The sequence below is a fragment of the Anabrus simplex genome, chromosome 1, assembly GCF_040414725.1.
Source record: "Anabrus simplex isolate iqAnaSimp1 chromosome 1, ASM4041472v1, whole genome shotgun sequence".
Classification (NCBI taxonomy): domain Eukaryota; kingdom Metazoa; phylum Arthropoda; class Insecta; order Orthoptera; family Tettigoniidae; genus Anabrus; species Anabrus simplex.
In genome coordinates this window covers 118,723,983-118,868,161 of record NC_090265.1, presented here as the reverse complement: position 1 = coordinate 118,868,161, position 144,179 = coordinate 118,723,983, and the positions used below count along the sequence as shown (strand labels likewise).

At 41.6% G+C, this 144,179-nt stretch overlaps 1 protein-coding gene across 1 annotated transcript; it reads left to right on the top strand.

Moving 5' to 3' along the window:
- The first annotated feature begins 29,203 nt into the window (after positions 1-29,203).
- On the top strand, positions 29,204-111,407 carry LOC136862515 (uncharacterized). The gene is made up of 5 exons (XM_067138887.2): positions 29,204-29,253; positions 69,588-70,049; positions 82,873-82,961; positions 93,447-93,665; positions 110,639-111,407. The coding sequence occupies exons 2-5, from the start codon at positions 69,595-69,597 to the stop codon at positions 111,067-111,069; spliced, it is 1,194 nt and encodes a 397-aa protein (XP_066994988.2). The 5' UTR covers positions 29,204-29,253; positions 69,588-69,594; the 3' UTR covers positions 111,070-111,407.
- Positions 111,408-144,179: the final 32,772 nt, after the last annotated feature.

The following is a 144,179-nucleotide window of genomic DNA, read 5'->3' as shown; positions in this document are numbered from 1 at the left end:
TCTTTATATACCAGAAAGCACTGCTACGTGTAGTGCGATCTGAGGAAGAAAATATTAAGTCAACGACTTGCAGCCTTTCAGCGCCGTATTCCTTACTTAATGTTCGCCATATTGCGAGATTTCCGCCTGTTACATTATTTAGCGGCATTTCATGGTTGCACATTGTTTAATTTAGAGAACATCATCATAGGAAGCGTGTGGTAATTGGGAATGTCTCCGAAAAGAAAATTATTAAATCAATCTTCAGAAATAAAACATCATATAAGACGCTAACAGGAATGATTTATCTTATAGAACCGACTAGTAAAGATAGTCGGACTGACCAAGTGTGGCCAAATACGGCGAATGAAAGGGAGTCCTTGGAACGTTCCGTGCCATGAGTCAAAAGACAAAGACACCTCCGTACAGGCCATGAAGGCCCTTGGAGGAGTGGAAGGTAAAGGCTTCCACCATTGTTAACCACGGCACGTGATGGGGTAGAGTGGTTAGCTCTACGCCCGGCCGCCTTTGCCCCCAGGAATTAACCTGGTACTCATTTTTGGTGTAGGCTGAGTGAACCTAAGGGCCATATGCTCCGTGCCATGAGTACAGTTGTAAATTATATTTGTGAAGAATTTAGGTGCTTTTAATGTTACAGATACATCTTTAAACAAAATATAATGCGAAATGTTCATTATGGATCGCTTTATACCATATTAAATTGACCACGGATCTGAAAGGCATCTTTTAAAAATAGATTCTTTGAACCGTTTATAAATTAAAATCGGCCTTTCACTAACACAAATATAACCTGAGTGGTTGCCCCACAGAAAATGAAAACCCACAACCTGTTTTCCAGTCTTTGACCGGGTTAGGGATATAATGAATGAACCATATATATAGGCTATTTTTACAATGGTGTCGCCACTCCCAAAGTGATTTACTAATGACTGACAAATGCTATGAAATAGTAATGGAGAGTGTTTCTGGAATGAAAGATGAGAGGGAAAACCGGAGTACCCGGAGAAAAACCTGTCCAGCCTCCGCTTTGTCCAGCACAAATCTCACATGCAGTGACGTGGATTTGAAACACGGTATCCAGCGGTGAGAAGCAGGCGCGCTGCCGCCTGAGCCACGGAGGGTCTGCTGCTCTACAATATAGAATATTAATAAACTGTTTTCGTTATATTCTGTTCGGGAAATAATATTTTTTCTCTCATCTGTAAAGTAGTGGTTCGCCACTGAGGTGTAGTGGTTAGTGTGATTAGCTGCCATCCCTGGAGGCTCGGGTTCGATTCCCGGCTCTGCCATGACATTTCAAAAGTGGTACGAGGGCTGGAACGGGGTCCACTCAGCCTCGGGAGATCAACAGAGTAGAGGTGGGTTCGATTCCCACCTCAGCCGTCCTGGAAGTGGTTTTCCGTGGTTTTCCACTTCTGCTCCAGGCAATTGCCGGAATTGTACCTAAATTAAGGCCACGACCGCTTCCTTCCCTCTTCCTTGCCTCTCCTTCCAATCTTCCCATCCTCCCGCAAGGCCCCTCTTCAGCACAGCAGGTGAGGGTGAATTACTGGTCATCATATAATATTTTGAATACTAATCTGTCATCAGTGAATTTTATCAAGCATCTTGGCGTGCATTTTGACGCTAAATTGACGTTCTCTCTGCACATAAACGAAGTAGTTGCAGATGCTTACAGAATATTAGGATTTATTAAGAGATGCACACCTGACTTCACAAATCCCGAGGCAATAAAGCTATTATACAACTCCTTTGTAAGAAGTCGGCTGGAATATGCACCAACCATTTTGAATCCCACCTTTGAACTATATGAAAACAAAGTTGAAATGGTGCAAAACAAATTTCTTAGATACCTTACGTACAAAATAACTAATAATTATCCTAAATTTGATTCGTATGATGACTTAATGAAACAACTTGGCTATAAGTCCTTAGCAAAAAGACGAGTAATTGCAGTTCTTCTATTTGTCTACAAATTATTTAACAATATTATTGGTAGCTCTAACTTGCTCTCTCTGTTCAACTTGTCTGTCCCTAATCCATCTACACGCCCGAAATATGTTACTTTCTACTGCTCTAGATCAAGAATCCAACAACATAGTAATTCACCAGTGTTAAACTCAATGAAAATATTTAATAAATATAGCAATGAGTATAGAATAGATATATTTGCAACTACATACACATCCATAGTAAAAAATGTAAACAAATAACTTAATTGTTTTCTGTTCTAAGTTAAAATCCCACTTTGCTGATTCCCATTGTTAGCCTCATAACTTTAGTTAATATTCTAGTTTCTAGTTATACCATCTAGCTCATCATAATTATTATCTTCGATAACATCACTACCATCATGTATAATTACAGTACTAATGCAGCTTTAAAGCAGTTCGTAAATAATTTTAATTGTAATATTTTAAATACCTTGTTATAATATGTGCATATGTAACTGAATATTTGTAACACTATGTTACTGAAGAAAAGTGTATTTTTTATTTCATTTATGACTTTATTTTACAAGGACTTTCATAAGATGTATTATAATTTTAATTTAATATTTGTTTTTATCTAATGTAATAGTATATGTGTTTCACATCATTAGGTTTGTACCTGTCTGAAGCACAATAAATAAATAAATAAATAAATAAATAAATAAATAAATAAATAAATAAATAAATAAATAAATAAATCCTCCCCAGTTGTATCTCCGACCTAGAGTCTGAAGCTCCAGGACACTGCCCTTGAGGCGGTAGAGGTGGAATCCCTCGCAGAGTCCGAGGGAAAAAGTGACCCTGGAGGGTACACAGATAACGAAGAAGGAGAAGAAAAGTGATGAAAACTGACTTAGTACTAGTTTTTCATTTGCTTCACGTTGCACCAACGCAGATATGTCTTATGGTGACAATGGGATGAAAAACGCCTTGGAGTGGGAAGGAGGCAGCCGTGGCCTTAATTAAGGTGCAGCATCAGCATATGGCTGGTGTGAAAATGGAAAACCACCTAAAACCACCTTAAAGGCTGCCGACAGTGGAGTTTGAACCAACTATCTCCATGTTGCAAGCTTACAGCTGTACGCTCCTACCCACACGGCCAACTCGCCCCATAATACAGTATTATGTGACGGAAGACTATATTTGAAGACTTCTTTTCGAAAGTCCTCTGTAATACAAATGAAAGTCGAAGCCACGTAAATCTGCTTACTATTAAAAACGTTGCGGCATTTAACATCATCCAAATGATTTTCTCCTAATATTTTGTTCTTATGTTTTCCTTTATTTGTAGTCCTACCTTATGTATAGGCATGTACTTTCTAGTGTATAAATACATGTTTGTCTAATTTTACTAAAGGCTGTTAAATCTGATGCTGGTCCGCCTCTGTGTTGTGGTGGTTAGCGTGATTAGCTGCCACCCCCGGAGGTCCGAATTCGATTCCCGGCTCTGCCACGAAATTTGAAAAGTGGTACGAAGGCTGGAACGGGGTCCACTCAGCCTCGAGCGGTCAACTGAGTAGAGGTGGGTTCGATTCCCACCTCAGCCATCCTGGAAGTGGTTTTCTGTGGTTTCCCACTTCTCCTCCGGGCAAATGCTGGGATAGTACCTAACTTAAGGCCACGGACGCTTCCTTCCCTCTTCCATGCCTGTCCCATCCAATCTTTCTATCACTCCACAAGGCCCCTGTTCAGTATAGCAGGTGAGGCCGCCTGGGCGAGGTACTGGCCATCCTCCCCAGTTGTATCCCCCGACCCAGAGTCTGAAGCTTCAGGACACTGCCCTTGAGGCGGTAGAGGTGGGGACCCTCGCTGAGTCCGAGGGAAAAACCGACCCTGGAGGAAAAACAGATTAAGAAGAAGAATAAGAAATCTGATGCTTTAAACACTTCCGCAATAAGAGTCATAAAATAAATTAGAACTGTGTATTGTAATATAAAAAAGGCTATTGTGGCCCATTGTTTGAAACGTAATATCCCCTAGTTACAATACGTTTGTAGTTGTCAATTAGAACTTATTTTTACCATGCATTCGCATTTTAAGATAGCGTAAACGTCTTTTTTTTTTTAGATAAAACGAACAAAACATCACAGAAACAGGAATTTGTTTCAAAAATAAGGTTATAAAACTTATTTTTCGCTCGGGAGTGATTCTACCAAATCTTCTAGTGTAGAGGGGCTGTTTCGAACCACCTAGCGTGGAGAGAATTTTTATGGGGCTTCCGGAGCAACCATTGATTTAAAAATTGGAAAACGATAATTAAACCAAAACATATCAATGCTTTGACCGAAAAAATAAGTTGGGCCATTTTTTTTATAATTGGTTTGCCTTCATTTTAGAGCGAAAGGAACGAGTCCCACACTCGGAGCACCTAGTCACAAATAAAAAGTAAATATTTGTTGTCCATAATGTATCTGCAGATAACTGTTGTAAACCGTGGTTACGTGTAAGAGAGAGCTGTGTGCCTTAACTTTGCCACTTGAAGTATACCGTAATAAATAAACTATTAACGAAAAGAAAAACGTAAGGGAACCACCACTCTAAGAACGAGGAGAAAAAAGGGGAGTTTGAAGCCTAGATTTCCAATGGTTTAGTGTCACCAAGCCAGAAGGAAACAAAATATGATCGATCACCTGTAATTCTGTAATTCCCTAAAACTTATCAACATTACTGTGACAGTGTTTTTAGTTGTGGTGTACTCTCTCTTCTGCTGCCACTTACCTCTTCTAGATGGCATTGCTACATGAAGTGTACAAAAATATATCCTGTCCACAACGGGTACAACAGCTAGTCTGAAATAAGTCAATAATTCTAAATTATCTTGACATTGCTCCAGACGCATGTTTTCTTATTTCATTTTATGTACATGTCTTTAACGACTTCTCGATCGAAATGTGATGGCACATACCACTGATATATCGGCAAACATCCCGGATGGGACCTATATACTGAAGATACATTGGTTGCAACAAGGAGAATATCGTAGGATATATTTCGTGGTTTGTTTTATGACTTCTGTATGCTTCTTAGCTAAGGACGTTAAGAAGTAAAGTTCATATTCACTGAGGTCAGTTTCCTAATACTGAATGGGAGCTTAAACGAAAGGACGCGCAAGACAAAGTTGAGAATCTTAATCTCTGACCAATTAGAAAAGAAGAGAGCCATTAATAACCTTGGGGAGCGCCCGAAAATGCTAAACTATTATTACATAGTAAATATCCTAGATTCGATATAAAAGAAAACTGAACAAAACCGGGATAAGAAGACCGACAATTTTGTTTCATTTTAGAAATTGCCGTAGATCAAATAATTGAATGTGGTCTTGAGAGTTCAGTCTAAACGAGGTTTTATTCGGAGTTGTTTAAAATAACTCAACGTATTAATTAAGTACCAATGTTCCAGTTTCCACATTATAATGTAGTTTGCACAGTGATTGCTTCATAACGTTATTTGGAACACGCTTTCAAACATTAAATATTAATAAAAGAACTTCATTCCTCTCCTTCCTTAATATTCCACAATGGTGCACCTTAAAGAGCTTTTCTAAACTTGAGTGTATTCTTAACTAAAACTTGTTTTAATATGACATAAATTTTAAATCTCCAATCTTTTTGGTATAAAATATGCAAGAGTTTATGCGGGTAACCTCACCTCACCATCGCTTCTAAGCCATCACGGAAAAATTCAAGGAGATTAAATAAAACTTCAACCACTTTAGAAATCAGATTAAAGTTTACCCTGTTTCCACAGGACTGGTTTCGGATAAACATGAGCCTGTATGCCTGTATTAACAATAAGGCGAAACATAAAACACTAATTATTTTTTGAATTAGTTTCAACAGACTGAAGAAATTCACAATTATACGTTTTTCTGATCAGTCCAGAATTGGAACAGAGTTTGAGACAATGAATAAGCCAAATGAACGCATGTTACAACTCGTAGATAGGTTATCTTTGGAAGGGAGGTATAAAATTCTGAATTCTGATGCGCATACGATTGAAGCCAATTCTCATTTAAAGAGCAAAGGAGATGACCACTGCAAACACAATCGTGTTAAGACTGAAACATTGGCACATGTCCTCAGCCACTGCGCCGTCATACACTGTGATTGAATGAAAACCTACAACCTGTCTCCCAGTCATTGACCGGGTCAGGGATGGAATGAATGAAGCCCTCGTCTTGCGGCGAGGATAGGAATTGTGCCGGCTGCCGTGGCCTGTCTCATTCCTCTGGGGCAATGATTAATGACTGACAGATGAAATGAAATGATAGTGCAGAGTGTTGCTGGAATGAAAGATGACAGGAAAATCAGGAGTACCCGGAGGAAAACCTGTCCCGCCCCCGCTTTGTTCAGCACAAATCTCACATAGAGTGGCCGAAATTTTGAAATACGGTACCCAGTAGTGTGAGGCCACGCGCTGCCACCTGAGCCGCGGAGGCTACTCGTACACTGTGATTATGGAACTATATTGCAAACGCTTTCTGTTATGAAGGGTGAGACGTTTATGAGGAAGTTCACTGCATGGTTTCAGGATTAGGTACACAATTTCCCGGTTAAAAGAAACAGCGATATTTTACCTTGTAATGTGAGAGTTAAACTCATACAAACGCTAGTGCTTCCCGTCCTCGACTACTGTGACGTCATTCTGGTAGACGCAACAAAAGAGCAGACTTCGAAACTTCAGCGAGCGCTTAATTGTTGCCTTAGATTCATATACAGTCTGAGTTATGATACACATGTCACCCCATACTATCACACTATTTCATGGCTGAAACCTGACAAACGACGAGCGTATCACATACTGATACAGATATACAGACTGCTCTCTGAAGACAGACCACTATACATTTCATCCCAGCTTAAGTACTTGTCCGCCTTTCACTGCAGTAATACTCGCTCTGGTTCCTCCCTTTCTATTCCTGTCCACCGATCCTCTATGTACAATAATTCCTTTGTTGTGGCGGGTTCTACACTTTGGAATTCCCTGCCTGTGTCAGAAATTCCACCTCATTACTTAAATTTAAGACTGCTTGCCGAGACTACCTGCTGAATGCAGTTGACTAACTTGTATGACTGGAATGAATGAATGATCGAATGAATGTGAGTTACAAAAGTGTAATGTATTTTTGTGTAGGTTTTTATTTACTATATAAGATGTACTCATACTCTGCTCTCAGTGATGTATTACTACAGTGGTTAAGTGTAAGAGAGGGCCAAGAGCCCTAACTTAGCCACCTACAAAGGCATAATCAATAAATAAATAAATAAATAAATAAAATATTCTAGCTGTTGATAAGCAAAGACCTGCATTTATTTTCGATCCAACAATATGGCTATAATTAATCGAACAACAGCCAAAAGATGTGAAATTAGAGAACCGGTTGACTCAACCGAAATTGTCGTCATTCATCAATGAATGTCAAGTGAAATCGATCACCGGTCATGGTTTACTTAATGGCTGCGGGATTAGCTGTCCCCTGTTCACGGGAACAGTAGTGCCGGCCAGTAGTGCAAGCCAGTTATGACCGCTAGTCATTATCTCTCCACTGTCCCCGTGTACGAGTCCATCAGATGTGTTCAGTTTAGGTTAGGTTAGGTTGTCTTAGCGCTTCCCGTGACTGTTCGTTGAAACGTCCATGTCAAGCACAACTAGAATGCACTAAATAATTATGATCAGAATACGATGACATTCGAAGAGAAAATGAGAGAAAGTGGGGCTAGCAGACAAGTGAAATTTTTGGAAGGAAAGGGATATCCCTGTGGAATTTTCCGTGGTCACTGTCTCAGGGGAAGGAGTCGGACATTGAAACTGGCGCGGGTGTAAACACCTAACGGACTGGGAGTGAGTCACACTTTTAAGCTGCGAGCGAAAGTCACTGGAAGTGAAATGACATATATTCATCCTTATTATTGATACTGATGAAGAAAGAAGAGATACGACGCGATCGCATGTGAATACAGTTCTTCGTAACTACGTAACAGAAGAGATAACTCCAGGCTTATAAAAACATTAACCCAGTAAACAAGTACCACCTAACAATGAATATCTCCTTAAGCTCTAGTTCGGAATCACCCAGTATTAAGCAGAGATAAGGCAAATACCTGCGATTATACACTTGAACTATCATTGCAACAGACTAGAAGGGATCAGCATGGATCATCCATGTATCCTTGGAAATAAAAATAATTTGAAGTGTCTGTTACCAGCCTTGTAACACATACCCTCCGAAGAAGTTGGGTAGCGTCTGCAGTATATAGGAAATTGAGTATTATTTTGGTGTAGAATATTATTTTATGTGTGTAAAAATACTGGAGACAGTTCCTGAGCATTAACCGTTCATGATTATAATCCCATATCACGGCTGGGAATCGAATCCAAGACCCTAAATTTTTGGATGCGCTAGCGAGTGGTTGGCCATTCGAAGAGCGCTGTGTTATCGTAGTGATAAATTAGTTAATAGTTGTAGAAATTTAGTACATTTTGTATGTGTGATACATTTACTTCCACAAATATTGGTGTTTAGTGTTTGTTTGTACGAGTTCGAATCAAAAAGTTACACTTCCAAGCTACAGTCATTTATGAAACCACCTACACATACGCAGCACGGCTATGACAGAATACAACGTAAATTCACCTTTCCACATAGTCCCAAAGAGAGTGTAAACATTTCTCGGAACGGTCAACCAAGTTTTCGATTCCGGATGAGTACAAATCACCTTCAGCGCTATGTAGCACCTGGAGACAGTTGCTTTCACCTCCTCATCGTTTCGGAATAGTCGTCCACCGAGATCCTTTTTTACAGCTTACCGAACACATGACAATCGCACGCCGTTAAGTCTGAACTGTATGGAGGATGTTGCCATACCTCCCACTTGAATCGCTGTAGTAGTTCGGACATTTGGCGGGCCGTGTGAGGCGTTGCGTTGTCGTGTAACAAAATCACACCGGCGCTCAAGTTTACTCGCCGCTTTTCTTTAAGTGCCTTATTTATCCGGTTCAACGTTTGACAATACGATGCCTTCGGCATGAATTCCACATACACCAAACCCTCCATGTCAAAGGCTGTCGCCATTAACTTTCCTGATGAAGGTTGGACCTTGGCCATCTTTCGTGGTGGTGTGTGGTGTGCACCCATTCCATCAACGTTCTCTCTCATTCGGGGGTGAAGTGGTGGATCCACGTTTCATCCCTTGTGATGATTCGCCGCAGAAGCTCGTTGCGCTCCACAGAACACCCTTGCAAAAAGTACCAGTGACGATAGGAAATGTTGTCCCTTGTGAACATCGGTGAGCAGACTTGGGACCCCTCTTTGACACAGTTTATGAAATCCAAGGTGCTGGTGAACAATGAAGAACACACTGCCATACGAAATGCCCATCATGCTGGCAATTTCCTGCAGTGTTATGCGCCGATTCTCTCTGATGATCTCATCCACACGGTCAACATTAGCAACGGTACTAGACGTTGCGGGTCTGCCTTCGCAATATTCGTCCGTGAGATCTGGCCGTCCGGGGTCAAATTGGTTATACCACTTTACAATACCTGGGCGATAAATTGCACGCTCACCATAATACAGCAGTGATTTCACTATGTATGTCCGTGCATTTGAGCCATTTAGCCCTTACAAATCTGGTCGTTGCACAGACCCTCCAGTTCGGATGAACATCCAGCTGACGCGCCATTGAGTCTAGTCCAATCTACACACACAACACGACGGCATACCCCACCAACTTTCCTATCGGACGTGTCAGCAATTACTGTAGCTTGCTTCGCATTAGCCACGGCCACGACACACAGCGTGCTCTCGCGGCGAGCTAGTGAAACATACATTTTGATTCTCCTTCAAAGTAATTGAGATTAGTGGTATTTATTTACATTTGTTTTTTTAGACTGAGTAGTTCGGCAGGCGTTCGCTAAATTATAAGTTGTAGGTTAGGATTGTGTGAAAGAAGAAATATTTTTTAAATATTATTATTTAAATATCAGTAGGTTTGTTGGTCGAATAGAATGCTTACAAAGATGGGATATTAAACTGAGTTGTAAATTCCGCAGGTAATAGAGAGGGTATTTCATATAGCGTTCAACTGCTTCCCCTATCACGAAGGTAATCATTTCTTTAAATAACGCTATACAGTATTACACGGGCGAAATAGCTAACAGTCATTGCATTGTTATCGATTAATGTCGCTCTTCGTATTCAAATATTGCATTGTTGTCTACAGTCGTGAAGATAGGTATAGTGTACTCAAGAAAATACAAATAAAAATCAGATGATTTCTGTATTCTGATCATTTGTAGTTCTCAGTAGGTAGTTCAAGTGTCCATATTTATAATTCGCAACCTCGATCTTTCAGTATTTAAGAGCGATTCGCTAATAATAAAAATCAAATTGCTATATCCTAATAATTGCAATTCAAGTCCCCGGCTTAGTTTTGACACAAGAGTTTTTTGAGAAATTATGGTAGACAACCTCTTAGTTTTCAGCATTTAAGGACACTTTTCTTTCTCCGTCCTGCGGAGTAAGGAAAATAAGAGTAATCCACCAGCTGTAATAATCAAATAACCACATTTCAGTTGAGAATTGTCGTGTAGATACGGAATATTAGTATCTTGCCTGTTACAGTATATTCGTGTGAACTATGTGTTCGGTAACTCTTTCGATGTTTTTCATTTCTATTAAAGCATAGTAGGATAATTAGTATAAATATTAATCAGTCTACGTATTTAACTATGTTGGTAATCTTTGAGTAGTTCTTGCGAATTTCAAACTTTAATAGATATTTTCATTTCAGTTTGTGCTTAGTAATAACCTATTGTAATTGGGACACGACTGAACGTAGTTTAAAATTATTGTACTATTAGATATTAGCGTGGTTATGCTCTGAGGAAGGACATTGCAGGCTAATGGCTCTATTCAGGATAAGGATTCAGGACAGGTGTCTGTGAGAAAACGGTACGAGTCACTGCAGTTATACCAACAGAGGGAAGATGAGGAACAGGGAAATGTTGCTGGAAAGTGTAGAAGTAGGAGGAAAGGGAAAGGGAAAAGTAGATGTAGAGTAGAGGATAGGAAAAGACGGGTGGAACAGGGTCATGGTGGGAGAAAAGGGAAGCAGAAGTAGCTTCTGCAGCCGTCAGAAAAGATAGGGCTGACCAGGAGGGGACGGGATCATATATTGGTAGGGTTGAGGCTCTGGTCATGGGGGGATTCCATTGTTACACATGGGGAGGAAAGTGTGTGGAGGAAAGGGAACCTGGGTAGAGTGTTATCCATGAATTAGTTTAAGGCAGATGTTGAGGAAAGTAGAAGAGAATGAGGAGGGAATGGAGAAGGTGGCAGTGTTTCACGTTGGTACCAACGACGTAAGGCAAGCAGGTGTAAGTACCAATATAGTTAGGGATGTGTAGGATCTGGTAAATGCATTTCGGGTGGAGTTTAAGGAAACGAAGATTGTTATCAGCGGAATGCTGTGTAGGAGGGATACTGACTGGAAGGTGATTGAGGATTTAAATGAGACTATGGAGTGGGTATGTGGGAAACTGGGAGTTATATTTCTCCCTAATGGGTGGGTAGGAGATAGGGATCTGCGCTCAGATGGCCTTCACTTTAACCGCAATGGTACGTATAATTTAGGAAATTAGTTTAGAAGGGTTATAGGGAGGTACATGCTGGAAACGGCGTGGCCAAGGGAGCGGTGATAAGGGTCCAGAGATCTGGAATTAGGTAGGGATGACATAAAAATGTTAGTGTTGAACTGTAAAAGTATTGTATTGAAGGGAATAGAATGATATATATATATATATATATATACTTACCAGATATTGTAATAGGAGTTGAGTCATAGCTGAGAAATGATATAATGGATGGAGAAATTTTCTCACAGTACTGGAGTGTGTATCGTAGAGATATGATATAAATGGTAGGAAGGCGAGTATTAATTCTGGTGAAAGAAGAATTTGTAAGCTACGAAAATGTTTAAAGATGGCAAACATGAAATTCTATGTGTAAGGCTCATTCCTAAAGATAATATGAAACTTCAATGTCTTTGAAGTATTACTCAAACGGTTACTCAACATAAATACCGTATTAGTATATTTCGCACATTATTGTGTAATTCTCTGATCATTACTATACACAGGAAAGGGTAGCGCTGACGCTGATTCGGAATTAATTGATAAGGTACTCAGGTATGTGTGAAACGGTATGGGAAGGAACGTGATTGTAGTGGGTGATCCTAATTAACTAAATGTCAATTGGGAAGGTAATGCGAACGACAGGAAGCATAACCAACAAATGGTAAATAAGTTAATATGGGAAATACAAAGGATTAGCTGATTCAGAAAGTGTCGGAACCGACTAGACTAAGGCTCTATAAGATGGGTATGCTTAGCCGCCATTTTGGTTCATACATGAGCAATGGGCCATATGATCAAACTCTAGTTTCTCCTACGAGCGCTCGCTTCGTCACATTGAACGTATTGCTTTTATCACTGAGTGCAGGGACAGAATAATACTATATTTTTGTGGATATTTATTACATAATGGTGGGTTATTCAGCACCTAATTGTAGTACAGTAATGTCTCTACTGCGCGATACAGGTTGTTTAGATTCCTTTCTGGTCTGCATTATGCCTCCACTGCCTCTGCTAAACCTTCTACTTCAACTGCTGACTCAAACCTGCATCTACCTCCCACTGACATTACTACACTCTTTAATTCAGTCACATTGATCATTCAATATTCAGTTCTGCTCCCAAAGTTCTGCAACAATAGTTCAACATCCAAACACCACACTTACAATATTTGTCAAAACTAACTTCATATAAAAAATAATTTGTTTAACATTCGTGGTAGTACAACAAATTCATATTGAAAACCAAGACCTGTGGTAGACCTATATGCAGACAGATTTTAAACTATGAGCTTTCTGACTCAAGCTCTGAAACATTCGCATTTATTTTTTAATGTATGTGGTCTAAAGAAACCGAATTGTGTAGTTATGAAATTAATTTCTAACTATGAGATCTTCTATAGGGACTGTTGTAACCAAGGTTGAAGTTTACAGAACACAACTTTTATTGCTTCACTTTATGATATTTACACAAATAACTGAAATTTATTTTGAAGCAAAAAGGAATATTGAATCTTGAGAAAAGTCTGTCTTTATACAATATGTACAGGTTTTCAGTCTTTATATACACTTCTATCTTGAAAAGATAGTCTTTGTGAATTGACACGTTGATAGTCGAGAACTATCTGGCACACTAACATAAATGTTCATGAGAGTCCGTGTTTGTTGAAGTGCCTGAATTCCTAAAAAGCAAGTTCATTTGATTGAAGAAATTCCACCTAGCGAAACTAAGGGAGCTTGCATAAGTTAGGGAATGAAAATGGCTTGTAAAAGAATTACGGAACATAGGCAGCGGAAACAGGTAAGGGAGCGGTGACCGGAGGTGAAACCTCGTACTGCCAGAAATTCAGTCCACCTGGTCGAAGCACATTTTCAAGAGGAGTAGCCTCCGTGCTCGACGTAGGGTGTATTCTGGAGCTGGACACCGGGGCAAGTGTGCAAGTTAGCAGGCCGGGAGCTCCTATTTATAGTACACTCGATGGTCAGGCACGCGCACTGAGGGCTGCGCGTCGAAGCTAGCAGAATGATACACAGGCGCGCGTGCTGCTGGCTGGCGGAGCGAGAAGGGAGTGCCGGACATACAACACCCTCCCCTCCTAAATGCGCCGGTACGGCGTGAAACGGCGGCGGCGCTGGCGGCGACTGCGATGCTGGGGCGGAGCTGCTGATACCTCTGTTGTATTGTCCGGAGCTGGAACTGGGCGGAGTGGCGCTGTCTCGTCCTGAAAGGAACCCATTGTTATTAAATGATCTAAAGCTCGTTCAGCAATAGATTTATCAGGTTTAGCAATAGCATCAATAGCTGGACAGGGGCGGTAGCGCAGACGTATCTGATCTTGATGGCGGCAGATACGTTTCTCCGTAGTCTGTATCTCGTATAGACGATGACCCAAAGATCTGCAGATGACTCCAGGTATCCAGAGTGGGTTGGATTTGAATGTCCTGGTGTAGACCTTGTCGTTGAGGGAGAACTTCGTTGGTGAGGTCTTATGCTGGGCCGGAAGAGGCTGTAACAGAGAAAGTAAAGTTCTGTGAGGTCGTCCATGGAGCTTCTGTGCAGGAGTGATATTATCAGCGCCGGGTAGAGTTCTGTAGTTGTTTAAGAGTTGGAGCAAGGCTTGGTCTTTAGTTAAGCCTGAAGAGACAGCTTTCTTCATACTTCTTTTAAATGTTTGTACGAAGCGTTCAGCTTCACCATTAGATTGAGGGTGAAAAGGTGGTGCTAGGATATGACGAATGCCATTATGTGTACAAAAGTTCTGAAAAGCAGTAGCTGTAAATTGAGGTCCGTTGTCCGAAATGAGTACTTGTGGTAAACCTTCTGTAGTAAAGATTTTCTGGAGAGCACGAATGGTAGCTTCGGTTGTAGTAGTCGAATGCATATCCACTACATATGGAAAGTTTGACAGGGAATCGATGACTATTAACCACATGGAATTGAGGAAAGGACCTGCGAAATCGATGTGCACTCGTTCCCATGGAGTAGTAGCAGGAGGCCATGAAGCAAGATCAGAAGACGGGGCGTTCTGATTCGTTTGACATTGCTCACAATGACGTATTAGCTTTTCGATGGCGGTATCAATACCGGGCCAGTAGCAGTGTTGACGGGCGAGTTGCTTTGTTCTGGAGATACCCCAATGGCTGTGGTGTAATAACTCGAGAACTTGTTTCTGTAGGCTAAGTGGGATAACCACTCGGAAAATGGTGCCTGCTTCTAGTAGTACGACTCCGGCACGAGTCGTGAGACGATGCTGCATACGATGATAAGGTGCCAGGTGGGCAGGAAGTGTGCTCTGAAGAGGCCAACCGTTGCGGATATAAGTACGTACAGTAGCAAGTGTACTGTCCTTATCCGTAGCTTTAGCTATGCAGGTAGCATCAATAGGAAAACTGGATACAGTATCTTCAAGTTCTATGTCCAACTGAAGACATTCAGATTCTTGAGAATCGAAGGCAGTATCAGGACCAACGGGTAAGCGGGAGAGGGCATCAGCATTACAATTCTGGGATGTGGCTCGATATACAATCTGATAGGAATAATCAGAAAGGAACATGGACCATCTTTGAAGCTTTCTGAGGGAATTCTCTGGGATCTTATTACCAGGATGGAATAAGTGTACGAGAGGCTTATGATCAGTAATGATCAGGAAATGGTTGCCATAGAGATATTCATTGAAACGGCGAATACCAAAGATGATGGCTAAAGCTTCTTTCTCTATCTGGGAGTATCGACGTTGATGGTCATTAAGTGTTTTCGAAGCGAAGGCGATGGGGCGTTCTTGTCCATGACGATCCTTCTGGGAGAGAACGGCACCGACACCGTAGTCTGAAGCGTCAGTAGCTAGCGTGATGATCTTGTCGGGCTGAAAATGAGTGAGTTGTATAGCTTGAACTAAGGCGTTGTTGATTGTTTTCCATGCCTGTTGGCATTGCGGAGTCCACTGAAACTTAACACCTTTTTTACGTAGAGCGTTTAATGGAGCTGCCACTGTAGCGAAGCGTGGAATGAACTTATTATAATAGTTCGCTTTGCCTATGAAGGACTGAAGCTGCTTGAGGTTCTGAGGTGCTGGCATGTTTACTATCGCTGAGACATTCTGTGTACTAGGACGAATTCCATTCTTATCAAGTATATGTCCTAGGTAGTGAACTTGAGGCTGAAAGAAGGTACATTTAGCGAGATTCGCTCGTAGGCCATTGTCTTTCAATTTCTGGAGAAGGAGGCGTAGATTGGTTAGATGTTCCTGATGATCTTTTCCAGTAACAATAATATCATCCAGGTAGTTAGCACAACCGGGAATGGAGGCGGTGAGTTGAGCCAAATAGCGCTGAAAAATAGCCGCTGAGGATGAAACACCGAATGGGAGCCGCTGGAGCTGGAGCAGTCCGAGAGGAGTGTTGAGTGTGAGAAATTTCTTAGATTCTTCGTCTAAAAGTAGCTGGAGATATGCTTCTTTAAGATCAACTCGAGAGAAGAATTGTCCACCAGAGAGACGACGGAATAAGTCTTCTGGACGTGGAAGAGGAAAGATATCTGTGTCGAGTTGTGCGTTGACTGTAGATCGAAAATCACCACAAAGTCGAACATTACCATCAGGTTTCTTGATTATTACGAGTGGAGTAGCCCATTGACTAGAAGTAACGGGTACAACAATTCCAGTTTGTATCCATCTTTCTAATTCTTTCGTGACCTGGTCTTGAAGTGTTAGGGGTACTGGACGAGCTTTGAAGAAGCGAGGCTTAGCTCCGGATTTCAGCTGTATGTGAGCTGTATAGTCTTTGGCTGTTCCGAGCTGAGAGTCGAAGACTTCAGGAAACTGCGCTAGGAGAGCGGTAACGTCAGAAGTAGGATGCAATGTAGATACGACGTTAATGTTGTCATGTATCTGGAAACCAAATAAGTTAAATAGATCCATGCCCATAATGTTTGATGCAGTGTAGTTGTTAACTACGAGAAGAGGAATGGCCTTCTGAATTCCTTTATAACTAGCCTGAAGCTTGATTTGACCTTTGATGTCAATTTTCTTCTTGTTAAATGTCACGAGCTGGATGTCAGCTGGAGAGCATGAAGGTGAACCTAAGTCGTGGTAGGTAGTCAGGTTAATAATAGAGACAGGTGATCCAGTGTCTAATTGAAAATCGACAGATCGATCAGAGAATGAGAGAGGAATGATGATTTTGTGAGAATCCTTTGTGGGAAGAATAAGATTGATCTGATCAACTTCCATGTCTTGGCGGGGCTGTATATGTTTCCGGCGCGCTGCAGTAGTCTTAGCAGGGCGGAGCGAACTTTGACAGACAGTCTGAATGTGTCCAAGTTTATTACATCGTTGACAAGTAGCTTTGAAAAAACGACAGTCACGACGTTCATGATGCTTGAAACAACCTCGGCAGGAAGGCAGGAGTTTCGAGGTGCTTTTAGAAGTGGGCTTCCGTGGAGCATTACGGGAGGGAACCTGGCGAGAATGCTTGGTGGAGAGCGCCTTATCCGTACGGTTCACTGTAGCAGAGGACTTGCGGGCTTGAGGCGAGACTTGTGCAACTTCGTGTGGAGAAGCTATGGCTGCGGCAGTCTTGGTAGTAAGCTCATAAATCGTAGCAATACGCTGGACGTCTTCTAAAGAAGGGTTACTCTGCTTGACAGCGTCAAAACGTATTTTGTCTTCAGGAGTATGTAAAATTATCATGTCCCGAATGAGAGAATCAGTGTAGGATGAACCACAACCGTCCTTGGAGCAGATGAACTGGCAGGGTTTAGCTAGACCACGCAATTCAGTTATCCATTCAGTATGTGTCTGATGGGGTTGCTTTCTGCTCTGAAAAAATTTATAGCGAGCAGCCACTATGTGAGGAGCTTTGGCATAGTGTTCCGTGAGACGGGCTAAGAGCTGTGTGAAGGGTACCTCTGATAAGTGTTCTTCTGGACTTAATTTACGTAGTAATTCACACGTAGCATTGCCAACCGAACTAAGAAATAGTGCGCGGCGGCGTTGATCATCTGTGACAGAATGGCAGATGAAATGCTGTTGCAAGCGGGCTAAATAAACTGACCATTCTTCCTTAGCCGGATCAAAAGCAGAGAACGGAGGAATAGCTGATGGCTGTGTAGAGACAGAAATAGCTTGAATAGCCTGAATTAATGCTGCCTGTTGTTGTTGCATAAACTGTTGTTGTTGCTGCTGTAAGGCTTGGAAGATCGTAGCGAGTTGTTCCGCAGTAGCCATTGCGAGATGCGTGCAAGAAAGAGTAAGGTAAGCTGTGTGTCAGAACTGGTTGGAGTGTCGTTGTTGTTTAGCACGTCGCCGTAGAGTTGACAACTGGGCCCGTTGAATTGTAGTGTTGGTTTTTTTTGTACCTCGTCGCTATAGAGTTGGCAACTGGGGCCGAAGAATTGTAGTTTGTTGCTTTTTTTATCTCGTCGCCATAGAGTTGGCGACTGGGGCCGATGAATTGTAGTGTCGCTTTTTTACCTCGTCGCCATAGAGTTGTGTTGTAACCAAGGTTGAAGTTTACAGAACACAACTTTTATTGCTTCACTTTATGATATTTACACAAATAACTGAAATTTATTTTGAAGCAAAAAGGAATATTGAATCTTGAGAAAAGTCTGTCTTTATACAATATGTACAGGTTTTCAGTCTTTATATACACTTCTATCTTGAAAAGATAGTCTTTGTGAATTGACACGTTGATAGTCGAGAACTATCTGGCACACTAACATAAATGTTCATGAGAGTCCGTGTTTGTTGAAGTGCCTGAATTCCTAAAAAGCAAGTTCATTTGATTGAAGAAATTCCACCTAGCGAAACTAAGGGAGCTTGCATAAGTTAGGGAATGAAAATGGCTTGTAAAAGAATTACGGAACATAGGCAGCGGAAACAGGTAAGGGAGCGGTGACCGGAGGTGAAACCTCGTACTGCCAGAAATTCAGTCCACCTGGTCGAAGCACATTTTCAAGAGGAGTAGCCTCCGTGCTCGACGTAGGGTGTATTCTGGAGCTGGACACCGGGGCAAGTGTGCAAGTTAGCAGGCCGGGAGCTCCTATTTATAGTACACTCGATGGTCAGGCACGCGCACTGAGGGCTGCGCGTCGAAGCTAGCAGAATGATACACAGGCGCGCGTGCTGCTGGCTGGCGGAGCGAGAAGGGAGTGCCGGACATACAACAGGGACTATAAGCATTATGTAGTGCAAAATGGTGCAAATGTTGTAATGTAGACAATTTTGAATGATAAATGAATTTCCAACGTGCTGTAGGCCTAATTTAAATTAAAAATTGTTAGACACTTCTTCAAAATTCGATCCTTTGCTGTTGTGGACTTTAACAAGAATGCACGGAAACGAGGTAAAGTGTATGGGACTGCTTCGGAAAAGAAGAGAAAAATGTAAGCAAGGAATGGAATGTTATTGTTTTGAATACCGGTATACTGTAATGAAAGGGGACAGTAAATATGTAAAATATTACTTAAATATCATATTTTTTTAAATGTGGTGCCTGACCAAGTTAACCAATTTTGCAACACTTTGAAGTATAATAAGGTGAGTCGTGTTAAGAAATCATACTGCTTTTCCTCAAGCCAGAGGAATCTCTGTAAAAAGAGGTAATTTTAACTTTGCGAAAGTAAAAACTGTTCACTATTCACCACAGCTCGTGGGTCACTCCCCTTACAATTAACTGGTAACTGATTATTAGTCCAATACTTCAGGTTGGGAGAGAAGATTCAGCTATAGAAGTAATTACTCTTGTTACCGTGTTTTTGCGGTAGTTATGCGTGAAAGAAGGTGCGGGGTGGTGAATAGGTCTCAGGCTACGAAATTAAAGTGAATTTAAAATTTAACAAGGTTATATTTTCTTTTCAAAAAACAAAGAAATAACAAGCAAGGCAGGTACAGAGGAGCAAGACCAAAAGGTTAGTGACAATATTTACAGGATTTGGGCTTCGCGCCCTGACTTTACAATGCTTGGGCAATCAGCTCAGTTTTACCCAAAACACAAGTTTTAACAGAGGGGCAGAAAACCCAATTCATACCTAGGAGCACTAGCTCCTCTTTACACAGGAAAGCCTCCTCGAGGCATACAAAAATCGAATTCCAAAAGAGCAATCTTCTCTCAAAGTTTAAGCCAATCACAGGCCACACCAAACTCCACCTTCAAGCTGTCCTCTAAGGACATATACACAGGGGTAAAATACCCAACCTACTGAGGTCTATTAAATGAAAAAGAAGGTTAATTAAATGACCTCTAAAATAACAATTTGAAAGGAGGCGAACTTGCACTCCTAATACACTTTGATTAAGACCTGCTTGGCACTAGGCCGTAAATACAAGGGCTAATCCCATACTAAAGAGGTGACTTAAAAAGAGAACAATTTGTTTTACTTTAACGAAGAATAGGTTGAGAAAAATAAGTTCACCTCAAAACAATATGAGTGGGAGCTCGAGAGGGTTAGCACTCTCTATCCCAGTATGTCGCTTAAAAGAGAATATGTGAAAGAGTAGTTACATTTAGGAAAAGGTTACATGGTGGAACGCTTAGAACCCGCCCCGAGAGTTAAACTGCTGAGCAAGCAAAGAAAGAAGTTATTAATCGGCCATTACCTTGTTGTTGACCGCTGCCGAGGAAAGAGGCGCTTCCCGCCTCCTGCGATGTACTTTACACACTGAAAGATGGAACAGAAGTGGCCCAGAGACCCAAAAATCAGCAGTTTATATCCCCTGGCGGAAGGTTCTAGGCGTTAGGGGAAAGAAAACACCCGCCCACAATTATTTTATTGGCTAGGGTACAGAAACATCTCCAAGTTGGGGGAAGATACATCGGATTGGTCGGAAATTACTACAAGAAATTCGGGATTGGATAAATCTAAAACAAGGGGGAAAAGAGGGGTATACAGCCAACTTAAACAATAACAGAAAGAAATTTAACAAGAAACAAACATTTGAAATCAAAATTTCTCCAACAAAATAGTTCTTTCACTTCGCACTAGGGTGCACTATTGTTGATCTTCAGTAGTGTCCTCTAGAAGAGAAAGTTCACACTTCTTACTTCAAGCGAAACAAAAACACATCAAAAATGACACAGTTCAAAAACTCAAATTTTTCCACATGGTGACATCTTCTGAGAAAGTAGAGAATTAATAGCGTAGATAAAGTTCAGGCTTCCTCCAGTAGAGGCGTTTCAACAGGCGCACATTTTAAATTAGCGGCGTGGAGGTGTACCGCCCGGTACAACTCTATTCCTATTTTCTTCCTGAATGTAATTTATAATAGCATTTGTTTCATGAATGTTCGGCTGAATAAACTAAAATCCTCTGATCATTACAACTGCATAAGCTGATGTGATACATTACAGAATAATGTACGAAATATACTAATACGGTATTTATGTTGAGTAACCGTTTAAGTAATACTGAGAATGAGGATATTTACAGTAGGCCTATGTTAGTTTAGCATTATTTTCTAGCGTCTAGAGCAGTAAAAACGAAGGATATACAAGGCTGTTGCGGTCAACTGCCTTACCAACGTAGTGCAGAAATGAACCATAATGGCCGGCGAGCATACCTAGTCTTTAGAAAGCCCTAGACTAGACGGAAGAATAATCTGGACGTGCTGTTGGAAAAACCAGATGTGCGCTATAGAGAAACCGAAGTATTACTGATCACGAAGCTGTTTTTGTCATAGTTAAAAGTAAATGTGGTAGAAAGGAAGATCTTAAAAGTAGGACTATTAGGCAGTACCATATGGCCGACAAAGCAGGCATGAAGGAGTTTTAAGAAAAACTATAATTGATGGAAAACGGTAAATAAAAACGTAAACAGACTCTGGGATGGGTGTGAAGTAATTGTTGAAAATGTGAAAATAGGTTTGTACCTTTAAATGTGGTAACGAGGAGTAAAGACCCACTATATTATAACAGATAAATAAAGAGACTAAGAAGGAGATGCAGGTTGTAAAGAAATAGAGTTAGAAACGGCTGTGGAAGTAAGGAGAAGTTGAAGGAACTTACTAGGAAATTGAATCTAGCAAAGAAGTCAGCTAAGGATAACATGATGGCAAGCACAATTGTCACTCAAACAAATTTTAGTGAAAAATGGAGGGTTATGTGTAGGTACTTTACGGCAGAAACTGGTTAAAAGAAAGACATCCCAGGAATCATTGATGAATAGCAGGAGTGTGATTTGCGAGGATCTTCAAAAGGCAGAAGTATTCAGTCAGCGGTACGTACAGATTGTTGGTTAGAATTATAATGTACAGATAGGGGAGGCGACTAATACTACAGAAGAACTAAATTTACCTGTGATAACAACGACATTTACAATAAGATACATAATTTGAAAACTAGAAAATCAGCTGGAATTGATAAGATTTCGGGCGATATGCTAAAGAATATGGGTTGGGATATAGTACCACATCTGAAGTACTTATTTGAATATCGTTTGCATAAAGGAGCTATACCAAATTAATGGAGAGTTGCTATAGTAATTCCTGTGTATAAAGGAACGGGTGATAGACATCAAGCTAAACATTACAAGCCAGTCAATTTGACATGCATTGCATGTGAGTTTTGCGAAAATAATAACTTGTTCGATGGAAGGCAGTTCGGGTTTAGGAACTGTTATTGCACTGAAGCTTAACTTAGATCTCGAGAGACTACTGGCAAAAATGAGTGTAATTGGACTAAGAAAAGAGTGATTGAACGGGTGGCTACATTTCTAGAAAATAGATTTCAGAGAATTAGAGTAGCCGAAGCTTTACCTGACCCTTTAATAATTAAGACGGAATTCCTCAAAGCAGTATTATTGGGCCTTTTCCTTTTATATGACATGACATGACATGACATGACATGATATGACATGACATGATATGATATAAGTAAAGAGGTGGAATCAGAGATATGGATTTTTCCGGATGATGTTATTCTGTATAGTGTAATAAATAAGTTACAAGGTTATGACCTCGATAATGTTGTAAGATGGGAAGTAAGCAATGCTATGATGATAAACGGGGTTAAAAGTCAGCTTAAGATTTTCACAAATGGGAAAATTCCCCTCAGTTTTAATTACTGCGTTTATGGGATGATAATTACTTTTGGGGATCACTGTAAGTATCTAGGTGTTAATAAAAGGAAAGATCTGCATTGGGGTAATCACACAAATAGGATTGCAAATAAAGGGTACAGATCCTTGCACATGATTTTGAGGGTATTTAAGGCTTGTAGTAAGGATGTAAAAGACAGGGCGTATAAGTCTCTGGTAAGACCCCAACTAGAGTATGGTTCCAGTGTATGGAACCCTCACCAGGATTACTTCATTCAAGAACTGGAAACATTCCAAAGAAAAGCAGCTCGATTTGTTCTGGGTGATTTTCGACAAAAGAGTAGCGTTACAAAAATGTTGCAAGTTTGGGCAGGGAAGACCTGGGAGAAAGGAGACGAGCTGCTCGACTAAGTGGCATGTCCCGAGATGTCAGTGGAGACATTAGTAGACGAATAAGTTTGAGTGGTGTCTTTACAAGTAATAAAGATCACAATACGAAGATAAAATTGGAATCTGAGAGGTCAAATTTGGACAATATTCATTTATAGGGAGGGGAGTTCGTAATTGGAATCTTACCAAGGGAGATGTTCAATAAATTTCCAAATTCTTTGCAATCATTTAAGTAAAGGGTAGGAAAACAACAGATAGGAAATCTGTCACCTGGACGACTGCCCTAAATGTAGACCAGTAGTGAGTGAGCTCTCTTTATGAGCACCATTATGACAAATAAAAGTCACGGAAGTGGACTACAGTGATGTGAGTGAGGATGATCTTAACATGATATCCAGATATTTCTCTTCCATATTGTGGACAACATTTATGGTGCAATTTAAGACAGGGCAGAGATGGATCGTTCTTTTGACAACTTTAATAATTCCGTTTACAGTGCACTAAAAATCTGCTATTTCGGAAAGACTTACCTGAGTGGTGCATAGATTGTCTATCCCGGTTGAAATCAAAATAGAATGTGGCATTCTGTAGAAACGGAAGATCCCTTCCTGTACCACTTGATATGCATAGTACCAGGTGGGAAATAGGGAAATAGGGGAAGGAAAGAGAGTGCGAAGCAGCGTTATCACTCAGAGGATGAAGAATGGAACATACAAGTTTCATTATTACTGCACTTGTTGACTGGTTGAGAAATACTGCAATTCCTCCTCTTCATAATATGCATTTCGTCGTAATTTAGAGACATTTCATTTTTCTAAATAATTATTTTTGTCCTTTTTGGTTTATTCACGGAATAAATGTTGCAGTATGAATTATCTATGTACAGTAGTCTGTAAATGATGTTTCCTGTCTTAGAAGGAAAGCAACGGAGCGACTAGTCCCTGACAGCAAGAAAAACTAAAGTAAAGCGAAAAGCAAAGTCATCTTCGTATAGGCCATGAAGTCCCTCAGAGGGATAGCAGGTAAAGGCTTCCACCATTCTTAACCTTGGCTCTTCGTGGGGTAGAGTGGTTATCCCCCAGGAATTAATCCGGTACTCTTTTTTCGTGTAGGCTAAGTGAACCTTAGGACCATGTGCACCTCCGGAAATGAAACCTCTTATCTTAAATTTTTCGACTTCCTGACGGAGAATCGAACCCACGTCCTTCAGGGCGAACCGCAGAACAACAACAACAGTTACTAAAGAATAAATCCGATCCCCCGAAGAATGAGATTAAATAAGGACAAGTTTGAAGAAAGGGAGGACGAAGGGAAACCCCCGGTATATAAATAATAATTATTGTTATTATTATATTAGGGGCTGCCTCGCCGAGGCGGTAAAGGCGTGCTCGGTTCGCCCGGAAGGACGTGGGTTCGAATCCCCGTCAGGAAGTCGTAAAAATTTAAGAAACGAGACTTCCACTTCCGGAGGTGCATATGGCTCTGAGGTTTACTCAGCCTACACCAAAAATGAGTACCAGGTTAATTCCTGGGGGCAAAGGGGGTCTAGCGTAGAGCTAACCACTCTACCCCATCACGTGCCGCGGTTAACAATGGTGGAAGCCTTTACCTTCCAATCCTCCAAGGGCCTTCATGGCCTGTACGGAGGTGACTCTGTCTTTTTATTATTATATTAGTCCGCCTCTGTGGTGTAGTGGTTAGTGTGATCAGTTGTCACCCTCGGGGGCCCGGTGTCGATTCCCGGCACTGCCACGAAATTTGAAAAGTGGTATAAGGGTTGGAATGGGGTCCACTCAGTCTTGGGGGTCAACTGAATAAAGGGGTTCGATTCCCACCTGAGCCATCCTCGAAGTGGTTTTTCGTGGTTTCGCACTTCTACTCCAGGCAAATCCCGGTATGGTAGCTAACTTAAGGCCACGGCCGCTTCCTTCCCTGCTCCTTGTCTATCCCTTCCAAACTTGCCATCCCTTCACAAGGCCCCTGTTCAGCATAGCAGGTGAGGCCGCCTGGGCGTGGTACTGGTCGTCCTTCTCAGATGTATCCTCCCGAACCAAAGTCTCACGCTCCAGGATACTGCCCTTGAGGCGGCAAAGGTGGGATTCCTTGCTGAGACCGAGGGAACAGCCAACCCTGAAGGGTAAATGGATTAAGAAAAAAAGAAGAAAGAATAAGGAAAGAATAATTATATTAATATAAACTAAGTGTATTCATTCGCTTTCATTATTCTCCCTGTCAGCGTTCGCAATAGTTGGCAATGCTAGTCTTCGGATGTTGAGGCGAAATATTCTGCAGAACTATTTGTATGACATCATTATTATGAAATCATTTTCCTCGAAGAGATGGTGCCATGGATCAAGTGGTCACTAGGCGCCATATTCAGACTGATTACCTGAACTAGATAGCAACCTCACCCAACCCAGTTCTCAGATTTTCTTCCAGGTTGATAATGATACAATTAATGGAGCAATGCTTTTAACAGTGTAGCGTATATTCTACTGGGCACCATTGGTAGAGCTGTATGAGAACACAGTAAATCCGATCTTCTTATTATTATTATTCCACACCAGTGGCGTCGTGAGTGCGAATTGCGTTGCTCTTGTGGATTTGACCCTGTTTTACGGCCAGATTCCCTTCCTGACGCAAACCTATTTTTGAGGGATATAATCACTAATTACTGTTCGTGTACCCCGAGCGCGTTGGTCATGCGGATAGAGTCGTGCAGCTGTGAGCTTGCATTCTGAAGGCAATGGGTTCGAGTACAACCGTCTGCAGGCCTGAATATGGATTTCTGTAGTTCCCATTTTCATACCAGGCCGAAAACTTTCGATGTGTTAGTTCGACGTTAAACAAGTAGCTAAAAATACCTATAGCGTCTTTCTATGGTGGATGGTAATGTGGTGTGTTGCCAGAATATTAAGAGTCTTGGAACAAACACAAAACCGCAGTCCCCGAGCCAGAAGGATTAATCAGATGCACATAAATTCCTTGAATCGAACCCGGGACTCTCTCTGAACCGAAGGCCTCAACGCTGACCATTTAGCCAAGGAGTCGATCTTGCTAAATCGGATCTAATACCTCATAATAGAACTTTCCATCATCTGAATTTTGGACCAAAATTACATTGCTGATTGAGGTTCTTATCCAGACTGGTTTTCTTTTCAAGTTTGTACAAAAGGAACATATTTTGATAATGAAGGCCGAGAGTGTAGGGGATTGGCGATAGGCTCAGCTCCAACAATGTGGGCGGGGACAGTGACGACCAAAAATAGACCCAGAAAATTGTTGCGGAACATGCAAGCTTCCTGAAGATGTTGGAAGCAGGGCAATAATAGAGAACAGTCTGGAATGATCTGTAAGTGGAAACTACTATATGCTTTGTCGCAGAAGTCCACTGGCCGCTAAAAACGGCGAACCTGGAATGAGCGTGAGTGAGTGACGAATCAATCTAGAGAGTGTCGGCGAGATTCTCCTGATCACGAGAAGTGCAGCCTGTGAATTGAGTTATGGAATTAAATGTTCTGGGGACGACACTGCACTATGAGAGGCCGTGCTGAAGAGCAGGAATTCGACGTGTCGTCGAATTTAAATGTCTTTACACGATAGCTGAGACATTTATTATATTTATTATTATTATTATTATTATTATTATTATTATTATTATTATTATTATTATTATTATTATTATTATTATTATTATTATTATTATTACGTCAACTTCGTAATTTGGGTTAGCGCTATTAGCTGCAACTATCGGGGAAGGGTCCGGTTCAATTTCCATTGCTACCAGAGATTTAAGTATTTTAATAGAGCTGGAACGTAGTTAAAATGGAACGTGCAGATCACCCCTTTAAAGAGCAGGTTGTGCCTGAAAAGAGCTACATCATCTCAGAACGAGGTCACGAATTATTATTATTATTATTATTATTATTATTATTATTATTATTATTATTATTATCATTAAAATTAATTCATTCATTTGTTTATTATTTACACGATTGTTCCCCTGGAGCAGAGCGATTGAACTTGAATATATACAGTAATGTCTTCTTCGGGCATTTTTCCTCTTTTGTTCCCAAAACTCGTCATCCTCTCTGATTGCTTCCTCTTCCGCTCCTTTGTCCACTTTTTCCCAGGTTGTCGTGATATTCTTGACTCAAATTTTACATTTGTGATTTTTATTTCAGCACTCGGTGTGGTCCTCGGGATTCGCTATGTTGATCTGTTCTACGTCCCTCTGAACCTCTTTTAGCCATTACAAACCGCATGTGCTCTTTGTTATGATGTTGAGTAGTTTCTTTGCCGTTCTGGAGTTGTCCATTCTGTAAATGTGTGTTTAAAACTTCGTTCGGCGTTTTCTGATTTCATCCGTAATGGTTTTTGTCTTTCCATAGAGGTCGTTCTGCGGTCTCTTCATCCAGATGCCATTTGTCTTGACTGCCTCGTAAATCTTCCGAAGAATTTTTCGTTCCTGTTTATCTATGTACTTAATTTTAGAATGACCGTCGATCACCATTGTTTCAGCCGCATAGGCATCTTCTGGAAGAATGACTGTTTCATAATGCCGTAATTTTGCATCTACTGAAATGCTTTTCTTGCTATAGTGAGTCCACGTTAACTTGTAGGCCTTCTGTAGCTTGGTGACCCTTTGTTTATAGGCGATCCGGTTCAGTCAGGAGGAATGTACAGTTTCACCGAGGTATTTAACATGACCTCTTCTTCTTTTATTATTATATCTCGAAGAATATTCAATATGTTATTTCAATAGGTTATTTGAATGTTAATCTGTTTAGTCCTTCTACCATTAATAAATTACTACGAAGGCAATTGAAACAACACAATGTAATTATTTAAAATACGTCCACACACACAGAAGTAAAGGAAGATGAAACTTCTCGTATCCTCTAGCTGTAAGTTTGCAAATTAAACATCAAAAGTGTACGAAATTGGGTGATTTTTGAATCCACTGGCTGAAAATTGGAAATATACGAAAGTGGTTTATTAGAGGAAACGATTTTATGTCTAATATAATGCTACAATACACAGAATGTCTTGAAATTATTTGCCCAAATATTCTGATGATAGTAGGGATGTAAATGAATTGCATAGTAATGGGTTGAATGGCCCTGCATCCCTTTTCCTAGAATACAAACTTCTTTCAAATCCCACATTGTACTGCCTTACGATTTACTTGCTTAAAAGCAGCAAATATTCAATTTCTCTATCTCTGTTTCGGTACAAAGTTTTAATCGTAAGTGCACTTTCTTATGTCATTCCTTTACACATTCGCACCAGACAAATGCTGGGTCTGTACCTTAGTTCAGTACATGGCCGCTAACTTCCCAGTGCTGGAAGGAATACTGTGTTTAGAATGAAAACAAGAACATTATTTCAATAGTAAAGTTGGAATTCAAGAGAACAAATTGGGGCAAATATTCATTTATAGGAAGGGGAGTTAGAGATTGGAATAACTTACCAAGGCAGATATTCAATAAATTTCCAATTTCATTGAAATCATTTAATAAAAGGCTAGGAAAACAACAGATAGGGAATCTGCCACCTGGGCGACTGCCCTAAATGCAGATCAGTATTGATTGATTGATGTTGCAATTGGCCTTACGTGGCACCGACACCGATAGGTCATGTGGCGACGATGGGACAAGAAGGAGCTAGGAGTGGGAAGGAAGCGGCTGTAGCCTTAATTAAGGTACAGCCCCAGCTTTTGCCTGGTATGAAAATGGAAAACCACGGAAAACCATCTTCAGGGCTGCCGATAGTGAGGTTCGAACCAACTATCGCCAAAATACTGGATACTGTCCACACTTAAGCCACTGCAGCTATTCAATAATAAAAACAATAACCCTATTCAATGCAATTTCATGGCATAGACACTAAATTTTTATACATTCTCTACCTTGTTCAATATTCCATTTAGAGAGTTCTATTGCATTGCTTGTGGGTTGGTTCGTTTTTCAGACAGACAATGGCGAGCATGTTTCGAAAACTGGCAAGTGATTGCTAACATTTCAGAGTAAAGATGACGCTAAACATGATAGTCCTCGAAAATATGACGGATTATTGTACAGTAGGGAGGTGATCCATCATAGATAAGATAAAGGATGGTACGAGCCGGCACAGATCAATACAACGTTAGTTCCTCACTGTCCTGATTGAGAAGCGATAGCATCTACAACCCAGCAAATATTCAAAGGTGAGGCAGCTTCCTCTCTAATCCACAATGATACAGAGATACATACAAAACTGTACACAACTCTGTAATAAATAACCACACATTTGTATTAGGGATGAGGACATGGCACAGCTGTCCAAATCGTACACTACTTTTATATTTGTAACAGGAGAAATCATGAATAATTTTGGGTGCACAGTATCTGGTGGAATATATCTTAAAACCATTCGTAAATATGTAAACTTTATTTTATCAATTATGAGCGACAGTACTATGAATATACCGGGCGAGTTGGCCGGGCGATTAGGGGCGCGCAGCTGTGAGCTTGCATCCGGGAGATAGTGGGTTCGAACTCCACTGTCGACAGATCTGAAGATGGTTTTCCGTGGTTTTCCATTTTCACACCGGACAAAGGCTCGTGGTGCACCTTAATTAAGGCTACAGCCGCTTCCTTCCCATTTCTAGGCCTTTCCTATCCCATCGTCGCCATAATATTTGTCTGTGTCGGTACGACTTAAAAAAATACAAGAAAAGTACTCTGGATAAATCTGAAAAAAAAAAAGGTAAATATGGAACATGTATTTCAACGTAGCTAAGATATTGTTAAAGGTGAATATCAAAGGTTCCAATATAGTTCTGTACATTATATCTGGTGACAGTATGCAAGCTCTGTGGTGTAGTGGTTAGTGTGATTAGCTGCCACACCCAGAGGCCCGGGTTCGATTCCCGGCTGTGCCTCGAAATTTGAAACACCAGGCGAGTTGGCCGTGCGGTTAGGAGCGTGCAGCTGTGAGCTCGGGTGCGGGAGATAGTGGGTTCGAACCCCACTGTCGACAGCCCTGAAGACGGTTTTCCGTGGTTTCCCATTTTCACACCAGGCATATGCTGGGGCTGTACCTTAATTAAGGCTACGGCCGCTTCCTTCCCATTCCTAGGCCTTTCCTGTCCCATCGTCGCCGTAAGACCTATCTGTGTCGGTGCGATGTAAAGCAACTAGCAAAAAACAAAAACCACAAAATTCGAAAAGTGGTACCAGGAATGGAACGGGGTCCACTCAGCCTCGGGAGGTCAACTGAGTAGAGGTGGGTTCGATTCCCACCTCAGCCCTCAGCCATCTTAGAAGTGAATTTCCGTGGTTTGCCACTTCTCCTCCAGGCAAATGCCGGGATGGTACCTAACTTAAGGCCACGGCTGCTTCCTTCTCTCTTGCTTGTCTATCCCTTCCAATCTTCCCATCCCCCACCAAGGCCCCTGTTCAGCATGGCAGGTGCGGCCGCCTGGGCGAGGCAGTGGTCATCCTCCCCAGTTGAATCCCCCGACCCAATGTCTCAAGTTCCAGGGCACTGCTCTTGTGGCTCTAGAGGTGAGTCCGAGGGAAAAACCAACCCTGGAGGGTAAACAGAAAGACAGTATGTCAGTCTAACTACACTCATAAGCCCGTAAAATATAGCTGCTGACAACGATGTAAGTTATGGTTTGACATGGAGCTCCACAGTCCCATTCTAGTGATGTTAGGCGATTCCACTTGTTTAGTAAGTCCCTGTATCTTCCATTAACAACTCGATTTTGAACGTGTACATTTGGCAATTTATCCACCAGAAAAGATGTGTAGGGATAAGTATGTGGGCGTTTCTCATCGATTTTTAAATAATTAAGTTAAAATTGATAATGTACCTCTTCTTACCAGAAGGCTCTGGTTATCACTTATGGAGTGTCTCAAGTGTCTTAACACTGCTCCGAGACCTGAGAGGTACTTGATAGGAGAGAAATTATACGCGTTCAGCGAAGTCAAGCATCCGACTCTTTGGCTGAATGGTCAGCGTGCTGGCCTTCGGTTCAGAGGGTCCCGGATTCGATTTCCGGCCGGGTCGGGGCTTTTCACCTTCTTTGGTTAATTCCAAAGGCCCCGGGGGCTGGGTACTTGTGCTGCCCCAAACATCCCTGCAACTCACACACCACACATAACACTATCCTCCACCACAATAACACGCAGTTACCTACACATGGCAGGTGCTGCCCACCCTCATCGGAGGGTCTGCCTTACAAGGGCTGCACTCGGCTAGAAATAGGCACACGAAATTATTAGCGAAGTCAAACAATACGGCTGGGGATGTTATTAGGCTTACCACTTAACACTCCTATATAATAATGATATCTGGTTAATAGTTGTCTTTGCATGCCCAGGGGCATAATTGACTGCATGTGTCACATTAGAGCTTTTAAATTAGAAATTTACACTCACAAATCATAAATAAATTATAGAGAAAAGTGTTGAGAATTGTAAGTATGACTATGGACATATGGTTCAAAACAGATAATTTGAAATCCATCAACTTAAATTATAGCTGATCTGAAGCAACCTCATGAGAAAGATATCCTGAGGGCACGAAATTCAAAAAGAACGCCTAACCTGCCGACTTCCTTACCTCTTAATAATGTCTCTTTGCTAATAAAAATTATACATACCTTTCGATTATTTAAAGTTAAAAACTTCATGATAGTTCCGTATTGAATAGAGAAAATAAGATGTACAATATTATAGGGAAGGAGTATTGAAAGGTGGATCCTTCCCTATAATACATCTTACCTTTCGATTAGTTGAAATTTCTTGGAATACCCATGGAAATTATGTTTAATAACAACTGTAAAATCCACAACCTCTTTCCAGTCATTCTACCGGGTCAGGAATGGAATGAATGAAGCACCCATCTAGCGGCGAGAATAGGAACTGTGCCGGCTGCCGAAGCCTGTCGCGCTCCTCCGGGGCAGGCTGTGGATTTTCATTCAACAACTGTAAATGCTATTTCTGGAGACGTATTAATAAGAATCTGTATATTTAAATAAAACGAGATTTTTGGACGTTTGTCTGGAGCCTCTAGTGAACCGATTTACGTATTTATGTTTTAGAATTAAAGTTCGCCTACAAATACACGAGCGCAATGTTTTGACAGATTATATATAGAGTAAATTGTCGCCTTTAATAAGAATACGGATTACGTGTTGATTTAGTTCGCCAATGAGGCAAGAGATAATTGCATTGTGTAGCTAAAGTGACCTACGAAGAGTTTTCAAATTTTCCATGAGCGGTAATGTCCAATGCAAATTAAAATTGAGTTCTTTCTATCGCAGTACCTCTCCACTTTCTTTGCTTCACTGAGAATTGCCGTACATTCTACTTCCTGAGTTATTCTGCAAGTACATCCAAGATTCTCTTCTTGTGTCCAGCTCCATGGCTACAGGGTTAGAGTTCTGGTCTTTGGCTAAAGGGGCCCGGGTTCGATTCTGGCAGGGTCGGGAATTTTAACCTCATTGGTTAATTTCGCTGGCACGGGGGCTGGGTGTATGTGTCGTCTTCATAATAATTTCATCCTCATCAAGACGCGCAGGTTGCCTACGGGAGTCAAATCAAAAGACCTGCACCTGCGGCGCCGAACATGTCCTCGGACATTCCCGGCACCAAAAGCCATACTCCAATTTTTTTCTGTTCTCGTACTGCATTTCTTCTAGAAATCCTGTGTAATCCCAATGTTTTAAGTTATGGTACCGGTACGTGTTAGTTTGCAGCTTACTTTGTGTCTTGAAATAAAAACTATCGATAACAAACGCCAAGGGTTGTAACTCATTCATAAAATCAACAGGATTTCAACTGCCTTTTAATTTTAATTTTTTAAGTTATGGTAGTAGTTTAATTCGTGCTGTGAATCAAGACAGTTAGTAAGGAGCGCCGAAATTTGTAAATTTTTCTATGTTATTTCGACCACCAAATAACGTTTTATTACCGTTTTGTGACAGTAATTGTCTATTTCGTGCTGCTGCCGATTCTTCATTCCATATCAATAAGCATCATTGTGAAATTTGATTGCATGTGGACAAGCAAAATACAAATAAATAAGAAAGTTACGCAGACTTTATTGTCGGTGATCCTACTTATAGACATCTTATTATTATCAAAATGTGGAAATTTACTGTCTTCAGATGTTGAGTACGTTGGTCAGGTTGTATTAACCTGAATTAATCAATTAGTTCATGACCTTTATTTTTATTATTCTACACATGATTTAACTACTGTTCTGGAAATATTATTTTCAAATTTTCTCTGACAATGTTGCTGTAAGTCATTACAACGCCTCCGCTTTGTCCAGCACAAATCTCACATAGAGTGATCGGGATTTGAACCACGGAACCCAGCGGTGAGAGGCCGGCACGCTGCCGCCTGAGCCACGGGGCTTCTTGAAAAGGTCTTAGCAGTACAAATTATAACACTTTCCGAACAGTACATTCACCAAAAGGCGCCTTGTAATAAATAACGAATGTCAGATAAAATCATTTATTATACCTTAGAAGAACCTTGGAACTGAGCTCATCAAATAAGAAAGAGTTCAAACAAGGAGGCATTGTGTTAAACCAATACCTATCTTCCAGCTGTCCACTTTCATTAGTTTCCAGCGATCTTTGTTCATGTGGTACAATCCCCATCTCCACCCCTACCATCCCGAAGGTCCTTGAACAACCAACCGACCACTGCTCAGCCCGAAGGCCTGCAGAATATGAGGTGTCTTGTGGTCAGCACGACAAATCCTCTCCGTCCTAGAGCGAAGCCGCAATCTCACCGTCAGACAGCTCCTCAATTGTAATCACGTAGGCTGAGTAGACCTTGGACTAGCCCTCAGATCCGTTTAAAAATCCCTGACCCGGCCGGGAATAAAACCTGGCGTCTCGGCGTAAGAGGCAGGCACGCTACGCATACACCGTGGGGCCGGCTATGTGGTACAAAAGAGCACGAATAATAACACCGTCCACAATATCCTGAATGTACGTTAAATACTGTCGTAGTCCGCCTCTGTGAGGTAGTGGTTAGTGTGATTAGCTCCCACCCCCGGAGGCCCGGGTTTGAAACCTAAATAATCGTGGTCCAATGAGGCTGTAACGGTGTAAAGAAAAGAGAAAAAAATCCTCGCCGGGGATTTGAATTGTGTTTACCGAACAGAAGATTCGACGGGGCAAAATTCTGCGGCGAACTGTGACTTAAATTATCTTACAACCTCCCTGAAACTTATTGTTATTGTGTATAAGTGGATTGTCACCCATTCTCAGTATACTTACATCCAGTACAACTCTTCTTCACGTATTGACTGCATTATATGTTTCACAAACACTCATCCAATCTAAATACTACAAGCGATACCTGTTAGCTTCGTTAATCATCACGCAGTCGTATGCTTAATAAACTATCCACGTAAAGTCTACTACAACCGTTAAGAATACTGCTCACTTCTCGAGAATGAACAATGTAAGGAAATATTTTTAAGATGGAATATGCATACTTCAGAAATGCATGTATATTGTTAGTGCAGAATGATGAGACCAGCTAATCACAAACGGTGATAAGACTCATCTTCAAAAGCATTGCTTATCGTTGTACACAACAATGTGTCGACACATGAACCTGCTCCTCGCAGACATCGACAACCAGAAGCCGATTCGATTGGTTGTGACAGCATTATCCCAGTTCAAACAGCAAGTGATTGAGTGGATAATAGGACAGTCTTTCTTTCTTAATTAGTTTACCGTCTAGGGTTGGTTCTTTCTTCGGATTCAGCGAGGGTACCCAAGGCTCTGTCAGGAAATTTCTAAAGTGGTACTAGGACTGGAACGGGGTTCACTCAGCATCGGGAAGTCAACTGATTAGAGGTGGGTTCGATTCCCACCTCAGCCAACCCGGAAGTGGTTTTCCGTGGTTTCCCACTTCTCCTCCAAGCAAATGCCGGAATAGTACCTAATTTAAGGCCACGGCTGCTTCCTTCCCTCTACCTTGTCTATCCTTTCCAATCTTCCCATCTCCCAACAAGATCCCTGTTCAGCACAGCAGGCGAGGCTACCTGGGCGAGGTACTGGTCCTCCTCCCCAGTTCCATTCCCGCCCCAAAATCTCACGATACAGGTCACTGCCCTTGAGGAATTATCAGAATTTAATTAAGTAAATTGCGAACATATGAAATAAGTGAAAAATAATTTTGTCTTTCGTTTCGATATTACCTTGGCATGTAATACAAAAACACTAAATGCCTGATATAAATTATCAAAGCAAGTTCTTATCTGGGAGATATTCAGTTATTTTACATCATGTGTAATAGTTCTGTACGGTGCACTTAATACTGTAAATTTCAGTTTGTTAAAGTTTCGAGTTCCGTATATTTTGCGGAGATCATGGGTTTAGCTCTAGTGCAGGGCCTCTCAGAGTGCATGCGCGTGGTGCATGCACTGTGCACGGTGCAAAAGACGACTTGGCTTGGTTGACCAGAGTGCAGACCCCCACTCCTCGATTTGGAACAATAGCGCTTACTCTTTCTTTCCTCACGCCTGTCTCGCTCGCTCCGCCTGTCTCCCTCTGCCCCACTTGCGCCGTAGCGCTCCAAATCCGGGCTGAGTTGAGCCGAGTATAGCCGAGTAGAGCCGAGCTTAGCCGAGTAGCCCAGAGACGAAGCGTTGATCCGAGTCATGGCGAGCGGCACCGATGCACAGTGCACGGAGCTCTTGCGCCTCGCTCTGCACGCGTGAGATTTTGGGCGTTTGATAGGCCCTGCTCTAGTGTGAACCTGTGGAACTTCGGATAGTAAGTTGACAGCACCAATTCACTTAAAGGTCCAAGTTCGAATGGTTTCCTTGTGGGTGAGACTGCCGGACTAACGAGTGTGAGCGGCAAGATTGTGAATTATGCTGTTATCGTATACCCCTGCTACCCTTCCTCACAGCTCAAAGCACACGCTGTTGCGTGAGTGCCCACTACTTGCTGCTGCGCTGTACCAATCGGTTGGATATTTAGTGCATATTTTTTTCTTAATAATTAAGGAAATCAAGGAAGGAGTTAGCTTATAAGTCAACAGTGTTTGTACAAATTGATTCATTTTAATAATTCCTTGCTTCAGGCATACTAAAATGGAATAAAAATGTAATGTTTTCTCCACAAAGTGTGTGTGTGTGGGGGTGGGGGCAGAGTCGCCCGTAATCGCCGCCACTGATCGGCGTGCTTGCTTGAACAGGAACAGGTTTCCTAACAATAATGTGATTCGGAACTCGAAGGTGTGCACTGTTCAAGAATAATTATATCCGAGCACGTTAACGATACTACCCTAATAGGTATTTATGAACCAACAGGGAACCAAAACCGTGTTAAACGTAAGACAATATTTCCACACCTATAAAGTATAGAAGATAATTATTGGAGGACACCTGAAGATGATGTCAAACCAGCGAAAAGTCTTCCCCGATCATAGAACACTAAGCGAATGACGTACATATTACTCAAATATGGCCGCTCATTTAAGCACAGCGCGTAGACATGAGCGAGCGGTAGGAAGCAGACAGATGTGAGGAAGTAATGCGTGTGCGAGAGAGAAAGAGTGAGAACGTGGCACATGAACTGGCGGGCTGTCCCGCCACTACCTGCTTCCCGCCGCTCACTCCCGTCTGTGCGGTACCTAAATGAACAAATTTTTTCCACCCCAAAACAGGAGCTAAATTTACGACTGTGCCTCTAATTTTATATGGCCGAATAAAGCATTTCTACTGAAGTCGTTGTACCAAATATCAGTCAGGTCGGAGACTTATGTTTGGAAGAGTTTCCTTGTCAGCCAATATCTCTATGCAGATCTATCTAGTGTCTGTTACTTCGTTAGTGTGCAGTCAAATACTAAATGACTTTAATTGTGCAATCATTCCGTACTTTTATTTGTTAGTAATGCATGTGAAATGTTGTTCCTTTTGTGAAAGTTTTATTGTATAGTATTGAATAAAAATCTCAACCAGAAAAGCTATTATTACCGCACTTAAGTTGGTAGACAGTGAAACTTTACCTCTCGGTCGAAGTTCGCTCAGGGATCATTAAAAATCTTTCCATTCTGTACCTATATTGTTCAATTTTATGTCCTCCCCCACCCCCCCCCCTTCCACCTTCACCACTTTCACCCGATATACTGTATCTCTAAAACCCGGGAATATTATTGTCTACAAGTTGGTAGGAAAGAACGTGAACCGGATATAGGAACGTTGGAAGGTTGGTCATACAGATAAATAATTGGAAAAAATGATTAGATATCTATCGCCGATGCCATTTTATCAACTGCTGAAGTTAGCCAATCAGATCGCTTCGCGGGAGAATTCAGATGGGCTTTGCGAGGCGCTGTTGCTAAATCTGCGGGTGGCTTATGAGAGCGCCAATAGAAGAAATAAACTCCTCCAGTGGGTTGGGGGGACTTGTACAAGGACTACCCTGCTGATAGGTTCGCCCCATAGAAAGCATGCTACGGTGGCATTGGTTGAAACCCACGGCGTCTTAGTGTTTGATGCTGCGAACGCTAGCGCTGAATTGCGTCCAGGGAGCCATCTGGTGACGAATGAACATACCATTCACACTTCTATTATAATACCTGCATTCAAAGCTCTCGTGGATAGTAGAGATTTTCTTCTTATGACGCAGAGCACATTTCTCTTCGAACGTAAAGAATTTCACCTTATTTTCTTGACACGGCATAACCCGTGAAAGCATCAATGGCAACATGTAAAACCTCTATGGGGAGGATACTTTTTAGAAGGCTTCAAAATTCAAACCACGCGCAGATTTAGCAACATCGACTCTTTAAGCCCATTTCAATTCTCCCACGAAGCAATCTGATTGCCTAACTTCAGCAGCTGATAGAACGATAACGGCGTGATATATCGACATATAATTTTCAAATTACTTATCAGTATGACCAACTCTTCAACGTCTGTATACTTGTTTCACGTTGCTTCCGACCACCCTGTATATATTTTTGTGCCCTCACCACTTCTAATTCGTAATTGTCGCTACTGTTGCCAATATTTATGTACTGGTTGTAATGTGAGAATCAAAGTTGTACAAATTCTACTTCAGGGTTGCTTGTCCGAGCTACTCTGCAACAAGCGAAGCAGCTTAGCTTGCGCGTCAGCGAAGCAAGGGTGCACTTGTACTGAGCACGATAGTACTTTTTTTTTTTTTTTTGCTAGGGGCTTTACGTCGCACCGACACAGATAGGTCTTATGGCGACGATGGGATAGGAAAGGCCTAGGAGTTGGAAGGAAGCGGCCGTGGCCTTAATTAAGGTACAGCCCCAGCATTTGCCTGGTGTGAAAATGGGAAACCACGGAAAACCATCTTCAGGGCTGCCGATAGTGGGATTCGAACCTACTATCTCCCGGATGCAAGCTCACAGCCGCGCGCCTCTACGCGCACGGCCAACTCGCCCGGTCACGATAGTACTAGCGGGACAAAACCTGGATTTTCATAAGCCTGACAAGCTTCATGAGAGCCGTTTGGAGTGCCGGACTTGACAAGTGTGTACGTGGAGATTACTACTGATTCGACGCGTAAGCCGCTCTATGTTAGTGTAGATACATGATGAGGTCAGTAGGTACTTATAAGAGGGCTTTATTGACGACAAAGATATACTGCGGTGGTGGAAAAGTAATTTCCAAACGATTCCCTGGATTCCCTGTGTAGCGAGAAAATGCTGAAAACATCCGCCACGTGTGCATCCAGAGCGAGGATCATCAGTTCCTCGCGGAATTCTTCTTCTCCTTCTTCTTCCTCTTCTTCTTTATATGTTTAACCCCCAGGGTCGTTTTTTTCCTCGGACTCAACGAGGGATCCCACCTCTACCGCCTCAAGGACAGTGTCTTGGATCTTCAAACTTTGGGTCAGGGATACAACTGGGGAAGATAACCATTACCTCGCCGAGGTGGCCTCACCTTCTATGCCGAACTGGTGGGTAGCGGGGAGGGGGTTGGGAAGATCGGAAGGGGTATCCGGGATAAATTACCATTTCTGTGTATTACTGTGGGTCCATTACGTCTTTGCGCATCAAGGCGCGAATGTTTTTCAGTGATTGAATTTCCCAAGGGTCCGCCTCTGTGGTGTAGTGATTAGCTGCCACTCCCGGAGGTCCGGGTTCGATTCCCGACTCCCAGTGTCCTGGAGCTTCAGACTCTGGGTCGGGGATACAACTGGGGAGGATTACCAATACCTCGCCCAGGCGGCCTCACCTGCTATGCCGAACAGGTGCCTTGTGGGGAGGGGGGTCTGGAAGATTGGAAGGGGTACCCTGGATAAATTACCATTTCTGTGTATTAGGTGAGTCCATTACGTCTTTACGCATCAAGGCGCGAATGTTTTTCAGTGATTGAATTCCCCAAGGGTCCGCCTCTGTGGTGTAGTGGGAAGTGTGATTAGTTGCCACCCCCGGAGGCCCGGGTTCGATTCCCGACTCTGCCACGAAATTTGAAAAGTAATACGAAGGCTGGAACGAGGTCCACTCAGTCTCGGGAGGTCAGCTGAGTAGAGGGAAGGGTGCAGCCGTGGCCTTAAATAAGGTACCATCCCGGCAGTTGCCTGGAGGAGAAGTGGGAAACCACGGGAAACCACTTCCAGAATGGCTGAGGTAGGAATCCAACCCACCTCTACTCAGTTGATCTCCTGAGGCTGAGTGGACCCCGTTCCAGCCTCCGTACCACTTTTCAAATTTCGTGGCAGAGCCTGGAATCGAACCCTGGCCTCCGGGGTTGGCAGCTAATCACACTACCCACTACACCACAGACGCGGACCCTCGGCGAATTCAATCACTGAAAACCGTTCGCTTCTTGATGCACAAAGACGTAATGAACTCACAGTAATACACAGAAATGGTAATTTGTCCATGGATTAAATATTGGAATGAGAGATGTATTAGGAGATCACAAACTAAGGGAGCAAGTGTCAAAAATACACATCTAAAATATATATTTATACTAGCTGATGTACCCGTGCTTCGCTACGGGATTCTCAGAAAGACTGACTTTGTGGTTTTCCTAACCTGAAATCAACATAGGTCATTACAAAAACGTATGAATTTAGCGATTAAAAGCAATGATATCATATATAATACTCGATCAAATGGAAAGCCGCACGTTTTATCACTTTTAACGAACAGTGCTGCGGTTAGATTGCGGTGCCAATCTAATATTCCAAAGTTCCAGAGCTGGGATGACCAGGCCGCAGATTGCCATGAACACACATCTGCCATTATTCCGCTAAATATGCACACTGTTCATTCCAATCAGTGCCTCAGAGTAGGGATTGAATAGCCCGAATGCTATGATAATCCAGTGCGTTACGTACCAGTAGTATCAGAAAATTTATAAACCAGGGGAATGGCATGCTAAGGAAGAAAGTTATCTAACTCCACAGCTACTTCCCATCAATATTCAGGCAGGCTGTTAAACTCTGTACGACTGGGCGAGTTGACCGTGTGGTTAGCGGTGCGCAGCTGTCAGCTTGCATCCGAGAGATAGTGAATTCGAACCCCAATGTCGGCAGCGCTGAAGATGGTATTCCGTGGTTCCCCACTTTCACATCAGTCAAATGCTGGGCCTGTACCTTAATTAAGGCCTAATGCACTCCTAGCCCTTTCCTATCCAATCGTCGCCATAAGACCTATCTATGTCGGTGCGACGTAAATCAAATAAAAAAATACTCTGTACGCAGCAGTAATCGTATCTACCGGAGATGAGGGGCAACAGAAGACACAAAGCACATCACGACAAACAATGGTCAATGTAATATTGTTGATCAATGTTATGAGCTTTCTATATTGTAGGCCTTCACACTTATTTTTCTTTCGACTCTGTGATTTGTAAAATATTTTATACCATAAACTGTAGTTTCTTATTCTCTGACTTTACACACCGATTTTCATTAAATACTGTTTACCCATTTCCTCGTTACTCGGCGCTGATATGGACTTAGTAACAAAAATCAAAATTCATTAATATCTTTGTGATCATAGCCAGTACGGTAACAATGTATAAGACATGAATAATAGGAAATTTAATACTATATAACCTTAGTTATGCAGCATTCATCGATTACACCTCAAATAAACATTTGAGAATTACATTTTAGGCCTTCCCCTAAACTACCATTTCACTCAGCGTGAATAAAATAATTTACAGTCTAGACTATAGCGACTTGTTTCCTGACTTTGCATACCGATTTTCATCAAAATAGGACTACTAATAACAACAATATTTGAGAATTCAATTTTAGGCCTTCCCCTAAACTACCATTTCACTCAGCGTGAGTAAAGTGATTTATAGCCTAGATTGTAGAGGATCATCCCCCGACTTCACATACCGATTTTCATTAAATTCTCTTCAACCGTTCTCTCGTGATGCGTGTACAGACAGACAGACAGACAGACAGACAGACAGACAGACAGACAGACAGACAGACAGACAGACAGACAGACAGACAGACAGACAGACAGAAATTACGGAAAAGTAAAAAGTGCATTTTCTTGTTACTATGGACATGACCGATACAGAAATACCATTATTTTTAAATTCTGAGCAATGTACAGACAAAACTCATATATATAGATATTATTTTATTTTTGTGGGGAGAGGATTGCTAAATTATCGAATTCATCCCAAGAACTTCACTTTAAATTAGTGTCTATTGAGATATTTTTCACTTGTATTTATATTATGTATCTCTTTGCTTCTGATCCTCTTCGACATTTCCATAATACATTTATAGCGATATTTACCTCAATTTTAATTATGTTTATCTAAATAAAGAAAAGCAAACACAAGGGCGCAATAGCCCCTAAGGGGCATGTCCTACCAAGCAGCCGCTGCTCATCTCGAAGGCCTGCATTTTATGACGTGTCGTGTGGTCAGAACTACGAATCCTCTCGGCCGTTTTTCTTGGCTTTCTGGACTGGGTTTATTTCTATATCGAAATAATTTGTACAGAGGTACTGGTATTTATTTAGACAAATATTTTTGACGGAGTGAAACATTATTAGTTATTTTGTTTACACAAGACGTCTGTAGTAAGTAAATTTAAACATTACTTTGTAAATACTGACATAATACTAAATAATCATTACTTAAATATTGTGTTGACGAATCCTATATAAATTCAGGCAAGTAGCCTCATTACTGTCTACCTTCACAATGAACAAATAAATGTAAATTAAACTGCTACGTTGATTAGCCAGTAGGAAGAAGAATGTAAGCAAGCAAGTTAGCCTGTAGCCTGCCGAAGCTGGGCTGAGCTTGACCTGGACAGGAGTGCAGCAGCCTGCCTTATGTGTTGCCTACGTGCGACTAGCTTTCCTGCCTACTCTCCGGAATGTGTACATCTCTGGTGAGGATGTGGGTAACACAAGAAGGGAGCCTTCTTGTAGGAAGGCGTTGTCAATGTCAGTATCACGGAGAAATCGTTTCAACATTGTTGCATTAATGTTCACACTGGCTAAGTCAACAGCTACGCCAATAACAGTATAAGCAACTCCATTCTAAACAATACACTGAACTGAATTACACTTCGTCTTAACTTGTATGTCAATATTTCCCTAACATGGGTTGACGTGAGGCGGTCTTTCTTCTCGCTGCTGTTCGGGAGCTGGTTATCGACACACGACGCTGTCCGTGGGTCTCGATGGAATACTGCCTTCGTAGCGCAGCGGTTAGTGTTATTAGCTGCCGTCCTCGGGGGCGTGGGTTCGATTCCCGGTACTGCCAGATATTTAAGAATGGCGAGAGGGCTGGTATGTGGTTGAAATAGCACATGCAGCTCACCTCCATTGGGGGTGTGCCTGAAAAGAGATGCACCACCTCAGGATGAGGACACGAGTTTATTGTTCGACTCGTTGGGGTCCCGAGTTCGATTCCCGGCCCGGTCGGGGATTCTAACCTTCATTGGTTAATTCTAATGGCCCGGGGGTTGTGTGTTTGTGCTGTCCCCAACATCCCTGCAACTCACACATTACACTATCCTCCACCACATTAACACGCACTTACCTACACATGGCAGATGCCGCCCACACTCACAGGAGGGTCTGCCTTACAAGAGCTGCACTCGGCTAGAAATAGCCTCACGAAATTAATTAATCTGATGGGATATTGAATTATTTTGTTGTTTTTGGTAACTAAAGGTGTTTACGCACTGAATCAGAAGCCTTACGTATGAGCTATGCATTTCTAAAGCTTGTTTTATTTAACAAATTCGAAAATTGGTCTTTAGATGTGATGAGTAAGGACGAGGTGTTCGTAATTTGTTTCTTGTCCGGATTATTTGTCTGTCTGTTAGGTCATCAGCCCAGAGGCTGGTTGGATCCTCAAATAGCATCACCAAAGGCTATGCTGTTACAGGGAAACCACACAAACCAATGGCAGTACCAAAATGAGGCGTACTAGGCAAGATGAGGAGTGAGGTAGTTTGCCATTGCTTTCCTCACTGGGCCAGACAGTGCTATTGTAGCACAACTAACCCTATGAACAACATCTTTCATGACACTCAGACACGCTGGTTGTGCTCTGAATGTCATTAATCAGCACCACCCATACCCCAACAGCTTCCATATGGTCACAGCCATGGATGAGACTGGGACTTCAGTGGAAGCTACACTTTGCTCTTGCCTGTGCCAAGAGATGGATGCAAAAGTACTGTAACCATCAAGAAATGACAGCAGGCAGCCAGATTATTTACACTGACTGACAGTGACAATGCAACACCAAGGAGGAGTGGTTCGAAAGGGATGAAAGTTAGGGAAAAAACAGAGACGGCACGGACGAATAATTGATGTTTATTTCAAACCGATATGCAGGTTACACAATGCGCACGGCATCGACTCAGTAGGATGTAGGACCACCGCGAGCGGCGATGCACGCAGAAACACGTCGAGGTACAGAGTCAATAAGAGTGCGGATGGTGTCCTGAGGGATGGTTCTCCATTCTCTGTCAACCATTTGCCACAGTTGGTCGTCCGTACGAGGCTGGGGCAGAGTTTGCAAACGGCGTCCAATGAGATCCCACACGTGTTCGATTGGTGAGAGAACCGGAGAGTACGCTGGCCACGGAAGCATCTGTACACCTCGTAGAGCCTGTTGGGAGATGCGAGCAGTGTGTGGGCGGGCATTATCCTGCTGAAACAGAGCATTGGGCAGCCCCTGAAGGTACGGGAGTGCCACCGGCCCCAGCACATGCTGCACGTAGCGGTGGGCACTTAACGTGCCTTGAATACGCACTAGAGGTGACGTGGAATCATACGCAATAGCGCCCCAAACCATGATGCCGCGTTGTCTAGCGGTAGGGCGCTCCACAGTTACTGCCGGATTTGACCTTTCTCCACGCCGACGCCACACTCGTCTGCGGTGACTATCACTGACAGAACAGAAGCGTGACTCATCGGAGAACACGACGTTCCGCCATTCCCTCATCCAAGTCGCTCTAGCCCGGCACCATGCCAGGCGTGCACGTCTATGCTGTGGAGTCAATGGTAGTCTTCTGAGCGGAGGCCGGGAGTGCAGGCCTCCTTCAACCAATCGACGGGAAATTGTTCTGGTCGATATTGGAACAGCCAGGGTGTCTTGCACATGCTGAAGAATGGCGGTTGACGTGGCGTGCGGGGCTGCCGCCGCTTGGCGGCGGATGCGCCGATCCTCGCGTGCTGACGTCACTCGGGCTGCGCCTGGACCCCTCGCACGTGCCACATGTCCCTGCGCCAACCATCTTCGCCACAGGCGCTGCACCGTGGACACATCCCTATGGGTATCGGCTGCGATTTGACGAAGCGACCAACCTGCCCTTCTCAGCCCGATCACCATACCCCTCGTAAAGTCGTCTGTCTGCTGGAAATGCCTCCGTTGACGGCGGCCTGGCATTCTTAGCTATACACTTGTCCTGTGGCACACGACAACACGTTCTACAATGACTGTCGGCTGAGAAATCACGGTACGAAGTGGGCTATTCGCCAACGCCGTGTCCCATTTATCGTTCGCTACGTGCGCAGCACAGCGGCGCATTTCACATCATGAGCATACCTCAGTGACGTCAGTTTACCCTGCAATTGGCATAAAGTTCTGACCACTCCTTCTTGGTGTTGCATTTGCTCTGTCAGTCAGTGTATATCTTGGATATCATGTTTCAACTTTGATTCCATATATTCGCTGCAGGCTGCTGGGGTATCCCCAGGATCCGATTAAGACTGCACGTACGCAATGAATCATTTTCATGGCTTGCCCTGTGTTTTCCTAAGGGCAAAGTGAATTCGGGAGGAAAACGCGTGAGTGTTACGAATTCAACGCAATAGAGCTAATTCAGAATGAAAAGTGTATTGATTGTTCAGGGGCTAGCTTCGTTAGAGCGAAAGGAACTAATGTAGTGCACTAACCGAGCAGTCATCGACTCAGCGCGCCACTATACCAGACGACAGAGCCGGAGGACAGATCACCGGACGTATAAAATCAGTAGTTCCTTGCGTGGCTGAGTGCAATCCTATTTCAAAGTCGTAATACCAGCTTGTCCATTTGTGACATTCCATTTTACTCTATCACCCGGCAGAAAAACCAGCATTATTTTAGGCGATCAGCGACTGAGTTTTAATAAATTTTGGAAGGTAAACACCAAATATTTCTCCAAATATCTTGCACATGCCATCATCCTACGATTCACATTCACATCTCATAAGCTCGGTACTAACAATGCTTTTGTAGATTTCCATTCTGCTTTCATCTCACGTAGTGTCCGACTCCATGGCTAAATTGTTAGCGTGCTGGCCTTTGGCCACAGGGGTCCCGGGTTCGATTCCCGGCAGGGTGGGTAATTTTAACCATTATTGGTTAATTTCCCTGGCACGGGGGCTGGGTGTATATGTTGTCTTCATCATCTTTTCATTCTCATAACGACGCGCAGGTCGCCTACGGGAGTCAAATCAAAAGACATGCACCCGGCGAGCCGAACACGTCCTGGGATCTCCCGGCATTAAAAACAGACATACGTCTTTTTTTTATCTCACGTAGTACAACAAAAGTTTGCAATGTAACCTGATCTGCTTCTTCTTCGTTTTCCTTGAGATAGTACCGTAATATAGCTTTGAACTACTTACTACCTATTCATCTAGTTCACTCCCACCCTTTTAACATTCCGTAAATTATCTATGAAAACAACGAACAATATGGGTAATGAATGAGCATTTTGCTAAGTCCTTGAAACTATCTTAAAAGAAGGACTGGCAATTTTCACTGCCTGATTTTCAAAATAAATGCCGTTGATTGGCTTTAGTAATCTGCCTGTGTTTCCATACGGGGCGATCAGAAAGTTTCCGTTCCACGGCCGTACAGTCCTGAACCGGGATGTCAATTAGGCAAAATCGCCGTGTGCATTGAGGCACTCACCTCACCGACGCAACAGGTTGAAAATCCCCGTGTGGAAAACACCGTGTCCTGCTGCGTGAAGAAGTCCATAACCGCCTGCTGTACATCTTCGTCCGACAGGAAGCATCGACCCTTTAAGGTCTTTTTTGAGGGGACCGAAGGCGTGATAATCGCAAGGGTAGAGATCAGGACCATAGGGTGGGTGCTCGAGTATCTCCCACTTGAGTTGGCGTATCTTCTGCTTGAAGACCTTTGCGGAAGGGGCTGGCCTCTCAGATCGACCGGCGACTTGTGTCGAAACGCGACCCAGACCGAACTTGGTGCACCATTCTACAACGGTGGTTTTCGACAGACATGCTGCCCTTATACAGCCTTCATTCTCCGATGGATGTCCACGGTGTTTGTCCTTCGGCAGCCAAGAACAGAATAAAAGCGCGTTGGTCCTGTTTGGACGCGTTTGGCAATAATGTCACCATAGTTCACGTGGCCACATTTACCGCACGCACCTCGGCACGACACTATTGCCACACTAATCCCTTTGTCTACACGTCCGTGCTTATATACACGCATGCGAGTTGCGTTACGTTGCATGTCTGAAACGTTTTGATCACACCTTATAAAGTAATTGTCCAACAGTGTGGCTACAATAATTTCCTTTGGAAATCCACCACATATTTTTCTGTACTGTATGTGACATTTCATTTTCCATGCTCATATGGTTTATTATATAGTATTTTTAAAACTTTTTAAGCAGCGATGATAAGTTACGTATTGAAAAATGAAGTATACTTTATCCTAATGACAATCCTATAATGAGGGAGGTTTTAAAATAAATAAATACTATAGTTCAAGTAATTACAAGGATTTAATTCACTTTCCAAGAGTTTTAAAAGATTGAAGACGAGGTACTGTTCTTCATTAAATATTCTTTGTATAAATCTTTCTAATTGTTGAATTTCTGTATCATACACATTGGACTCGAAAATTGTTTCATCTCATGAATCCAGAAATGATAGGATGAAATTACAAATTCTACGATATGAATGGGAGTTCACATGAACTGTTTCCGCCGTCTTACATCAGGTGAGTAAACTTATAAATAAAATAACTAAAAAAAATGCTTGTGCATAACGCTGATAAGACGAACGGAGGTTCGTTGTGAAATATGAATAAGAGATAGACAACACTAGAAAAGTACACAAACACGCAAAGATCTGTGGATGACGGAAGCAGGGTATGTGGACGGATGTGAGAAGAGTATCACTAGAGTGATCTTCGAGGAAACATATCTTGACAGTTTTACTGATGAAAAAAATTGTTGAATGGATAACTCTTCAGGAATTGTACAGGTGATAAATATTTTGGGATTATGATAAGTACGTAAATGGCTTGTTACATTTCATGCTTTAAACAGTTGATATAAAATGGAATTCGAAAGTCTTGCTAATATTTACTGTTGTTAACGTTAATGACAATAATTGACAAGATACCTTTCCGTTGCCCATGATCACTTCCTTCCCATTTTTTGCCCGCACCATTACACCTACCCCCTCACACAGCAGTACGTGTATCTTACCCCCATCGGGGTATCGGTATCGGGAAAAGCAACTAGAGAACTGGCAGCCAAACTTGCCCTCGGATACTTCTGATATTAAAAGCTGTACGCTAAAGAAAAGGTTCAAGGTAATCATAAGAAGTGGTAGCATTTATTAAGATACTTTGAATCTTACATAATCAAAGCATATTCCACTATATACAGCATGGAAGGTAACTGATGCACTAAATTAACATAATAGATCAAGGCGAGAGGATCACAATGGCGTAATTTCTAGGTCTGTAGCTGGCACCGTTAAGCTAAACCTTGCGAGAAGGGAGGCGAATAATCGGGATGTTTTGAGCTGTCAGTTAAGAAATAGCGTAGGATGCCGTTACTAGACGAATAAGTTTACGTCGGAAATATCACAATATTAAGACGAGTTGGAATTCAAGAGGACAAACTGGGGTAAGTATTCGTTTGGAGGAATATTAGTTAGGGATTAGAATAATTTACCAAGGGAAATGTTTGATGAAATTGAAAATTATCTGAAATGATTTTAGAAAATACTAGGTAAACATCCAACAGGCATCTGACACTACCGAGACTACGCTAAATGCAGATCAGTGGTGACTGACAGACTGATTGATTGATTGACTGATTGGTCGCATGCGACACAATGCTTAATCCACTCGGTAACTAGCTGCATGGTTTTGGTGTGGTCACATCCGGCTCGGTCGCTTCTGGTACGTAACCAAATTCACGGTATGTCTTTCATCCTGTTCTGTGTGAGATGTTTTCGAAGTTACTTCAAGAACGATATAAATGAAAGGATCACACACACACACTTTACGATAACACATCAAGATACAAGACATAATTACAAATACCCACCTCACTTACCTCTCTTCATAAAGTACCGTGGATGGACTGGAAAGAAGTAAGACAGTTCGGAGCTGGACCCGCGCGTAGATAAAAAGGGGAGATAATGACAGGAAAGGTAAGAACCATAACCCCATGAATATAAGATTGGATAAAAATGGGGCTTATTATCAACACACAATACTAAAGTGAAAATAAGAAAATGGGGAGCTGCTTTGAATAGTAACTTACATAACTGCCGGCAAAATGCGTATCGAGTAGGACCATGTTTAACAAGAAAGTAGGTTTCTGTATTTCTCGGCGAGAGTGCACACAGTCGCCCAATTCAATTCAGTATGACCACATACGAATACAGACTTGCTCCGAAAATGTATGAAAATGTGACTTGGAACACGTTACCAAAAGAACCAGAAAATCGAACCACAATGGGATAATATAATCGTATGAATGCGAACCGCACACATATCAAAAGTTAGTATTCCCGTGCTCCAAACGAGCGTCAGCTCGATGCTAGCGCGTCACAACAACAATGCCCATAGCACAGCCTCCCAAAGGAGCAGAATCAGTCTTCAAGGAGATGTTGCTACAGTTACAAAAATAAAACACAAGCGCCGACAATAGAGCAAATAACGGCCTAGAAATATAAAATAATACATCACGCAGGCGCAAACCAGCCAAATAAAACGAAAGCAGAAAAGAAAAAGAATGAAAAATTTAAAAAATATTATTACGAGATACGGAGAGTACTCTAAACCGCACTCAGGCAGACAGCATAGGCGCGCACACATACATACGAACAAGAACAGATATCTAATATAAAAATCGACCCAGACTAGGTCGACATGTCAAGGCACGCGATGTATATCATGGACTCACGAGCTTGGTTCGAACACCACAGATACAATGCTGGACCACCACAAAAATAGGCAAGGCTGATCCAAATATAATCATAGCAGTCATAACTTTCGTCGACCCGCGCTACCCAGGACATCCAAATTGCCTCACGTGGACAAACATGGATTAAACCCAGTAGCATCAAATCATACAATAAGCCAATGCTCAACCATGAGTCAAAACGACGAGAAAACAGAAGTGCATGCTTTCAAAACCCACAAACACACAGACCCAAACAAACGGACAAGTAGATACCACTCTCCGCTCTCGCGCGTGTGCACACAAACAAAGAAAGAATTTAAGATACACACAAGATAAATTAACTAACATCCCGCAAAGAAAGGTAATAAAAGACTACGGAAATGCAATCACACAGAACCGTTCTTGTAAGTATGGCACGTGAAATAAAATAAAATGAAATACCTGGGAGCAGCACATGCGGAATCTCAAAAATATTTACGTCGTTCAGAATAATGACACCCAGCACAGAGTCGAGCGTTGAAACAAGTAAATGCAAGATGGTGGGAGCAATTATTAAATCAAGAAACAAATTTTAAATCGCAATTTGCTCATCATTTTCGATCCTTCCATTGTTGGTTCCACGATCAGACCATCTTAACACTCGGGGAGCGAGAGACAGACTGAATCACAATACAGATGGCTAGAGTACCATCATCAAGGAGAAATTATAAGCTCCACGTCATATTTTGGTAATGTTATCGCTAATGGCGACAACGACTGCCAAGGAGATGTAAAAATAAAGGAATTGCATCACCAAGGCCGGCTTGGTGCGGCACAAGGAAAAGCTCTGTAGTTCAAGAGAATGAACATCGATTAAAAGTCTTTGAAATATTGTTCTTGCCTGTGCATTATCGTATATGGATTTCCACGATTAACACTTGCTAAGACCAAGTGGAGAATAGAACTTTTCTTTGCAATGCGCAATGCTCCTCGTGAACATGAGAATGAGTCTGAAATGATTAATTCATCTCTTGTAATGTCCGCCTCCGTAACCTAACGGTTAGTAATATTAGCCGCCGTCCTCGGGGGCCCGGGTTCGATTACCGGGACAACCAGAAATTTAACAATGGTAGGAGGTTTGGTATGGGGTTGAAATGGTACATGCAGCTCACCTCCATTGGGGGTGTGCCTGAAAAGAGCTGCATCACCTCGGGATGAGGACACTAGTTTACTTTACTTATATCCTGTGATTTCTCAGGTGGAGTGTCTCTCATGAAATCGAGTACTTCATTTGACGTAATGGAATTCTGTTTCGAGTGGAATAGGAAGCAGACAGGCAATTGCTTCGGTGACTTCATTCTGATCAGCTAAAGCACCTTAAGTTCATCTACAGTATAGACTTCAGGTGCAACATTTCCAATACTAGAATAACTAGCTATCAAAATCAATCGGACCAATAGAAAAACATAATAGTAGTTTTTATCATTACGACAGTGTGTAAATTTTTCTCATCTAGGCGCTATCATTATTATCGATATCAGACATATTGATCAGTATAGTTAATGAATATATCATCAGCACTCACACTTCTCTCGCAGAATGCTGAAGTGTTATCAGTTTTCTTAAAATTTGTACTATTGTTGAACATTTCCTATCAATGAAAATGAAAACCTACAACCTGTTTTCCAGTCATTGACCGGATCAGGAATGTAATGAATGAATCATATATAGGCTATTAGTACGATGGGGTCGCCACTCCCAAAGTGATTTTATTAATGACTGATATATGCTATGAAATGAGAATGGAGAGTGTTGCTGGAATGAAAGATGACAGGGAAAACCGGAGTACCCGGAGAAAAACCTGTCCCGCCCCCGCTTTGTCCAGCACAAATCTCACGTGGAGTGACCGGGATTTGAACCACGGTATCCAGCGGTGAGAGGCCGACGCGCTGCCGTCTGAGCCACGGAGGCTCATTTCCTATCAATATTGATATTAATTAATGTGAACACATTCAAAATATTTCACACTTTCTTTCCAACAGAAAAGTGGCACATTTATTGAATAAGACCAAGATCTGGAAAACTAATGAATGACCCCCATCCAGAGAATACCAACTAAATTTAGGGATTCTGCCACAACTAGTTCTTACTTTAGACCTGAAACTGGAACTGTGTCGATCTGAAACGTTCTTTATGTACCAACTGATGATTCTGAACTTTGTGCACCGGGCGAGCTGGCCGTGCGCGTAGAGGCGCGTGGCTGTAAGCTTGCATCCGGGAGATAGTAGGTTCGAATCCCACTATCGGCAGCCCTGAAGATGGTTTTCCGTGGTTTCCCATTTTCACACCAGGCAAATGCTGGGGCTGTACCTTAATTAAGGCCACGGCCGCTTCCTTCCAACTCCTATGCCTTTCCTATCCCATCGTCGCCATAAGACCTATCTGTGTCGGTGCGACGTAAAGCCCCTAGCAAAAAAAAAAAAAAAAAAAAAACTTTGTGCAATTGATAGATACCAATGCAATGAAGATTCTAGCTCTAACTTGCTTTACGTCGCACGGACACAGAAAGGTCATGTGGCAACGATGGGACAGGAAAGGGCTAGAAGTGGCAAAGAAGTGGCATTGGCTTTGATTAAAGAAGAGCCCAAGCATTTACTTGGTGTGAAAATGGGAAAGAGTGGAAAACTATCTTGAGGGCTGCCGACAGTGGGGTTCAAACGCCTCCGCAATGTAACATGACAGCTACGTGACCTAAACTGCGCAGCCACCCGCTCCTTGCACTTGGAGTTTCTACACTGATCTCCTTTCTTCTTCTCTTTCCGCCGCTTTTCCCACACCTGTGGCGTGGCGGGTGCGAACTGCGTCGCACATGTGGACACGGCCGAATGCTCTTCCTGACGCCAACCCTATATGCGTGTTTCTGCGGTGGTTGGTAGTGTAGTATGTTGTCTGAATATTAAGAGGAAAGTGTTGGGACAAACACAAACACCCAGTCCGCGGACCTGAAGAATGAATCAGAGGCGATTAAAATCGCCGACCCGGCTGGGAATCGAACTCCGGACCCTCTGAACCGAAAGCCTCAACGCTGACCATTCAGCCAATGTGTCGGACGAGTTTGTACACTGATATTAGACTTTTGGCTCCATTAGGTGGAAAATGGGGAAATACTCCAGAATAGTAGCCTACACACTCATACAAAACTTTTAAGCGTATATCCAGTTTACCAACAAATGTCCAGTATGTATGTTTCATTTATGTTTAGGTAATAAGTATGTGATTTAACCCGCGGCAACCCTATCTTCTTCACAGCTAGGGGCTTTCGATTCAGGACTGATAAACACATCCAGTATGTTAGAACAGAAATGACGTTCAAGCAAGCTTGTCATTTTGCCTCGCTTCATTGTACTCTGCACTAAAATATCTCATCATTCGCTGTCTATGGCAAAACCCCCTGTGGGTGGAAACGGTAGACTAACACCCACGGTACCCCCTGCCTGTCGTAAGAGGCGATTTAAAGGGGTCCCAAGGGCTCTGAACTTGAGGGCGTGATATGGCGACCACGGGGCCCTTAGCTGAGTTCTGGCATTGCTTTCACTTACTTGTGCTAGGCTCATCACTTTCATCTATCCTACCCGAACTCCCTTGGTCAATTCTTGTTCTTTCCGTAGAGCATTCGAGGCCTAGGGATTCTTTCATTTTTATGCTATTCGTGAGCCTTACATTTCTTTTGGCTATATCTTAATTTTTCTAAGTGTCGAATCCCTTCCTTTTTTCTTTCATTCGTGTTATTTAGAAGATAAATTCCTCTTAAAACAATAATCACCACCTTACTACCACCGTCTACGGCAGATCTAATCTAAATCATCACTTTAATTCGACCAGACATGAACCAAGTTGACGTTGACAACATTGTTAATATGAAACAACGTATTCTCTCCGGGTTGTGGAAATAGTTCCACGACACTCATTCAGTAGGATATCGTCATACATGGGTCTTCCATGCTAAACAACGGCAGATCAAGGCCGGTATATACGTCAATCAGCACGTAGACACCCTATACTCACACCTACTACTCTGTGCCACGAGTTTTGAGACGACACATCTGTTACTGTAAATACCCAAACTGTGCTCAGTAAACTCCACGAAGCGGGACTGTATTCACGAAATCCCCTCAGGATTTATCCACTTTGACGATATCACAGGGCCACTCGCATTTGAAGGTCTAGAATGCAAGAGACACGAGATGGATGGTTCAGAATGTTGTTTACTGATGAAGTGAGAAATGGTTTACTCCCTGATGATAAGTCTCTGCGCATATGAAGGGCAAGATAAGAAAGTTACAGTCAATGTTTCTCAGTAGAACGTCACCAGCAGGTTGCCTCGGCAGCTGCTCGCGAAATCAATCAAAACCAGTAAATACTGAGCAGGTTGCAAGGGAATTTCCTCCGAAGGTGCCGAACAAATGTTAGTGCTGCTGGTGGACATTTTGGACACACGTTACATGAAAGATCTGTTGGAATTTTGAAGATGTACACTATTCCTTCTAAAATGTTTAATTATGTTACCTCACATGTATTCTCATTAACAGAGGGCGGATTTTGGTATATTTGCATGTTTTGTTAGTTTCAATATATAATATGCCCTTAAGAAATAAAAGCGATTAATACCATTTGAAATCGGAAGGCTGTTTAATAATAATAATGTTATTGGCTTTACGTCCCACTAACTAATCTTTTACGGTTTTCGGAGACGCGAGGTGCCGGAAGTTAGTGCCTCAGGAGGTCTTTTACGTGCCAGTATATCTACCGACACGAGGCTGACGTATTTGAGTACCTGCAAATACCACCGGACTGAGCCAGGATCGAACCTGCCAAGTTGGGTTTAGAAGGCCAGCGCCTCAACCGTCTGAGCCAGTCAACCCGGCAAGGCTAAGTTTTATAGTCCATATATAAGGAACATGAGCATACTCTTGACATACGTGCATATAAATACAATACTCCAGTTATTATTATCTCGTATAGGCCTAAAACAACATAATATTGTGTACTGATATTGAAGTCTGTACAACAATGTAAATAAACAAATACGTAAAAATTCCGTTCGCCACCAGAAGCCTTTACAATGCACTGTTGCTGACAATCGATAATATTAGCAAGAGCTTGACAATGTGCTTATTTTTTGTTTATTTTGGTGGCGTTTTGGTATTCGGTTGGGATATTGGAATCGTAGAAAAATAATGTTTTTTGAGACTTGAAGTAGCAGAGAGGAAAGATCCTTCCTCGATACTAGGCAAGGACCAACTTACCCTAACAAGAATTCTTACTTATACCGAAGAATTAAAACAGAGACAGCCTGAAACTAAATAATGGCACCATTTTCTTAGTTCATGTGGTCCTTTCACTAGTAGGATCTAACCAGTCCAGAACAGCTGCACTGTTCATGCCGATATTTTGTAGCTCTAACCTATCCTCACCGTTCATCTTTCGAGTTACTCAGTATCTGTGGATAAGGCACCAATGTGGGCAAGCTTGTTTAGTGCATCACGACCTCGGCGCAGCCACCGCTATGTTGGATCTATAACCTATGCTTTCATTTCTTCGTTGTATGAAGAACAGTAACCACTAAAATTCATGACAAAAGAAGAAAGAACAGCTAAAAGTATTCTGCTTCGGCAGTCCAAACCAAACTTATACATAAAGGAAAAACAAATATTTTGCAGAGTATGCAGCAGTGTATACCGTTTTTAGTGCATGTGTATGCATTATGGTATTATCATTGGAACGGGATAAGTTACGGTATATGTAATTTATGTTAATTTCGTTTTGTTATGAAATGCTTCAGTATACATTTATTTAGTGAATAATATGGAATTGTATGTATTGCAAAGGGTATAGTGTTAATTTAAACCCAGTAATGGATGCAAATATTTAATTTCACGTATGAACATTCCTTTCGGATATTACGTTCCGTTCATACAGTTGTGTACATTACGCCACATGCCCATTGCACTATTTGCAAGAAGGATGATACGCGAATTGTCATTGTTTACTGCGGACGATGGACATGGACAAGTTCTGGCGGTAGGCACACGCTCTGCTACAATTCACGATACATAAAAACAAAGATTCCTCGAGAATAGTGTAAGCTACAGACTCATAACGTGCAGCATTTCATTCTTCCCGCCAAGATCACACAAAAATATATCGTATTTCTGAAGGAAAAAATGTACGATTCTTATAGACATTTTAACGCTGAATTCAAATCTGTTTTTAGTTTTCATACATCAGGGATAGATTAAGTGTAATCTGATTTATAATTTCTTGTAATATTTTCATATCATTATATATAAGTTATCTTTAATTTAGAGTCATATACATATTGGCCCAGTCTAGAAAGCCAAGAATAATGGCCGAGAGGATTCGTCGTCATGACCACACGACACCTCTCAATGTGCAGGCCATCGGGCTGAGCAGCGGTCGCCTGGTAGGCCAAGGCCCTTCAAGGGCTGTAGTGCCATGGGGGATACATACTGACCGAAATTCAATTAAGGAGGCCTATAAACATGAGGAGAGTAACAGAAGGTAATAATAATTTCGTGTGGCTATTTCTGGCCGAGTGCAGCCGTTGTAAGGCAGACCCTCCGACGAGGGTGGGCGGCATCTGCCATGTGTAGGTAACTGCGTGTAATTGTGGTGGGGATAGTGTTATATGTGGCGTGTGAGTTGCAGGGATGTTGGGGATAGCACAAACACCCAGCCCCCGGGCCATTGGAATTAACCAATTAAGGTTAAAATCACCGTCCCGGCCGGGAATCGAACCCGGGACCCTCTGAACCGAAGGCCAGTACGCTGACCATTCAGCCAACGAGTCGGACAGTAACAAAAGGTGATAGTTGAAGTGCTGACATGAAACATCCTCACTTTTTAGGAGTTATTCGAAGGAACGTTTATAAAAAAGGGTAAATATAGACAGAAATTTTCCACCACAAAGTTTCATGTCTTATTTCTTTCTTTTGTATTGAGCATCCATCTTGTCCAGAATTATACTCCAGAACAATCAGCCAACATTGTAGGCATTCATTTCCCTTCTTACCGTCTCTCCATGGTAGCTATGTCTTTATGAAATCTTTCTCCATGCTCATCCGATACATCACTACAACTCTCTGGCGCGCAGCTGTGAGATCGCATCCGGGAGATAGTGGGTTCGAATCCCACTGTCGGCAGCCCTGAACACGGTTTTCCGTAGTTTCCCATTTTCACACCAGGCAAATGCTGGGGCTGTACCTTAAATAAGGCCACGGCTGCTTCCTTCCCATTCCTAAGCCTTTGCTGTCCTATCGTTGCCATAAGACCTATCTGTGTCTGTGCGACGTAAAGCAAATAGCAAGAAAAGAAACAACTCTCTGGAAAAAAATCTAGGTGCGAGTCCATTAAATGGGATTTCAAGGACATATTGCACCCTTAATCTTTATAAGCCTTGATCATTTCTTTCACAAACTCTTGATATTTAGGGTATCTTCTACTTCTAAAGAAGTTTTGTGTTTCTTTCTTGAAACATACCCAGGTTTGCTTTTCTTTGTCAAACATACAGACATAGAAATACAAAAGAAGAGAATAATCACAGAAATACTAACTTGGTATACGTGAAGAAGCCAAATATATATATTTTAAATTGGTAGAAATCGTTGCATTAGTTTTATTTTGAGGTTAACATAGCACACTATCTGGACAATAACATCGATGTCTGAAAAGAATCAGAAATAGTAAAGTTAATGTTGCCAATTATTTTTTAGTAACACCACATTTGCCGCAAATAATGATACAACATACGATATATATGTTCAGATTAATGGAAAACTATCCCTGATAGTGCAATTCTGATTTGAGATTTGAATTTAGCAATGCAAATTCCTTTAGAATTATATATTTTCATCCCAGAAATAGAACCTTTGTAGAACAGTGTCATCAGCCATTTTTCTGTACTTTCTGCATACAGGTTACTCAGTCTCATCATAACACACCAAAACAAACCAAACCCCATGGCACCACAGCCCTTGGAGGGCCTTGGACTACCAAGCGACCACTGCTCAGCCCGAAGGCCTGCAGATTACGAGGTGTCGTGTAGTCAGCACGACGAATCCTCTCGGCCGTTATTCTTGGCTTTCTAGACCGGGGCCGCTATCTCACCGTCAGATAGCTCCTCAATTCTAATCACGTAGGCTGAGTGGACCTCGAACCAGCCCTCAGGTCCAGGTAAAAATTTCTGACCTCGCCGGGAATCGAACCCGGGGCTTCCGGGTAAACGGCAGGTACGCAACCCCTACACCACGGGGTTGGCTGATCATAACACACAGTAGTATTAAAAAAGAATGAGATGATGGTACTGCATTTTTCTCAAAAACAAATCAACCTATTTTTTGTGGGTATCCACATGGATTGTATCTTCAGGTTGGGGGGGGGGAGAAGTTGAGTTGTACATGTATAATTGTTAACGGTAAGTCAAAATGCGAGCAAAAATACCATAAGCTCATACGTTGTTTTCTTTGAGTGACTGTACTTAAAATCACGACACTGACTCTACTCCGAGGTCCCGTGTTTGATTCCTGGCCAAGTTATGGATTTTAATGGCCTGACGTCTGGTTCAAAGTTCCCTCAGCCTACGTGAGAGTAATTGAGAAGTCATTTGGCGGTGATATACTGTAGTTGCCCCAGTTTAATAATAACGATACTTAATTTTACCTCCCACACCAACTTTTACGGTTTACAGAGACGCCGAGGTGCCGGAATTTAGTCCCGCAGGAGTTCCTTTACGATCCAGTAAATCCACCTTAAAATAACGTCGGAATGATCCAGGATCGAACCTGCCAAGCTGGGGTCAGAAGACCAGCGCCTCAATCATCTGCCTGGTGGCCCCAATCTAGAAATCAGACAATCACGGCCGAGAGGAGTCATCGTGCTAACCACACTCCACATTTCAATCTGCAACCCTCCGACGTGAGCAGCGGTTGTTGGTAGGTCAATCAATCAATCAATCAATCAATCAATCAATCAATCAATCAATCAATCAATCAATCAATCAATCAATCAATCAATCAATCAATCAATCAATCAATCAATCAATCAATCAATAAATAAATCAATCAATCAATAAATCAATCAATCAATCAATCAATCAATCCTGATCTACATTTAGAACAGTCGCCCAGGTGGCAGATTCCCTATCTATTGTTTTCCTATCCTTTTCTTAAATGATTTCAAAGAAAATGGATATTTAATGAACATCGCCCTTGGAAAGTTGTTCCAATCCCTAACTCACATTCCTATAAACGAATATTTGCCCCAATTTGTCCTCTTGAATTCCAACTTTATCTTCATTTTGTGATCTTTCCTACTTTTAAAGACCGGACGAGTAGGCCGTGCGGTTAGGAGCACGCAGCTGTGAGCCCGCAACCGGGAGATAGTGGGTTCGAATCCCACTGTCGGCAACCCTGAAGATCGTTTTCCGTGGTTTCCCTTTTCACACCAGGCAAATGCTGGCCGCTTCCTTCCCATTCCTAGGCCTTTCCCGTCCCATCGTCGCCGTAAAACCTATCTGTGTCGGTGCGACGTAAAGCAGAATAGAAAAAAAAAGTTTAAAGACATCGCTTAAACTTACTCGTCTACCAATGTAATTCCACGCCATCTCTCCATTGACAGCTCAGAACATACCTCTTATACGAGCAGCTCGTCTTCTTTCTCCCAAGTCTTCCCAGCCCAAACTTTGCAACAATTTTGTAACGCTACTCTCTTGTAGGAAATCACCCAGAACAAATCGAGCTGCTTTTCTCTGAATTTTTTTCCAGTTCTTGAATCAAATAATTCTGGTGAGGGTCCCATATACTGGAACCATACTCTAGTTGGGGTCTTACCAGAGACTTATATGCCCTCTCCTTTACATCCTTACTACAACCCCTACACACCCTCATAACCATGTGCAGACATCTGTGGTATTTTTTTTTTTTTTTTTTTTTTGCTTTACGTCCCACCGACACAGATAGGTCTTATGGCGACGATTGGATGGGAAAGGCCTAGGAATGGGACGGAAGCGGCCGTGGCCTTAATTAAGGTACAGCCCCGGCATTTGCCTGGTGTGAAAATGGGAAACCACGGAAAACCATTTTTAGGGCTGCCGACAGTGGGGTTCGAACCCACTATCTCCCGATTACTGGATACTGGCCGCATTAAGCGACTGCAGCTATCGAGCTCGGTGTCAGGAACATTAACACTGGCTGTAATGGGCATTAAGTTTCTACAGTACTCATTGATATTAATGCCATTAACGCAGATCTCCATTTCATTGCCTTGACAGAGATGTAATTATTCATTTTGAGACTGATCTTCGTTTATGTATGCTGAGTGATAACCGTACACCACAACATATTTAAAACCATTTTTACCCCATTATTCTCGTTAATCTAAGGAAGCCTCCGTGGTTCAAGCGGCAGCGCGCCGCCCTCTCGACGCTGGGCCCCGTGGTTCAAATTCCGGTCATTCCATATGCGATTTCAATCATTTCAATCAATCAATCAATCAATACTGATCTGCATTTAGGGCAGTCGCCCAGGTGGCAGATTCCCTATCTGTTGCTTTCCTAGACTTTTCCGAAATGATTTCAAAGAAATTGGAAATTTATTGAACATCTCCCTTGGTAAGTTATTCCAATCCCTAACTCCCCTCCTTATAAATGAATATTTTCCCCAGTTTGTCCTCTTGAATTCCAACTTTACCTTCATATTGTGATCTTTCCTACTTTTATAAACGCCATTCAAACTTACTCGTCTACTAATGTCATTCCACGCCTTCTCTCCGCTGACAGCTCGGAACATACCACTTAGTCGAGCAGCTCTTCTTCTTTCTCTCAATTCTTCCCAACCCAAACATTGCAACATTTTTGTAACGCTACTCTTTTGTCGGAAATCACTCGGGACAAATCGAGCTGCTTTTCTTTGGATTTTTTCCAGTTCTTGAATCAGGTAATCCTGGTGAGGGTCCCGTACACTGGAACCATACTCTAGTTGGGGTCTTACCAGAGACTTATATGCACTCTCCTTTACATCCTTACTACAACCCCTAAACACCCTCATAACCATGTGCAGAGATCGGTACCCTATATTTACAATCCCATTTATATGATTACCCCAATGAAGATCTTTCCTTATATTAACACCTAGATACTTACAATGATCCCCAAAAGGAACTTTCACCCCATCAACGCAGTAATTAAAACTGAGAGGACTTTTGCTATTTGTGAAACTCACAACCTGACTTTTAACCCCGTTTATCAACATACCATTGCCTGCTGTCCACCTCACAACATTTTCGAGGTCACATTGCAGTTGCTCACATTCTTGTAACTTATTTATCACTCTATAGAGAATAACATCATCCGCAAAAAGCCTTACCTCCGATTCCACTCCTTTACTCATATCATTTATATATATGAGAAAACATAAAGGTCCGATAATACTGCCTTGAGGAATTCCCCTCTTAATTATTACAGGGTCAGATAACGCTTCACCTGCTCTAATTCTCTGAGATCTGTTTTCTCGAAATATAGCAACCCAGTCAGTCACTCTTTTGTCCCAATTGAACTCATTTTTGCCAGTAGTCTCCCATGATCCACCCTATCAAATGCTTTAGACAGGTCAATCGCGATACAGTCCATTTGACCTCCAGAATCCAAGATATCCGCTATATCTTGCTGGAATCCTACAAGTTGAGCTTCAGTGGAGTAACCTTTCCTAAAACCGAATTGCCTTCTATCGAACCAGTTATTAATTTCACAAACATGTCCAATATAACCAGAAAGAATGCCTTCCAAAAGCTTACATACAATGCATGTCAAACTTACTGGCCTGTAATTTTCAGCTTTATGTCTATCACCCTTTCCTTTATACACAGGGGCTACTATAGCAACTCTCCATTCATCTGGTATACCTCCTCCGACCAAACAATAGTCAAAAAAGTACTTCAGATATGGTACTATATCCCAACCCATTGTCTTTAGTATATCCGCAGAAATCTGATCAATTCCAGCCGCTTTTCTAGTTTTCAACTTTTGTATCTTATTGTAAATGTCATTGTTATCATATGTAAATTTTATTACTTCTTTGGCCTTAGTCTCCTCCTCTATCTCGACATTATCCTTGTAACCAACAATCTTTACATACTGCTGACTGAATACTTCTGCCTTTTGAAGATCCTCACATACACACTCCCCTGGTTCATTAATTATTCCTGGAATGCCCTTCTTGGAACCTGTTTCTGCCTTAAAATACCTATACATACCCTTCCATTTTTCACTAAAATTTGTATGACTGCCAATTATGCTTGCCATCATGTTATCCTTACCTGCCTTCTTTGCTAGATTCAATTTTCTAGTAAGTTCCTTCAATTTCTCCTTACTTCCACATCCATTTCTAACTCTATTTCTTTCCAGTCTGCACCTCCTTCCTAGTCTCTTTATTTCTCTATTATAATAAGGTGGGTCTTTACCATTCCTTACCACCCTTAAAGGTACAAACCTGTTTTCGCAATCCTCAACAATTTCTTTAAACCCATCCCAGAGTCTGTTTACAGTTTTATTTACCGTTTTCCACCGATCATATTTACTTTTTAGAAACTGCCTGATGCCTGCTTTATCAGCCATATGGTACTGCCTAACAGTCCTACTTTTAAGACCTTCCTATCACATTTATTTTTAACTACCACAAAAACAGCTTCATGATCGCTAATACCATCTATTACTTCAGTTTCCCTATAGAGCTCATCTGGTTTCATCAGCACGACATCCAGGATATTTTTCCCTCTGGTTGGTTCCATCACTTTCTGAATCAGCTGTCCTTCCCATATTAACTTATTTGCCATTTGTTGGTCATGCTTCCTGTCGTTCGCATTTCCTTCCCAATTTATATCTGGCAAATTCAGATCTCCCGCTACAATCACATTTCTTTCCATGTCGTTTCCCACATAGCTGACTATCCTATCAAATAATTCCGAATCCGCGTCAGTGCTACCCTTTCTCGATCTGTACACTCCAAATATATCAAGTTGCCTATTGTCTTTAGAAATGAGCCTTACACCTAGAATTTCATGTGTCTCATCTTTAACTTTTTCGTAGCTTACAAATTCTTCTTTCACCAGAATGAATGCTCCCCCTCCCACCATTCCTGTCCTATCTCTACGATACACACTTCAGTGCCGTGAGAAAATTTCTGCATCAATAATATCATTTCTCAGCCATGATTCAACTCCTATTACAATATCTGGTAAATATATATCTATTAAATTACTTAATTCTATTCCTTTCTTTACAATACTTCTACAGTTCAACACTAACAATTTTATGTCATCCCTACTTGATTTCCAGTTCCCTGTTCCCTTATCACCGCTCCCTAGATCATCCCGTTTCGCTGAATGTACCTCCCTATTACCCTTCCAAACAAATTTCCTAACTTATACGTACCACTGCGGTTTAAATGAAGGCCATCCGAGCGCAGATCCCTATCTCCTACCCACCCATTAGGATCTAGAAATTTCACTCCCAGTTTCCCACATACCCACTCCATAGTCTCATTTAAATCCCCAATCACCCTCCAGTCAGTATCCCTCCTACACAGTATTCCACTAATAACAATCTCCGCTTTCTTAAACTTCACCCGTGCTGCATTTACCAGATCCCACACATCTCCAACTATGTTGGTACTTATATCAGCTTGCCTTACGTTGTTGGTACCAACGTGAAATACTTCCACCTTCTCCTTCCCCTCCTCCCTCTCTTCTACTTTCCTCAACATCTGCCTCAACCTAATTCCTGGATAACATTCTACCCTGGTTCCTTTTCCTCCACACACTTTCTCCACGTGTCTAACGATGGAATCCCCCATGACCAGAGCCTCAACCCTACCCACCTCATTTGATCCCCTCCCCTCCTGGTCAGCCCTATCTTTCCTGATAGCTGCAGAAGCTACTTCCTCCTCCCTTTTCTCCTTCCCATGACCCTGTTCCACCTGTCTTTTCCTATCCTCTACTCTACATTTCCCTTTCCTACCTTTTCCCCTCCTCCTACTTCCACGCATCTCAGCAACAGTTCCCTGTCCCTCATCTTCCCTCTATTGTTCTACCTGGAGTGACTCGTACCGCTTTCGCACAGACACCTGTCCTGAATTCTGATCCTGAATAGAGCCCTTAGCCTGCAATCTCCTTCCCCTTAGAACATTAGACCACCTGTCTTCTACAACTCCTCCCTTTCCTTCCCCTCCCTCTTGTACACCTACTGTAACCTGAACCGGTACATTGTTTGAGGGAGTCCTATCTTCCTTCCTATCTTCTGTGAGAATCCTAATTATCTCCCTCAAACTTTCCAACTCCTCCCTCATACCCCTCAATGCCACACCACACCCACAAAAAGTACACTCGCGCTCCTTAGCCATTCTTTACGGGGAAATTAATTAAATTAAAAAATAAAATAACTCATTTTGAAAAAAAAAATGAACGGAGGGATATATTGTCTGGAATAGTACACGACAATAAGGTAATTAATATACGACTACACTACAATACTACTTAGTTGTGCTCTATTTTTTTTATCCTATAGCCCCTAACAGGATAAAAACTGCTGTTAATTACTGAATATCGAAAGTAATACACAAGAACTACACAATTCCAAACTGCAATTAAGCCTAATTACAACAACAGTATTTTAGTAAGAGTTTCTACGGATACCTCTACTACGCCAGTACTACACAAATATTTTACAATAATAAAATAAGCACACTAAATTCTAATGGGATATTACTCGTATACTACTGTACAGTACACTACAGTAATTTTTAAACTACTTTCAGACGTATCCTAATTACGATACCGGTACCGTACCGTATGTCACTACTAAGCACAACAGAAATGAAATTTGCAAGAACTACTGTACTCAAAGATTACCAACGAAGCTAAATGCTTAGACAAATTATTATTAGTACTGCGGTCTAATAGATACACACGAGAGATAACACACGAATATAGCAGGCAAGATACGGCACTATCTAAATGTACTGTATCTATACTACAATGTATCTACACTACACTACACTGCGTTTGGTTAAATGCTTAAGTATCAAAAGGATTGCCGTACACGAAGAAAAACGCGAATATAACTGGCAAGATACTATCTAATATATTATACCTTATCTTCACTACAATTCTACTGAAATGTGGTTATGTGATTATTACAGCTGGTGGATTACTATTATTTTCCCTACTCCACGGGACGGAGAAAAAAAAAGTGTCCTCAATTAGGCCTACTGAAAAATACGAGGTTGTCTACAATAATTTCTCAAATATTTCTGTCAAAGATACTACTACTCCAGGGACTTGAACTGCAATTACTGGGATTTGTGCTGAACAAAGCGAAGACGGGACAGGTTTTTCTCCAGGTACTCCTTTTTTCTGTCATTTTTAATTCCAGAAACACTCTTCAATATCATTTCATTTCATCTTGCAGACATTAATTATTGGCCCGGAGGAGTGCGACCGGCTCCTGCAGCTGGCACAATTTCTATCCTCGCCGCTAGATAGGGCTTCATTCATTCCATTCCTGATCCGGTGGAATGAGTGGAAACAGGTTATATATTTTCAATTGCATTAATCTCTTGCCGCCATTGGTATTGGACTTAACGTGTTTAACTCAAAACTTGAAATTGTTCCCATTTACTTCTTGATTCTCTCTTGAGTTGATAGAGCGAGTGGACTTTTCTCGGCATTGTGTTTATTTGCTATTCCTTTATCAAGTACGTACTATATTATACTGCATTATCTACGCTTCTGTCTGTAGGAGACTGTCATCATGAATGTACAAATTGTGGTGTATTAGTGAAATAATTCAAACTAAATAATTGAAATATCTCGATATCAATTTGAAAGACGCATGGACAATACCGTTTGGTACTGGAAAGTATTCTAGCTACCAAACCAAACCTCCTGGCGCTATAGCCCTAATGGATCTACAAAGCTAAGGCTACTTATCCGAAAACCAGTAGATAATGAGGTTATGCGTGGTCAGCGTGAGGAATTCCCTCCAACGTTATTCGTTTTCTAGACCATTAACTCACCATCACATTGCTCAATTGTTTTCATGTAGGCTGAATGGACCTCGAGTCAGCCCTCACGTCCAGATGAATTCGGGAATCGAACACGGGTTTTACGGGTGATAAGCAGAATTACTACCCCAAGAACTGGATGTCGGCTTCAGATTGTATATAGAGAATCAGTATAATAAGTCGAATGTAAATCGTGTCCTCATCCCGAGGTGGTGCAGCTCTTTTCAGGTACACCCCCAATGGAGGTGAGCTGTGTAAATCATTTTAACCACGTACCTGCCCTCTTCTAAACCTAAATCTAAATGTAGCCTTCGATATCCTTTAAGGGCAATGGCCTCCTGCTAATCAGGGCTTAGCTCGGATAAACTCGTTAGGTGAGCAGTCCTAATGAGTGAGAAATTATCATGTGGTGCACTTTTCTTGCCTGTTAGTGACACATCCATTTCTAACCTATACACCTTGTCTGTTTATATATATATATGTTCATATATCTAAGCAAATACAAAATTTTAATTTACATATATACACTAAAAGGAGTTCTTCAAGGGTCTTCCAATCATCTCTGTCGCTTGCTCTTCTTGTCCACTGTGCACCAGCCATTTTCTTGAACGAAACAGCCCATCGTATCCTCTGGCTTCCTACGTTTCTCTTGCCGATTCTAGGATCCCACAATGTTAGTCTGTGTGTCCACCTCTTGTGCTCAATTCTTGCTATGTGGCCTCCCCATTCCCACTTCAATGTGTCCACTATGTTGAGTGCGTCTCTTATACCGATCCTTCTGCGTATCTCCTCGTTCCTCATTCTGTCTTTCAGCGTGATGTTGAGGATTTTCCTTTCCATCCTGCGTTGGGCTATTTGCAGCATTTTTCTTTGCTTCGAAGTTAATGACCGGGTTTGGCATCCAAAAAGCATTACTGGTAGTACACACTTCTCCAGGACTGCGGTCTTCATACTTAGCTTTAGGGATTTGTCCCGTAAATGAATTTCAGGATCCAGAATTTTTCCACGCTTGACCAGTTGTTCTTTTAATTTCTTTCTCCATATTGTTGTGGAATGATATGTTCTGGCCCAGGTACGTGTAGTCCTGTACGTACTCCAATGGTTCACCATCTATGTGTATGGGCTCTGCTGTTGCATTGGTCAACAGCTTCGTTTTTCTTGGGTTCATGGATAGGCCAGTTTCCTTGCTGACTTTGTCTAGTTCCTTTAAGATCTGTTCCAAGTCCGATACTGATTTTGCTATCAACATGCAAATCGCAGGTGTGTCAGTCTTGGTCCATCTATGTTGATGCCGTATTTAGTTTCCCATTTCAGTTTCCTGAACTGGTTTTCTTTAATGCATGTGAAGAGTTTCGGTGATAATGGGTCTCCCTGTTTCACACCCCTCCCTAGCTCGAAGTTCCTACCCTCCATCTCTGTCCTTATTTTTGCCCGGCTGTTTTCGTAGATGTTTGCTAAAAGTCTGATATATCCTTTCTGAGTCCGGCTCCATGGCTATATGGTTAGCGTGCTGGCCTTTGGTCACAGGGGTCCCGGGTTCGATTCCCGGCAGGGTCGGGAATTTTAACCATCATTGGTTAATTTCGCTGGCACAGGGGCTGGGTGTATGTGTTGTCTTCATCATCATTTCATCCTCATCACGACGCGCAGGTCACCTACGGGTGTCAAATCAAAAGATCTGCATCTGGCGAGCCGAACATGTCCTCGGACACTCCCGGCACTAAAAGCCATACGCCATTTCATTTCATCCTTTCTGAATGTTTTGGTTCTCTAGAGCTTGTAGGATATATTTGTGTTCCACGCAGTCAAAGGCTTTGTTATAGTCTACAAACGCATTATACGCCTTGAGGTTGAATTCTTGCAGTTTTTCAAGGAGTTGCATTACTGTTTGTAGGTGGTCCACCGTGCTGAATCCTGATCTAAAACCTGCTTGTTCCATAGATTGCCCTCTTACCAACCTTAAACTACTGGCAGTACCAGGAATCAAATCCAGGCCCCCGAAGACGGTAGCTGATAGGGCTACGTTACGGAGAAAGACATAACTCGGATAGTTCCGGGGGCATTAATTATTGAAATTATGCAACTACTTTGAAGGCTATTTTCTTGGAACAGTTATTTGTCACTAACTATTGCCCCACTGTTGGAGGACAATTGTAATATTATTCATTAAAAAAAAAATTAAACATACTTACATACATACATACATACATACATACATACATTATCATTATAGACTGTTATGCCTTTCAGCGTTCAGTCTGCAAGCCTCTGACAATTTATTAAACGTCGCCACAATCCTCGATTTGCAACTAGTGTTGTGGCCTCATTTAGTTCTATACCTCTTATCTTTAAATCGTTAGAAACCGAGTATAACCATCGTCGTCTTGGCCTCCCTCTACTTCTCTTACCCTCCATAACAGAGTCCATTATTCTCCTAGGTAACCTATCCTCCTCCATTCGCCTCACATGACCCCACCACCGAAGCCGGTTTATGCGTACAGCTTCATCCATCGAGTTCATTCCTAAATTAGCCTTTATCTCCTCATTCCGAGTACCCTCCTGCCATTGTTCCCACCTGTTTGCACCAGCAATCATTCTCGCTACTTTCATGTCTGTTACTTCTAACTTATGAATAAGATATCCTGAGTCCACCCAGCTTTCGCTCCCGTAAAGCAAAGTTGGTCTGAAAACAGACCGATGTTAAGATGGTTTCGTCTGGGAGCTGACTTCCTTCTTACAGAATACTGCTGATCGCAACTGCGAGCTCACTGCATTTGCTTTACTACACCTTGATTCAATCTCTCTTACTATATTGCCATCCTGGGAGAACACACAACCTAAATACTTGAAATTATCGACCTGTTCTAGCTTTGTATCACCAATCTGACATTCGATTCTGTTGAATTTCTTACCTACTGACATCAATTTAGTCTTCGAGAGGCTAATTTTCATACCATACTCATTGCACCTATTTCCAAGTTCCAAGATATTAGACTGCAGGCTTTCGGCACAGTCTGCCATTAAGACCAAGTCGTCAGCATAGGCCAAACTGCTTACTACATTTCCACCTAACTGAATCCCTCCCTGCCATTTTATACCTTTCAGCAGATGATCCATGTAAACTACAAACAGCAAAGGTGAAAGATTACAGCCTTGTTTAACTCCTGTAAGTACCTTGAACCAAGAACTCATTCTACCATCAATTCTCACTGAAGCCCAATTGTCAACATAAATGCCTTTGATTGATTTTAATAATCTACCTTTAATTCCATAGTCCCCCAGTATGGCGAACATCTTTTCCGTCGGTACCCTGTCATATGCTTTCTCTAGATCTACGGAACATGAAATAATTAATTGCCTAACGTTTGGGTATTAATTGGAACATTAAAAAATACATTGAATATACGGCCTAATATTAATTTTCGTAACATGATTGAAATTAATTTTCACTTGGCGACTTCTAATGAAATACAATTCAAAATAAGTGAGTAAATAATAGTAATAATAATAATAATAATAATAATAATAATAATAATAATAATAATAATAATAATAATAATAATAATAATAATAATAATATGCTATAAAAATTCAGTGTTGGGATGTGATATGTACCATCACAAAACTCCTTTCGGAACTTAGGTCATTAATGTCCTCAGAAGCAATATGTATGTAGGCCTATGCACATATGTATGAATGTGAGTATTGTAACCGGTTGTGTGCTTTTGACTGTCGCAGGTACCTGATGTCCCTCGTACTGCTCTTACAAGCCTGTCTTCTGATGGTAGTGCATGGAAGTAGTGACGACTTCTTGTGTACCTCAGACGTCTGCGAAAACGTAAAATGCTCCACTCTACCAGTAGGCTGCAACAAGACCGCTGACGGTGTAGTTATCAGTGGAGTCTTTCTTCCAGACCCCAGTGTCTGTAATTGCTGCGACTACTGCGTGTCAACCTTGAAAGAGGGTGACAGATGCATTCACGCTACTTCGGGTGCGTTCACTGCCAGAGCGATCTGCGGAGACGGGCTCACGTGCTCTGAGGATAAGAAATGTGTGAAAATCAACAACACGAATTGCACCAGAGACCAGCAGAAGTATGACCAAGACAAGGAACAAAACAAACTGGGGATATCGCGGTGGAGACCTATCTGTGACGAGCATGGCGAATATGGCCCTGTGCATTGTATACCGGGCTCAATGTAAGTTACTAGCCAAATACTGTATTTTTCTATCACCGATTTCACCAGTAGACTGGGCTGTAATAATAATAATAATAATAATAATAATAATAATAATAATAATAATAATAACGTAATTCTTCTTCCAATGGCCTCTCCTAAGAGAAGTTGGCTTCCATCATGGAGGAAATATCAAATTTTATGCTTCCCGTCCGAGGGTTGCCGTACTCTACTGTCTGTGTCTAAACATTGTCGGAAATTCCACGTTTGCTTTGCATCATGTTAGTATTAATAATAATAATAATAATAATAATAATAATAATAATAATAATAATAATAATAATAATAATAATAATATTAATATTAATAATAATAATAATAATAATAATAATAATAATAACAATGTGATGATGATGATGACCGGGCGAGTAGGCCATGAGGTTAGAGGCGCGCGGCTGTGAGTTGCATCCGGGAGATAGTGGGTTCGAATCCCACTGTCGCAGTCCTGAAGATGGTTTTCCGTGTTTTCCCATTTTCACACCAGGCAAATGCTAGGGCTGTACTTAATTAAAACCACGACCGCTTCCTTCCAACTCTTAGGCCTTTCCTATCCAATCGTCGCCGTAAAACCTATCTGTGTTGGCGCTTGACGTAAAGCCATTAGCAAAAACAAATGACGATGATGCTAACAAACGTACAAAAATTTCAAAGCAAGCATGTAACTTATAACTAGGTCTTGCAAGTAGAGGAAAACTCCGTTTTCTTCTCGGGAGTCCGAAGAGAGGGCCAAACGTAATATATATATATTCATCCGGGTCACTGAAGAGTGTTTTGTCATTTTTTTGCCTTTTTAAGCATTGTTTGGCTTATTGGTCCTTTTTGTAGCCATTTTTATACCTTAATGGGTTTTTTTTCTGTTTCCAACTTCACCTTCTTTCACAATTCGAATCATCATTAATTCATATATCACCTCTTAAATATTTTTACTCTAGTAAAATTTGAACCATATCTGACAAAACAGAAAATAGGCTACATCAAAATGAAATAAAATTAAAACATGAAGTTAGTGCTTGAAAACACTGGGGTAAGTAAAATAAGTGAAGTACTTAAAGGAGAAAACATTGATGCGAGTGCTTTGAAGAGGAAAATCTTACTTGCTTCAAGTAGGAACTCTTAACATCGAGAGTAGTTTCTCGATGTATCCCAATGTGCAGTCTGAAAACCGACGATCCTCTATAGCTAATAACCTGGAGATGACGATTGTGAAATACTACGAAAGCCAACTGAGGTAAGGTTTTCGGATTCCAGTTTCTGTAACCCTAATGTGGTTAAGCCAAATATGTTTCTAGATAAACTAATTTCAATTTCTTTCTCCAGGATGTCCATTGCGGGTTCGCTGAATTCATTCTAGGCGGAAAAAAATATTTCATTCTAAATTTTGCAAGTACCTTTTAAACAAACACGGAATTCTTTTCTTCAAAATTATGCTAATCTAAAAATACATCATGTCTGAAAGAAGAAGTATTTCACTCATACATTTTGGCACTGTATATTGCATACCACCGGAAATTTGCATTTTTATACATTATATTCCCTCAGGAATGGAAGTAAAACTAAAATTATCAATGAATTCGGATCGCATTTTCTGCCAGGTTTTTCTTCATTTTTTTGGATATTGTAGGTCTTTTAATAGAGATAGTTTTAGGCAAAGTATAGGTCATCAACTTCCCTGCCCTAGTTATAACATAGAATGCACCGTTGGTTCTAGAGTTAGGTACGTAACTTAGTGCATCTTGATACAACTTTTAATTAATATAAGTACTTAAGTACAGCGTCATTCATTCTCACATTCACGCGTTCATTCAAACAACCTGGCTACGCCCTTAGGAGGAAATCCCGGCAAGATCTTTCAAAACTGGGTAACGTCGTACAGTTATCTCAACCGGAGAGAATTATGTAGCCTGGCATCAGATACGTGGAATGAACGGTAATACAACGACTCGCTACTGCTCTTTGGGAGCTCCGTCCCCAAACCCCAGTCGGTCTTCGTTAGAAGTGGGTGTTAACTAATGTCATTGCACTGTTGATATTGTACATTTTTCACACGTTTGTAAATAATTGTTCACATCTAATGCACAGCTATATTCTTCCAACTTGGCAGACCTATCGAAGTTGGTCCAATTGCATTTTATCGGATCTCCTTTGGTTATACCATAGAAAGATAGAGTTTGCTTTTTTAGACGTAGGGAAAATTGCTTACTTTTTTCACATGTTCTTAAGTTTTAACCCCCACATAATGTACGGCTAAATTTCGCAAACTTGGCAGGCGTATCACAATGAAATGACCTACAATTATGGTCCCGTTATACTTCGAAATATTTCGATCAGATATACCTCATGTTGAGGTAGAAATTTAGAACTTAGTGTAATTTCATTAAATTTCTCACATACTCATTTTGTTTTACCATACATTCGTCAAAGCTGGAATTATCAAATTCGCCACGCGTATGGCCGGTGAACCTGCCAAGATACCTGACATTTAAAGGCGTCGAACAATGACCTAATATGTGAGATTCTAAAGAAATTTGTTAAATCAAAATAATAATAATAATAATAATAATAATAATAATAATAATAATAATAATAATAATAATAATAATAATAATAATAATAATAACGTTAGTTGCTTTACGTCCCACTAACCACTTTTACGGTTTTCCGAGACGCCAAAGTGCCAGAAGTTAGTCATGCCAGTTTTACGTGTCAGTAAATCTCTCAACGCGAGGCTGACGTATTTTATCACTTCAAATACCACCGGACTGAGCCAGGATCAACCTACCAAGTTGAGGTTAGGGAGCCAGCGTCTCAACAGTCTGAGCCACTCAGCCCGGCAAATCAAAATAATAATAATATTATTTTATTTGCGTTCCACTAACTTTCTTTACGATTTTCGGGGACGCCTAGGTGTCGGAATTTAGTCCCGCAGGAGTTGTTTCACGTGCCCGTAAATCTACCGACACGAGGCTGACGTAGTATTTGAGCACTTTCAAGTACCACCGGACTGAGCCAGGATCTAATCTTCCATGCAGAAATCAAAATATGCAGCTCTATCTAAGGCAGAAGGGATTGTGGTACGACAACGAGTCTTAGGACCAAATCTGTACCGCTCTTACACTAGATTTTATAATTATTGTTGGACTCTTCAGTTTGACAAAACTGACCTTGAGTAAATAAATCTATAAACTACCCGAAAGAGAAAAATATGGTGACAGTATTACACCTGCAAAAGAAACAACACCTCGAAGTTATATATCTACAGGCCACTTGCTTGGGAAACCTTGATTTTTGCGGTACAAGGCCCTTATTGGGCTCCATTTTCGCTTTTATTAGCTCTGTTAATATTAAAGATAAGGAAAAATGCAGCTTATCAATTTAACCTTCTGTGTTTAATGACCAGATTCTGTAGCTGATATACTGCAGGCCACAGCTTGTCGTGCTGTACGATCAAAATCATCAAGTTTTTCAGGTAAACCCTAAGTAGACACTCACAAGGGAAGAGCGCGGCCCGGGGAATCACGGATCTTACGTAAATTTTGCACACATGTTAAATGAACCAAGAATAACACAACGGCCTAAACATTTACTTCGGAAATTAACTTGTGCGACCTAAAGAAAGCCTTAAATTTCGCATGTTTGAATTGCCGCGCTTGGCTACGCAGGACTGCGGTGCGTGTTGGGTTCACTCGTCGAGGTGTCGCACCGCTGGTCCTTTTTTCCATTATGTTACTAATTATGTAGCACGTCAGGAAAATAATTCAGTGTTATTAGGAGAAATAATGTAATTCCTGCATTGATTGTGGGTCAATAAAGGCAATAGAAAAAGATTGTTACAGTGAAAATAAAGGTTAATCATTATAACAATGGACGTTACACACGAAAACAAGTAACTCCTTATAGCTTCTGCAACAATGATGCTTGTGGTAAAAATGTTGAAAGCACAAACCGAACCTAAAGAAGAGAGGACAAGGGCTTACTATTACATGTTCCATATTTTCCTTCCAACGCGAAATTAACTTTGCCTATGTTGATTACCATCATGCAAACAACAACTTGTCCCATACAGTGGCTATAAGCGTATGTCAGCGTGGCCTCAAATCAGCTGTTGGACAGCGCGAGTTGCGGGTATGGTATGGAGTAGCGTGCTGCGTAACCGAGCGCATTTATCCAAGCAGACGAATTTTTAGGCTTTCTTTAGGTCGCACGAATTAATTTCCGAAAGAAGCATTTTGACCATTGTGTTATTCTTGGTTAATTTAACATATGTGCAAAATTTGCCTAAGATCGGCGATTACACAGTACGCGCCCTTTCGTTGTCAGGCACGATCTGCTATGTTTTCTGTCTCTCAGGACCATAATCATGGGAGGGGAGAGGGTAGCTTATTAGAACTGTACTGTACTGGAACTTCCTCGGGAGCGGATGGAAACACATTAAGGACAACATCTCTGGCCTTAGTCTATTCTGCAGCAGAATACTGCTCTGGTGTTTGGCTTAACAGTGCTCACACACAGCTAGTAGATTCACAACTTCGTCAAACCATGCGAATCATAACTGGTACACTTCGTGCTACACCGACCCAATGGTTACCGGTTCTCAGCAATATACTACCTCCACATATCAGGAGACAGAAGGCCCTTTTTCAGCTATGGACCAGAATGCTAAAGAATGAACGTCTACCTGTTCATGAGGATATCAGACAGAAATGCACACGCCTGAAGTCTCGCCAGCCTGCTTGGAAGACAGCCGTGAAGATAACATCTAGTGAATTCAACCCCACCTCTAAATGGTTAACAGAGTGGTCTTTATCCCCAGCTCGGGCAATAGTGGATATTAATAACCCATCCACAAAGCTGGCAGGCTTTGATCTGCCACGTTGCACCTGGAGTAGACTAAACCGCATGAGATGTGGAGTAGGTAGAACAGCATCTACTTTACACACCTGGGGCTGGTCAGTTTCTCCATACTGTGATTGTGGGGAGGTTCGACAAACAATGAAACATGTAGTGCAGGAATGTCCACTCCGTGCTTTCACTGGCACCATGGAAGACCTCAACACAGCAACACCCGAAGCAGTGAAGTGGGTGGCGGGTTTGGACATTCACATTTAGTGACATGTACATCACTCGCACTCAGTGTGTATATATGAACTGTCAGAGTTGATAGGTGGATAGCGATGTAAATATATTGTGTTTTCTTCTTGTACTTTCAAACTTTGTAAATTGCTTTCTTTGACTGTATAGATATGATAATTTGTATTTACTTTGTACTCATCTTTCACTGGTTGTGTAAATAGTTTATGGGTTGTCATTATTCATCATACGCCAAATAAATAAATAACTGTACACTGAGTCAGTACATACAATATGTCTGGTCCAAACTGTGTTCCACTCGGACCAAATATCCCCGGGCAGCACAAACCCAGATACCTGCTACCCGCGAAACATTTAATGACACTTCGTTTTACCGGGGTGAGGAGTAAGGAGGGAGCTACAACGGTTCCGGTAATACTGTCAGCTGAATGGAAATGAAATATGAATTGAATCGATAGTATGATCGATTGATATGAAGATTTCTAAACTGTCGTTTCCGTGTAGGAGTCCTAGGTTGTTCCTGTGATGTACTTTGATTTTCCTCACCCATGTACAAGCTTAACCTACATTTTGACTTTGCTGTGTAAATAACAACAGTATTTAAAGTGTTGCAATTATACCGCCAGATGTCTCACGGCGATGCATAATCGATTCATATTTTTTGTGTCAGATGTTGCCAGTACGAATCTCGAAAATACCCGAGGTCTACCGATTCAGCACTAGGGAGAGGAAGTATCACTAAACGTTTCGCGGATAGTACATGTAGATATATAAAATTGTACAACATTCTGAAGCACAAACAACCTCCAATAAGATGAACATTCCCATATGAACCGATTGTTATCAACTACTATTCAGTCTAATAGTGAACGCACTCAGAAAGAGATAAGAGCATTGTTTTTCCTCTTGAAATGTCTTCCTTTCTTAATCTGCTTACCCTCCAGGGTTGGCTTTTCCCTCGGACTAAGCGAGGGATCCCACCTCTACCGCCTCAAGAGCAGTGTCCTGGAGGATACTGGGTCGGGGATACAACTGGGGTACCTCGCCCAGGCGGCCTCACCTGCTATGCTGAACAGGGGCCTTGTCGGAGGATGGGAAGATTGGAAGGGATAGTCAAGGAAGAGGGAAGGAAGCGGCCGTGGCCTTAAGTTAGGTACAATCCCGGCATTTACCTGGAGGAGAAGTGGAAAACCACTTCGAGGATGGCTGAGGAGGGAATCGAACCCCCCCTCTACTAAGTTGCCCTCCCGAGGCTGAATGGACCCAGTTCCAGCCCTCGTACCAGTTTTCAAATTTCGTGGCAGAGCCGGAAATCGAACCCGGGCCTCCGGGGGTGGCAGCTAATCACATTAACCACTACACCACAGAGGCGGACCTCTTGAAATGTGTCGGAATGAATTGTAATGGTTTAACGTAAAACAATCACAGCCCACCGCTAATTTAGCCTATGGATAATAGGACTCTTCGCACTCTATATCCTGAAAATCACACCTTTTAATAATAATAATAATAATAATAATAATAATAATAATAATAATAATAATAATAATAATAATAATTGTATTAGATTTGTGTTCCACTAAGTACTTTTAAGGTTTTTGGGGATACCTAAGAGCCAGAATTCTGTCCCTCAGGAGTTATTTTGTGTGCCGATAAATCTACCGACACAATGCTAGTACTGAGCTCGATAGCTGCAGTCGCTTAAGTGCGGCCAGTATCCAGTATTTGGAAGATTGTAGGTTCGAACCCCACTGTCGGCAACCCTGAAGATGGTTTTTCCGTGGTTTGCCATTTTAACACCAGGCAAATGCTGGGGCTGTACCTTAATTGAGGGTAGGGCCGCTTCCTTCCCACTCCTAGCCCTTTCCTGTCCCATCGTCGCCATAAGACCTATCTGTGTCGGTGCGACGTAAAGCCAATAGCAAAAAAAAAAAAAAAAAAAAAAAAAAAAGCTGATATATTTGGGCATCTCCATATACCACAGGCCTGAACCAGGACAGAACCTGTCAATCTGTGCTCAGAAAACCAGTGATCATTCTGTTTGAGCCATTCTACCGCGAAACATTTCGCTTCTAAAGCATTTCTTTATAATTACGCGATCCTTATCATGGCAGTACTTGACAATGTATCTCATCCGTCTTCAATACGTTGAAATGTGGAAATTATGTATAGATGGATGGATGGCCTGATTAGTTGACAAGGAATATCTCTTATTGCCCTCTTCTTAATTTCGATTACACCGTTACGACGTACTTATCAAGATGGCTGAATAATTAGGTCAAAAGCTGTATATAAGAAGTTAAATTTAAAAGAGGTAATTGAGTAAGATGCCTTTGCTGGCGAGATGTAGTGTTTACAGTGCACTGTGTCTTCTGGTACGGGCTATATCAAATTTGTTACTTTCATTGACCTGTCTCAGTCACAACCTTGGCTTTGACAATATAAAAGTGACTGAGGTATGAGCGATTCTAGTAATACCATTGTTTACGCAGCCAGTCCCTGTCATGAATGGTGTGAAACTATCGCTCGTAGGATCTGTTGGTGCATGCATTTCAGTGGGCTTGGCAGACTGATATGTAATAGCAACGGCTGGCTCGGTGAGGAAAGCAACGGGAAACGACCTCATTCCTCATTTCCTTAGTACGCCTCTTCAGTGACGCCTAGGCTATTTATGACAGCTGTTGGCGGAGCTGCAGAGGATCAAACCAGCCTTCGGGCTGATTACCCAACATACATACACAATTAAGAAAATAGCTATCATATGAAGGCTCTCCGGCACACTCGAAAAAATATATATTATGATACATTAGACAAACAATCTATTTTAAGTAAAAGCGTCCTAATGGAGAGAAAAGTCAACGGTGACTTAACTAATAACATTGCTTTGACTGCAAGGGCTACTGTGACGTACTGAGTCATGTGTCTTCAGTAATAAAATGTCAACACAATATCTGATAATTCATTTCCGTTACAGGTAGCAATCCTACTCAATTATGTAGCAGACTCAATCAACCTTTGAACCATGTGCCTCTCCAAAAGTAAACGTCTTCTTTCCTTGTTCCTCGACCTCCTTAAAGTTTACTTACCTTCAGCATGAATAAACCACATATTCATTGTCTGAGCTAATCGATCTCTAAGGAGAGTTAGAAAACTTTTCACAATATGTGATCTTAATTTGTGCGTATAAGTGTAATCCTTTGAAATTTGAATTGGAATGGACTGCCCATGATTTGGGATTAGCGGAAAGAAATGTTAGAAAACATTTGCCATTACTACGATAAGGATATGAAATTCCGGTTTTAAAACATCTCAGTTTTGTAGTTTAATTGTATAGCGTATAGCGCATAGCGTATAAGTAAGAAAATATATTATTTTTACTTTTACGGTTCATATGATCAGATATATCAAATACATACATAAATCATCATTATAGACCGTTATGCCTTTTAGCATTCAGTCTGCAAGCCTCTGTGAATTTACTAAACGTCGCCATAATCCTCTATTTGAAACTAGTGTTGTGGTCTCATTCATTTCTATACCTCTCATCTTTAAATCGCTAGAAACTGAGTCTAACCATCGTCGTCGTAGTCTCCCTCTACTTCTCTTACCCACCATAACAGAGTCCATTATTCTTCTAGGTAACCTATCTTCCTCCATTTGCCTCACATGATCCCACCACCGAAGCCGGTTTATGCGTACAGCTTCATCCATCGAGTTCACTCCTAACTTAGCCTTTATCTCATCATTCCGAGTACTATCCTCCCATTGTTCCCACCTGTTTGTACCAGCGATCATTCTCGCTACTTTCGTGTCTGTTACTTCTGACTTATGAATAAGATATCCTGAGTCGATCCAGCTTTCGCTCCCTTAAGCAAAGTTGGTCTGAAAACAGACCGATGTAAAGGTAGTTTCGTCCGGGAGCTCACTTCCTTCTTACAGAATAATGTTGATCGCAACTGCGACCTCACTGCATTAGTTTTAATGCACCTTGATTGAAACCCTGGACGCTGGTAGAGTACATATTTTAGTCAGTGTTCTAGAAGTTCGGAACTCGCAATTTCGACGCTGAGTGCTCGTTGCGAGAGCAAATGCTTAATATCACAATGCATTTCTACGCTCGCCAGTGGAAGGGAGTAGGATTTGACGATTTTAAAAATTATTTACACAAATAGCTTGTAATCATTTATTCGAAGGAATAGTAATACTGAATTGTGATGGTGGTTGCTTTTTAAATAGTTAAATGGCAAGGTTATTAGCCACTTGAAAATGCCCATTCACTCTTGAAGACCTACAATGGAAATACGCACTTGCGTAAGAGGTATATTTCCAACGAAATTTCTCAATGCGACTTTCGGAAATTTTTATTAAAATAAATATTACAAATTGATCCCTGTCCCTGTGTGTGCTTGCTTTCATATTTCAACAAATAAAAATACGTGAAGAATAAAAATATGTAATAAAATGAATTATGCGAAAACAGAGGAAAGTGTAAAGTTACATGTGAAGAAGAGAAACATGGAATAAACTTAAATTAAGTTTACTTCCCGGTAGTAATTACAATCAAACGCATAGGAATTCATGTACATTTACCTAATCAACCTTGAAGCATTCCCTTGCAAGTATCGTAAGGTAATGATAATAGGATTGAAATCAAATTTACGCATAACAATTAAAACATACCTTTACAAGTAGATTTGTAAGTACCCTTACACAATAAGAACGCAATAACATGTCAATTCATACATGATTTACAGAATATAACCTAACATTTATCATCCCAAGTAATGAAATATAATTATTACAGGTGAAATTACTATGTGAAACGTACTCATAATTATAAATTTGCATTATGTATAGCCGAGGAACTTAATAAGCGATGACATCGAGCTCTTTTTCAGCCACCTACGGCGCAGAGCTGAGATATAAAGAGAAGACCCACATTGTACGAACCATTTTACTACAATCAAGAGATTCCCAGATAGTTGAGAAAGGCAGAAGGCATAAAAGTCGCGAGGATGTGCAAATTTTGCAGCTTTCTAGGCGCATAATGTCTATCATTACAAAACCCTTGCAAAGTAAATTTCATTAGATCTGTTTGAACAATACTTTATTGTAAAGTGTTGGTTAGTATATTGTACCGGTTACGAACGGTACATGCCGTACTTTTTAACGATCAATTATATTCCATCTTCACGCAAGACATTCACTGCGAACTTGGTTTGTTTACGCTCGGTGAGGCGAGCCGGCTTGAGCCAGCGACAGCTGTATGAGTGATGTAGATGTAGGAACAAGATAGGCCACCTGCCTGACGCGTCACGTGTAGCCTGCCTGGGCTAGCATGCTCCAGAAAGAACATCACCCTTCGCGAATATTCGATGTGAACATTTTTTAAACTTCTATAATTGTAAGTGCAGCGACTTGAGAGATACGTCGTTTTGAAGAGGATCACATAAAAGTCTCCAATTGTGACTCGCAAGCAAATCCGTCGATGGATTCTCGAGATAATCAACTTCAAAAATATCACGCTATCTGATGACGTAGGAGCTAAACAGAATATAAGGCGAGCTCACTTAATCCAAATCAGTCAGTCACAGCTGGGAGTCCAGTCTGACTCTTCACGCTGCATCATGACTGTTCGTCGAAGTGCTGACCAAGTCTATCTTCAAAATGTTTCAAAGTCTTGGTAGTGGACGTAAACTCTGACAGTCGAGTTGAACTTAGAATTTGTGCGCGTGTTGAAGTTCAAATTATACAAAGTCTTTATAGTGAACTTCGATTCTATCAGTCGAGTAGAACTTCGAATCTGTGTTCGTGTTGAGACCCTAATTGTGACAAGTCTTATAGTGGACTTTGGTGCTAACAGTCGAGTTGAACATAAAATCTGTGCGCATGTAGAAACTTCTCGATGTGACCTAATTTTATGATTGGGGAACTTAGTTTATTACCACGCTGCCTAGCTATAAACTACCTGAAATTGCCTTGAGAGATACTTCATGCCAACTTGAAAATAATTGATAAAGTCGGTCCATATTTACTGGTACTATATAAACATAATTAATTTGTTTCAAGAACAACAGCTACAATGCCTGGTATTTCTGACGCTGTGGTAGTTGGGTACTTAGTGCGTGTGGCAGAAGAATAGACTGTTAAGGCTGTTTGAACATATCTCTTCTCCAGCTACTCCAAGTGCAACATTGTGTCTTGTTTTTTCCAAGGTCGAGGAGCCCTCGGATATCCGAAATCATCGTTTGTGGCACTTCTGCCGTGCACGACAGGGATTTGTCACCTCTGCTGTGTAGAAATTGGCCCGGAGACAGTTACTAAAATTGTGTACGTTTTTTATGAAAGACATTTTCATCAATTAAATTAAGTGCAGATAGCCTATCACCTTTCCTTCTCCGAAAATTTCTCTGAGACCTCTATTAGACAAAATTGGTTCGAGACATTCAAGTAGAAAAGAGAGAGAGAATTTTGAAACTTGATAAGCGCCCCTCAATAGGAAAGTTTTAAAACTTTAGTGATCTATCCAAACCAATTAAGCACCGCTCTATTAATAAGGTACTGTAAATACTGACAAAAACATTCAGCTATTTTTATTTAGGTTATCATTTACTTATTGACATATACGACCATGTGGAAACAAGGGGCAAGAACGCGATCCTAGTGACTGAATGGTGAACTAAGATGTCACCCGTTTCCACGAGTGAATTCCAAGGCCTGGTATTATAGCGTAGGTAACGATGTAGACCTTGCGGAAGGCTAGCGTACAGTGAGCCATCTAGTGACGAACGGCAGTACCACTTAATATAGACCGACAGTAAAGCATTCTTAAATTCAAATCTTCATTAGTATTGAAGCCTTCCTCGTGAACAACCAAGATTTCCTTCTGAAGACGCGGAGCAAAGTTTTCTGCGAAACGTAAAGAGATTCACCTTATTTTGTGACATGGCGAAGGCCCAAAATTTATTATCATGCCCTCAATTACGGGCCGTGAAAGCATCAATCTAAGTGTTGAAATAATAATTGTCATCCTTGGATCGTCTTTGTAACATAATCTCGAGCCAATTTCAACCTTCTATGCATTTTTGCTTTCTAACTGTGGAAGGCGACACAATTGAACATATGCGTATGGCCGTCGGTGCTCGGAGTGTCCGACGACATGGTTGGTTCGCCAGTTCTGCAGCTGCATCTCCCAGTACACCCCATGGGGGTGAGCTACATGTATCATTGTGGGTAGAGGTGTAATTGTAAGGGCTATGAATGGGAAAGAAGTGTCCATGGCTTTGAGAAAATTACCATACCACCATTTGCCTGGATTTGAAATAGGAAACCAATGAATGCTATTTCGAGGATGGCAAGCGAGGGATTCGAGCTCACTTGTCTCCCGAGTGCAGAGCCAATAGCAATGATTACCGACTTAAAATACGTCACTCAATCAGCATAGATCTAGTACACCGTTCGTCGTTCGAACTAAGACCGATAGAACTGGTGGACATGGTGAAGATGATACAATCACTTCGCTGAAAGAAACGTATTTTTCTTTAAAGGATTCAAAATTTGGAACAGCGTAAATTTTTACATTCGAACATATTTATGTGGTCGTCCTCTTATGTTCGTCTGCCCTGAACCTTTGCGTTAACCCTCTATGCATTCTGGCGACATTTCATCATGCAGTAACTGTCCTCCTGTGTTTCAGATGTTACTGCATAGAGCCTAAGAACGGAGAAAGAATATTTGGCGAAGCCCTATACTTGTCGCAAGATGTCACAAAGAGAATGACGTGTGGTAAGTATTGTAAAATTCTCTCTTAAATACTTTTTTAAATATCGTGCATTTGAAGATTATGCCCGTAACTCTCGGTTATGTTAATACTAATACAGTACACATTTGAGTCAGAGTTCCGAACCTTTATATTTGATGATTCCATTGCTTGAATTGCAATGCTATTTTGCTTGAAAATTCATAGGTTTTCGCTAAAATTTTGAAAGCTATACCAATATTGTAAAGAGGTAAAGTTTGTTCTTTTATTAGTTTCCTTGTTTGTCTATATGTACATAGAAGGGACTGTTGATGCTAAGGGAATTGGAGTTCCAATTTGCAGGTCAGAATTCGATAGAGCTTCGAGAGACCTAAATAAGGAGAAGGCACCGAGAATTGATTATATACTCTCAGAATTTGTGACTGCTTTTGGAGAAACCAGCATGGCGAACTTATTCCATTTCGGGTGTAAGATGTATCAATCAATCAATCAATCAATCAATCAATCAATCAATCAATCAATCAATCAATCAATCAATCAATCAATCAATCAATCAATCAATCAATCAATCAATCAATCAATCAATCAATCAATCAATCAATCAATCAATCAATCAATCAATCAATCAATCAATCAATCAATCAATCAATCAATCAATCAATCAATCAATCAATCAATCAATCAATCAATCAATCAATCAATCAATCAATCAATCAATCAATCAATCAATCAATCAATCAATCAATCAATCAATCAATCAATCAATCAATCAATCAATCAATCAATCAATCAATCAATCAATCAATCAATCAATCAATCAATCAATCAATCAATCAATCAATCAATCAATCAATCAATCAATCAATCAATCAATCAATCAATCAATCAATCAATCAATCAATACTGATATGCATTTCGGGCAGTCACCCAGGTGGCGGATTCTCTATCTGTTGTTTTCCTAGCCCTTTCTTAAATGATCACAAAGAAATTGGAAATTTATTGAACATCTCCCTTGGTAAGTTATTCCAATCCCTAACTCCCCTTCCTATAAATGAATATTTGCCCCAGTTTGTCCTCTTGAATTCCAACTTTATCTTCATATTGTGATCTTTCCTACTTTTATAAACGCCAATCAAACTTATTCGTCCACTAATGTCATTCCACGCCATCTCTCCGCTGACAGCTCGGAACATACCACTTAATCGAGCAGCTCTTCTTCTTTCTCTCAATTCTTCCCAACCCAAACTTTGCAACATTTTTGTAACGCTACTCTTTTTTCGGAAATCACCCAGAACAAATCGAGCTGCTTTTCTTTGGATTTTTTCCAGTTCTTGAATCAGGTAATCCTGGTGAGGGTCCACTGGAACCATACTCTAGTTGGGGTCTTACCAGAGACTTATATGCACTCTACTTTACATCCTTACTACAACCCCTAAACACCCACATAACCATGTGCAGAGATCTGTACCCTTTATTTACAATCCCATTTATGTGATTACCCCAATGAAGATCTTTCCTTATATTAACACCTAGATACTTACAATGATCCCCAAAAGGAACTTTCAACCCATCAACGCAGTAATTAAAACTGAGAGGACTTTTCCTATTTGTGAAACTCACAACCTGACTTTTAACCCCGTTTATCAATATACCATTGCCTGCTGTCCATCTCACAACATTTTCGAGGTCACGTTGCAGTTGCTCACAATCTTGTAACTTATTTATCACTCTATAGAGAATAACATCATCCGCAAAAAGCCTTACCTCCGATTCCACTCATTTACTCATATCATTTATATACGGTATATGCGAAAACATAAAGGTCCGATAATACTGCCTTGAGGAATTCCCCTCTTAATTATTACAGGGTCAGATAAAGCTTCACCTGCTCTAATTCTCTGAGATCTATTTTCTAGAAATATAGCAACCCATTCAGTCACTCTTTTGTCTAGTCCAATTGCACTCATTTTTGCCAGTAGTCTCCCATGATTCACCCTATCAAATGCTTTAGAGAGGTCAATCACGATACAGTCCATTTGACCTCCAGAATCCAAGAGATCTGCTATATCTTGCTGGATGTATGAAACAGGAGAAGTCCCATATGACTTTAGACAGAAAGTTGATATACCTATTCCCACTATTCCCAGGAAAGGAGGTGTCGACAAGTGTAAAAACTATCCCACCATTAGTATTTCACACTCTAACGGGTATTTTTTAGAGAAGAATGGAAAGACAAGTTGAAGTTGACTTGGAAGAAGATCAGTTTGGTTTCAGAAGAAATGTAGGAACACGTGAAGCAATCCTGATTTTACATCTAATCTTGGAGGATCAAGTTAAGTTAAATGAGCCCCGTAACCTGTATTGCATGCATAGATCTAGAAAAGGCATTCGATAGTGTTGATTGGACCAAGCGATTTGAGATTCTGAAGGTGACCGGAATCATATACCAAAAAAAGAAGAGTTATATACAATACAAAAGTCAGTCTGCATTAATAATAATTGAAGTCAATGAAAATTAAGCTGCAATCCAGAAAGGAGTGGGGCAAGGCTGCAGTGCTTTCCAGTTTTTATATAGAACAAACTCTCAAGGAAATGAGAAAGGCATTTGGTCAAGTAATCACATCCGAAGGGGAGGAAATCAATAATCTGAGATTTTCCAATAATATATATATATATATATTTATCGGAGCCTGTAGAAGATTTGGAGGAATTTCTGAATGGCATCGAAACGGTCTTGAAGAAGGAGTGTATAACTAAAATTAACAAATCCAAAACAAAAGTAATGGACGGCAGCCGAACGAAGTCATTTCATGCAGAAAATATTAGATTAGGAAATGTTTTAAAGGAAGATGAATAAATTGTTTCTTGGGTAGTAACATAACTAATGATGGCAGAAGTGAGGAGGACACAAAATACAGACTAGCAGAAGCAAAGGACGCCTTTATTATGAGAAATTTGCTCACTTCGAACATTGATATCGGAACTAAAAATATGTTTGTGAAGACTTTCGTCTGGAGCATGGCACTGTATGGAAGTGAAATATTGACGATAACTAGCTCAGAAACAGAATACAAGTTTCGAAATGTGGTATTACAGAAAAATGCTGAAGGTGAGATGGATAGATCGAATTACGAATGAAGAGGTACCGAATCGAATTTGGAAAAATTTGACGAAAAGAATAGATAGAATGATAGGGTACATCTTAAAACACCCAGGACTTTTCCATTTGGTTTTGGAGAGAATTGTAGATGGTAGAATACTGTAGATGGCGGTGGTGTTTATTGTGTTAAGAGGAAGTACAACTAGCCAAACATCCTCTTTATAACACTAATCAGAGAGAAAAACTGTAAGGTATCCGACACTTCGAAAAATGTAGGTATCGGCTAAGAGAGGCAAGGGTCACGAAGGGCCTGAAAATGAAAGACTCCCTAGCCCTAGAATGCTTTAGTAGCGTTAGAGTCGGAAAAGAACAAGATTTGACCAAGAAAGGTCGGACAGGATAGATGAAAGTCAGGAGCCTGGCACAAGTAATTAGAAGCTATGCCAGGACTCAGCAATGGGCCCCGTAATCGCCAACCTACGGTCCCAAGTTCGGAGCCCCTGAGGCTCGTTTTAGTCGCCTCTCACGACAGGCAGGGGATACCGTGGATGTTATCCTAAATACGGTAGGGGTAGATTCAAGGTATGAATATGAAAAGCAGATTAGAGTAGATGTAGAAGTAGAAATGAGAAGGGTAGCACAGGACAGGGTGCGACGGAGGGCTGCGCCAAATCCGCGTATGGACTGAGGATCCAAATAACAATATAATAACATACATGACTGAAAAAGTTATTTTCAAAAGGAACCGAATACTAACATTTTAAAAATCAGAGCATTGTAGAAAATATTCGTTAGTAGGCAGATCCGTAATATGAATGAAAATGAAATCGTCATAACGCTCCAAATCTATGACCAGCAGCTACAGAACACGTTATGTAAACATTGTTGTATTCGATGGTCTCTTTTATGATTATTTAACTAAGCTGTGCCTTCACTGTAAATAACTTTTATTATTAACAAATACATCGCAATTGGGAAATATCCCGGTGACAATGGTCACTTACAGTAGAGTGATGATAAAGTAAAGTTAATACATAACAACACAACAAGAGTACAACAAGCAATTCCATGGAAAGAAAATATTACAGGAGATACCATTAGTTTAACATTCTAAATGCAGCATCATCATATACAAACTGATACACAACTTGCATTTCCAGTGCTTAACACTACGGCTTACAATACTATAGGTTGAACTTAATGCTAGATTAACATCACAACACCGTCGTATACAAATACACACGTACCTTAAGTATTTCATAATTTTACACTATGACTTAAACACAACAACAACAGCAATTGATCATTTTATTTTTAAAATACTTCCCCGATGACGGAAATGAAATTTAATGCCTTTCAAATGGATGTATTTAGAGTTTTAGTGCGATAGAGTAAGTAATCCATTCTTTTTTCTTGAATCCCGGTATTTTCTAGACTTCAAACGGTTTAACTGAAATACTTTGTAAAATAATGAATTTACTCTATCTGATCGTAAGTCCTAGAATACATTTTCAGTTGAAATTTCACAATGATCGACTTTCTCCTCCATAAAATTCTACTTATAGCTTTTGTAGCTTTTGGAAATGAGCTTCTCAATAATTCTTCAATATCAGAGGATCGGGTAAATTTAAAAATTGTAGAGCTAGTCGAAGAATTGTTTATCCTGGACGCTTAAAAGTGAATACGCTGCTTAATCCATTACAGTTGAGGTGGGTAGCATTTGCATCTCTTAGAAAGTCCGAGACTGCAATACGAAGAAACTTCTGTATACCTTAGATACAATTAACTCTGCAATGTAGCTATTGTTGGCGGTCAAGTGGGTATCAAGGTCCATGATCCAATAGTTTTCATAGAATTGTGCGCCAAGTATGATCAATTCTTTGAAACTAGTATTTTTTTAAATCTGGAGTTGAAGATTCAATTATTCCTCAGGGCAGGGATGGGAATGTCAATGATTTGTAAATTCTTCACTCATTTACCTTCACAGTGGAAAATCTTAAACAACTATCCTCTTCATTATCACTATCTGTCTACAAGTATTTGTAGGTTTATGAGGCATTTCAATATCGGTACATATATATATATATTGACACAAGAGAATGCGACCCGCAGAAATTAATGGAGACAACGGCCGAATATATCAATGACAACAAAAAGCAATTCATAAGATTTCATCCACAGTACGTAGTAGCAACTTTCCTATTATCTGAAGTACAGTTTTTCCGGGATCTTATCAGACCACATGGGCATTGAGCTGCTGGTAAACTGACAGCTACACTTCTACTGTTCATCAAAGGATAGCCTTTATCTTTCAACATAATCAAGGGTCGTTAACCTATCAGATGAATTATCTTATGAGGTTAACAACCTGTGCATTGTAAATTTCAAAACTCCTCATACGATTTTCAATGTGGGTGCTTCTTTTTTTCTTTTACAGTTGGCTTTACATCGCACCCAAATAGATAGGTCTTATGGCGACGATGGGAGAGAGAAGAGCTAGGAGAGGAATGGAAGTGACCGTGGCCTTAATTAAAGTACAGCTCCCACCATTTGCCCGGTAAATAAATAATTTCGTGTGGCTATTTCTCGCCGAGTGCAGCCCTTGTAAGGTAGACCCTGAGATGAGGGTGGGCGGCAGCTGCCATGTGTAGGTAACTACGTGGTTTTGTGGTGGAGGATAGTGTTGTGTGTCGTGTGTGAGTTGCAGGGATGTTGGGGACAGCACAAACACCCAGCCCCCGGGCCATTGCAATTAACAAATGAAGGTTGAAGTCCTCGACCCGGCCGGGAATCGAACCCGTGACCCTCTGAATCGAAGGCCAGTACGCTGACCATTCAGCCATCGAGTCGGACATTTGCCCGCTGTAAAAATGGGGAACCACGTAATATCATCTTTAGAGCTGCCGACAACTCACTATCTCACGAATTCAAGCTCACAGCTGCGCGTGCCTAACCGCACGGCCATCTCGCTCGGTAATGTGGTACGGTCTTTATAAGACTACTTTGCTTTCTGTTTCACGTACGCGATGTATTGGAGTAAAAACATGGTAGTGGTGGCGATTAATGTTTTGAGAGGAAGTTTATCTGGGCAACCAGCCTCTATTATCAATAATAATCACGAAGGAAGGAAGGAAGGAAGGAGAGGTCCAATCCATTAAAAAATAAAGGATTGGGTGAAAAGGGGAAGGCTGCGACGGGCGGGAAAATGAAAGACTCCCTAGTCCTCGCTAATCTAATACCTTCACAGTAGGAAGAGAATAAGATTTGACCAAGGAAGGTCGGATAGGAAAGATTAAGGTGATGTGACTGGCACAAGTACGTGAAAACAGTGCCAGGCTCAGCTAGGGATAACGAGGTCGCCAACCTGCACTTCCAAGCCGACAGCCCTTAGTCCCCCTTTTAGTCGCTTCTTACAACAGGTAGGGGATACCGTGGGATAATTCTACCATTTTGACCCCCAGGGGGTTATTGGCATGATAGACGTGAGACATCATCGAGATCAGGGATATGGAACTTTGTGGTGCTCTTTGGGTACATTAGCACTGAAGTTGGTTCGGTATGTCCAAGTTTATCTTACTACTTAGGATGACTTGAACCATCAGAACTTGATGAGACCTTCCTTTGAAAATCAGTAGCAATAATTTAACTATGAGACAGAATGATAAGCCTGAATTTCATTTTATAATAATTCACAGTTTAAAAAAATCACGAGAACATGCTTTGTAACGTCTGGTATGTGAACGTTATTTGGTAGATGGGGTTCCATTGGTCGTACAGCATACCTTGAGACCTTCGCTACTCAGGGTATGTCAAATCGAAGTTATACTCCACCTGTAGGCGTAGCCATGCATTAAACCCCTCAAAACAAAGTGAATAGCGGTGCGTCCGTGTGCCGTTGTGAGGTATACAGACAACTGCGGTCATTTGAGCACGTTGTACGTTAATCAGCACATCCGATGAGACATCTTAACGAGGTCCAAGTCGCAAGAGCCATCTCTTTGATCCAGGAAGGATGGACATTTCGTCGTTTTGCTGTGGATCTCAAAGTCTCTCCGTCAGATATTCAACGATTGTGGAATCGCTACAATGAGACAGGCCAGTTCACAAGGAGTGTTGAACAAGGTCGTGGACGCATGACAACCCCACAGGATGACCGATATCTGACCATCTATGCGTTGCGGCGTGGTTCAGTAACTGCCAGAGAACTGCAACAAGACTCAGGAGGGTCACTGGAGTCACGCTGTCTGACCAGACAGCAAGGGACAGGTTAAGAGACGAGTCCTTACGGCCCAGACGCTCTGTTCCAGCGCCCCGTTTAATGCAACAACATCGCGCAGCTCGCCTTCTGTTTGCCCGTACCCGTCAACTGGCAACTTTGCCAATGGAGACCTGTGTTGTTCACAGACGAGTCCAGATTTCCCCTAACACAGCGTGATGGACGTTGTGGTGAGCAGTACATGCCAAATGTTGTCCAGGAAGGCGACCGATTCGAACACGGTTCTGTGATGATGTGGGGGTAGCATCAGTATTGATTGCCGTACGGATCTTGTCGTCGTCCGTGGTAATCTTAACCCTGCGGTGTGCATCGAGCAGATACTACTACAGCATGTGTTGGTTCCTGTATACGGTGTTGGCCCTGAATTTGTACTCATGCACGACAATGCCAACCAAGCGAGTTGGCCGTGCGGTTAGGAGCGCGCAGCTATGAGCTCGCATCCGGGAGATAGTGGGTTCGAACCCCACTGTCGGCAGCTCTGAAGATGGTTTTCCGTTGTTTCCCATATTCGTACCAGGCAAATGCTGGGGCTGCACCGTAATTAAGGCCACGGCCACTTCCATTCCTTTCCTAGGCCTTTCCTATTCCACCATCACTATGAGACCTATCTGTGTCGGTGCGACGTAAAGCAAATAACAAACAAACAAAAAAAAAAAAGACAATGCCAGGGCTCATGTAGCGCGCATCATCAGAGCTGTCTTGCGAGAACTGGACATTCAAGAGATGGAATGGCCAGCAGTAAGTCCCGACCTTAATCCCGTCGAGCGTGTGTGGGATAGGCTTGACAGAAGTGTTCGTGGGCGTCCCGTTCCACCACAGACTAAGTCCTCGAACAGGCTCTCGTTGAAGAATGGGTCCTGATACCACAAAGTCACCTCCGTCGACTTATACGGAGCAACTGTGATAAATGCTAATGGAGGACATACATCATACTGAAGCTCTCCAACTGTGATAAAAAATCCACCCTGGAGGACTGTTATAACATTTTTCGTCCCGATTTGGACATTTCCGTTTGTGTTCTGAAAATGAACGCGAATCCATCGATGTTCCTTTCTATACTACGACGGTAAAGACTAAAGGTTTAGTTGGTAATATACCTGGGTGTGAGGTATTGTTTTACGGAGCATGGCATACGTTCAAAAACAAATTCCCGTAATTTATTTGATCTGTGTATTATTGGCTTTACGTTGCATTAACTACTTTTACGGTTTTCGGAGATGCCGTGGTGTCGGAATTTAGTCTCGTAGGAGTTCTTTTAAGTGCCAGTAAATCTACCGACACGAGGCTGACATATTTGAGAACCTACAAATACCACCGGGCTGAGCCAGGTTTGAACCTGCGAAGGCTAGCGCCTAAATCGTCTGATCCACTCAGACCGACAGTTTCACTTTCAGTTACATTTCCTCTCATTTATTTATATTTCGTACCACCTCGGTGTCCAGCTGCTTCGGTAATTGGTTATCATGTCGGTCTTTGACCCAGAGGACCCCGGGTTTGATTCTCAGTTGTGTCGGGGCTTTTAACCTATAAAGTTTATTTCCTGCGAGTTGAGGCATCTCCAACATTAAATTTCAACTTGAGTGGGACCCTATCTCACAGACGCGCAAGTCACGCATTGGGTCAACTTGAAAGAGCTGCGCAAAGGCCTCACCACCGGCCACGTGCAATTAAAATAATTAATTTAGTTACAGTACTGGGTTCCATGATTTCAAATTTGTTTTCAATTTTGTATTTATATTTTAAGCACATATTTATTTATTAACTTATTGTATTTATTTAATTTTAAGTAAATAGGTCAACTTTTGCTACCATCATTCATTTGTCACTTGTGGTTTACCTCGTTGGAGTAATTTCGATTGTCTTCAATCAATCAATCAATCAATCAATCAATCAATCAATCAATCAATCAATCAATCAATCAATCAATCAATCAATCAATCAATCAATGATCTGCAATTAGGGCGGTCATACAAGTGGCAGATTCCCTATCAATTATTGTTTACTTCATATTTACATTTATTCATAATTGTTTACCTAGCTTTTTCTTAAATATTAAATATTTGCAATGAACTTGCAAATTTATCGATTATTTCCCTTGATAATTTATTCCAATTCCTTACCCTTAAGCCTACAAATGAATATTTGCCCCAAATTGTCTTCTTGAATTCCAACTTTATCTTCATATCATAATATTTCCTACTTTAAAAAGCGCCACTCAAGCTTATCCTTCTACTTACGTCATTCCACGCCAACTCACCACTAACAGCTCGAAATATACCGCATCTCGTCTGCTTACTCCCAAGTCTTTCCAGCCCAAAGTTTGCAATATTTTAGTAACACTACTCGTTTGTGGAAAATCACCCAGAACAAATCGTGATGCTTTCCTTTGAATGTTTTCTAGTTCTCTTATCAAGTATTCCTGGTGAGGGTCTCATATACTGGAGCCATACTCTTACCAAAAGCAAACACCCTAGGGGACTTGGCGCGTTAAGTTTTTAATAGAAATCCTTGTCCGAAAACATCTCACCTGCGTGCTACTAGGAAGACATCAAATCAGGCTTTCCAAACTCCCGCGTCAACTACAGATTAACACTGAGAGGAACACAACTTATCAGCTCAAGCAAATATACAAGAGTGATCAACATGTTAAAATATACATAAATAAAAACTACCTGATGTTGAAACCACGAAGTTTGGTGCACATGTTGCATTCGTGAAGCATGATTTGGTATAATTGCTCTGTCATACCCTGCGTGTGCTGAGTCTCTTGTGCTGCAGCCAGATTTCGTGCTAGCCGATACTCTTTTGATACTAAAGGGCTAACAAAAATAATATTCTACACAGTGACTCCACATGAACGGTTCGAGAAGCGTTAAATCTGGCGAACATGGCAGCCAAGCACTTTTAACCGAATATTCCATTGTAATTTTGTCAGGTGACTAGTTCGAAATGCGAGGGTCTGCAATCGTGCCGAAACCTAATTTTTTGCACAAATATATTCCTCTACGACGTCTTACATCGGACGCTACATCGACACGTTGGTTATCATGAGGGCATACAATGTGTGATTATCTGATGCTTAGAATTTTATTAGGAAGATTCATAATCTACTTTCCTTTTTTGTACCTTTTCTAGGTTGTTCCCGATCAGCGTGGAGGGCGTCTCAGGTGCCCAATTTTGTGCAGTCCGCTCGCTGTACTGCCGACGGCAGTTACGAAAGTCTCCAGTGCGTAGACAATAAGTGTGCCTGTGTCAGTTCTGTTGACGGGACTATCGTCGACGGAAGTATAGTGGATCTTAGGGATATGCATAAGGGCTACCCGTCATGTTTTGATTCTCAACAACATGCACCCGGTAAGTACGAACAAGTATCCTCAAAACTACTAAAGGTGACTTTATGTCTATCTTCTATCTTAATCTGTTTACCCTCCAGGGTTGGCATTTCCCTCGGACTCAGCGAGGGTCCCACATGTACCGCCTCAAGAGCAGTGTCCCGGAGCGTGAAACATTGGATTGGGGAATACAACTGGGGAGGATGACCAGTACCTCACCCAGGCGGCCTCACCTGCTATGCTGACCAGGGGCCTTGGTGGGGGACGGGAAGATTGGAAGGGATAGATAAGGAAGAGGGAAGGAAGCGGCCGTGGCCTTAAGTTAGGTACCATCTCTGCACTTGCCTGGAGAAGTGGGAAACCACGGAAAACCACTTCCAGGATGGCTGAGGTGAGAATCGAACCCACCTCTACTCAGTTAACCTCCCGAGGCTGAGTGGACCCTGTTCCAGCCCTCGTACCTCTTTTAAAATTTCGTGGCAGAGCCGGGAATCGAACCCGGGCCTCCGGGGGTGGCAGCTAATCACACCAACCACTACACCACAGGTGATTTCATGTTCTGTCTTTAATATGAAATTGTGGTTCTATAGGAATATGTAAACCGAAATTTTATTTATAGTTCTAATTGAAAATAAATCGGGAAATAAGTGTCTGCGACAATCCAGACACAGTTGCGGATGATAACGGACGACAGTAGCTAAGAAGTACCAACTGGAAAATTTCCGTAATTTACTTACGTGACAGGAGAGGACTAAGTACCCTCCGTGGCAAGGACAGCAGTCCGCCTGACCGAGGCGGTAAAGGCGTGCTCGGTTCGCCCGGAAGGACGTGGGTTCGAATCCCCGTCAGGAAGTCGTAAAATTTAAGAAACGAGAATTCCGCTTCCGAAGGTGCATACGGCCCTGAGGTTCACTCAGCGTACACCAAAAATGAGTACCAGGTTAATTCCTGGGGGAAAAGTCGGTCGGGCGTAGAGCTTACCACTCTAGCCTATCACGTGCCGAGGTTAACAATGGTGGAAGCCTTTACCTTCCACTCCTCCAAGGGCCTTCATGGCCTGTACGGAGGTGTCTTTGTCTTTTTTTGTCTTTATTCGTCTTGCATCACTGACGACAGAAGGGCAGGAGGGGGTTGTTCGAAATTCGCACTTCTTACGGGGTTTCACTTGGAGTTGCCGAGATATCACATGTTACAATATTGTGATCATCTATAAGCCTCGAACAGTCCTCTGGCCGGTACCTATTATATTAATGTATATGGAAGACATTATAACACTTGGAAATTTCTACTGCCACCATACTTCATGGGGATATGATAAATCTGATGAGAACGATGACAGCAGTGGTTAATTTCGGCCGGAACGTGGCGGAACGGCGTTCCGACACCTGCCAGGGTTGCACACTATTTTTAAGGAGACTGTGCAATGAAAAGTTACTGGAAAACGCATGTTCATACATGCGTCATACAGCTTTAACACAAGTTTCCAAATATAAAAACTTGTGCCTTTTATGGATGGGGAAGATTTGGTTGAAAAGGAGGCAAAAGACATGGATGACCCCTAAAATTTTAATGGATCGATGTACATAACCTTGATTTGGTGTTCGATACTCATGATCAAGCCATGTTTCACTCAGCTCGGTGAAACTTGAATTAATATCCCGACCTGTGTTTTGTGTCACACAGCCTAATGATTCCGACCCCTCGAGTTCGACAAAGGTACTGAATAATTCCGTAGTAGGCAGTTCAGACATGTAATTTACAACATCGGTGTTCATATTCCAGAAATAACATCAACACCTAAGCGTCAATATATTTTTGAGAGAGCTGTCTGGAATATGTAAGATGATAATGTACAGGGGGGAGGGTGCATTTAACTACCAAGAGCTATGATTGATTTGTTGATTCAATGAAATTTACTGCCGAAGGAAGCATCCAAAATGAGATTCAAAAAGATTATGTGCCTGGTTGGAGTGAGGAAACATCTCGTTTAAGTAGTGGGTTTCAACATGTTAGTAATCATGAGAAGGCAGAAGAACTGTTTAAACCTCTGAATAGTGCTAGAAGATAAAAATTGATCTAGGCGTTTAAAATTAATTTCACGCACTCAAACAAGGGATCATGGAATCAGATCCGATAGCTGAATGCAACATGTACATGTTATAATAATGGCATATGGTCTCCGGAGAAGCCTGGTGTGGGTCTCTTCTCTGGTAGACGGTCTATAAGGTGACCTACATCTCTGTGAAGATGAGGGCCCTACCTAGGATGATTTCTAATGCTGAATACGCCACACACACCCATCCCCCGAGCTATTGGAATTAACCAATTAAGGTTAAAATCACTGACCCGGCCGGGGATCGAACCCGGGATCCTCTGAACCGAAGGACAGTACGCTGACCATTCAGCCAACGAGTCGGACAATGGCAATGTTGAAACTGTTGCTAACCATCTGGCTTCATAAACTAAATAAAGGGCTACCGCAAGGTTCAGGACTAGCCCCTATTATTTTTAGCTTGTATAAGCATGATCTGCCCGAAACTGTATCCCGTAATTCTCACTGCACAGAATGCCATCTTTGGTGAAGCAGAGGATATAGCTGACTACTTCCGAAAGTGCTGACTCTAGCGTATATAAATCTGAACTAGCCACGTTTCTCCTCAGCAATGCAGAGGCAAACTAACAGCTTATGGTTGAGTAAGAACCGTTATCTGGAGAGCAGAAACACTCCAAAATACTTAGGTGTGCGTATATAAATCTGAAGTAGCCAAGTTTCTCCTCAGCAATGCAGAGGCAAACTAACAGCTTATGGTTGAGTAAGAACCGTTATCTGGAGAGCAGAAACACTCCAAAATACTCAGGTGTGACACTGTATAGATCCGTGACTTATCGAAGCCTTCTTGAAAGAAAACTGTTGCGAAGATCCACAGTAATTAATTGACCAGGATAGCTGATACATCATGGGGTGCTGTTGCTAACACCTTAAGAACTCCTGCCTTGGCCCTGATTTATCCTCCTGCTGAATACTGCGCCGGGGTGTGATTAACAGCACACGTTCCCAAAAGTTCCATCTACAACCCCGACAGACAATGCATATCATATCAGGCATGCTTCTTTTCACCCCAGTACTGTACTTATCAACATAATCCCTCCTCACAGCATTTTGCTAGTGGCTATACGTCTCACCGACACAGATAGGTCTTATGGCGACGATGGAATAAGAAAACCTAGGAGGAAGCGGCCGTGGCCTAAATTAAGTTACAGCCCCAGCATTTTCCTGGTGTGAAAATGGGAAACCACGGAAAACCATCTTCAGGGATGCCGACAGTGAGATTCGAGCCAACTATCTCCCGGAAGCAAGCTCACAGCCGCGCGCCCCTAACCGCACGGCAAACTCGCCCGATCCTCCTCACATCAAGAGACAACAATTCAGTTGTAGTTCCCAGGTTACTATATGGATCGGAATACTGGACACACTACACACGGCATATTAACAATTTGGAACACTACCACCAGCGATGATTAAGGAGAATGTTTCGTATAACTTGGCAAGATAGACGCACAAATGTCAGCGTACTTGAAGAGGAACAGGCCACCAGTACAGGAACCATAGTTTTAAGACGTCAGCTACGATGGGCGGGCATGTAATATACAAGCCCGACAAACGCATTCCCAAGCAAGTGTTTTACTCTGAGTTAACAGTGGGTAGACGTTTGGGAGATCAGAGGAAGCGATTTAAGGATGTAATTAAGGCTAACATGAAGATGTGCCACGTTGATGTTTACAACTAGGAGACCTTAGCCCTCAACCGTTCGTCCTACAGATTTTTAGTTCATCGCTGCACACTCCTTATTTTTTGGAAAAAACTGTAGGCGAATAGCTAACGGCAAGAGACAAAGATGGAAGGAAAATGAACGAAATAGGAGAATAATGGCTGCTCCATCTGGGACTATCTGCCATCTCTACGGAAAATTCAGTGCCTCCCGTATTGAGCTGTTCAGTCACCAACGGGCTCACACATTAAGAGGCGTTCTAATTGGAAGACTAACCTACTCGTTTCCGAGATTTTGCTATTATATTATACCAGCTTTTGGACCAGGAAGATGAAGAATGGGGCTCTCTATCTACACCAGTGTCCACTACAACTAGAATGAAATATCGAAAACCAGTGTGGAGAACGGCTTTGGATCTCACATCTTATCACTTAAGCTTTGGGAATACACACAGGGGAGAATTGTGGAGATTCCCTCCGCTTGGCCTGATGCGCATCTCTGATCCCCTTGTAGAACCAGCTGGCTACAGTCAGTCCCGGGCAATCTGGTCCAAGCTGAGCAGACTCAGATGTGACACCTGTAGGACTTCCTCAGCTGTACATTAGTTGGGTTGGGTACGCACATAAGAATGTTGCATCATGACTATGACAGAGAATCCCTTTACTTTATCTGCGGTGAAGACAAGCAGACCTCAAATACGGGAGTCCGTGTAATTTGGACCACTAAACTTCAAACCTCTATAACTGTACTGACTTCAATGAATATGTCTGAAAATTTTTACACGATGATTAGTGTAATGTATAAAATGAATTGTTAAAAATAAATGTTAATATTGTATTTAGGATTTGTTTAAAAGCAATATTTATTCTAAAGTTTGTTATCGTGTAATCTGGACCGGTGGCGTATAACTTGGGCCAGGTGATCGTGTAATTTGGACTGGTAAATATAAGCACTTATACGTTATTTAGCGAATTTGTAACGAAGTACTAAGCAATGAAATACGACACTATGAATTGTAGTAATCATTTTGGCATGTAGGACAATGATAAAACAATTCATCTTGAAGTATGGCGCAGTTTTCATGAGCCCACTTTCCGCAATCATTACACTGATTCCAATCGTGATCATAATACTTATCACATACAATGCCGTCAGATAGATCCTCAATTGCAGTCATGTAGGGTGAGTGGACCTCGAACCAGCCCCCTCAGATCCAGGTCAAAATACCTTACTTTATCGGGAATCGTCCGACTCGTTGGCTGAACGGTCAGCGTACTGGCCTTCGGTTCAGAGAGTCCCGGGTTCGATTCCCGGCCGGGACGGGATTTTAACCTTCATTGCTTAATTCTAGTGGTCCGGGGGCTGGGTGTTTGTGCTGTCCCCAAACATCCCTGCAACTCACACTCCACACATAACACTATCCTCCACCACAATAACACGCAGTTACCTACACATGGCTGATGCCACCCACCCTCATCGGAGGGTCTGCCTTACAAGGGCTGCACTCGACTAGAAATAGCCACAAGAAATTATTATTATCGGGAATCGAATCTGGGGCCTCCGATTAAGAAGCAGACACGCTACCCCTGCAACGCGGGGCCGACCTCAAATTACAAAACAAGTTATTTTAGAACCACCAGTAAAACTACGAAGACACGCAATTATTACAATTGTTTCAACGACTCAAATTACACGACACGCAAAGATTTAATAAAAACTAAATAATATGCAAAGTATTTAAAGTGTATGAATGAAACTATGTTAAAACTTACCTAGATATTTCATCAATACTTTTTGAAACTAAACACCCCACTAGGTGAAATAACTACTTCACAGTACACTTACACCGTATAAGCTTACAAGGAATGGGAGTATTAAAATTGTTTTCCCCTTCGCCCTTCAACCTCAAGTCCAGTAGCAAAACAACTTCCAGGAAGAAAGCTATCCCCGGTTGTCTTGCTGACCGTGTCTCAGACAGGAGCTGACCAAACTTGCTAATACGAAACATATTATTGGCCCAAATTACACTTCTTCTTCTTTATCTGTTTACCCTCCAAGGTCGGTTTTTTCATCGGACTCAGCGAGGGATCCCAACTCCACTGCATAAAGGGCGTTGTCCTGGAGCTTCAGACTCTGAGTTGGGGATACAACTGGGGAGGCCCAGGCGGCCTCACCTGCTATGCTGAACAGGGGCCTTGCTGGGAGATGGGAAGATTGGAAGGGAGAGACAAGAAAGAGGAAAGGAAGCGGCCGCGGCCTTAAGTTAGGTACTATATCGGCATTTGCCTGGAGGAGACGTGGGAAACCACAGAAAACCACTTCCAGGATGGCTGAGGTGGGAATCGAATCCACCTCTACTCAGTTGACCTCCCGAGGCTGAGTGGACCCCATTCCAGCCCTCGTACCACTTTTCAAATTTCGTGGCTGAGCCGGGGTAGCAGCTAATCACACTAACCACTACACCACAGAGGTGGATCCAAATTACATGCAGATAGAAATTACACCTGCTTCCCATATATCGAGCAGGAATGCCAATTGCAGGGCTTTCTATAGGGCGAAACGATCCGAAATGCGTACCAGTAACTTCTAGAACTTTAATGGACCCTCAACACCTAGCCCTATAGTTTTTCAAGACAGGGACTTCCTTATATTTTAATAATAATAATAATGATAATAATGATAATAATGTTATTGGCTTTACGTCCCACTAACTACTTCTTCGGTTTTTCGTAGACGCTGTGGTGCCTGAATTTTGTTCCGCAGGAGTTCTGTTATGTACCAGTATATCTACTGACATGAGGCTGACGTATTAGAGCACCTTCAAATAAAACCGGAGTGAGCCTTATATTTTCTGTTATGGTCTTGATAACGTAAATCGGGGGCCACGTTTACTTCAACCAATCTAATCTTGTATTGTTGACCCCGAACCTCGAAGGTCAAATTATTCGAATTCAATCGACATTCTGTTGAAAGTTATGGTAGGTCATCAAGGTGGTTGATCCTTCTTTGCGTCTCCCTTTAACTCTTACCATACTTCAATCCCTGGTTCCCGAAAGACAGGCATGGAGAATAAGGAATGACTCATGAAATTGACAACACCATTGTAAGGAGCCCAATTTTGAAGCATTGTAACAATATTTTAAATTTCAACACCTTTGCATTAATGTCAATTATACAAGTACGAAAACTTCAAATGTTTGGTATATTTCGATTTCCTTACGATATGAAATGAGAAGGTGGAGTTCAGATAAAGTTATATTTTGAGAGAAAGCCCTGGCCCACAGTATGCATCTCCTAGTTTCCTGTGTGAACAACATGCAGGGAAACTGCAAAAGCAATCACCTGTTTAGCGGAACTGAACATTCATATTTGAAATAGCAGCCTAGTCCTAACGCCGAAGACTGGTATGCCAATGTGGAAGACGCTGAACAGACTGCGAGCTGAGGTTGCAAGAACAAGGGAAACTTATATAAGTGGCATTCTCCAAACAAGATATTTATATATGATTGTGGCAAATTTCAAACAACACAACATCTCTTATGTTGTCCGTTGTGCCCATCCAGATGTACAATCAGTGATTTGACTCAAGGTATTTTTTTTTTTTTTGCTATTTGCTTTACGTCGCACCGACACAGATATGTCTTATGGCGACGATGCGATAAGAAAGGCCTAGGAATTGGAAGGAAGAGGCCGTGGCCTTAATTAAGGTACAGTCCTGCCATTTGCCTGGTGTGGAAATGGGAAACCACGGAAAATCATCTTCAGGGCTGGCGACAGTGGGGCTCGAGCCCACTATCTCGCGATTATTGGATACTGGCCGCACTTAAGCGACTGCAGCTATAGAGCTCGGTCAAGGTAATTCAAGTGCTCTCGAAGTGGCTATGTTTTGGGCGAGAACTCCTTCAAGTCATTTGATGAAGACATATTTGTGTACTTGTGTCCATTTCATGCTTTTTTATTTAATTTTTTCATTTTCCATATTTTGTATCTTTGACAAGAATAAATAAATAAATAAATAAATAAATAAATAAATAAATAAATAAATAAATAAATAAATAAATAAATAAATAAATAAATAAATATCTTGTTAGTAATAATATTTTCATGGACATTGCTGCTACCATTTATTATTATTATTATTATTATTATTATTATTATTATTATTATTATTATTATTATTATTATTATTACGGACTTTTCCGTGGTAGGTAGAGGTGAAAGAAGGTGCGGGTGTGAATGGGTTTCAAGCTACGAAATTATAGTGCAATGTAAAATTAATTTAAAATTTAACAAGGTTATATTTTCTTTTCGAAAACAAAGAAATAACCAGCATGGCAGGTACAAAGTAGCAATTCAAAAGGGGTTAGTTACAATATTTACAGAATTTGGGCTTCGCGCCCTGACTTCACAATGCTTGGGCAATCAGCTCAGTTTTACCCCAAACACAAGTTTTAACCGAGGGGGAGAAAACCCCATTCATACCTAGGAGCCCTTGCTCCAAATTACACTGAAAAACCTCCATGAGGCATACAACCCAGAATTTCCAAAAGAGCCACTCGCTCTCAAAATTTAAGCCTCTCCCAGGCCACACCAAACTCCACCTTCAAGTTGTCCTCAACGGACATAAACACAGGGGTAAAATACCCAATCTACTGAGGTCTATTAAAAGAAAAGCAGGTTAATTAAATGACCTCTAAAATAACAATTTGAGAGGAGGCGAACTTGCACTCCTAATACACTTTGATTAAGACCTACTTGGCACTAGGCCGTTAATACAAGGGCTAATCCCATGCTAAAGAGGTGACTTAAGAAAAGAACCATTTGTTCTACATTAACGAAAAATAGGTTGAGAAAATAAGTTCACCTCAAGACAATGTGAGTGGGAGCTCGAGAGGGTTAGCACTCTCTATCCCAATATGTCGTTTTAAAAGAGAATATATGAAAGGAGTAGTTACATTTTAGGAAAAGGTTACATGGCTGAACGCTTAGAACCCGCCCCGAAAGTTAAACTGCTGAGCTAGCAAAGAAAGAAGTTATTAATCGGCCATTACCTTGTGTTGAACGGCAGGAGAAGAAAGAGGCGCTTCCCGCCCCCTGCTATGTACTTAACACACTGAAAGATGGAACAGAAGTGGCCTAGAGACCCAAAAATCAGCAGTTTAAATACTCTCGCGGAAGTTTCTAGGCGTTAGGGGAAAGAAAACACCCTCCCACAAACTCTTTATTGGATAGGACCCCGCAACAGATTCAAGTTGGGGGAAGATACATCTGATTGGATAGAAATTAATTGAAGAAATTCGGGATTGGATACATTCATAACAAGGGGAAGAAAGGGGTAAATATTGCCAACTTAAACAATGATAGAAAGAAATTTAACAAAGAACAAACTCTTGAAATTAAATTTTCTCCAAAAAAATTGTTCTTTGACTCCGCACTAGGTTGCACTATTGTAGATCTTCAGTAATGTCCTCTAGAAGAGAAAGTTCACACTTCTTACTTCAAGCAAAACAAAAACACATCAAAAATGACACAGTTCTAAAACTCCGAATTTTCCACGTGGTGGCATCTTCTGAGACGGTAGAAAATTAATACTGTCAATAAAGTTCAGACTTCCTCCAGCAGAGGAGTTTCAACAGGCGCACATTTTAAATTAGCGGAGTGGAGGTGTACCGCCCGGTACAGACCTCCCCCCCCCAAAAGTTCCTCCAGCGATGACACATGAAATCAGTTTGAAACAAGGTCCAAGTTATGCTGTGGGTATGAAGATTGATTGCCAAAAAATTTATAAGATTTTCTTAATTTGGGGTTGATTTGGTTTCAAAATTTGTTGTTGCAGATGAAGTAAAGTCTTTATATTTGTAGAAGTTGAATTTCTGAAGATAACTTTTTATACTTGAAAGTGAAGAAAAAAAAATTTCAAGGTCCACCAAATATTGCAGTTGAATTCCCAAGTGTAGTCATTACTTATGGTATCTGTTCATGTAGTAGATGGTGATGAAGTGGGATTGCCAGACCGGCCGTTGCGGCTTGCGTCCAAAGGAGGCCGCTCGGACCCCTCAAGTACCCTGAGATACCGCTCGCCCGCACTATGAGGGGAGCAGAGGTGTTGAAGCACGCCGCGCCCGCGGTGAACATAAACAGGCTGCGGGCAACTAGCAGGTTGTGCGCCGCACATCAGCCTTGGCCGGGAGGAGAGTTCCGGCTCGCCGTGCACACGTCTTCCTCGCTGGGGCCGAGGGGGCCCGTCCTCAGCTCCAGTTGCTGCACGGCGCCGCGCGGCTGCGGGGGCACTGAAACATTAAAGCTTGGCGGCAGAATTGTGTTGGACCATCATCTTTTTTGAGGGTACAGGCTTGTGGAGAGGTTGAGGGGCCAGCGGCGTGCAAATATCCATGGCATAAGTTATGCCACTGTGTGTATTGAAGCAGGAGACGGGAGCGTGGTAATGGCCGAGGTAAGGACAGGATGGCAGTTTAACAAACGGGGAGGTTTACAAGAAATGCTTACATATAAAATAAAATAGAAGGAGCAGAATGCCTTAAGAGTGGAACTCAAAAAAAAATATATATAACCTTCATATTCCTATCAAATTATATGAAGCAAGTTGACACAAAATTTACACTGGTTTCACCTGTGACAGGTGAACCCTAAATATACTCTCGGTGGCTGGATTGCTTAATAACAACGTAACCGGGGTGAGGAAATCGAGAATTATACAAGGCCCATGAAATCTGGGGGCAAGCTTGCCCGCGGGAACAAAATTTTTGACCATAACCTGGTCACCTACCTTCAAAGGGGTGGGTCTCCGTCCACGATCATACCTTTCCCTAACCTTTTCATGAGACACTTTAAGATTGGCTTTAGCCTTCTTCCAAAGATCTTTAATGTTATCCGGATCTATTGTCTCGGGTAGAATGTCATTCAGAGACCAGAGGTTAGAGAGCGGCGAGTTGGGAACAAACTTGAACATCAAAGAAGCTGGAGTAAACTTGTGAGATTCATGAACCGCCGAATTCAAAGCAAAAGCTATCCAATGCAGGGACGTGTCCCACCTGGAATGATCTTCATGATGATAGGCAATAAGTGCGGACCTGAGATTACGGTTAACCCGTTCAGCCAGGGATGGTTGAGGGTAATAAGCAGAAGTAGTTACATGAGAGATGGATAAGTCAAAACAGAATTTACGAAATAAATTAGATGTAAAAGCCTTAGCATTATCAGATACAATATATTGGCACGGACCAAAAGAAGCAAAAATAGAATTTAAGCAAGTAATGGTAGACTGAGCGGTAGCCAGCTTAGTCGGAAATAACCAAGAAAATCTGGTAAAACCATCTACGCACACAAAGATGAACTTGTTAGCATTACCCTTTGACTGGGGAAAGGGTCCTACATAATCGATATACAGACGTTCCATGGGGCGCGACGCTTGATGCGAAGACAAAAGGCCTACCTTGGTGGACATGGTGGGTTTACTGAGCAAACAAGATTTACAAGCTTTTACAAGTTCACGGATTTCACCGTCCATACCTTTCCAGATGAACATTTCACGAATCTTCTCACGAGTTTTAAAGATTCCAAGATGCCCTCCTAATGGGGTCTCATGATAATACTTGAAGATCATAGGTACCAGAACAGCTGGAACGACAACTTTCATCATCTTGTCATGCCTCGAAGGGCAACATAAAACACCATTCCTCAGAACATAAGGGACAACATGTTCCCCAGAAGAAAGGGTTTCCATTATCGGAGCCAGCGTCGGATCTTCACGTTGGTATTTCTCAATATCCCTAAAAAGCATGGGAGCATCTGTTAAGATGGCATTAACACCAGATAGTATGGACTCGGAAGGTGATGAACTGTCGACCGGTTCGTGGGTCTCGACGTCGTTATGAAACATACGGCTGAGTCCATCAGCAACAACATTTTCGGTACCTCTGATATGTCTAACATCAAACTGGAAGGCGGAAATACGAATAGCCCAGCGGGGTATACGACCAGTACGACGCGGCCTACCTAAGACCCAGCTTAATGCTTGATTATCTGTCTCCAGGTCGAATTTGACGTGTTCCAGATAGAGACGGAACTTTTCTAAGGCGAATGTCCTAGACGCATAGGCGATAGGTCGCCTCCCTAGTTCAGTCTCTTGAAGAAGGACTGCAGCTACTGCTGACGACGACGCGTCGGTTTGGACGATGAATTTCTTTGAGAAATCAGGCATAGCAAGTACAGGGGCATTACAAAGTGCTAATTTAAGGTCTTCAAAAGCGGCTTGTTGAGAAGGTCCCCACTCGAATTTGATGCCTTTCCTACGAAGAAGGTTCAAGGGCGCCGCTCTATTAGCAAAGTTAGGAATGAACTTCCTGAAGAAATTCACCATACCAATGAACCTGGCGATACCTTTAATGTCCTTGGGAGGTTTAAAATCACGGATGGCCTGTGTTCTAGAATGATCGACTGCTACACCATCGGGTGACACAATATGCCCTAGGAATGACATAGAGGGCTTAGCAAAGGCAACCTTGGACAACTTAACAGTTAACCCAGCCTTACGAAGGCGATCGAGAACTTCTCGCAGATGATCTAGATGTTCTTCAAAAGTCTCTGAAAATACGACGACATCATCTAAATAGTGATATAAGTACTCGAATTTGATGTCGGAGAAGACCCTATCTAGTAGCCTAGTGAGCACAGCTGCTCCCGTGGGGAGCCCGAAAGGCACGCGGTTGTATTCGTATAAATTCCAGTCCGTGGCAAACGCTGTAAGGTGTTTAGACTCTTCGGCAAGGGGAATTTGATTATAGGCCTGATTCAAGTCCAAGATAGTGAAGAACTTGGCCTTACGAAACCATGAAAAGCAAGAATGAAGGTCAGGAAGGGGCACAGATTGCAACACCACCTTCCGATTGAGAGCCCTGTAATCAATGACAGGCCTGAAGCCTCCTTGGGGTTTCGGGACTAGAAAAATAGGCGATGAATACGCCGACTTAGAGGGCCTAATAATACCATCCTTCAACATCTGATCGATAATTTCTTTCAGAGCCTTCATTTTAGGTGGAGATAGCCTATAAGGTGGAAAACGGACAGGAATCGAATCCGTGACCTCAATTTTGTATTCAATAAGGTCAGTAACACCAAGAGTATCAGAGAACACCTCTGGAAATGACTGACATAATTTACGAATACTATCAGCCTGCTCCTCAGGTAGATGTCTAAGGTCTAACAACATCTCATCCTGGGTAGGCGAAATAGATGAACATGACACAGAATTACATTTTAACAAGGGAATTTTACAATTGGACGCAAATTTGAATGTGCACGACTTACTCTGAAGATCGAGCACAAGACCAGTGTGAGAAATAAAGTCCGCTCCCAGTATGATGGGGCAAGACAGGTGCTTAGCCACAAACAATTTAATTTTCCAAGTAAACTTAAAAATACGAATTTTGACCAGTACGGAACCTAGAATTTCTAATGGAGATGAATTAGCCGAAACATATTGAATAGAAGATGAGACGTAGTCAGGTAGTTTACAAACAGCTTTCAATTTAGAATACCATTCAGCCGAAATAATCGAACAAACACTGCCTGAATCTAAGAGAGCTGTTATAGGCTCGTTATTTAACTCAATCTTAAGAAAAGGAACAGGTGCGGGGGTATCCGCCGCAATCCTAAGACACTCTTTGGGGCATTCAAAAGATGTATTCGAAGACTTATCGTTCCCTGAATTCTCGACCTTTTTGCCAGGGGCTGAGCCTTGGGAAGCAGAATTAGTTGACTCAGCCGCAGCCACTAGTCACTTTTGATTGTTGTTGGAAGTTACACCAGAAGTTGAGCAGGAGGGGGTGCTATTCGAATTGGGACAATTCTTTGCGATATGTGAGAAAGCCCCACATTTAAAACAGCCTTGTGATGAACCAGCTCCATTATTTGCCCTACTAGTTTTGATCAGAGGACACTTATTGCGCAGATGGTCAGGCGACCCGCAAGCATAACATTTACGGGGGGTGACTGATCGGCGAGGTGGAGGCCGAGTATTACTAATGGAAGGCGGGGGTTCTTTCGCGACACGCAAAGAATCGGCGTATCTAACTCCTTCCGCTGAGACGGCCAATGCTTCAAGTTCCGAGAAAGTTTGCGGGCACGCCGCGAAACACAAATATGACCTATATGGAGGTGAAATTCCCTCTACAATAGCCTGTACAATCTGATCTTCAGGAAAATGAAGGGCAAACACCCTAGTATAAAACTTAATGTCCTGTATGAAATCAGCCAAGTTTTCATCCAAGCGCTGTACACGATAATAGTACTTCTGAATAAGGGAGGACCTGGCCCTAGCAGGGATGAAGTTAGCTAGCAAATGGGCATGGAAATCCTCAATAGATGATTGCTCGGCAATGGCTCTTACGATTTTATCAGAGAGAATACCAATAGCATACGGATAGATAATTTGCAAGATTTGACATGGAGAAAGAGAAAAAACAAGGGCATGATCCTGAAATTCCACTAGAAATCTTAAAAATGAAATTACGTCACTGGTGGTATTAACGGAAAACTTAGAGATACCTCTGAGCAACATTGCCAATGGATGAGGGAAGCTGCTGAACCCGGGTGACATAGTAGGTAAAGGTTTCAATGGCAAGGAAGTTAATTCAGAACGGATGTTACTCAGCGATGCACGGCGTTCAGACTCGTTGTCCAGTGGGGCAGGGATAGTTTGAGCAGCAACGGTTATTCTATTAACTTCTCCCTTGGGAGGCGCTTCCTCACTACCTGCATTTACTATGGTGGGTTGATCAGATTTGGGAGGAACTTCCCCAGTTAACAATTGAGTGACCTTACTAGATAATTCGGAAATATTTTCCAGGAGCGTACTAGCTTCCTTCCTCTGAACATCGTTCAGTTTTAGAGACAACAGATCGTTAACCCTATTCGAAAAATGATATAGCCTGCCTTGCACACGCTTAATTTGATTAGTAGACGGATCATTTTCATCAAAAAAACTAACTACAGAAGCTAGCCCAGTAATATTCTCCGTGATCGTGGAAAGAGAGTCGTCAATTTCTTTCTCTCCCAAATTGGGGATGGAAATGGGCAAATCAAGGGACTCTCTAAGCTTGTTAGTGTCTATTGCAACCGTGCCTCCAGATTGCACATTTCTGATAGTTAATTCATAGATCAACTCCTCCTTGCGAAAATAGTTAAGAAGGAGAACATCGCGAGGGCCGGGCATGATGACAGACCAAAAAAGGTCAAAAAATTCCAGCAACTGAGAAAATGGTTAGAGTTCGGATCAAAACAACGTGTAGCCGTCAAAAGGGGCTAAATTGAGACCCATTCAACCACGCTCTGCTACCACTTGTTACGGACTTTTCCGTGGTAGGTAGAGGTGAAAGAAGGTGCGGGTGTGAATGGGTTTCAAGCTACGAAATTATAGTGCAATGTAAAATTAATTTAAAATTTAACAAGGTTATATTTTCTTTTCGAAAACAAAGAAATAACCAGCATGGCAGGTACAAAGTAGCAATTCAAAAGGGGTTAGTTACAATATTTACAGAATTTGGGCTTCGCGCCCTGACTTCACAATGCTTGGGCAATCAGCTCAGTTTTACCCCAAACACAAGTTTTAACAGAGGGGGAGAAAACCCCATTCATACCTAGGAGCCCTTGCTCCAAATTACACTGAAAAACCTCCATGAGGCATACAACCCAGAATTTCCAAAAGAGCCACTCGCTCTCAAAATTTAAGCCTCTCCCAGGCCACACCAAACTCCACCTTCAAGTTGTCCTCAACGGACATAAACACAGGGGTAAAATACCCAATCTACTGAGGTCTATTAAAAGAAAAGCAGGTTAATTAAATGACCTCTAAAATAACAATTTGAGAGGAGGCGAACTTGCACTCCTAATACACTTTGATTAAGACCTACTTGGCACTAGGCCGTTAATACAAGGGCTAATCCCACGCTAAAGAGGTGACTTAAGAAAAGAACAATTTGTTTTACATTAACGAAAAATAGGTTGAGAAAATAAGTTCACCTCAAGACAATGTGAGTGGGAGCTCGAGAGGGTTAGCACTCTCTATCCCAATATGTCGTTTTAAAAGAGAATATATGAAAGGAGTAGTTACATTTTAGGAAAAGGTTACATGGCTGAACGCTTAGAACCCGCCCCGAAAGTTAAACTGCTGAGCTAGCAAAGAAAGAAGTTATTAATCGGCCATTACCTTGTGTTGAACGGCAGGAGAAGAAAGAGGCGCTTCCCGCCCCCTGCTATGTACTTAACACACTGAAAGATGGAACAGAAGTGGCCTAGAGACCCAAAAATCAGCAGTTTAAATACTCTCGCGGAAGTTTCTAGGCGTTAGGGGAAAGAAAACACCCTCCCACAAACTCTTTATTGGATAGGACCCCGCAACAGATTCAAGTTGGGGGAAGATACATCTGATTGGATAGAAATTAATTGAAGAAATTCGGGATTGGATACATTCATAACAAGGGGAAGAAAGGGGTAAATATTGCCAACTTAAACAATGATAGAAAGAAATTTAACAAAGAACAAACTCTTGAAATTAAATTTTCTCCAAAAAAATAGTTCTTTGACTCCGCACTAGGTTGCACTATTGTAGATCTTCAGTAATGTCCTCTAGAAGAGAAAGTTCACACTTCTTACTTCAAGCAAAACAAAAACACATCAAAAATGACACAGTTCTAAAACTCCGAATTTTCCACGTGGTGACATCTTCTGAGACGGTAGAAAATTAATACTGTCAATAAAGTTCAGACTTCCTCCAGCAGAGGAGTTTCAACAGGCGCACATTTTAAATTAGCGGAGTGGAGGTGTACCGCCCGGTACAATTATTATTATTATTATTATTATTAATGTTCCTGTGGTTGTATGGTCTAAGTCTTGGCATTCGGTCTTAGGGACTCGGATTGGATCTCCGGCCGGGACGAGAAGTTTTAAACTTAAATGCTGTTTGAGCTGTGCCAAAATTCCTGAAACACACACAATACACAAAACTATCCTCCACCACAAAAACGGAGTTTCTAGTACACAGCCCCCTTCGTGTTTGGGTCTGCTTTGGCTGAACTGTACTAGCAATGTTGACATGAAAATGATGATGATGATTATTATTATCATTATTATTATTATTATTATTATTATTATTATTATTATTATTATTAATATTGTTATTATTTTGACTTTGTTGTATCTGTTCCAGGAAGGTACGAAAGGAAGTGCGAGAAGTTCTTATTTGATAAGCTGAGAATGGAGAAGTCAGGTTTCACAGTGCTCAATATGCCGTTGCCAGAGTGTACCCCGGATGGCCGATATGCCAGGACTCAGACAACTGCAGACCGCAGGAGGATCTGTGTGGATCCCGAGGGAGAGCAGATCGGGCACTTTGGTACGTCCTGTGGGAACACCGACTGCAACTGTGCCCGCACTCTCTGGCTGATCGAACAAGCTGGTGTGGCCGAGAAGCCAGTATGCTGCAGTGATGGCACCTTCCGCGCTTGGCAGTGTCGGAGAGCAGTGTGTTACTGTGTGGACAGCAAGGGCAATCAAGTGAGCAACGATGTAGACATTGCTGACGTGAAGCAGTTATCCTGTTTCAATATGACAGCTTGTGCTAACAGTGACTCATGTTAGTCTTCCGAAAGATCCTGAATAAATGCAGAAGTCGTTAAAAGGAACTTTAAAGGAGAGACCGCTGGATAGACTGGAAAACTAACAATTGGTTCGCTACCGCTGACCATTCAATTATTATTATTATTATTATTATTATTATTATTATTATTATTATTATTATTATTATTATTATTATTAAAATCAGCATCATTCATCGATGTAGCCGTCTGTGGGCGGCGTTTACACAGCCTGACTGTCCTCCTATCACTCATACTATTGGCCGTCTCCTTTGAATCTCGACTTCGATCTTTAAGTCTGACTTCACTTTCCTCTCTCTTCCACTGATAGGTTCCGTGGCTTTTATGATGTATTATTATTATTATTATTATTATTATTATTATTATTATTAATAATAATATTATTACTATTATTATTATTATTAGTAGTAGTAGTAGTAGTAGTAGTAGTAGAATTTTCTATACGAATTGAAAGTTTTCAAGCTCTTAGAATGTTTCAATCACGAAATTACCAGCTTTTCAGCCCAGTGTGTTAATTAAGTCTTCAGTTGGTATATAATACCTGTATAAGCTAGAGTGACGTGAGACACCCCTGCAATTTCCCTTTGATTTTCATTTGCATCACTAATCCATAGTTTTCCAAGCATCTCTATATCTTGCTAATATGTCCAGTTCTACGTAATTACTCATCATACAACTACTCGTATGTGTTTACTATCCTATATTAAAGTCTTGGTTTACCTTGCCGTATTTTCCTCTTCGTTCTTTTAAATAACTAACCGAATAAACCCTGGATGTATGAAGATCATATCAAGATAACTCATTTCTTAGTGAAATTTCGTCAGACACCAGCTTGACTTTGTGTATAATCTACCCATCTCAGTTTCAGCATTCTTATGTAACACCATATTTCAACATTTTCTGTTCACTTTCTGAGACGATTAATGATTCGTTTTCACTTTCAAGCTATGTCACATTACGTTCAAAATTACTCGGAAGCATCTAATATATATATTGAACCCATGACCTTTGTGCCCTAAGAAATTTAAGTATGAAAACTTACTACATTTCTGAAAATTTCTTGATATCACGGGAGTGAGACGTGGCAAGGGGGTAGCTACTTTCCGTCCCACGATCTGGGATACGTGATGTCATCCGCACGTGTCGTACGTGGAAGGATACAGAAGAAAGTTTGAGACTGCTAAGCCATTTTGGTGGGTTATTTCAGAAGAGCGCGTATGTTTAGCGTCCCCACATGAAGTCGACAGAAAAGTAGTGCATATCAAATGAAGTAATTTAACCAGTTAAATTAATAAATACAAAAATTTTAAATGTTCAGGATCACTACTGCTAGTGAGTTAACAAATACATGGTTACATCAAAAACTCTTTTAAATACGATTCATTTAAGTCAGAAAGATTACGCAAATTTTCTTGGTGGCAAAGGGAAAAAGCCTGGAGAGAGGGGGTAATGGCTATAAATATAGAAGGGACGCCATGATGAAACCCCTGCATTGTGTTATTGAATCTTGCGCGAGAGAGTTAGACTGTTCTGTAAATCAAACGACAAAGTAGACTAAGTCCGACGAACAGATTTTGGCCAATGTGACTGGGGTCTTGAATCCAAAATGGATTTGGTTTGAGCAAAGGTAGTCTTATAAAAAGGAGGTCGACATATTGCAGAAGAAGTATAAAGCTGTAAAATATTTTTGTGTTGTAAAAGTAATTCGTGTGCGGGCAGTAACTACCATCAGTCGAGTGCGATCAACGGAGACACGTGTGAAGGGTATTTCTTTTTTATGTGTTTTATTTCCAGGAAAATAAACAGATCATATGATGTACAGCCAGAAATGTAAAATGGCTAGATAAAGCGACGGAAGGTCACTGGTGATCCTAAGGATGGAATCCGGCATCGGTTTTAGGTAGGTGCCTTGCCATCTTACCACCTACTATACCTTGTTTTGTGATGTCAAACTTTTGTACATTTGAAATGGGTTTTTATGACGCAGTTGGTCACCTCTATGTTTTTGGCGAATGTCAAAATATGACGAAAGGTCATTTGTTTTATTTTCTGCTTGGATAAATTTAAAATATTGTGATTGCCGTGTGACACGTAAAAGTTATTAGTGACGGCTTCGAAGTGATATCACGTCCAGAGCAGATCGTCAATTTCCGTGAATTGATTGCCTATACTTATGTGATGTTAACTGAGATAATTATATCTGCCGTATTTTTTTCTGTTTGAATTCTGACGTAAATAATGTAAGAAATCCGTGGTTACCCATTTTCAATCGAGTGGAAGCGTGCTGTAGGGGTTGAGAATATAGAGTGGTGAATTTTGTCACGGAGTAAAACGTTATTCTATGTCCATTTAAACTGTGTCCGACTGACAAAAGAATTAGTAGAATTTTGACAGTCATTTTGTGAAATCCAGTTTTGGAAATACGAAATCATTATGCGAAGTGTTTATTATTAATGTATTTGTACGTATGATGCGTCGTGGATTCCAAGTATTTTTATTCCAGTGTTGTTTGTCAGTGAGTGCCGTCCAGTGGGGACGAGAGTTCAGAGTTGTCGTATGAGTTGAGATAGGATTTGTGAATCAGGTGATTGGAAGCCTATAAATGTTCCGGGATATGCATAAGCCCGAGGATGAATTTGTGTGATGTTTTGGATGGAAAGTAGAACTAGAGAATCCATGCCGGTATTAACTTGCGACGTGTACAGTTAGTGTTGGGCATTTTGAAGTATAATCTATGTGCATTTTGTTGGTTAGAAATATCGTATTTAATTGTCGGCGAAGTTAAAGGTTTCATTCTGAGAGGCCAGTCAGGCAGGACGAACAGATGTCTCATATCACAGCAGGGCTAGAGTCGTGTCTCGATGCCGTCAGCTGATAGGAGTTCGCAGCTCGGGTAACGGGATTTGAGTGTGTTAGAATATTGAGATCACATTTCCTGGCAGTGGATATTAATAATTACTAAATCTAGTTGACATTTTCATCCGGGAATAACGTGTGTGTTATTAGATACTGTAAATTTGATTAATTGAGATTGTAATGTACATTTGAGACCACGAACTTAGAGTATAATGAGTAAGATTAGCCAATTTCAGGGTTGTCCAAAGTATAGAATGGTGTTAAAGATGATTGTTTTGTTTGTGAGGGGCGCACAAAGCTTCACGGAAATTTTACGACAAGATATGACATCGTAATCGGTTTACCTTGTACGGCGAGTTACTTATGGTTTATACTTAATTATCAGGGTTATCCAAGCAGTAATAATGGTTAGTATTAAATTAAATTAAAGTTTGATACCACGAAACAAGATAAATACTGGAAATAAGTGATGTAAATTTTTTCTAGTTACCTACGATAGACATCCAACACGATTAAAAATGAATTACGTCAAGACTTGTGTAGGGACATGTGAAAGAAACCATTCGTCCGCGGAGATAGAATTTGTTGTTCATTAAGATTTCATTAAAACATTTAAATTTATTTAATTATTAAATTCAGTGGAAACGTATTTTGAAATAACTTTAAATCAAGCGAATAACTTGGAGATGCATTCTGGAAATCTTCGTTTGTTTTCTGGGGAATATGTAAATGTTAACGTAACGATTAAGGGGACATATCCGAAGGTAATGGATTTTACTGTAACAAAGTATTGTGAGCATTGTTGTTGTTGCATTATTTAACTTCGATTGATTGAGCAGTAAATGTGCTGGGGTTAGTAAAGTGGAAACTTTGGTCATCAACAGATGTAACTTAAGTGTGTTTAGCTTTCTGCTTAGAAACTTGGATGGTCATGGGGTCATCAACCTCAGTGACATAGAGTAGGGCCATATGCCACCGTAGCATCATTAAAGTAACTTAAAAGTTTAGATGTCGGTCCATGACATAGTCGCAGGTCACATCGATTCAATTAAGGGTCCATGCCGTATAACCACTGTGTAGCACACACCAATTGGACGGCCTTAATTGTGTCGAGAGTCCAGAGTTCGTGTTACGTGGACTGGACCATAAAAAATCACTATGATGATACATGTAGTCTCACATGGAAGCCGAATCTAAGGATTTCCAGACTTTCTTTTCTGTAATTAATAATTGAGACAATGGTTTCTAGTAAGGATGCCCATCTGGCAATTATGTCAAAGGCTCACACCAGTGTTCTAACCTTCTGTGCAAATGATTGTGGTGTCCAGTGAACACGATTGGATTCTAATCACACCGATGATAAAATGATTAACTCTTCAGAGATTACTTGAATAAATAGGAATGTTTTTTAACAGACCTTTCATTTGAGTAGATAGATTAGAATTACTGAGCCCTACCTTTACCTCAGCAAGTGACGAAGAACCTGATACGACCCAAGACACAGATCTCATGAACTTTTGCTAATAGGTAAGGAAGGTAGGTATCCTTCAGTGTGGACCAAAGGGTTCAATATATATATACATATATATATTTGAGACAGTGCCGGCCCCGGGGTTTAGAGTTAGCGTGCCTGCTCCTTACCCGGAGGCCCCGGCATCGATTCCTGGCCAGGTCAGGGAAATTACCTGGATCTGATGTCTGGTTCGATATCCACTCTGCCTACGTGATTAGAATTGAGGAACTATCTGACGGTGAGATAGCGACCCTGGTCTAAAAATCCAAGAATAACGGCCGGGATGATTCGTCGTGCTGACCACACGACACCTCGATATCGGCAGGCCTTCGTGCTGAGCAGCAGTAGGCCAAGTCCCTTCATGGCTATAGTGTCATGGGATTAGTTATAGATGTTTGATGTGAGAACTTGTACCCCCTTGGCTTTTCTTTGATGTGCTAATCTGTGTTTTATATTCTAACTTCTCTCATCATTAATTATTCCACTACTCGAGTAAAATTATTCATCTACCTTCATTAAGACTCAACGCCCGAGCCTAATATTTCCTGCACCACCTGACGTTATTCCAATACACTCCCTTATCTTTGATTTCGGTTTATTTCCTTGGTGTACTCATTTGTTCTTATTTCGTTTATTATTATTATTCCTGTCATTAAGCCCATTAGTCCAGTTTACAATTCTTTTTATTTCAGACGGAACTCATTACGTTAGGGCACTCGTTTTTCTTGAGTGAATCAGATTATCATATATCAGGGACTTGTAAATCATCTTCCGAGTGTTTTAACATTAATTAGTCAATGATGTTTGATATATTTATACACGTATATTTTGAAAAAGGTACTAAATTTTCCTCAATAAATCATTGTTGCGAATTACGTATGTAAGTTGGTTGTTTTAACTAACAAATAAGCCTGCCACGTATGCACTGCTTCCTATTTCCTTTCAGTTTCCCATCAGGTAAGAACTGGTACATCACCAGTTACGTACTGCTTCCTATTTCCTTCCATTTTCCCATCAGATAAAAGTAGGTACCTCACCGCTTCCCCTGAGGTTCGTTAGAACGCATCCTATAATGTTCATACTGTCACAACACCAGATATATATTGGCAGGAAAATACTCGAACATTAGAGTCATTTGTGTGATGTTATTTATACGTCAAGTGCACATCAGCACCAACATAATAGTTCCCCTTCTTGTAGTTTATTCAGTACCTTTTTAAGCTGTCGGCACATTGAGCACTCAGCCTTTGCAAGACATCTAGAACAGGATACATTCAGTTTCAAGTAAAACAGCTGTCAGGAAGACAGGATTGACAATTGATTTCGAGCCATTAATTTCGAAGCATTTTGGTTTGCTACCTAATATATAGATCAGAATCGTTCCTAGCCTATCCAGCAATGACTGATTACAACAAGGGACACAACTATTACCAGGACATTCACATAAGTTCTCTGATATATGTCACTCAAAGAGATTACCGTCCTGATTATCGCGTTGCCCTAAACCACTTATGTGAAGGAAGAAGGAAAATAACTTCATTTCCTACACCCTATTGAACAAAGGTACTCTAATGAAGACAGACCTGAGTGAAATACACTAGTGTAAAATAATATCCCAACACCAAGAAGAAGTTGTGATAGATAAACGAAATATTCTGGAGGCTTATTTGCACATCTCAAAGATGATGCTTATTCAGATCTGGGCGCCAGTCGGCGAAGAGTGATGCTAGTAGTGCCACTATAAACTTCCAAAACAAGTTTGCTTTTAATACGCGCTGTACACTTCGTATGCGTTAGTCATCGTCTTGCGTTGACGTTGTGAGGTAAGTGTGAGTTAGCCATGCTTTTAAGGAGACAAAGAAGGCAGTATCATTAGCTTCCTGAGTTTGAACTAGGCTACGAGAAGGTGGTTGTTCTTTCGGCGATAGTGCAGAAAGACTTGTTAGGAACGTATACACAGTGCATCGGTGTTGACAACAAAGTTCACGGAAAGGTAGTGTCTCGAGAAGAGAGGGTCCAGGCGCACACGGGTCACTACGGAGAGGGAAGACCGCCGTCATCGCCGCCTGGATTTGATGGATTTTACTGTATCTAGAACAGCCCCTAGAGCTTCAGTTAGCACCAGAGAGACAAGCGAACAGCAGCATATCGATTACTTGAGGGACAACTGCCAGCCAGACGTCCTGTAACATTCATGATCTTAACTCCGAATCACTGCCATCTGTGAGTTCAGTGGTGTCAAGCTAGAGCTCAATGGAGGGCGGAGTGAGGATCCGTTGCGTTCTCAGATGAGCCGTTTCTGTATTAGTGCCAGTGATAGCCGTACGCTGGTAAGAAGGAGAGCAGGTGAGCGGTGCGCCATCGACACACTGGACTTACACCAGGAGTTATAGTCTGTGAAGTGGTTTCCTTTGACAGCAGAAGCACACTCGTCGTTATCCCAAGAACCTTGACAGCGGATTTGTAGGTAAGATTGGTGACTGCACCGGCTCTGCTGCCACTCATTCTCAGTATTCAGGATGGTGTTTTCCAATAGGATAACGCTCGTCCTCATACCACTGCTGTCACACAACGTGCTCTACAGAGTGGTGACCAGTTGCCTTCGCTTGCGAGATCACCAGAATTTTTGCGCATTGAACACGTAAGGGACATTATGGGACTGATAATTCAGCGTCAACCATTACCAGCATTAACTGTTGCGGATTTGATTGACTAAAGTGCAACAGGCTTGGAACTCCAACCCACAAAATGATATATAGCACCTGTACGACACAATATTGGCATGTTTGTATGCTTCAATTCGAAATTGTGGCGACTACAATGGTTATTAATATACCACCATGTCACATATCTTCTCCCGCAGACTTGAACTTGTGACCTGGAAACTGTAACTAAATAGATATGTTACCTAGACAAATGCTTAGCCGAAATTGTATTCCTCTAAAGTAATGTCTTGTTGGTGTTGGGACTTCATTTTCCACCAGTGTATTTATGATAATTTCCAAACGGTGTGAAACATTCATTCCTAACTAAGCGAGTAACTAACTTTTTCATATTAATACCACTCAAGTGAAATGGACACACTTTTACAGACATGTGGCAAATAGTAAAAGTACTTATTAGGATCGTAAGGAAAGTTTCCGTACAATTTTGTGGACCTTATATATCAACATCATTTACACTCTACTGTTCATCCACAAGAAAACTCGTGTAACTTCGCTTCAATAAGTGGAATCAGGACTTGTTAAAAGGGCCTAAGTCGATATAACCTAAGTTTAAGAGATATAAAGGACCGTTATTTATCAAGCGGTTTATTTTGTTCTTGTAAATGCACTATTCTCAAGATTCAACCTGTAACGTATAACATGTAGGATATAAGTAATTTAATCTGAATGCAATTGTACTTACAGATCAAGGTGTTTAAAGTACTGTACATGGACTTAAATCCTTTTAACAAATCATTCTTGAATATTGTTATTATATGACGTAATTTGAAATAGTTACATTACGCCTGGTTTTTAATATTAATACCACTGAAGTGACATAGACACACTTTTTAGAGACATGTGACAAATGGTAAAAATGGTAAAAGTACTTATTAGGTTCGTATAAAATGTCATTTGGAAGGTTTTAATACATCAAAGGCTAACTACTTGAGAACAATATTATTTTATTAGTCTTCGTCACTAACTTCCACCGCAGAATCTCCTGGTAAAATGTGTCTTTTTCTGTACCACAAGCATTGTACGAATATCAGTTAGTTTTTCTGTTGATGGAAACAGTACCCTGTGGGTGTGCTAAAGTTTTGGGGAGAACTGTTGCCTGTACTCGTGGCTGTGCAAGTCGGAAAGTATGACACAGAGGACAGCTGATTTGCAGACAAGTAACTACACAACCTTTCATATCTACAGAGTATTTGAACTACATGTGCTCTGTAGGTTTGAATTTCATCTTCTCAGAATGTGGGACAGAACGTTTCATCGTTTCCAGTGATATTGTTGTTTCCTTAAATACTATTAACACTTCATCTCAGAAAACCATCTTCAATGTTATTGTGCGGGATTCCAGGATTAAAAATGTTTTAACATAACACAGTGTAACGAGGTCTGTAGACTTTGTATTGATACTTAACTGAGGATCGCTAAAAATTGGACTTAAGCCCTTTTAACAAGCCATGGTTCAATTGTTTAGTATTATATTATCTCATACTAAAGAGCTCTTAAACCATGTATTTCATTATAATACACATTTGTAAGAATACTAATGGGCACTGTACGTATTAATTTGATAATGACCTTGAAATCGAATGCTATACAGAGTGTTAGGGGTATACGTGCAGATATTAAGCTAGTCGGCAAAGAAAAATACATCTCACAATATATGCTATGTACTTTTTACCTTGTCCTATTAGTTTGCCCATAACTGAGCCAAATATTTCAGGAGCTAATGTGTTTTGAACGGCCGTAGTGGGATACGCCGGTTACGTCATTCTGTCCACGCGTAGTGGAAGTACAGTAGCAGAGTATAGGGCTTGTTGAACCTGTTTCATATCGCAGGCCAACACATGTTGTTGTGCACTTCCCCTAAAGGCTTGGCAAGTAGGAGAGGTTGACTCACGTGCCTGGCCACTTGCTGTACTCGAAAACCGGTCTAGGGTAGTCTGTGTGAAAAGTACACAGAATTCTTACAGTGACGTCGAAGATCCGTACCACCACATGCATGCGAATCAAGTGTTGTGTAGATGTATGTGATTTATAAGACGTCATTGGCATTACTCAGTGATCCAAGCTGACAAAATTAAAGGAAATAGTTAATAAGTAATGAAAAATGGGCGCAAAATTTTTGTGCTGTTATTGCGACACTCTACGATGAACTTCTGACAATAGACAATGCGAGTTGTCTATGCTTATTCATAAACTTTTCAGGTCAATGAAAGGACGGTGGGCACTGAAAGAAAAGACTATAAGTATTCAGTGAAATTGTTATTAATGAGACAAATTTCAAAAACCGTAGTTTCATCCATCGTGAACATTGCTCGAAGGAAAAAGAGCTACTGTGGAACTGCCGCCGGGCATTTGTAATAGAAGGCTTATTCTGCCTTTTCCTAGAATGTTTACCCTCCAGGGTTGGTTTTCGCTGGGACTCAGCAAGGGATCCCACCTCTACCGCCTCAAGGGCAGTGTCCTGGAGCGTGAGACATTGGGTCGGGGATACAAATGGGGAGAATGACCAGTACCTCGCCGAAGCGGCCCCACCTGCTAGGATGAACAGGGGCCTTGCGGGGGATGGGAAGGGATAGAAAAGGAAGAGGGAAGGAAGCGGCCGTGGCCTTAAGCTAGGTACTATCGCGGCATTTGCCTGGAGAAGTGGAAAACTACGGGAAACCACTTGCAGGATGGCTGAGATGCGAATCAAACCACCTCTACTCATTTGACCTCCCGAGGCATAATGGGCCCCGTTCCAACTTTCGTACCACTTTTCAAATTTCGTGTCAGAGCTCGAAATCGAACCTGGGCCTTCGGGGGGTGGCAGCTAATCACACTAACCACTATACCACACAGGCGGACAGAAGGCTTATTACTGGACAGTAAGTGCCGATAGGTAAAGTGATGACTGAAATGGACCCGCTTAAGTAGAACTTCCGTAATCATAATAATAATATTACTACTACTACTACTACTACTAATAATAATAATAATAATATTAATAATAATAATAATAATAATAATAATAATAATAATAATGTCTTTACGTTCCGCTAACTAATTTTCACGGTTTTCGGAGACGCTGAAATGCCAGAATTTTTACCGCAGTGTTTTTTAGTGCAAGTAAATCTACAGACAAGAGACTGGCTTATTTGAGCACCTTCAAATACCACCGAACTGAGCCGCCATCGAACGTGCCAAGGTGGGATCAGAAGACCAGCGCTCTATCGTCCGAGCTACTCAGTCCGGCATTAGACGTTAGAATAAGTTGGCCGTGTGGTTAGGGGCGCGCAGCTGTGAGTTTGCATTTTGGTGATAGTGGATTCGAACTCCGCTGTAGGCAGCCGGGAAGATGGTTTTCCGTAATTTCCCATTTTCACATCAGGGAAATACTGGGACTGTACCTTTATTAAGGCCTCGAACGCTTCCTTCCCACTTGTATCCCTTTTCTCTCCCATCGTCGCCGTAAGACCTACTTGTGTCGGTGCGACGTAAAACAATTTTTAAGTACATGTTTCGGTAATTCCGGAGACATGTCCGCAATTATAAGATTAATAATAATTCGGACTTGTTAAAAGTTCAGTGTTTTCTGTAGTGTTTTCTGACAGATTACCAGCTACGGAGTTTGAGTGGGGCGTTTAACTTTTATTTTAGTAATAGTTAGTAATAATGGACTAACACAGTTTTTATTATAATATTGGTAGGTGGCTTTACGACGAATGCATGCTGACAGCCGCGCGCTCCTAATCACACGGCCAACTCGCTCAGTAATAATAATAATAATAATAATAATAATAATAATAATAATAATAATAATAATAATAATAATAATAATAATAATAATAATAATAATAATAATTGTACCGGGCGGTACACCTCTACTCTGTTTATTTAAAAGTTGCGCCAGTTGAAACTCCTCTTCTGGAGGAAGGTTGAACTTTATCTATTCTATTAATTCTCTACTTTCTCAGAAGATGTCACCACGTGGAAAATTTTGAGTTTTTGAACTGTGTCACTTTTGATGTGTTTTTGTTTCGCTTGAAGTAAGAAGTGTGAACTTTCTCTTCTAGAGGACACTACTGAAGATCAACAATAGTGCGACCTAGCGCGGAGTTAAAGAACTATTTTGTTGGAGAAATTTTTATTTCAAGAGTTTGTTCTTTGTTAAATTTCCTTCTGTCATTGTTTAAGTTGGCTGTATACCCCTCTTTTTCCCCTTAGTTTGGATCTAGCCAATCCCGAATTTCTTTAATTAATTTTCCACCAATAATGTGTTTCTTTTTCCTCTATGTAGGGGTTTCTTTTCCCGAACCAATAAAAACTTTGAGGGAGGGTGTTTTATTTCCCCTAACGCCTAGAATCTTCCGCGAGAGGATATAAACTGCTGATTTTGGGGTCTCCGGGCCACTTCTGTTCCATCTTTCAGTGTATTAAGTACATAGCAGGAGGCGGGAAGCGCCTCTTTCTTCTTCAGCCGTTCAACACCAGGTAATGGCCTATTAATAACTTCTTTTCTTGCTAGGTCGGCAGTTTAACACTCGCGGCGGGTTCGAAGCATTTCCATCATGTAGCCTTTTCCTAAAATGTAATTACTCTTTTCATCTTTTTCTTGTAAAGCTACATATTGGGATAGAGAGTGCTAACCCTCTCGAGCTCCCACTCACATTTGTTTTGAGGTGAACTTATTTTCTCAAACTATTCTTCGTTTATGTAATGTAAAGTGTTCTTCTCTAAGTCACCTCTGTAGTATGGGATTAGCCCTTGCGTTAGCGGCCCAGAGCCAGATTAGGTTTTAAAAAAAAACAAAGTGTATTAGGAGTGCAAGATCGCCTCCTCTCAAATTGTTATTTTAGAGGTCATGTAATCAACCTTCTTTTCATGTAATAAACCTCTGTAGGTTGGGTATTTTACCCCTGTGAATACGTCCTTAAAGGACAGCTTGAAGGTAGAGTTTGGTTTGGCCTTTGAGAGGCTTAAATTTTAAGAGCGGATCGCTCTTTTGAAAATGGAGTGTCATATGCCTCGTGGAGGCTTTTCTGTGTAATTCGGAGCCAGGGGCTCCTAGGGATGAATGGGGTTTTCTGCCCCTCTGTTAAAACTTGTGTTTGTGGTAAAACTGAGCTGATCGCAGAAGTCAGGGCGTGAAGCCCAAACCTGTAAATATTGTATCTCCCCTTGTTTTGCTACATTGTACCTGCCATGTCTGTTATTGCTTTGTTTTTGAAAAGAAAATATAACCTAGTTAAATTTAAAATTACTTTTACATTAACTTTGATTCCGTAGTTTGAAACCCATTCACGCCCGCACCTTCTTACGCCTCTACCTACCGCTAAAACACGGTAACAAGTGGTAGCAGAGCGTGGTTGAATGGGTCTCAATTTAGCCCCTTTTGACGGCTAAACATTGCTTTGATTCGAACTCTAACAATTTTCTCAGTTGCTGGAATTTTTTGAGTTTTTCAAAATTGTTCTCTCATCATGCCCGGCCCTCGCGATGTTCTCCTCCTTAACTACTTGCGCAAAGAGGAGTTGATATATGAGTTAACTATCAGAAACGTTCAATCTGGAGGCACGGTTGCAATAGACACTAACAAGCTTAGAGAGTCCCTTGATTTGCCCATTTCCATCCCCAATTTGGGAGAGAAAGAAATTGATGACTCTCTTTCCACGATTGTCGAGAATATTACTGGGCTTGCATCGGTAGTCAGCTTTTTTGATGAAAACGATCCATCTCCTAATCAAATTAAGCGTGTGCAAGGCAGGCTGTATCACTTTGCAAATAGAGTTAATGATCTGTTGTCTCTAAAGGTGAATGACGTTCAGAGGAAGCAAGCTAATACGCTCCTTGAAACTATTTCTGAATTGTCTAATAAGGTTACTCAATTGCTAACCGGCGAAGCTCCTCCCAAAACTGATCAACCCGCCACGGTGAATGTAGGTAACGAGGAAGAGCCTCCTCAGGGAGAAGTCAATAGGATAACCGTTGCTGCTCAAACTATCTCTGCCCCATCGAACAACGAATCTGAACGCCGTGCGTCATTGAGTAACATCCGCTCTGAATTAACTTCTTTGCCATTGAAACCTTTAACGACTATGTCACCTGGGTTCAGCAGCTTGCCTCATCCATTGGCAATGTTGCTTAGAGGTATCTCTAAGTTTTCCGTCAACACCACCAGTGACGTAATTTCATTTTTAAGATTTCTAGTGGAATTTCAGGATCATGCCCTTGTGTTTTCTCTTTCCCCATGTCAAATTTTGCAAATTATCTATCCTTATGCTATTGGTGTTCTATCTGACAAAATAGTTAGAGCCATCGCTGAGCAATCTTCTATTGAGGATTTCCATGCCCATTTGCTAGCTAACTTCATCCCGGCTAGGGCCAGGTCCTCCCTTATTCAGAAATACTATTATCGGGTACAGCGCTTGGATGAAAACCTGGCAGACTTCATCCAAGATATTAAGTTTTATACTAGGGTGTTTGCTCTTCACTTCCCTGAGGATCAAATTGTACAAGCTATTGTGGAAGGTATTTCACCATCCTATAGGTCATATTTGTGTTTCGCGGCGTGCCCGCAAACGTTCTCGGAACTTGAAGCATTGGCAGTCTCAGCGGAAGGAGTTAGATACGCCGATTCTTTGCGTGTCGCGAAAGAACCCCCGCCTTCCTTTAGTAACACTCGGCCTCCACCTCGCCGACCAGTCAATCCCCGTAAATGTTATGCTTGCGGGTCGCCTGACCATCTGCGGAATAAGTGTCCTCTGATCAAGTCAAGTGGGACAAGGAATGGAGCAGGGTCATCACAAGGCTGTTTTAAGTGTGGGGCCTTCTCACATATCGCCAAGAATTGCCCAAACTCAAATAGCACCCCCTCCTGCTCAACTTCTGGTGCAAATTCCAGCTATGCCAATAATAAAAAGTGACTAGTGGCGTCGGCTGAGCCGACTAATCCATCTTCCCGAGACTCAGCCCCTAGTAAACAGGTTGTAAATGCAGAGAACGACCAGCCTTCAAATTCATCTTTTGAATGCCCTAAAGAGTGTCTTAGGATTGCGGCGGATACCCCCGCACCTGTTCCTTTTCTTAAGATTGAGTTAAATAACGAGCCTATAACAGCTCTCTTAGATTCAGGCAGTGTTTGTTCCATTATTTCGGCTGATTGGTATTCTAAATTGAAATCTGTTTGTAAACTCCCTGACTATGACTCATCTCCTGTTAAATATGTTTCGGCTAATTCATCTCCATTAGAAATTCTAGGTTCCTTACATGTCAAAATTCGGGTTTTTAAATTTACATGGAAGATCAAATTGTTTGTGGCCAAGCGGTTGTCTTGCCCCATCATATTGGGAGCGGACTTCATTTCTCACACTGGTCTTGTGCTCGATCTCCAGAGTAGGTCGTGCACATTCAAATTTGCGTCCAATTGTAGAATTCCCTTGTTAAAGTGTAATTCTGTATCATGTTCATCTATTTCGCCTACCCAGGATGAGATGTTGTTAGACCTTAGACATCTACCTGAGGAGCAGGCTGATAGTATTCGGAAACTGTGTCAGTCGTTTCCCGAGGTGTTCTCTGATACTCTTGGTGTTACTGACCTTATTGAATACAAAATTGAGGTCACGGATTCAATTCCTGTCCGTTTTCCACCGTATAGGCTATCTCCACCTAAAATGAAGGCTCTGAAAGAAATCATCGATCAGATGTTGAAGGATGGTATTATTAGGCCCTCTAAGTCAGCGTATTCTTCGCCTATTTTTCTAGTCCCGAAACCCCAAGGAGGCTTCAGGCCTGTCATTGATTACAGGGCTCTCAATCGGAAGGTGGTGTTGCAATCTGTGCCCCTTCCCGACCTTCATTCTTGCTTTTCATGGTTTCGAAAGGCCAAGTTCTTCACTATCTTGGACTTGAATCAGGCCTATAATCAAATTCCCCTTGCCGAGGAGTCTAAACATCTTACAGCGTTTGCCACGGACTGGAATTTATACGAATACAACCGCGTGCCTTTCGGGCTCCCCACGGGGGCAGCTGTGCTCACTAGGCTACTAGATAGGGTCTTCTCCGACATCAAATTTGAGTACTTATATCACTACTTGGATGATGTCGTCGTATTTTCCGAGACTTTTGAAGAACATCTAGATCATCTGCGAGAAGTTCTCAATCGCCTTCGTAAGGCTGGGTTAACTGTCAAGTTGTCCAAGGTTGCCTTTGCTAAGCCCTCTATGTCATTCCTAGGGCATATTGTGTCTCCCGATGGGGTAGCTGTCGATCATTCTAGAACACAGGCCATCCGTGATTTTAAACCTCCTAAGGACATCAAAGGTATCGCTAGATTCATTGGTATGTTGAATTTCTTCAGGAAGTTTATTCCTAACTTCGCTAATAGAGCGGCGCCCTTAAACCTTCTTCGTAGGAAAGGCATCAAATTCGAGTGGGGACCTTCTCAACAAGCCGCTTTCGAAGATCTTAAATTAGCTCTCTGTAATGCCCCTGTACTTGCTATGCCTGATTTCTCGAAGAAATTCATCGTCCAAACGGACGCGTCGTCGTCAGCTGTAGCTGCAGTCCTTCTTCAAGAGACTGAACTAGGGAGGCGTCCCATCGCCTATGCATCTAGGACTCTATCGGCTCAAGAAGCCAAGTATTCCATCTATGAGCTCGAAGGGTTGGCAGTCTTATTCGCCTTAGAAAAGTTCCGTCTCTATCTGGAACATGTCAAATTCGACCTGGAGACAGATAATCAAGCCTTAAGCTGGGTCTTAGGTAGGCCGCGTCGTACTGGTCGCATAGCCCGTTGGGCCATCCGTATTTCTGCCTTCCAATTTGATGTACGACATATCAGAGGTACCGAAAATGTTGTTGCTGATGGACTCAGCCGTATGTTTCACAACGACGTCGAAACCCACGAACCGGTCGACAGTTCATCACCTTCCGAATCCATACTATCCGAGGTTAATGCCATCCTAACAGATGCTCCCATGCTTTTTAGGGATATTGAGAAATACCAACGTGAAGATCCGACGCTGGCTCCTATAATGGAAACCCTTTCTTCTGGGGAACATGCTGTCCCTTATGTTCTGAGGAATGGTGTTCTATGTTGCCCTTCGAGGCATGATAAGTTGATGAAAGTTGTTGTTCCAGCGGTTCTTGTACCTATGATCTTCAAATACTATCATGAGACCCCATTGGGGGGGCATCTGGGTATCTTTAAAACTCGTGAAAAGATTCGTGAAATGTTCATCTGGAAAGGTATGGACGGTGAAATCCGTGAACTTGTAAAAGCTTGTAAATCTTGTTTGCTCAGTAAACCCACCATGTCCACTAAAGTAGGCCTTTTGTCTTCTCATCAAGCGTCGCGCCCCATGGAACGCCTGTATATTGATTATGTGGGACCCTTCCCCCAGTCAAAGGGCAATGCCAACAAGTTCATCCTTGTGTGTGTAGATGGTTTTACAAGATTTTCCTGGTTATTTCCGACTAAGCTGGCTACCGCTCAGTCAACCATTACTTGCTTAAATTCTATTTTTGCTTCTTTTGGTCCGTGTCAATATATTGTATCTGATAATGCTAAGGCTTTTACATCTAATTTATTTCGTAAATTCTGTTTTGACTTGTCCATCTCTCATGTAACTACATCTGCTTATTATCCTCAACCATCTCTGGCTGAACGGGTTAACCGTAATCTCAGGTCCGCACTCATTGCCTATCATCATGAAGATCCTTCCAGGTGGGACACGTCCCTGTATTGGATAGCTTTTGCTTTGAATTCGGCGGTTCATGAATCTCACAAGTTTACTCCAGCTTCCTTGATGTTCAAGTTTGTTCCCAACTCGCCGCTCTCTAACCTCTGGTCTTTGAATGACATTCTACCCGAGACAATAGATCCGGATAACATTAAAGATCTTTGGAAGAAGGCTAAAGCCAATCTTAAAGGGTCTCATGAAAAGGTTAGGGAAAGGTATGATCGTGGACGGAGACCCACCACTTTGAAGGTAGGTGACCAGGTTATGGTCAAAAATTTTGTTCCCGCGGGCAAGCTTGCCCCCAGATTTCATGGGCCTTGTATCATTCTCGATTTTCTTACGCCGGTTACCTTATTGCTAAGTAATCCAGCCACCGAGAGGATATTTAGAGTTCACCTGTCCCAGGTGAAACCGGTGTAATTTCTGTGCTAACTTGCTTCATATTATTTTGAAAGGATATGAAGGTTAAATTTTTTTTTTTGAGTTTCACTTTTAAGGCATTCTGCCCCTTCTGTAATATTTTGGTTTTAGATGTAAGCCTTGTATAAAACCTGCCCCGACCCGTTAAACTGCCATCCTGTTCTTGCCACGGCCATTACCACGCTCCCGTCTCCTGCTTCACCTTACACTGTGGCTTCATAATAGTAAATGCCATGGATATCTACACGCCGCTGGCCCCTCAACCTCTCCACAAGCCTGTACCCTCAAAGAAGATGATAGTCCAACACAATTCTGCCGCCTAGCTTTAATGTTTCAGCGCCCCCGCAGCCGCGCAGCGCCGTGCAGCGACTGGGGAGGGGGATGGGCCCCCTCCTCTCCAGCGAGGACGACATGTGCACGGCGAGCCGGAGCTCTCCCCCCGGCCAAGGCTGATGTGCGGCGCACGACCTGCTACATGCCCGCAGCCTGTATCTGTTCACCGCGGGCGCGGCGTACTTCAACACCTCTGCTCCCCTCATAGTGCGGGCGAGCGGTATCTCAGGGTACTTAAGGGGTCCGAGCGGCCTCCTTTTGGACGCAAGCTGCAACGGCCGGTCCGGCCATCCAACTTCATTAACATCAACTACATGGACAGTTACTATAAGAGATAACTACATTTGGGAATTTAACAACAATATTTGGTGGACATTGCAAAACTTTTCTTCACTTTTAAGCATTAAAGGTTTATCTTCAGAAATTCAACTACTACAAACAGAAAGACTTTACTGCACCTGCAACAACAAAATTTTGAAATTGAAACCAACCAAATTACTAAAATCTTATAAATGCTTCCGCAATTAATCTTAATATCAACATCATTACTTGGACTTTGTTTCAAACTGATTTCATGTGTCACCCCTGGAGGAACTTTTGGGGGGGGAGGTCTGTACCGGGCGGTACACCTCTACTCTGTTTATTTAAAAGTTGCGCCAGTTGAAACTCCTCTTCTGGAGGAAGGTTGAACTTTATCTATTCTATTAATTCTCTACTTTCTCAGAAGATGTCACCACGTGGAAAATTTTGAGTTTTTGAACTGTGTCACTTTTGATGTGTTTTTGTTTCGCTTGAAGTAAGAAGTGTGAACTTTCTCTTCTAGAGGACACTACTGAAGATCAACAATAGTGCGACCTAGCGCGGAGTTAAAGAACTATTTTGTTGGAGAAATTTTTATTTCAAGAGTTTGTTCTTTGTTAAATTTCCTTCTGTCATTGTTTAAGTTGGCTGTATACCCCTCTTTTTCCCCTTAGTTTGGATCTAGCCAATCCCGAATTTCTTTAATTAATTTTCCACCAATAATGTGTTTCTTTTTCCTCTATGTAGGGGTTTCTTTTCCCGAACCAATAAAAACTTTGAGGGAGGGTGTTTTATTTCCCCTAACGCCTAGAATCTTCCGCGAGAGGATATAAACTGCTGATTTTGGGGTCTCCGGGCCACTTCTGTTCCATCTTTCAGTGTATTAAGTACATAGCAGGAGGCGGGAAGCGCCTCTTTCTTCTTCAGCCGTTCAACACCAGGTAATGGCCTATTAATAACTTCTTTTCTTGCTAGGTCGGCAGTTTAACACTCGCGGCGGGTTCGAAGCATTTCCATCATGTAGCCTTTTCCTAAAATGTAATTACTCTTTTCATCTTTTTCTTGTAAAGCTACATATTGGGATAGAGAGTGCTAACCCTCTCGAGCTCCCACTCACATTTGTTTTGAGGTGAACTTATTTTCTCAAACTATTCTTCGTTTATGTAATGTAAAGTGTTCTTCTCTAAGTCACCTCTGTAGTATGGGATTAGCCCTTGCGTTAGCGGCCCAGAGCCAGATTAGGTTTTAAAAAAAAACAAAGTGTATTAGGAGTGCAAGATCGCCTCCTCTCAAATTGTTATTTTAGAGGTCATGTAATCAACCTTCTTTTCATGTAATAGACCTCTGTAGGTTGGGTATTTTACCCCTGTGAATACGTCCTTAAAGGACAGCTTGAAGGTAGAGTTTGGTTTGGCCTTTGAGAGGCTTAAATTTTAAGAGCGGATCGCTCTTTTGAAAATGGAGTGTCATATGCCTCGTGGAGGCTTTTCTGTGTAATTCGGAGCCAGGGGCTCCTAGGGATGAATGGGGTTTTCTGCCCCTCTGTTAAAACTTGTGTTTGTGGTAAAACTGAGCTGATCGCAGAAGTCAGGGCGTGAAGCCCAAAACCTGTAAATATTGTATCTCCCCTTGTTTTGCTACATTGTACCTGCCATGTCTGTTATTGCTTTGTTTTTGAAAAGAAAATATAACCTAGTTAAATTTTAAATTACTTTTACATTAACTTTGATTCCGTAGTTTGAAACCCATTCACGCCCGCACCTTCTTACGCCTCTACCTACCGCTAAAACACGGTAACAATAATAATAATAATAATAATAATAATAATAATAATAATAATAATAATAATAATAATAATAATAATAATAATAATAATAATAATAATAAATGTTTACGTGCCAATGGAGACGCGCGGTTTCGGAATTTTGCCCACGGGTATTCTTTAACGTGCCTGTAATTCTACCGATCAGAAGCGGACGTATTTGAGCACCTTCAAATACCAGCGGACTGAGCCAGGATCGAGCCTGCTAAGTTCATGAAACCAGAGCTTGAACCGTCTGAGCCACTCAGCCTGGCGACGTTTATTTTGATACGTTTAATAGGCACTGCAAAAGCAGAATGCTTTAATTTACCATTAAACAAGTTCTTTTCATTTGGAAGCACGAAGAGGAGGTACGTTTAATTAATTTATTTTGATAACATGTCCCTTATTGATATGAAGCAAAACGTTCGATGTGCTTTGACAATTCAATTCTGATACTACTCACTTGGAAATCCTATCCCACGCATTCTTTCGTTTACGTAAGAAACTTTATTTACGTACACGTCAACACGGGGTGTTTCTGCATACGGCGAGTTGGTCTCCCAAGAATCAATGGTATTGAAATCACACTGTGGGAGAATATTTCACGTAAGCAGTTTGACAAATTCACTAGACCTGTCACGTGCCGGTTTGGTCGTGTGCTGTTCCTAGCGACGGGGGTGTGGTGGGACGGGTTCCCGCCCCTACATGAAACCACCGGACTAGAGGTATGAGCTGTCTGTCTGACCTTGACCTGAATAACAGCTGTCAGAGAGGCGAATTATCGTCCGTACTAGTACGCGAGTTACTTCGTAGTAGTACGAGGGCTATTTTTTTTTCATGGTCCGATCGGTCGCGACAGTCAAACGCCCGCGAATATATGATGAACCGCTGCGCAGATGTGTTGCGCAACGTCGTTGTATTTGAATAATTCCAGTGTATGAATACCACGAATACCATGATATGCTGCTAGTGTATCGTGTGGCAGAACAGAACACGGGTCGCCCTCCATGAATCTATCGGAAAAGGCTTCCCAACAGACGGGTGCCGAATCCAGCAACGATACTAGCTGTACTGCAGCGTATTCGCGATGCAAGTTGTGTTACATCACGCTTTCAGAAGCGATGGCCTAAACGGCCACGTGTAATTCTAGGAGCGGAAGAAGACATCCTGACAATGGAAATGAAATGGCGTATGGATATTAGTGCCGGGAGATCCCAGGACGGGTTCGGCTCGCTAGGTGCATGTCTTTTGGTTTGACTCCCGTAGGTGATCTGCGCACCTTGATGATAATCAAATGAGGATGAAGACAACACATACACCCAGCCCCATGCCAGGGAAAATAACCATGATGGTTCAAATACCGACCCTGCCGGGAATCGAACCCGGGACCCCTGTAACCAAAGGCCAGCACGCTAACCGTTTTGCCATGGAGCCGGGCATCCTAATAATAGTAAACGATGATCCCGGGCGCCGTACGCGTAGTATAATACGTGCCGTTGGTGTACCAACTTGGACCATACGTAGGACACTGCATGAAGAACTAGTGCATCCTGACCATATTCAACGGGTGCAGTGTCTTTGACAGCTGATTACCATTTTCTTACGAGTTGATGTACGTCGCCACGACACAGATAGATCTTACGGCGACGACGGGACATGAAATGGCTAGGATGGTGAAGAAGCAACCGTGGCCTTAATTAAGGAACAGCACCAGCATTTGCCTGGTGTGAACATGGCAAACCACGGAAAACCGTCTTTAGGGCTGCCGACAGAGGAGTTCGAACCCACTATATCCCACTCATGGGGTGTGGAACATCCCCATTCAGTAGGAGAAGGCAATTTCCAGCACCGGTTATGAATTAATACCTGGATGGGTGTAGTAGGAAGTCGGTTACGTGGACTAATCATCTTTTTATTAATGTTACCTTGCTCCTGTAGATACAGTACGTTACTTGAGCTTTCAGAGGACGTGTCGCTTCGACTACGCAGAACCACGTGGATTTTACACGATGGTGCAGACATTTCCTCAACGGTGGACAGGACGATGTGGAACTATCAATTGGCCAGCCAGATCTCCAGACCTTATTCCAATTGACTTTAATGTCTGGGGGAACATGAAACACAAACTATATCGAACTGAAGTACCCACTTCGGACGACTTCCGTGAACGTATTTTTTAAGCAGCAGAGGATATTCTGAACAACCCTGGTGAAATGAAATGAAATGAAATGTCGTATGGCTTTTAGTGCCGCGATATCCCAGGACGAGTTCGGCTCGCCAGGTGCAGGTTTTTCCATTTGACTCTCGTTGGCGACCTGCGCGTCGTGATGAGGATGAAATGATGAAGACAACACTTAAACTCAGCCCCCGTGCCATTGGAATTAACCAGTTAAGGTTAAAATCCCCGACCCGGACGGGAATCGAACCCGGGACCCTCTGAACGGAAGGCCAGTACGCTGACCGTTCAGCCAACGAGTCGGACACAACCCTGGTGTCTTGGCTCGAATGCGTCGCAACTGGATTCGGAGAAGTGAAGCCTGCAGGGAAGCCCAGGGTGATAACTTTGAACAATTGCTACGAGTTTTACTTTTGGTATGTCAAATGTTACGCCATTTGTGCAACATAATGGCTTGGGAGTACAGTACAGTACCGTTATAGTATTTTGAGTCTCGATAGGTCGATATTCTCATAAATCCGAGCAGGGAAACTTATGTACCGGTAACAAAAATTATAATCGAGAGTTTCAGTGCGCGAGTGCGGAAGACGTGCTTGTTAAAACTCTAGACATTGACATTGAACGCATTTCGGCAGTTGCTCAATCCTACACTGCATGTTGGTTTCTTTTTTTTGCTACTTGCTTTACGTCGCACCGACACAGATACGTCTTATGGCGACGATGGGACAGGAAAGGGCTAGGAGTGGGAAGGAAGCGGCCGTGGCCTTAATTAAGGTACAGCCCCACCATTTGCCTGGTGTGAAAATGGGAAACCACGGAAAACCATTTTCAGGGCTGCCGACAGTGGGGTTCGAACCTACTATCTCCCGAATACTGGATACTGGCCGCATTTAAGTGACTGCGGCTATCGAGCTCGAGTTAAAACAGAAGACACTTTGCGTTTTTAAGGGCCGATGACCTTAAAACAGCAATCATTATCATCATTAACACGTATAAAAATTCAAAAATGCTTGTTTTATATTCACCACTACTGAAATATGAAAAAAATTCAATCAAATTAGTTATTTCATTCCCACACTCGTAGAGGGGTGGGTGGGCCGTCAGCTATACGTGTAGCTCTTGGGCCATGGAGTAAGGAAGTAGAGTTGTGAGGATGAAATAATTCAAGTTGGACGTATGTCCTGTACATACAATAAATTGAACTGAACATGTTAGTGAATACCTGAACGCACAGAGAGATAACCGCAGCAACAACACGGACCCCAGAGTAGGCCCGCAGAACACACCACCTAGGACAGAGACCCCCCAAACACCCCGTTTATTGAGTAAATGTTCGTGGTACGATGTTGACATAGTACAATGTTGACATACATACCTGGGTAAATAAATAAACAAACAAACAGATAGAAGTAGTTGGCCTTGAACTTGCTATGCCGAGTGAGACGAGTTCTTAGTCCAGATATGTGAACAAAACAAGCACTGAGGTCATTGACCATGCTACACTTTTAAAGGCTACAGAACAGATTAAAGGCGATCTATCACAAATCCAAACTTAAACATGTAACAGAACGTAAGATGTAACTCTATCACATGAGAAACGAAACACACCCGGGCTGGGGAAACAAACACAGATCTTGCAGCACTGTCTTGAAGCACAGGACAGAAACATAGAAGTATACCGGCACACGACACAAAAGTTGAATTAAAGACGGAAAAAGGATTGTGTCACATGAAGCTAAACTAAATAATAAAAATAATAATATAAAAATAATAATATTAATAACAAAACATCAAATATGAATAACAAGTATACGACTTAAAAGGAGAGTAAAAAGAGGAATAAGACGAAAGTATGAACAGGTGAATAATAATAATAATAATAATAATAATAATAATAATAATAATAATAATAATAATAATAATCAAACGAGAAAAAAGAGTAATAAGAAGAAGTTCAATATGAGTAGTAGCAATAATAATAAGACTGAATAATAATAATAATAATAATAATAATAATAATAATAATAATAATAATAATAATAATAATAATAATAATAATAATACCGGTAATGTTATTTGCTTTACGTCCCACTAACTACTCATACTGTTTCTGGAGGCGCTGTAATTTAGTCCCGCAGGAGTTATTCTTACGTGCCAGTAAATCTACCGACACGAGGCTGACGAGCTCCTTCGAATGCCACCGGACGGACCCAAGATCGAGCCTGCTAAGTTGGAAACAAGAAACCAGTGCTTTAAACGTCTGAGCAAGTCAGACTGGCCACTTTTATTTTGCTTTATTTTACCATTACACATATGCTTTTCGTTTGCAAGCACGAAATAATAATGTAATTTTTTACGTCCCAATAACTACTTTGGCGGGTTTTGGAGATGCCGAGGTGCTGGAATGTTGTACCGCAGGACTATTTTTTAATGCAAGTAAATCTACAGACACGAAACTGGCGTATTTCAGCACCTTCAAATAAACCCGAATTGAGCCTCCATCGAACCTGCCAAGATGGGATCAGAATACCAGCGGTCTATCGTCCGAGGTACTCAGCCCGGCATTAGAGCTTGGAATACGTTGGTCGTGCGGTTAGGGGCTCGAAATTGTGAACTTTCATTGGAAAGATACTGGGTTCGAACTCCACTGTCTACAGCCCTGCAGATGGTTCTCCGTGGTTTCCCATTTTCACATCAGGAAAATGCTGGAGCTGAACCTCATTTCGGTCACGAACGCTTCCTTCTCACTTCTACCCCTTTTCTGTTCCATCGTCGACATAAGACCTATCTGTGTCGGTGCGACTTAAAGCCAATTTTGAAAATCATCATAATTAGGACATTATACAACTGTCGAGAACCATAGTTATAAACGATGAGAAGTATTTTCTAGGCAGACATTATTGGCGAGTAGTCAATAAGATTAATAATAATAATAATAATAATAATAATAATAATAATAATAATAATAATAATAATAATAATAATAATAATAATGGTATTTGCGTTACGTTTACGGTTTTCGGAGACGATGAGGTGCCGGAATTTAGTCCCGCAGGGGTTCTATTTACGTGCCACTAAATCTACCGGCACGAGTGTGACGTATTTGAGCACATTCAAAAACTACCGGACTGGGCCAAGTTCGAACCTGCGAGGTTGGAGTCAAAAGGCCAGCACCTCAACCTTCTGAGCCACACAGCCCGACAGGAGGCACGAAATGTAGGTACGTTTAATTTATTTATTTGTATAACACGTCCATTATTCGTTTGAAGTAAAACGTTGGCTGTGCTTGCCTAATTCAATTCAATCCCATGCTTGCTTTCGTTGACGTAAAGACATAGGTTTTCAGGTCATTTCCATACTCACTAGACCACGGGGCTGACGACCACAGATATCCCAATCCCCTAAGTGACGTAACAGCAAATAACCAGTATTAACGCTGACAATTCGATACAGCTCGAGGGTCCGAAACCGATAACTAGGGTTGTCTGACGGAAACTAAATACTAACAACAAAACCAGTCTGGCGAGAATGTAACGTAACATGGTGAACACCGGTAGCAGCCTTCAGCTGTTATCGTAGTTCAGTTGCTCGTAAACATAAAACCAGTTTGGCAAGTATATTACGTAACATCTCGTGGCATTACAAAGGTAGCGTTCAGCTGTTACAGTAGAATCAGTTTGGTACGGATGACGCGTGACTTGCCTGTTGTCAACGGAAAGCTATTCATTCGCAGAACGAGGCATACTACCTATTCTAAAAACATCATATCACTTTGCTCTCGAAAATAACTTCCGCGGATTACTAAAAGTTTGATATATATAGTGGTTCGTCACATCGTTCTCTATTGCTACAAGAAATATCTGCACGTATACACCTAACATCCTGTATAATTATTTAATTCAATTCTTCAAATTTTAATAAAGTTCATTTATTTAAAATTGGGTGCTGTGAAATATTTTCAGTATATACTTTTCTGAGAGAAATATGAACAGATTTATGAAGTTTAAAGCTGTTATGTTCCTTCTTACTCCACCAGACGGCAGAAAACGGATCTCGGTTGGGTGAGTTATGAAGGTCGGGTTAACATGAAATGTGTCACTAGAGCAACATCATACGACAAGGAGTGCCGAATGGACCTTTTACTTCCTATCAAGCGTCCGACTACCTGTGCGGGGTTTAAACACACGATCTCAAGATTTGGAGGCTCGCGCATTGCCACAGATCCATAGAGTGAACTAATGTAATAAGATAACTAAAATAATGCAATGGCCAAAACTGAAAGTTACACTTATTTTGTAGTGAAATTAACAACTTATTAGATTTTTATATAATAACTGATGGAGATCTTCAAAATCTGACAAAGTGTGTTTTATATCAATACAATTATTTATTTATTATTTTTTGTTTGCAAGTTGCTTTACACCGCACCGACACAGATAGGTCTTACGGCGACGGTGGGATAGGAAAGGGATAGGAATGGGAAGGTAGCGGCCGTGGCCTTAAGTTAGGTACAGCCTTGTGTGATAATGGGAAACCGCGGAAAAATATCTTCAGGGTTGCTGACAGTGGGGTTCGAACCCACTAGCTCCCGAATACTGGATACTGACCCCACTTAAGTGACCGCAGCTATCGAGCTCGGTAAATTTAAATATTGTGTTTAATATTAATATTTAATAATAATATTAATCGTCCGTCTAGTTTACTGTAGTGTATACCTTTTACTTAATCACCAAGTTAATTGCTTTACATTTTCAGTAGTTTTGAAGTTATACAATGAAAATTGGAGTAAGAGTTTGTATAGGATCGAAACGAACTAGTATTAACCACAATCAACCTCGTCATAAACAGAACGAAAGTAATGCATCGCCTATGAATTATAAATAAACGGAGATAATACAAATGCATTTAGGAATGATTGGTAACGATTCTGTAAGGAAGAGGCTTGGGATATCATAGTCAACAAATCCATGCATTTCACATGTATGAAGTCTGCCTGATATTTCAATTTTTGTACTGTATATGTACAGGATAGTAGATATATATTTAAACAGGAGATATTAAGAAGGTGGGATCCATAGCCGTTATATTAGGAATCATCAATTGATTTCAGTTAATTATCCTACGTTTTTAAACAAACAAATGTTTTTAGTTCAAGATGGGAATCGTAAAGGAAAAGCACTCCTAGGATGACCAAAGTTACGATTTTCATGCACATTTCTCCTGGGGACTGTATTTGAAACAGATTAACCCTTAATAACTCGCGTCGGGTCACAGAACCGGAGTGAATGTTCTTTCATCAATCCTCAATGATACCTGGTTGTTTTTCCTTGAGTCATCAGTCCGTGGACTGGTTTGATGCTGCTCTCAATGCCACCCTATCCTGAGCTAACATTTTCGTTTCTACGTAACTGCCGCATTCTGCATATGCCCTAATTTACTTGTCATATTCGTACCTTGGTCTACCTGTACTGTTCCTACCGCCTAAACTTCCTTCAAGAACCAACTCCACAAGTCCTGGGTATCTTAAGATGTGTATTATCATTTTGCCTCTTCTTCTGGCCAAATTTAGCCTAATCGATCATCTCTCACCAATTCGATTCACTGTCTCTTCACTGGTGATTTGGTCTATCCATCTCACCTTCTATAACACCACATTTCGAAAGCTTCTATTCTCTTTCTTTCTGAACTAGTTATCGTGCATGATTCACTTCCATACAATGCCATGCTCCAGACGAAATACTTCAAAAACATCTTTCTAATTCCTATATCAATGTTAGAAGTGAGCAAATTTCTCTTCTTAAGAATGACCTTCTTTTCTTGTTCTAGTCTGCATTTCATGTCTTCCTTACCTCTGCCATTGTTAGTTATTATACTACCCAAGTAACAACATTCATCCATTTCTTTCCAACTTCATTTTCAAACTTAATATTTCTTCCATCACCTGACTTCGTTCGACGGCACTCCAATACTTTTGTTTTGGACTTATTTATTTCCATTATGTACTCATTACCCAAGACTCTGTCCATACCATTCAGCAGCTTCTCCAGATATTCTGCAATCTCAGATAAAATAACAAAAAAATCAGCAAACCTCAGGGTTTTGATTTCCTTTCCTTGGATTGTGATTTCTTCCCAAATTCCTCTTTGATTTCCTTTACTGCCTGTCCTATGTAAACATTGAAATGTAGGGGGGGGGGTCTAACTGCAAACTTTCCTCACACATTCATGTATTGTTGCTACTTTTTAAAAGCCCTCAATTCTTATCCCTGCAGACTGACTTTTATATAGATTGTAGATCATTCTTCATTCTCGGCATCTAATCCCGATCATCTTCAGAATCTCAAATAGCTTGGTCCAATCAACATTATTAAATGCCTTATCAAGATCGACGAACGCCATGTACGTGGGCTTGTCCTTCTTAATTCGATCCTCTAGGATCAGACGTAAAGTCTTGATTGCTTCACGTGTTCCTACATTTCTTCTGAAGCCAAATTGATCTCTTCCGAACTCAGTTTCAAATTGTCTTTCCATTATTCTGTAAATAATACGTGTTGAAATTTTGCAGGTATGAGATACTAAACTAATGGTGCGGTAGTTATCACACTTGTCTGCACCAGCTTCCTTGGGAATAGGTACAATAAAATTTTGCCGAAAATCGGATGGCATTTCTCCTGTCTCATGAATCTTACACACTAAATGGAATGACATCGCCATGTAAGTTTCTTCTAAGACAGTCAGTTATTGAGAGGGAATGTCATAAATTTCAGGTGCCTTGTTCCTATTTAGGTCTCTCAAAGCTCTGTCAAATTCTGACCACAAAATTGGTTACCCCATTTCATCAGCATCAAATGCTCTTCTTGTTCCAAGCTTTACCTTGATACAACTGTTTGATATGTTCCCGCTGTCTTCCTGCCTTGTCTTCTTTCCCTAGAAAAGGTGTTCCATCTGAACTCTTAATATTCATAAACCTTGGTTTCCTTTCTCCAAAGGTTTGCTTGATTTTCCTGTTCGCAGCATCTATCTTTCCTACGACGATACAACCTTCAATATCCATGCACTTCTCCTTCAGTCATTCTTCCTTAGCTGCCCTGCAATTCTATCCACTTCATTCTTTAATCGCCTTTATTCGTTTTCGCTCTCTTAATTTTTTCATTACCGGGCGAGGTGGCCGTGCAGTTAGGGTCGCGCGGCTATGAGCTTGCACCCGCGAGACAGTGGGTTTGAACTCCACTGTCGGCAGCCGTGAAGATGGTTTTCCGCGGTTTCCCATTTTCACACCAGTAAAATGCTGGGGCTGTGCCTTAATTAAGGCCACGGTGGTTTACTTCCCACTCATAGGCCTTTCCTGTCCCATCGTCGCCATAAGACCTGTCTGTGTCGATGCGACAATTTTTTTTTTCAATCTTGAACTTTCGTCGTTCATCAATCAGGTTTAGTATCTCCTGAGTTATCCATTGATTCTTAGGTGATCTTTTATTTCTTCCTACCATTTCTTCAGCAGCCCCAGAGACCTCATTCTTCACGACTGTCCATTCTTCCTCTATTATGTTTCCTTCAGCCATTTAGTCATTGCTTAAAACAGTCCCTCACACTCTTTCCTTTCAACTGGTCTATATTCCACGTCCTTGCATTCCTTTCTTCAATTTCATCAACTTCATGTGACATTTCATGACCGACAAGTTGAGAACATAGTCCGCGTCTACTCTTGGGAATGTTTTGAAGTCCAAAATCTGGTTTCTGAAACTATGCCTATTCATAATGAAGTCTATTTGATACCTTCCAATGTATCCAGGTTTCGTCCATGTATACAGCTGTTTTTGTGGTGTTTGAACCAAGTATTAGCAAGGAATAAATTATGATCGATGCAGAATTCAACCAGCCAACTTCGTCTTTCATTCATTTGCCCCAATACAAATTCTCCTACTACATTATATTGTCTTCCTTGGCCTACCACCGCATTCCAGTCTCCCATCGCATTTAGATTCTCCTCAACTTTTACATATTGTATTAAATATTCTGTCTCTTTACATATTCTTCCGATTTCTCCATCATCTGCTGAACTACTAGGCATATAGGCCTGCACTATTGTGATGGGCATTGGTTTGGTGTCTATCTTGATAACAATACTCCTTTCACTATACTGGTCGTAGTATCGTAGTAGCTTACCCGCTGCCCTAATTTCTTATTCATCGTAAAACCAAATCCTGCATTTCCCCTGTTTTATTTTGTGCTGATAATTCTGTAGTCGCCTGACCAAAATTCCTGTTCTTCCTGCCTACGTACTTCGCTTATACCAATTACATCTAACTTTAGTCTATCCATCTGCCTTTAAGGAATGTCTACCCTGCCACAACGATTCAAACTTCTAATCTTTTACGCTTCGACTCACAGAGTATCAGTACCCATCTTCCTGATGATTGTTCCCTCTCGTGTATTCCCCCCCCCTCCCCCGACCAGATACGAATGGTGGACTATTTCATCTCCAGAATATTTTACGCGGGAGGAAGCCATCATCAGTACATCATTCATACAGAGAGAGGTACATGTCCTCGGGAGTTAGTTACGGCTGTAGTTTCCCGTTGCTTTCAACCGTGTAGCTGTGTCAACACAGCTAAGCCATGTTGAGTATTATTACAAGGCCATATTAATCATCTAGACTGCCGCCCATGTAACTTCCGAAGGCTGCTAGCCCCCTTTATGTGAACCATTCGTTAGTCTGGTATCTCGACACCTGCGGCTCAGCTATCTGCTTCATTGGGAGACGCCAGCCTCCTAACCGCGGCAAGGTCACATGGTTCGCAGGGGAGGTGATACATAGTATTATAAAATATCGCCAGCACTATGTAATTTCATCTGCTGTTGAATTATTTGTCATATTGTAGTGGGGATCATTCTTGACAATGATTTCTTGCCCATCTGCTATTGGGATTTGACTCGACGCGAGTGTGTGTGTTCTACTGGAAGATATACGTAGAAATGACTAGAAAATTAATGAGCAGCTAAACATACAGTATTTTTATTTCATGTGTAGATTTTGCGTTATGGGGCGGCTGCATGGTTTAACTGGTTAGCATTCTGGCCATTATTCCAAGGGTTCCTGGAGTCGATTCCCGGGTGGGTTAATTATTTTGACCTTCAACTGTTATTTCCTCCAGTTATTGACTGGGTATTTGTGCCGCATTCGACATTAGATTTCATCGTATGCATTGCCCCATTCTCACAAGTGCACTGGGAGCCCACACGCACGTTAACTTTATAAACCTGCAGCAGGCCATAATATACCCTATATATATACGTAGGTCGGGTCATAAGTCATGGCAACTATTTTTTTTTCTCCCAAACAGGGGATAACATGGAAAATATAAGATATGCATTAGGAAACGTACGGTATGTACTTTCGTGTGGTGCCACTAGATGGTGCATGTAAACAACAGTGTGGGTCAAAGCATACCCCCAAGTTCAGTGCGTGAGTGAGAGCGTCACAAAATGGAAGTCAACAAGCAGGAGCAACGATCGTAGGTTCTTCCATACCCGCCTTATTCGCCTGATCTGAGCCCATGTGACTATGATCTAATCCCTAAAGTCAAGAAGCCATTACGTGAACAACGGTTTGCTAACAAAGAGGACATCGTAACAGCATATCGGTTAGCGGTACACATGTAGCGAATGGTATTCAGTGCCGGCTCCACTGCTGGCAACGAACAGTAGAAACCTTGGGTGATTATTTCGAAGGTCTGTAAGCAGTGGAGACCTGTCCTTTGTAGGCCTAAGTAGTCTTGTGTATTTGCTGTCTATACCATAATAATACAATGTTTACCAATGGCCTGTATTCTGCCACTTTCCTACGAGAATCTCCTGAAGTCAAACGTTGCCTTCAGGCACTTTGCGTAAGTACATGCCCTATATTTCCTAATAAATATCTTAGATTTTCCGAGTTGTCTCCTGTTCACGAGAAAAAAGTAGTTGCCTTGACTTATGACTCGACCCTCGTATATATATAATGTTCTGTAAAATTCAGTAGTGTGGTGTCTAACGTGCGTATAAAGATGGACAAAAATATCCAGTTCCCGATCGAGAGGAATCTACGATACGAATTTAACACCTTACGGTCGGCCAAGAATCGAACCCAGAGCACTTCGAACCGAAGGCCACTACGTTGGTCATTCAGCCAAGGAACAGGATTTCATATTTTGTATCAGAATGAATAATTTCGCTCACATTACGCCATGAATACACTTGTAATTTTGTATTTGCAACTGTGGGTCAAAAAGACCTGACGTGAATGTTGTCGTACCTTTCTCACACGCGAGTACTTAAGGGTTAAAAGGGGGAGAATCATTTTGGGTGAGCCCGAAATTTCATCTGCAACATCAAACAAAGATCTTATTAAATTAATCTTACACAATCACATTTAAATCCATTCCATTAATTGAAGTATGTACATTTTAGTGCATGCATTGTGCAAATTATTGTAAGATGACCTAGAGTTAACGAGCTCGAAAAATTTCAATTTCATTAGAACCTTCCCTAAGGAAAAAAATACTCTGAATAATTTTCCGGCTCCATGGCTAAATGGTTAGCGTGCTGGCCTTTGGTCGCAGGGGTCCCGCGTTCGATTCCTGGCAGGGTCTGGAATTTTAACCTTAATTGGTCAATTTCGCTGGCACGGGGGCTGGGTGTATGTGTCGTCTTCATCATCATTTCATCCTCATCACGACGCGCAGGTCACCTACGGAGTCAAATCGGAAGACCTGCATCTGGCGAGCCGAACTTGTCCTAGGACACTCCAAGCACTAAAAGCCATACGCCATTTCATTCCTAAATAATATAAAATATATGAGAACTTGTCATTAAAATATGAATTTGACCACACTAGCATCTGTACTCTCTATGGCTGACAGTTAACGGAGAAAATGTATCCGCCGTTTACGCAGAGTCCGTCGGTGTCTATCAGCTTCGCTCCTCGAGCCACCTACTTAGCCGGCTATTAGCTGTGAGGCAAGACAGCCCCCGGGGAAATGTTAATGTGGCTAAATTATAAATAATACCACTTATTTCTGAAGAGAGAGAATGTACCATGAATCATAGTTAGAAGCCTAATTCCCCATAACTCGTCATTACGAAGCCTTCCCTTCACAGGCGCCTTCCATAAATCACATCTCCGAATGCGTTATCCTTCATTTCTTACGCGCTTCGTTCTGCTGGCCAGTCGTAATAGCGTCGCAGGTAGTGGGGAAGGGGGAGGGGATT

What these genes read in the sequence shown, in the direction of transcription:
- LOC136862515 (XM_067138887.2), top strand. Translation starts at nt 69,595, where the DNA reads ATGTCCCTCGTACTGCTCTTACAAGCCTGTCTTCTGATGGTAGTGCAT. An exon ending in CACAAAGAGAATGACGTGTG is followed by an intron (nt 82,962 to 93,446) that starts GTAAGTATTGTA and finishes TACCTTTTCTAG; the next exon opens with GTTGTTCCCGATCAGCGTGG. An exon ending in TTCTCAACAACATGCACCCG is followed by an intron (nt 93,666 to 110,638) that starts GTAAGTACGAAC and finishes TATCTGTTCCAG; the next exon opens with GAAGGTACGAAAGGAAGTGC.